At 39.5% G+C, this 121896-nt stretch overlaps 1 protein-coding gene across 2 annotated transcripts; it reads right to left on the reverse strand.

Moving 5' to 3' along the window:
• Positions 1 to 66518: 66518 nt before the first annotated feature.
• GXYLT1 (glucoside xylosyltransferase 1) lies at positions 66519 to 121589 on the reverse strand. Of its 2 annotated transcripts, XM_066258123.1 has the most exons (8): positions 121233 to 121589; positions 110209 to 110301; positions 101976 to 102147; positions 98806 to 98931; positions 94090 to 94341; positions 85634 to 85757; positions 84846 to 85018; positions 66519 to 73369 (listed from the first exon to the last, which is right to left on the reverse strand). In XM_066258123.1, the coding sequence occupies exons 1-8, from the start codon at positions 121451 to 121453 to the stop codon at positions 73208 to 73210; spliced, it is 1323 nt and encodes a 440-aa protein (XP_066114220.1). In that variant the 5' UTR covers positions 121454 to 121589; the 3' UTR covers positions 66519 to 73207. The 2 variants fall into 2 exon arrangements, with proteins under 2 accessions (XP_066114220.1, XP_066114221.1); XM_066258124.1 differs by lacking the exon at positions 110209 to 110301.
• Between the last annotated feature and the right edge of the window lie 307 nt (positions 121590 to 121896).

A 121896-nucleotide genomic window follows, 5' to 3' on the forward strand; every position in this document is an offset into this window, starting at 1 on the left:
GTTGCGCCAGCTTATTATCTCAAGAGATTTCCTCCCAGACTCTTCTCCTTAGCTGGTTCGTGGAGAGAGAGCCCTAGTGCCCATTGAAAGCAAGAAGGTCAGACCTTTTAGGAAATGAGAAGGCTCACAGCAAACACTGGGCTTGGGTAAATTCATTTTTCTTTTCTTTTAACTGATTGATTGAGGAAGGGAGAGAGAGAGAAAGAAACATTCCTTTGTTGTTTCACTTAGTCATGCACTTACTGGCTGCTTCTTCCCATGTGTGCCTGACCAGGGATCAAACTCCCAACCTTGGCATTCGGGACAATGCGCTAACTGACTGAACTACCTGGCCAGGGCTGCAACTTCTTTCTAGTAGCATCTTTAAAAACTATCAGCATCTTCATCATGTCTAGAATTGGGGACTGAGCCTAGGCTGTCTCAGAGCAACGACTTCCTTCTCTGTGAGGATCTGATTTCAGCCCAGAGGAGAGTCTGACTGCAAAAAGCGTGGTGAGTAGACAAGAATGAAGGAAAAAAGCATTGTCCTTTGTGTCCAATTTTCTCCAAGGGAGGCAAGCATTGTCCTTAGCAACAGTTACACTAGAGAGCTGTAGGCAGCAGAGTAGTAGTTTAAAGCAGATTATTCTTAAGGTTTATTCCTCAGAAGTCAAACATGATTTCAATTTGGGGTCATCCACCAAGCATGAAGGTTGTGGATAACAGTATTATTAATATTCCATAAATTCTTTATATAGTACTCGGTGGGAAATCATCATTTGTAATATTTATCTGGTGCTTGAATGAGAACATGTGATAATATGACAATTCAATTTTCTACTTTGACATTTCAAATATGACCAAGTCATTATAATCAATCAGTAATACATTTATCATCTACATGAAGCCAATTATGCACCAATAATCAGTGAAATTTCGAACTTGTAACCTAGACCCGGGTGCAGTGGCGACAGTGAAGGTGGAGACATTTAGTATAATTATGCTGTTATTGCTTCTAACAAAATGTTTTATACCTGAAAGGGCAGGCAGTGCTTTTAAAACCTCAATTTCAGTCTGGCACTTTATTACAAATTGCCTTTTGAATCATAAGCTTTTTAGAAGGGCAATAGGAGATGCAGTCATCATAATACAGCATAAGTATATGCCTTTGGAATTAGATAGACTGTGGTTCAAATCCTGGCTCTGCATTTATTAACTGAGTCACCTTGGGCAAGTAATTTAAGCTCTCTAAGCCTCAGTTTTCCCTTCTCTAAAGGGTATGGTAATAATTACCTTGCAAGGTTGTGTAAAGATTCACCATGATGTGGCCCTGGCCAGTTGGCTCAGCGGTAGAGCGTCGGCCTAGCGTGCGGAGGACCGGGTTCGATTCCCGGCCAGGGCACACAGGAGAAGCGCCCATTTGCTTCTCCACCCCTCTGCCGTGCCTTCCTCTCTGTCTCTCTCTTCCCTTCCCTTCCCCTCCCGCAGCCAAGGCTCCATTGGAGCAAAGATGGCCCGGGCGCTGGGGATGGCTCTGTGGCCTCTGCCTCAGGCACTAGAATGGCTCTGGTCGCAACATTGCGATGCCCAGGATGGGCAGAGCATCGCCCCCTGGTGGGCAGAGCATCGCCCCTGGTGGGCGTGCCGGGTGGATCCCAGTCGGGCGCATGCGGGAGTCTGTCTGACTGTCTCTCCCTGTTTCCAGCTTCAGAAAAATGCAAAAAAAAAAAAAAAAAAAAAAAAAAAGATTCACCATGATGTAGGGTGCAGAGGTTCCCTACAAACAACAGAAGCTGTCATTATAACTAAAAGAACATATACAAACCTTAAAGGTTTAGGTCATGTTTTTAAAAGCATAATTGTAAAACTTCCTCTCAACCAATGTTGAGAGGAGAGAAACATATTTTAGGAACAACTAAAGTGAAGCAACGATAAGTTGATGTTTCTCGCCCTCTCTCCCTCCCCTTTTCCCTTCTCTCTAAAAATCAGTAAATAAAATCTTAAAAAAAAAAAAAAAAAAAAAACATATACCACTCATTATAATCAAGTGTCTTTTAAAATATTCTGATTACCAGACCACAATTATATGCACTATTTTAATAATATCACATAATGATCACCCTTTCTTCTTTGTTTATGGCATTCTAAAAGCCCACGTTAGAATTATAAGCATATAAACTGAGGCTATTACGAATGCCCGCAGAAGGTACTTACTGATGCATCATTTAGTCTGAATCTTGTCTTTGGAGGCGAAAGATCCAAATGGCTGCTTCTTTCAAAAGTCACGCAGACACTGCATAAAAATTAATAAAAATAAGATAAAAAAAAAGTCACACAGATACCTAGTGTTCATTTGAGACCATTTGAATAGCGTATGCGTGTGCATTTTAACTCAGCTTTCCAGAGTGCCACACAGAAATTTTCTTCCCCAGGAGACAGTGAAGAGTACTGTCTAGGACCAGGGTGGTTTTGCAGATAACCAATATGCGTGGGATGTGTCACCATAGAAAACTTCCCATGAACCTTTTCTCTGGTCTCAAATAGTTTGCCTCAGACCTTATGGAACTACAGTTACTGCCAGGGATCTTTGAATCAGTATGATCACAATTATTCACTGTGTGAGGAATACAGAAAGCATATTATCACAAAAGTTCTGTGTTCCAGTTACTTACTACATAACAAACCACCCCAAAACATAGACGCTTAAAACAAAAATGATTCTGCATTATAATTTTCTGGGTTGACTGGTAGTTCCACTCCACGTGGTGTCCGCTGGGGTGCCAGGATGGCTGCTGTCATCGGGGGACTTAATTGAGCTGGAACATCCAAGATGGCTGACTTGGAGGCTCACTGCCTGATGTTGGCTGGGAGCTCAGTTGAGGTTGTCAACCAAAAGCCTTACACATGGAATCTCCACGTTGATGGGACTTCTTACGAGTGGGTTGGTGGCTAGGCTGCAAAAGGTAGCACTCAAAAAAGGAGAACTGCAAAGAGCTAATGGAAGCAGCGAAGCTTCGAACTGACCTTGCCTTGGGAGCCACTCGTGTCATTTCCACCTCCTCCTGTTAGTCAAGCAATTCACAAGGCTAGCCTGTGATTCACGAGCAAGGCAATTAGACTTCGCTTCGCAGTGGGAGTGCTGCTATTTTTCAAATGTTTTTCAATATATAATTGATAAAATACAAATCTATTGAAGGACATATTGAATTCTTAATAAATTTTTAGTCCTCAGGTATTTTTTAGTCAACTTATAAAAATGTGTAAGCAATCTAATAAGATGATCAAGAATTTAAGCTTTGTAACATTCCTAGCACTGTGAAACCACACTATATGATCAAAAGGTTGGTCATCAATGCATCCTTTGGATTGATTTATGACCAAAGAGGGGAACTGTGGACAAAAATGGGCAGGTTCTATGAAAAGCAACCTCACAGGGTGATCTGATCATAAATTCCTAACTGGGCAGATCAGGGTGGGCAGTCCCAGGCATATAACTTCTTTAGCAAAGGCTTTTATCTTTGTGTCAAGCAAGACCCATCCATTGTTTCTGTGGATCTTGGTTAATGCACCTTTGAAATAATCTATAAACACCTTCAAAAGAGCACATAATCTTTTTAACTATCCTGTAATGCAGTCCCTACTTTGTCTTTCTTCACCCCCATGTAAATTTCCTTACTTTCTTTTCTTAATCTCAAGTGCATAAAAGAAGCTGCAAAACTGTTACTCTCTGGAGAGCTTGTTTTCTGGCATATGTCATCACTTTGGCTCAAAATAACTCTTATTAAAACTTGGGGGAAAAAAGCTTTGTAGTCAGACAGGTCTGAATTTAAATCCCTTTACCTATTATTGATTGTATAAGCTTGAAAAAATCACTAAGCTTCAATTTCTCTACCACTCAATCGGCTATAGAAAAAAACTACACAGTAGCTCCTAGCACTGCATTTTAAAATGCATGGCAGGCCTGACCAGGTGGTGGCGCATCGGACTGGGATGCAGAGGACCCAGGTTTGAGACCCCTAGGTCGCCAGCTTGAGCGTGGGCTCATCTGGTTTGAGCAAAAGCTCACCAGCTTGGACCCAAGGTCGCTAGCTCCAGCAAGGGGTCACTCAGTCTGCTGAAGGCCCGCAGTCAAGGCACATATGAGAAAGCAATCAATGAACTACTAAGGTGTTGCAACACGCAATGAAAAACTAATGATTGATGCTTCTCATCTCTCTCCGTTCCAGTCTGTCTGTCCCTGTCTATCCCTCTCTCTGACTCACTCTCTATCTCTGTAAAAAAAAATTTTTTTAAATGCATGGCAGATGCTTAGCACTCAGAAAAAGTTGGCTTGTAGTTACTGTACTACCAGGAGGCGGTGTTGCAACTAGGTCTCTGTCCTTCTCTGGCTCTCAGCTGCACCCCGCCCCTCCTCTCACTTCATCTTATTGGTATTGGAATGGATGCATTGCTACAATACCTGACATGCTCTGGTTGGAAAGTGTCCATAACTAAAAACTCACTGGAAAGATGTATTTTAACATTTGTACCTGCAAAATGTGTGTGTGTGTGTGTGTGTGTGTGTACATGGCAAACAATCCATGTTGGTGGGAAAAAAAGAAAAACTACAACAGTAGCCCTGTTATAATCAAATATTCTTTTTTAGAATAAAATTCTTAAAGCCCACTAGCTGACAAGCCAGGAGCCAACCTCTACATGTTAATCACACATGGTGAATTAGTTCTGGCCCACTTGCCACATTTCTTGGAACTGAACTGACCAAGAGGCAGAAGTGGGCTCCCATGCCTAATGAGTTAAAGGTGGTCTCGGAGTGCACAGTGGACACATTGGGTCCCAAGCCAAGGAAAGCAAGCGCAGGAGGGGCTGCAAGCTGGGAACTGAAAGAACTGAACCCAGCCTGTAACGTTAGAGTAACTGGATAGATTGAATACATGAGAGACAGGAAGCCCACAGAAAGGATTCCACCAGCCTCCTTGGGGCTATTCCTCTCATTGCCTGTTCCAAGCAACTCTTCCCAACCAGGAGTGCAAAACTGCACTGTGTAGCTTCTGACCCAAGCTTGGTCCAATCAAGTTCAAGTTTAGTCCATGGTAAACAAAAGCTCAATGCAGATTTTAAAGTGGAAAGTTTGCTCAATTTACATATTTTATTGGAAGGAAGGAAGGGAGCTCTCTGGCCTGAACTACTGTTATGAAGATGTGAATTGGCCTAGCACTCGCATTCGTAAAGCATGAGGTTTCTTTCTCGTATTGTGAAGCCAACAAGAGCTATGCACATGAGGGGAGCCATACTGCTTTATACAGTGTTTTGGAAACTCTGATGGTAAAACTATTTGTGGACATTAAGTGGACAGCTTCTCTCTCCAGGTGGAATAGCTCTGGCATGGCATGAGTCAAACAAAACTCTCCTCGTCTCCCCAAATAAAACTTTTTACAAAAGGCTGCTGGAAGGGTCTGTCTACTTCTCCGCACTGTAGTAGATCTTGCTACATGTTAGGACCCCAGCGGTAAGGCCTTCCCAGTAGCAGTTTTTGACCAGTTCTTGGATGATACCTACAAATTCGCTCAGCTACCCACATTCGTCGTCCTCATGTTTGGTGCCTATGTCAACAATGTCGAACAATGGATTTATAGACAATGCATTAGCCACTGAAAACAGACTCACCCTAAGACTTTCACATCTTATTACCGTATCTGTTATACTGTTGAGAAAAAAAAAACAACTCTTAGATGCTAACCTTTCCATAATGTGTAAGCTAGAAGGGAGAGACATCATTTGACATTCCGGGGGGTGCCTTTCACATCCCGTGAGTGCCACTGAACAAGAAACAGCTTGCTAGGACTTCCCTGTCCCTTTGAGAATTTCTCTCATACTGGTAGTCACAGCAACCATCTAGTCACTTCTTTGATGTGAATTGTTTACATATTTTTGTTTAAACTCAAGAAATTGTAGTTGAATGACTGGGTGGTTCAGATAAAATCTCATTATGTTTTGTCCCCTATCCCCCACCCAGGAAGATGGTTTTCCAAAAATTCTCAGTGGCCAGACTATATTTTCATTAAAAACAAAGGCCTATCTTCTCTAATCCATCATAGAAGCCTTCCAGTAACTCATGGATGATACTCAAATGGTTGCCCCTGCCACCACCTTCAGGCAGCCATTTATTCCTTAAAAACATTATATCAGAGAAAACTCTGTTTATAACTCATAGAATTAAATTCTGCTGACTACACTCTCCTAACTACTTGCATTTAAATGTACACTTAATTGGATGGGAATTTAGCCAGGCATAGGTGACAGACCTGCGGCCACCAGGCCATGTGGAATTGACTGTCACTCATTAAAGTTATCCTTAAGATAAAGATTTAAATCTATTTCATTTCCTTGTTCAGGATCAGTAAAGTAAATAAGACTAAGTCACGGGAATTAAAGGAGACTTTCTAGCCAAGTACATTGACAGCTGAAATATAATCAGTTTCTAAGATTTATAATGTTATTGACTTTCCCTTTGCATCATAAATTTCACTGCTGACTCTCTGCCTGGGTTTTATTATAATATCATATCATATTAGGGAGATCAGCTTTGCTGGTGATGAATGAAAATCACTGATATGAAAAAAAAATTCCCATTATCAGCTCATCACCTAATTATATTAGTTAGCATCTTTGTACCCTATTATCAACTTTTGTATATGAAATAACATTTCCTAATGACAAGGATTTCACTAATGCTATGTGAGTGATCCTAATATCATTTATGAGTTCTCATCATGCATATCCTACTTGAAAGCAGAGTGTATTTGTTTTCTACACAGACTTCAGAAACTGCAAGTGGTGTCTAGCAATTCAAGTAAAAATGATACTTTATGGAAAAGATCTCCTCCTGCTTAGCATCGAAGGCCCTTCACAATTTGGTCTCAACCTTCTATTAACAGCCTGATAACTCAAAATATGAAGGTGATTACAGCAGATGGGGAGGGGGGCTGCTAACCTACAAAACACAAAGTAGAATATATCTAATTTCTTTAATTATCATTCATCCTATTCTCAAAGTCAAATCAAGGTAAAGTTCAGCCGAATGAACTGTTATCCGAAGCCACAAATGTTATATACCAAGGGTCTGCCAATGCCATGGAACAGGAGATTTTTTTTACCTCTTTCTTAGCAAACTCACAACTTTCTTAGATGGGTCAAACCCTGATAAAGGAAAAAAACAGTCAGCATTTCTATAATTCATTTTTTAGAATGTGATCGAGTCTTTGGAGTTTGTGGCTCTATCTGCAAGATGCTGACCCAGTCAATCACCTCAGCGATTCAGTATGACAACCAGTCAATGCAGTGAGAAAATCAATTTGATCGGCTCATTGAACTGAACCGGCGCCTGTGGACACACGCAAATCCAAGGCCCTGCGTGGCTTCCCATTGCTCCCTCGGCAGCTGTATCTCTCTCGCCACGGTGGAAAGGGTTCTCATCCAGCCAAAATCACCACAAAAGGGGAGCCCCTCTTCCATGTAGTGTTAAGTTCCCCTGGCATGTGGCACCAAGCTATGACACACTTGCGAGGCAGTCCCAAACACATCTCCCAGCCAACACCAGCCTGGCATGTGGCACCAAGCTATGACACACTTGCAAGGCAGTCCCAAACACATCTCCCAGCCAACACCAGCTCTGCTACTTGAGGAGCAGATTGGCTGCCCTGTTCATTCCTTTTAGGGGTCAGCATTTGATTTTGACCCTGCTATCAGAATGTGTTCCCAGTGTTTCATAAACTGACCATTGAACTGCTTCTCTCCATCCTTTCTTCCAGAGAGCTTATTTACTAGGTCCTCTGATAGAGCCGTGTGCCTCCAAGGCTGGTCATGAGATCCTAGAATTCCTGCACTGGCTAAAAACTTGACTCATGAACACTGCCTGCACATCACCAGCTGAAATGTAAGTCCTTAAGTCCTTGAAATTGAGAAGCCAGGTCTTTAGAACTCACGCAATGAATGGCAGATCATAGGGCTTATTGAATATTGAATAACTAGATTAATTGATAGATTGATTAACAGCAATGGCTCTCAAACTTTGACGTTTCTTGTAAAAAAAAGTCACCTGCTATCTTTTTAAAATATGGATTTTTGTACCTCACTCCCCCTAAAATTCTTATTTAATAGGACCTGGCTGGGCTGTGGGTATCTAAGTTTTAACAAGTACCCCAAGTGGTATGCTTTGATTCAAAGTATCAGTTGTCTCCCACAGATTTGACTCATCTCTTACTTTAAAAAACCGAAACAAAAGACTATATGAATATTTGCTATGAGAAAAATGGTGTAAATTGACCCATTTCTGCAGCAAGTGTCTACTTCTGTTGTTTTTTTTGATGCATCATTTATTTAAGCCTAGGAGAATGGTCAAGCATTTCAAACACATTTATAGCTCTTAGTTTCAGTGGAAATTAATTAGGAAGGCATCCCCGGTGAAACAAGTAAAAATATTTCCACACAGAATGCCTGAAAAATCAGAATAAATTTCTAAAATTTGCTTTAAGTTAAATAAACTTAATGGCTTACCTGGGGGGGGGGGGGAACCTCACAAATAAAAAATGAAAAAAAGAAATGTCTCTCCTCGCTTGGTTGTTTGTTTGTTTTTAGTTACCTTAGCCTCAGTGTACGTCCAGGCACCAAGCAGCAGAAAACCAAACCAAACAAAAAACCACACACACATACACACACACACACACACACACACACACACACACACACACACACAGGTCCTGAGCAGTTTCCACCTTTAAAGAGAGGTGAAAGGAGTCACAGAGAAGCCTAGTTACGCTGTCAGACTAAGGAGGAAAGTACAAGAAAGCCAGCTTCTTGGGAAGGTACACAGAAGCTGAACAATATAGAGAAGGTGAGGAGGTTAAAAATGTCACGGGCTCAGCGGTAGAGCGTCGGCCTGGCGTGCAGGGGACCCGGGTTCGATTCCCGGCCAGGGCACATAGGAGAAGCGCCTATTTGCTTCTCCACACCCCCCCCTCCTTCCTTTCTGTCTCTCTCTTCCCCTCCCGCAGCCAAGGCTCCATTGGAGCAAAGATGGCTCCTTGGCCTCTGCCCCAGGCGCTAGAGTGGCTCTGGTCGCGGCAGAGCAACGCCCGGGAGGGGGGGGGGGGCAGAGCATCGCCCCCTGGTGGGCAGAGCTGCGCCCCTGGTGGACGTGCCGGGTGGATCCCAGTCGGGCGCATGCGGGAGTCTGACTGTCTCTCCCCGTTTCCAGCTTCAGAAAAATACAAAAAAAAAAAAAATGTCACATCGCTGAAGGTTTCTCTGCTTCTTGCCAGGAGACATGCACCCTGGTCCGTGCTCCTGTTCTGAAAAGGATAAGTCTGTGTGAAAGTGCTTTTTACAGCAGAGTGAACTTAAGGGCTCACTGTCCATAGGGGCAGTAAGGTCCTTCAGGCTGGGGCCTGTGAGTGGCAGTGTCATGGTTAAGAGCTTGTTTTAGAGCTAGACTCCAAAGCCAGATCCAGGCCTACCACTTACCAATTGTGTGAGCTCAGCAACTTATCTCCAAAGCCTCAGCCTCCTCATCTGAACAGTAGACACACTAATAATTTCCCTGTTAGAATGGATGTACAAATTAAGTGGGATGAGCCATCAAAATGCTTAGCAAGCTTGCAATGTAAGCATCCGATAAATGTTAGCTCTTATAAATGATGATTTATTTGGGGTCCCCAGTACAAATTGTGATAAAAGGAATGGAAATGAAGACCTCTGATCCCCACCCTCTCACAGCCAGCCTCTCCCTCCAGCTCGGCTTCTGAAGAAGACAAAGTGAAGGCCAGTCCAGTGTTCACTGCTGGTTACTCTAAGTACTTGCCATAAGCCTTATGGGAAACGCTTAATATTGGGCCTCTGGACCAAAAGCTCCGGAGACTTCCATGGCCTCTTCATCTGGGTCTACCCTTTGATCTTAGCTCTTGAAGGTTCCCACTCCTCGGAAAGATGGACGGAAAAAGGATGTCAATGAGGAGAACACCAAGACAAAGACCTTCCCAAAACCATGTCCCTAGGGGGAGAGACCCCTGCCTTGGCTTGCCTGGGCAATCCTGGTGTGATTATAACAAGACACCCGCTCTCAGGCATGTCCAGGTGTGGTCATCCAATCCCAGGCGTGGGAGAGCCAGAGTTCCCCCCAGTCCCCTGCACCAGTTGGAAGCAGATGGCGCCTGTCAAATGACACCAGCCTCAGCGGCTAACAGGGAAGAGCAGCAATCAGGGAGGAAAAAATCTCCAAAGACAGAAAGTGCTGGCCCTGCCTCCATTCCAATAGCCCTGCTCTTGAGCCTTGCAGCCCAGATATAACCCTGCAAACCCCATTCGTGGACTTCTACTAAAGCCCCTTTTCCTCAGGTGGGGAGCCCAGTGGAGGGCTGTTCTTCCAGGATAATTTTAAACAGGCCTTTAAACCCTGCTCCTCACAAGACCCTCAACCAATACAAGAAATTCAAAATGTGAACTTTGACTTTAGGAAAAAGCCTTTTCATGGAATTAGAAGCTAGTATGTTTTTGATGGTCCTAACATTCTTGGGTTGTGGGCGGCCAGTTAGCTCAGTAGGTTAGAGCGTGGTGCTAATAACATTTTTGGGTAAGGGACAAAAGACGATCTAACAAAAGCTCTGTTAGAGGCCACAGGTTATTAAAGATATAAGTCCCAAAACAGTACAATCGGCCACATTAACTATGTACTTCCTGACAAGCAATTTACACTCACAGTGTGCTTCCAGCACATGGCCTCGCTTTTGCCTTTCAGCAGCATGGTGAGACCGGCATTGTCAGCCCAACGTTTACAGCTGAGAAAAAGGACACTCGGAAAAGTTAAGTGATTTGCAGAGATGACACAGCACAGAAGTGGCAGACCTGGAACCTGAATCCCAGGCTTTTGATTTCAAATCTCGCAATTCAGCCAGTCACATCCTGGTCGGGCTAAACTTGAAGACAGTTATACAGGGAAAAAAAAAAAAAGAGAAAAACAGGGAGAGAAGGAAAAGTCCAGGAGGAATCATTTAAGTAGTTTGGCAACATATTGGACCAGAGGTGGATTAAGGTCGGTTGAGGTCCCAGGCTCAGAAGAAAATACTGGCCCTGTATGGCCAGGAGTTGCAGCCATCAGAGCCGCCAGGCACGTGCAGGTTCACATTAGATTCAGGCAGACGGTAGAGAAACAGCGGAGCTGAAAACTGGTGGGCCATCCTTTATTCTAGCCTTGCAACCGGCTGGCGAGTAAACACAAATACATGGGAACCAAAGCCCACTCACATGTTCTCCAGTTTCACAACCAGGAGAATCTTTCTGGGTTTTCCTAGAATCAAAGGCCCCACCAGCCTCAGTCCCTCTGGTTCCCCATCTGCACACCTTCTCCCTTCTCCTCTTTGTACAAACTGGCTTCTCCTTCAGCACCCCGCCATCTTGGCTGCTTCTCTGCAAAAACGTGGTCTCCTTCCTTCCTTTCACCTTCTTTTAAAACTTTTTGGAGCGAAAACCCCTCCTCCAGCATTCATTAGCATAACAAAGCCCATTCCCAAGCAGAAAGGTAATTAGCATCCCCAGGACAATGCAATTCACATGGGCAGTGGCCATTCTTAACAATAAAAGTGAGCAGAATCAGACGAGATCGGGCGTGTTCAGGGTAGTATGGCCATAGACAAAAGTGAGCAGAATCAAATAACACAAATTTTACAAACTTATTTGCCCAATAAGCCCCTTAAAAAAAAGAGAGAGACAGGGAAAATAAAAATACATGTTAACCATATTTTTAAATAAATAAGAAATATTATCTATGAATGTTAAAATTGCACATATGAAACCAAACTTGGTGTCATTAGAAAAAAAGTGTAAAGTTGGGATTTTGTGAGGCCCTTCAGAAGTCAGAGCCTAGGGCGCGCTGTTAAATCTGCCTCTGTCTCAGCCCTATCCTTTTTATGCCAACACACCAGGGGGTAAAGTGGGACCACATGGTCCACTAAGTGGATTTAGTTCTTGGATGCTTTCATAATGAAAGCAACTCACTCACTGCATGTGAGTCTAAGATTTAAAGGCTTGTGTTTTTTATAAACCAAACCCTAAACCTGCATGAGCACAACTCGTTCATCTGCTGCGCAACCCAAGGAAACATATAGATATTGGAGGGGAAACCCTAGTGAGGGACAGAGTCAGGCCCCCCGCAAGGCACCATCCTCAAAGCTGTGGCTCCTCCATTGTCCAGCACGGCGTAGTGGAGAAAGTGCTCTCACAGAGCCCACCTCACCCAGTCCCGTCAACATCCTTGGGAAAGGGGGAGGCAGGAGAGATGAGGTTGTCCCCGTCCTGTAGCTGGGGCAGCGTAATATTTTGAAATAATACATTGTTTCCTTGTGATAGGAGAATCTATGCATGTAACTTACTTGATGTTCATCTAGTTGTAAATGTCTCCTATGCGCCCTATTCTGCTCCTACTCTGCCACACTCCGAATTTTGGATTTTGCAAGTTTTTAGCATTTGCAGATTTTTCTAGCTTTTCTTGCTTCCCAGCTCAGCTGTACAGGTAAAGGTTTCTCCTACATTTAATCCAGCCTGTCCATGCGTTCAGAACCCAAGGAGGGCTTCCCATGGCAACTCAGTTTGCCATTCTCAGAGTAATCTCTGTAAAAAGTTCCTTCGTTTATTCATTTGGCGTTTTTGAATCCTTGTGAAGTATCAGGCACCACTCAAGGCATACAGGATGAAAGAAGCATGAGAGAGACAAAATGTTGGTTCCCAAAAACCTTAAAAATCTAGGGAAGACAACAAACTCCAGCACAGTGAGGCTCGTGCTTGGCATAGGTGTGTATAAAAGGGAACCAGAGTGAAGAGTACTGAGCCACCAACTACGTGGGAAGGCTATGGACAGCTCTGATGTATGGCCGTGGGTGATGAATGTGACCAGCCAAAACTCCATCCATGAGCAGCACGTCAGTGACACAAATTAACCCTGACATTTCTGATCAGCGCCTGTTTTAAAATGCAGCAGAGCATAAGGTAAAGTGGGTGGTTTGACTACTTGAGAAGCCTGGGTCAGAGTTTCACGCCACCTCTGCGTGAAAATGAGCAAGTTGTTGTTCATTTCTGCACATTACTATCTCAGGATATTATTTAACCAGTTAAATAATCTCTACAGTCTTTTCTAGCTGAAGGTTACATAATTACTATACTGAACTGTCATCACTTTCCCACAAATAGCAATTTATTAAATTATTTAAGGAATGAAGCTAAATGTGTCTGTTTGCCAAGGTCAACAAATACAAACCTAGCTAAGGCAACAGATCCAGAAGAAGAAAACAGACAAATCAAAAGACTAAAGAGAGGAAAAATTTCTGGTGAGTCGGATGCAATTAGCACAATAATGCTGGAGCACAGCGAAATAAAACAGCAGTTGCTTAGTATGAATAGACAGAAAGTCCTTTTGACTGAATATCTGTGGTTCACCTGCTTAACTACAAACTTCTCAAAGTTATAAAGCGCATCTTTTCCTTGCGGCCCACTGCTAAGCACCAAGAGACCCTTAATAAACACAAGGTGTTTGTGAGGAAGAAGAGGGCACCCGTTTCTTGGTGTTTGTTGGGCACTGCTGAAACCATTTTTTCAGCTGCCACAACAATCCTGTCCTTTCTCCTGACAAGCAGCACCTTCCCTTAGTGTAATGAACAGGGTTAATCCAACACCCAGAGCCCCTAAATCAAAGATAAGAAAAGCTTTGTCGTCAAGAGCACAAACTGGTATGAAGTGAGGTAAATTATGATGCTAAATGGGTAGCTTCAGTGGCTCACCTAATCCTGAATCTGTTGTTTACAATCCTCTGCCCAAGTTGGGTTCCCATCCCAGCAGCTAAGTCAGACAAAAGGGGAAGCGCAGCGCCACCTGCTGTCCATCCTCTGGGAGCTGCGAAGGAATTGCTACTGGGTCTGGAGGGAATTCTTTCCAACCCGCCCATGACTACATTTTGTAAATCAATTTTCTCTGCTATAAAGGAATACATGAAATTTAGTTGTTGTAGTATGTTTTATTATTTACGATTGTTTTGTTTTGTCTGATAGTCTATATAAAGTCTCAGACAAAAATGAAATTTGAAGTTTAAAACCTAGTTTTGAATATTTTTATTTATGTGCTTCATAGAACCACAATACTATACATATGTTAAAAGCATCCAACCTTAATTACAATGCTTTCTTTTGCATTCCTTTTAATTATCATAAGATTAATGCCATATACACAGGGAACTATAGGAGATGGGAAATGTATCCTATAATGTTATAAAAGAAACAACAGTGCCTTTTGAGTTATTAAAATAAATATTTTTTAAAAATTGATTCAAATGTAGTCTTGTTTTTCTAAAAAAAAAAAAGACAAAAACAAAACAAAAAAATGCCAAACATTGCATTGAGTTTACTGATCTTTTTTTAACTGGACTCAGTATGTAATTCTATTTGAATAATGCCTATTTTCAGAGCTGACTGTGGTGCACTGGGATTCTTTCAACTATGAATGAAGAAGCCCTGTTTAGAACTAGGTATTGGCTTCTAGCCTGGATGATTTGGGGCTTGTGTGTTATGACCAGGGGGAAAGATGGTACCACAAATGTCTCGGAACCCTTACCTAACATACAGTCATCCCTAAGACTATATTGCTACCACAGCAGCAACCTGGACGGAGAAACCCAGAGACAGCTTCCTAGTCTAGCCCCTCCTCCCAACATCTGATTCCAGTTGATTTTATTCATTCAGCTTCTATTCCTATAACTTGAGGTAGGAGTGACAGCAAGAAGTAAACAATGCTTGTTTGTTTTACAAATATTCCCCAAAATACTGAGAGAGAACATGATGCTAGATAGTAATTATGAAACAAGTTATAGATTGAGCCATATGAAACTGCTAATACTTGACTATTTTACCGAAAATAAAGCAATTTGCCATGCTGCTTAGGAAATTCTTAGGAAACTCAAGAAAAGATACACTGACATGGATGTGACTAGGAAATAATATCTTTTGGAAATGCAATGTTTAACTTCAGAGTTTATGACTTATGGTCTGTTTATGTGACATTATGTTGGACAAACGCTGTTGCTTGCTATATAAGTTATAAAGTAGCATCATCACCTAGCAGGGTGCACACACTCAAACATGCTTCCAAAAGAGACTATCAATTTGGGTCTTACTACTGGGTTACTTATCCTTGTTTAGTAATTAAGTCTCTGTCAAACTTTTCTTGTTATAAATAAGAACTACATATAAAATCAATATCTTCATACATCAACTGATAGACATGTTCTGTTGCAAAAGTTTATTTTTAAGGCCATTGTTTTAAAGAAAGAAAGCACCTTCTCAAAGAAATAAAAAGAAGTTAAGCTCCCAGGTCAACTCATGAGAGTCTGCATAATTCACAACGGAACTATACTATGATGTTATTTTACAAACTTAGATTGCAAGCCCAGGAAGTGGAAAGACAAAAAGGATAATGAAAAGAATCAGAAAGTGGCATTGTGATGCTTAGTGCTTGTGACACCATTTCCAGTATCTGATATACTATGGTATTGTTTTAAGTACTGAAATATGTATCAGGTTCTGGATAATACTGTTGTTTTAGTACTTTAGAAAGAATGTAACATCTGAATAATTTAGTTATTTCAAAGACCAAAGACTCAGTGGTTCAATTTACGCCACAAAACAAATTTATTCTCATTTTTTTCAGTCTAGGCAAAACCACACCCGTAAAGGATGCAATAAGCAACCAAATGTGTGATTGCAAAGCTTTCACTGAAAGGATGAGGCTTATTCCAATTCAAAAACTTTCTGAACAAGTGAAATACAGAAACTGAGAAAGATCCCTCACTATCAGTCTCTACTTGATGAAACTGAGAAAAACAAAGACAAACCCAAAATGCTTGCTTCAAAACCAAGTATTGCAGCTTACCATAATAAAGAGTTTGTTACTCTGGAAAAAAAAGAGTACACAAATTTTCAAAAAGTACTCCTTAAAGAGCTGGGGTTATCTGAAGATGAAGGAGTCAAAAGTAAAAGTCTGGAGTTAGCTTATGGCTTGCTCCTGCCCTTCCTGACCTATATTAGAATCAGAAAGAGTATTGTCAGCAGCTGGAAACATTAGTACAAAAATATAATTGTAACTGAACGATGGTACCATTAACCACATTTTTCAGTACTTCTTTTAAAAACTGTAATTTATATCAGATATTTGACTTTTATTTTGTAACTAATTTTCTTCATTTTGTAAAAAGACCATTTTTGGCTGACCTGTGGTGGCACAGTGGATAAAGCGTCGATCTGGAAAGCTGAGATCACAAGTTCAAAACTCCAGGGTTGCCTGGTCAAGACACATACAAGAAGTAACCACTACATGTTAATGCTCCCTGTTCCTCCCGTTTCAGTCTCTCTCTCTCTCTCTCTCTCTCTCTCTCTCTCTCCTCTCTAAAATCAATAAATAAAATCTTTTAAAAAGTAAATTTTAAGGAAGACCATTTTGGTAATGAATTATTTTATATATTTCATCTCTTAATAATTTATACTTTCATAATGTATGTTTATTCATTTTCATAGATTTGTATTTCACTTGGGGTTTTCTAGGTTTATAACTTTTATTTTTGAAATATGTAAAGTGTTTAGTCCTTCTGAATTATTTTTCAGGAATTACAAAATTTTGTTTTAAATAAATTATAGATAATACATGTTTCAGTGTTTATTTCACTTAAAATCAAAATAAACACTGCGATGCCCTAAGTATCATTTTTTTCTGGTATATCATAATGTCCAGCAGTGCTCAAACAAAGATGGCATGTTGAGGAGGAAGGAAGAAAGAAGTAAGACTCAGAGATCTATATTTCATGTTTAAATAAAACCTACAGAGATCATAAATAGTGAATGGAACCCCCTCACCAATATGTAATTAAAAATTGAAACAATACTAAGCCATAAACTAAGTCAAACAGAGTCCTTATGTTTCCCATAATGAAAAATAAATATTTTTTGTTAAATATTTCATTTCTCCACCCCCTCACCGCCCAAAAAATATAACGTGTTGTTTCCCTAAGTGTAAGACATGCTCCGCTTACTGGAGCTCAGTCCTCTCCAGTCTGTCCTACACCTGAAACAGCTCCCACCCATCAGTGACTTCACCTCCCCAGGCCTCCTCATGTTTAAAAACAAACTCAACCAAGGAAATTTGGAGATCTAATTGGCTTTATTAATAGAGTCATGATTCAGGAAGCACTCCATCTGGCAATCAGAGGGTTTGTAAAAACAAGGTTTCTACAGGAAGAAGCGTGGGGCAGGGGAGCTATGAGCAAGAGAGGAAAGGATCCTTCTTAGGCCAGGGCATCTTTTGGGGGCAAGGAACCAACAAGGGTTTTACGTGCAGATTGCTTCTTCTTCCTTTGGGGCTGGGTTGGGAGGTGCGTTTGGAGGGTCCATGTGACAGATAGCTTACTGGTGCTAGACCAGAAAAATTCCACATTGACTGATTAAGATTACATGTCTAATGAAGGTTAAAACTGCAGTTAGGTCAGGTATTATTAAGTCTAGGTTTGGTATTATGGGCCTTAGCACAAGCAACACCATTTTGGGCCTGTGTTTTTCTCTTTAACATTCATCAGCACAGCCTCCCATCCAGCTCTCAAGAATTACTCCCTGTTTCCAGTCACTGAAGAGTCAGTCCTGGGGAATGATGATATTTTGATTCATAATAAGAAATGTAAATTTGAAAAATATATATATATAAATTGGATCTTCATTCCCATTTCTAGCAGAGCATCTAAAACCCTTGGAATTTTCTAAGTGAGGGGAGAGAGCAAAGTGTCTTATTATGTTAATTAAGTGACTTTTGGAAAATATTCAAGGACAGGGTCTGGTTGCCAGGAGAACCAGCCACATGATTAGCATCACTCAAGGAGGGACTGGGTAAATAAATTATGACACATATAACAATGAAATACTATACAGCTTCCAAAAAGACCCATGTATCTCTATTTGTATCAATATGAATAATCTCCAAGTTATTATAGCAAAAATCAAGCAAGGTGCAGAATACCCTTATAGTATGTTAGCATTTGTGTTATCTCACTTCTAGTTGAATTTTTAAGTTCATAGGCCTTGTATTCTGGCCACCTGGCATGGTTTAACTGGTTTTATGGCCATGCTAAGACCATAATACCTTTCCATTTTCTCTTTACCATTTCCTCTGTTTGCCTCCTTCCCCAAAAAATATTACATTTTCATCATGGCCTGTGGTTGACAAGATCAGTGTGAGTCTAGAATATAGCATGGTTAGGGTCTTAGATCACTTTCTGTTTGACATCTAGTAAGAGACTAGATGTTCAAACTGCAAGTTCTATCTTGAGTTTATTTGGTCTGTGGATTTTGTTATACTTTTTAAAAATTCTGTGGATATGAGAATAATGTAACATTTTTATGTGTTCATGACCTTTGAGCCTTTTGAAAACTGTGGCATATTTAAAAAATTCTTTTTTAGAAGTTCTACCTGAAACTAATATAATATTGAACATCAACTGTAATTGAAAAAATTTTTTTTAATTTAAAAGAAGTTCTAGGGTAGAGGTCTAGGGTCCAACTGAGCACACCCTGGTATCTAAGATGTACTGAAACTCCTCCCAAGTCTATGAGGAAAATTCTTTAGCTGGGACTGAAAAAACAATAGGAAATGGGAAAAGATATTGTGAAACAATTTCATCATGGTGATGCGAGAAAGGGAAACCCACTTTTTGTACTTTGTTGGAACAACAGAAGGAAGATTTAATAATCAGGTGTGCTTTAAATTTTGTTAAAGAAAATTACAATATTAATGAGAAGAGAAACTTAAACTTTTCTGTGAAATCAAAGGCATTGTTTCACAATCAAATTTTGGGCATATTGTATCCCTGGAATATATGTCCAGTGCACCAGAGACGAGGGAAATGAATGAATTCTGCAGAATTTATTGTGTATGTAGCCTTCAGGTTTCTTTAATTAATGCTCTTCCTTGACCCACTTCAGAATTTCTGGGAGCAACATAATAGAGGAATTTGCAAAAGGCCTTCTGGGGCTTCACTGCCTTTTTAATTAGTCCAAGAAGTGTCAAGATTTTTGAAATGACTCCAAAAAGACCCAAGCAGGATATGTTGTCACTCTGGATTTGGGCAGAAAACAGTCACTACAAGTGTTAAGAAATAGGAGTTTAGGAATTCAAGTCTGCAGCTAGAAAAGAAGGAACACAGTCACAAACAACCATGGCTTATACTCAAGCTGCCGAGGAAGAGCGGGACCTCACAGGGAAGCTTGAAATTCTGTTGCACCTGGCCATCACAACGGCCACAGGGGAGCTCTGGAGAAACCTTCAAAGCCATGTGTGTGGTCGCCATGACTTCCTGCAAATACTGGCTTTGGCTTCCACTTGCATCCTCCAAATCTCAATGCACAATTCTAACTCAAAATCATCTCTTGAATCACCTTTGACCTAGGTTCTCCTCCTCAGTCACTTTTAATGACTCTTCCTCATCTCTCCAAGGTCAGTTCCAGACCCCCTTTCTGATTTCATCGGTTCCTGGACTTTGAATAATTCTTCGGTGCTCATAATGTCCCTAATATGTATCTCCAGCTCAGACCCTGCCCCAAAACTTTTTATTCATGTGTTCCCGTGCCCTCTTGACTACTCTGCTCGAACATTTAATAGCACAAACCAAACTGTTGATTCCCCTAAGAAAAACTTTTCCTTCAGTCTCCCACATTGCAATAAGTAGCAACTCTGCTTTTTCAGTTGCTGAAATCAACAGTCAACTTGATCTCTTTCATCCCAAATCAAATTCACCGCCAAATGCTATCAGCCCTATGTTCAAAACATTATCAAGGACATGTATCTTACAACATCTCATTACCTCCAGCTCTGTAACCCTGTGCAAGCTTCCACCCAGATTTCTGAAATGGCCTCCTAATCCAACCCACCCCATGTCTATTTCCAATACCACACGCAGGGGATCCATCTGAAACATAGTTAGATCCCCACACTCTTCTGCTCAGAATTCTACAATGACACTCCTTTTCACTCAGAGTAAAGACGAATATTTCACATCACATTATCAGAAAGACCTGTACTAATCACCTTCTATAAAACAGCGATCCCATAAATCTCCTCTACTTACTTTATTTTTCTCCATAGTGCATATCACCACCTGCCCTAGTATGTAGCTCTTTAGTATTCCATATGGAATCCTGTTATGGACTGAATCGTGTCCCTCCAAAATTCACACGCTGAAGCCTTAGTCCCCAGTGTGGTGATATTTGGAGATGGGCCTTTGGAGGTAATTAGGGTTAGATGAGGGCGAGGTCTTCATAATTGAATTAATGCTCTTATAAAAGCAGACATCTGAGAGTTTTTTAAATAACTTTTAAAATCAATTTTATTTATTGATTGATCTTAGATGAATGGAGAGAGAAAAAACATCAATTTGTTGTTCCACTTACACATTCATTACTTGATTCTTATTTGTGCCCTGACCAGGGATCAAACCCACATCCTTGGTGTATCAGGATGATGCTCCAACCAACTGAGCTACCCCACCAGGGCAAGACACCAGAGAGTTTGCTTTCTCTCTATCTAGTTCTCTCCACCATGTGAGGTCCTGGCTTTAAAACCAAGGCAATGCTTTCCTCATTACCGGAGAAGAACCTCACAAGGAATTACCTAATTACCACAATTAGGTCTACAAGCCAGAAACCTTACCAGGAACCAAATCTGCCTGTACCTTGATCTCGAACTTCCCAGCCTCCAGAACTGTGAGAAAATTAATTTCTGCTGTTTAAACCACCCAGTCTATGATATTTTGTCATGGAAGCCTGAGTAGACCGGGACACTCCCACTGCCCCCAACTAGATTATAAGATTCACAAGGGACCAGATTTTGTTTTGTTCACTACCATATTCCCAGCACCTAGTTGCCAGTCAACATACAAAGTATTCAAACAATAAATAAACTACTGACTGCATGAGTTGCCCAGTCTCAGCTAGAATGTGGCAGGCTTTGGCTAGCTCAGATGCTTGCTGATAACTACAAAATGAAGTGGGAATACATTTTCTCTCTTAATTGTGTGAATCTAATTTGCAAAGGACAATATAAGCAACCCATCTTAAATATTGGAACACTCAGAAAATACAAATACAAATTCTGCCTCTCTGGTTTTCTCCTGTTTGAAGGGAGTAGTCATCTATTTGAGAAAACCTCATAGCATATCTATCCTGCCACAGACTTCATCCGGTGAACAGCACTTACGGAGTCCAAACGCACAGCATTAAATTCCAGTCCTCATTTCAACCACAGACATGTGTTTATTTCTTAAAAGCTATTGCAGGGCTAACTCCCAGTATAAGGGCCAACCAACACACTTGAGGTCTTGACTTTGAAACCAGGGCAGTCTTTTATTAATTCCCCTAAGAGGGAGTATATGTTGTTATAGAGACATAATTCATGATGTGAATTAGCTTTTGATAGTAATTCATCTGGTTCCACTAACATGAAAAGCTCAAAAACATTCAGATGCATTCCCTTTAGACTGCTGAAATGAGAGTCCTTCCCAAGCAGTAAATAGTAACTCTCTCTGAAAACTCAAGCCAAATGGAGCAATGAGAAGCAGTTTGTAAATTCTGAGTTTAGGCCCAGCAGAGCCAATTACTCTTACAGGGGCACCTTTGGTGTCTTTATTTGGATGCTTGAGATAGCCTGTTTACTGCAAGGTAAACGAATTGATGTGCTCTCTCCGTGTAATTGAGGAAAAACCTGTTGGATCACAGATTCATCAGTGATTACTTTAGGATTCCTCTGAGAAAGTGCTTACATAATTTCCTTTCTATGTGTTTTCCAGAAGGACAGATGTCCCTATCCAGTGTTCTCGAGACCACAAATGTACCCAATTGATTTTCTCAGTCTACAGTGTGTTGATTTGCAGTCCATAGTGTGCAGGTGAAAGGAAACAATAACTGTATATAGAAAATATTGATTGGCAACCATTGATTGAAGGCCCCATGGTGTCAAAAGATTAGTTACTTTTAAAAGAAGTACTAAAGGTGACTTTCAACTACTTTTTATTGACTAGCACCAACCAGATGAACCCTTTTATTCAAAGCCACAGACTCGTCTCCAGAAGACAATGAAGAGGCCCTTGCTGGAGATCTAAATAACACTGCCAACGTTATTTTCCAAACACATATAAACTCGTGCTGTCCTGGTACCAAATGTCATGGTATGATAATGTAACTATACTACCAACTAATAGATTTAATATTTACTATGTCCCAAAATTGTCCCAAGTGATTTATATTTTTATATATTTTTATTTTTATTTATTTAATCTTCACAGCACCCCCCTCTGAGGGTAATATCGTTATTATCCCTATTTTACAGGAGCGAAAACTGAAGCACAGAAAGATTAAGTATAGTCCAAAGTCACACAGTAACTGGGAGAGCCAGTAGTGGGAGAGCCAGGCTTTGAACTCAAACAGGCTGGCTGTAGAAATTATACTTTTAACCACTACACAGTGGTGCCACTCAAATATTGAGAAAAATGTGAAAAACTTCATTGGTTAAAATTGCAACTAAACATTACTCAAATACTTGCCACTATTCTGCATCTCTAGAAGGTGAAAAATGGAATATAATTTTTTAAACTGTAAATACTTTTTCTGCTTTAGCTTAAAAAATAACTTACAGAATAACAAAAACTAACTTATCCTCCCATAACTTAGTAACATACTCAAGGAAGATTTCCTATTATAATTTTAAATCCTTAGAATCTAAAAAAATCATTAGAAAAATGTAAGTGAACCACAATGAATTACCACTTCACACCCATTAGAATAGCTCGCATTAAAAAAAAAATCACCACACACAAAACAACAAGTATCGGTGAGGATGTGGAAAATGTGGAACCCTTGTGCATTGTTGGTAGGACTGTAAAATGGTGCAGTTGTTATGGAACATAGTATGAAGTTTCCTCAAAATATTAAACATAGAATTACCATATAGTCCAGCAATTCCAATTCTGGGTATAAACCCAAAGGAACTGAAGGCAGGGTCTCAAACAGATATTTATACACCCACATTTGTAGCAGCATTCTTCACAATGCCAAAAGATAATGGCAAAACTAAGTATCTATCAACAGATGAAAGAATAAACAGAGTATCACATACACATACAAGGGATACATTATTCAGCCTTAAAAATGAAGGGTATTCTGACACATGTACAACATGAATGAACCTTGAAGACATGGTGTAAAGCCAGTATCCAAGGGCAGGGCCACTATCACAGCAGCCTCCTGGCCCATGCAGGTTCGCATTGGATTCGGACAGTCGGTAAAGAAACAACGGAGCCACAAACTGGTGGGCCATAGTCTTTAATCCTAGCTTGCACTCGGTGGGCAAGTAAAAATACACACTGGGCTCCAAAACCCAATCACATTCAGTGCTCACAAAGCTACTGATTTATCCGAGTTTCCTAGAATCAAAGGTTTCTAGCTCACCAGCCTTATTCTCCTCAGTTCCCCATCTCCTTCCTTATCCCAGATACAAACTCTACACAAACTGGCATCTCACTCAGCACTCCACCATCTTGGCTACTTCTCCTGGCCTACTCCACGTGGCCTCCTTCTGCTGCTGGCTCTACTTTCTCTGCTCTCTCATGCTAATCTCAGGAACCAAGAGAGCAAACTCCGGTTTTGCCCCCACTTTATACTGTAGCTTCACAACCTCTAATCCAATATACAAAGTAGGGAAGTCTCTAATACAAAGTCACCTCTGAGGCATGATTGGATTGTACCACCCTACATCAAAAAAGGGTGGGAAAGGCTTAATCCCAAAACCAAGCCCCAGGCTACAATGATCCTGTCTGCCCCCAACACACATTAATATCACCTGGGCGACAGCCTCCATCTTTAACAAAGTGAGCATAATACATTTTATCTGCCCAACACATGGTGCTCAGTGAAATCTGCCAGCCACAAAAGAACAAATTCTGTGTAAGTCCTCCTACATGAGGTACCTAAAATTGCCAAACTCAAGACAGCAAGAGGAATGGTGGCTGTCAGGAGCTGGGGCAAGGAGGAAATGGGGAGTTATTTTTTAATGCAGTGATTTTCAACCTTTTTTGAGCCGCGGCACATTTTTTACATTTACAAAATCCTGGGGCACACCACCTACCAAAATGACACAAAATGACGCTCTAACACAGTACATATTATACATATAGTTAATAATATAGTTTCTAAATGTATTTATACTCACTTTAGTGTGAAACCTGGGCCTGTTTCGATGAACACAAAAGGGATATCCTGGCAGGAATGGTAGAAAGACACACACGAAGCTCTTCCTCAACAGTTCTCAGTGTCTCTCTGTTTTTAGTTTTTATCGCAGTCAAGCTTGAGAAGCTCAGCTCACATAGATATGTGGTTGAAAACGGGAGCGATGTCAAAATAGCTTTGTTGGCCAGAATGGGGAACTCCTTGGCAACAGATAACCAAAAACTGTCCAAAGGAAGATCAGCAAACTTTAGCTTTAAAGTCAGATAACATTGTGATGCATTGTATATCACCCTCTGCGGGGGTCTCTTTTAAAAAGAAAAAGGTCAAATATCTATATACACCATCAGGATAGACATAACCAGCTGAGGATGAGGCTTCATCTAGTGGTGGCAACATTTACCTCCAGTCCTGACCAGGATTAAAAATCGGGACCATGGGGAGGAGTAGCAGCTTCAATTACTACTCGCTACGGCCACACAATGACAAGTGCTCAGCAGCCCAAGCAGGGACCTTCCTGGGTGTGGATGAGAGGCGGACTACTATTGGTTCATCGCTAGTGGTCAGGATGAATCCTAGAAGGTGATTGGTCAGTAAGCGCTCCCTGTGCCTGCACTCTTCCTGTCGCTGATAGCTGGAGGGATTGTGAGGGGAATATTTATGTTCGGATGGAGGCGGCTGGTGGTGGGCTGGATAAATAGCCTCCGTGGGCCGTACCCAGCACGCGGGCCGTAGATTGGGGACCCATGTTTAATTTCCCCATAGCACACCTGACCATGTCTCACGGCACACTGGTTGAAAAACACTGTTTTAATGGATATAGTTTCCATTTGAGAAGGTGAAAATTTTCTGGAGCTGGATGGCAGTGATGGTTGTCCAATAATGTGAATGTACTTAATGCCACTGAACTGCACAGTTCAACAATAGTTAAATTTTGTGTTTTGTATATTTTACCACAGTAAAAAAAGACCACATACTTGTATATTTGTTTGTCTGTTCAGATTAGATTTATGATAGACAGATTTTCTCTTTTTTATAATAATCAAAGCTATGTACACTGGTTTGTACCTTCTTTTCTTATGATAAGATAGCTTAGAGATAACTCCATAGTAGCATATTACTTGAAAAAGCTATTGGATGGCTAGGGATACTGTAATTCATCTAAGTTACCTGTTAGCAGTGATCATTTTATTAAATAGTCTCTTGTTACAATAGACAGTACTGCAACAACAAAATCCTCTAAAATAGAAAGTGCACAATAGTTCTTGCAATAATCAGGGAAGATCAGGTGTTAAAAACAACCCTGAATCACTGTACTAAAGGAAGAAAAAAAGTCTTGAACTCTCTTAGAACAACAAGAGTTTGTTTCCTACTCATGTGACTGACATGTCCTGGAGGAGTCAGCAAGAGCTTCTGTTCCACACGGGCCCGCGCCTTCTGACGGGACGGCCCAGACCTCAGGCTCTCAGCTGTCCAGGACCTCGGTCCAGAAGTAGACTCACAGCTCTTAGCCAGAACTAGCATTTCCTCCCTCCCAACTGAAAAGAGGCTTAAAAGTGGAGGAGAAGTAAATGAACTATTTGACAGGTGTTATGACTATCTCTTCCACATTTCAATCACACAAACAGAAATAATTTCCTTACTACAGGTGATTTCAGAGTTTGCAAATTATTTATGGAAAGCCTGTTAACTCTCAAGTGATTGTATTTCATTCAACAAATATTTATATCATTCCTACTACATGCTGAGTGCAGGAACATGGTAGGTAGTCAATATATATTTGCTGAATAAACAAAGGAATGATCCCTAATTATACTAGTAATTAATGCCATTTCTCCCAGAGCAGTCCAACTACTAGAAATGGATAGAAAGAGCAAATAAGAAATGACTTCTTCTGTCCTCTCACCTAATCACTTGGCCAGAGCCCAAAGTACCCTAACTTCCTGCTTGAGGCCAAACCTTAACTGTGGGGAGAACCAGGTATCTTATTGAGCTCTAAAGTACAAGTAAGCTATACTCATTACCCAATTCAGAATTCTCATTGTTTCAAGGTCAATCTGTAAGCCTTGAATTTGCACTTAAGCATTTCAGTTTCCAGCTCACATTTGCATTTTGGGCAAACATTATGCATAGGTAAGAGAAGAGAATGTGATTCAACCTAATCCAATGACTAATTAGCAACACCTGCACCAAGGCACTCTTCGAATCTTGCTGTTAGAATACTGTCTGCATTACAGGATAAGTGATTATGCCTGTCAAATTATGACAGGTCTGGCTTCATTTTTCAGTTCATGTATAAATTAAATGCCATATTTTTAAAATATATCAAAACATTTTTAAATGACATTGCTATTTTTGATTTTCAGTTAACAGATTTCAATTGTCAGTGACAGAATTATAATTCAATTCCCAGAAAATTAGGAAGTTGTATTTACATGTATAAGCATATCCTTTTAATCATTAGTATCAGAGTACCTTCTCTGCTTGGTCTGATGTTCATCATTTCATCCCTCTGCTTAGCAGAACACCCAGCGTGGGTAGATATTTAATACATATTTGTTGAGATAATTCAACCTCTGGCCCTGGCTGGTTGGCTCAATTGATAGAGTGTCGGTCCAGCATATGGACATCTGGGTTCAATCTCTGGTCAGGGCACACATGAGAAGCGACCATTTGGTTCTCTCCCCCTTCTCTGCCTCTTCCCCTCTCTCTCAGCCAGTGAGGATAGCTCAGTTGGTCAGATGGCAGTCAGCCTCAGGCATTAAAAATAGCTTGATTGATTCAAGCATTATCCCCAGACAGGGGTTGCCAGGTGGATCCCTGTCTGGGCTCATGTGGGAGTCTGTTTCACTATCTTCCCTCCTCTCACTTAAAAAAAAAAAAGGAAGAAAGAAAAGAAAAGAAAAGAAAGGATAAAAGAAAAAAGAAATATTTCAATTTCTGCTTCAGTGTTGATGGCTCCAAAATCCCCAGTCCAAACCACTCTCTAGCCGCACGCTTCTGCTCACTAAATATCTTTCAGTATGTCACCATTCTATAGAGCAGGGGTCCCCAAACTATGGCCCGCGGGCCGCATGTTGCCCCCTGAGGCCATTTATCCAGCCCCCGCCGCACTTCCGGAAGGGGCACCTCTTTCATTGGTGGTCAGTGAGAGGAGCACATTGACCATCTCATTAGCCAAAAGCAGGCCCATAGCTCCCATTGAAATACTGGTCAGTTTGTTGACTTAAATTTACTTGTTCTTTTTTTTTTTTTTTATAGTGTTTTTTGTTGTTGTTGTTTTTTTTAAATTTTATTTATTCATATTAGAGAGGAGAGAGAAAGGGAGAGAGGGAGAGAGAGAGAGAGAGAGAGAGAGAGAGAGAGAGAGAGAGAAGGTGGGGAGGAGCTGGAAGCATCAACTCCCATATGTGCCTTGACCAGGCAAGCCCAGGGTTTCGAACCAGCGACCTCAGCATTTCCAGGTCGACGCTTTATCCACTGCACCACCACAGGTCAGGCACTTGTTCTTTATTTTAAATATTGTATTTGTTCCCATTTTGTTTTTTTACTTTAAAATAAGATATGTGCAGTGTGCATAGGGATTTGTTCATAGTTTTTTTTATAGTCCAGCCCTCCAATGGTCTGAGAGACAGTGAACTGGCTCCCTGTGTAAAAAGTTTGGGGACCCCTGCTATAGAGAGTACACGCTCTACTACAGTAAGCATTTACATTATTTTCTAAGTTTACAGTCATTCAAATCAAGGTCAAAAATTTACAGTATTCCTTGTACACACATGAGGAAAATCTTTCTTCTTCTAGTCCTGGAGGTAGTGTCATGGTGTGAAATGAGCTTTAGACCAGCAGTCCTAACCTGGGACCACAGAGGGTCCTTTGGAAATTTAAGAATCCCCTAAAGTTCACACAAAATTAGTGTCATGTGGATTTTCTATCTCCCTCTGGACAGAGTGAGGCAGCTACAGGACCATGAACATCTGCAGCTCTGACACCACGGCGATCCCGTTGCAGTAGAACGTTTGCAGTGCCAGTGATGGCTATTCCAGGTCCATGCAAGTGGTGTCCACGTGTGCTCAATGGTGGTTGTTATAAGACCGAGTGTGCAGTCAGGGCTGGCTACAGAATTTGCAGGGCCCTGGGAAAAATGAAAATGTGGATCCCCTTGCTCAGAAATTATTCAGAATTTCAAAATGGTGACAATAGGGCATTAAAATAAGCATGGCTCCTTCTGAGCACCAGGCTCTGTCCAACAATGGCACAGGAGCCAGGCCCTTGGAGTAGGCCCCGTTTGCAGGATCAACACAGTGATAAATGTAGCTGCTGTTAGTCTGTTTTTCATGGTAAGGGGTATCAGTGATTCCTGCAGCAGGCCCAAGTTCATGGGGGTGGTGTGGTGGCAACAGAGGTGTCAGCACTGAATTTCAGAAACAGCGGTGCACATTGCAGCTTCTACTGTTTGATTCCTCACCAGACACTTCTGTGGGGTGGGTTTGGGCATTCTCTCCTGGCCAACTGATGTCATTCCTGGTTCTACAGCTGTCCCTGTGATTCTATGAGCTATCAATATTTTAAGAACATAAAGCCTGCCTTCCTATTTCAAAACCAGATTTGCTTCTGTAGTTCATCACAAAGAAGCCCAGCTGATCTGTGGCTTCTGTGCATTTGCTGGGAAGGGAGCTAGGGACTTTATCAGGCTCTCACAGGGGTGCTCTGCCTTAGACACCAGCCTAACTGAATTTCATCCCAACTCTCTCCCCTCCATGCTTCATAACTTACTATCCTCTGATATGAAGCAGAATTATAGAATCTACTTTGCAGTATTGTTGTGAGGAATAAGCAATAATGCAAGGGAACTGCCTGTCATTCATGCACTTAAACTTAATTCCCTTTTCTAGAGACTCCCTTAAATTATAAACAAAACTTGTTTCACTTTAAGAAATGGGGTTGTGCCTGACCTGTGGTGGCGCAGTGGATAAGGCGTCAACCTGGAATGCTGAGGTCACTGGTTCAAAACCCTGGGCTTGCCTGGTCAAGGCACATATGGGAGTTGATGCTTCCTACTCCTCCCTTCTTCTTTCTTTCTCTCTCTCTCTCTCTCTCTCTCTCTCTCTCTTTTCTCTAAAATGAATAAATTTAAAAAGTTTTAAAAAAAGAGAAATGGGGATGTGAGTTAACAAACAAGGGTCAGTGCTGGCTCAGATGCATTTAAAATTTGTAAAAAAAAATCAAGTATTTTATGTTTTCTGAAGATATTTTGAAAATGCAAATGAAAGCTACAGAAAACTGAGATAAGATAGAGTATTCTATAAACAACACAGGAAAAGATAAATAAAATACTGGATATAAGAATTAAATACCATTATAGTTCAAGGTCAACATAAGTGTTTTGTTTCTGGGACTGACAGGTCAAGCAAGTGAAGGCCCTATACCCAATATTTCTGAGTTTCAGGCTGGCATTGGACAGGATCTTATGCTATTTCATGCTGCCCTTGTAGACATGATGAGATAAGAGATGTGTGCTAGAAGTGACTCAGTGCATCCACAACTGAGGAAAATACCACAGCCTGAAGAAAGTATTATGGATTGAGGAGCAGGGTTTCACAATGTCCTTGGGTCCTGCACACATGCTTCTTATTATTTCCGTGATGCCAATTGCCTCATTTAATTACTCATTCAAAAAATGTATAGTAAAAACCTACTATATCCTATGCATTGTGCTGGACACAAAAGATAGCATGGTGAAAAGATATATATATATTCCTGCATTCAAGGATCTTATCGATTAGCCAAAGAACTCAAGTCTAGAGACCATTAATATTGTGGTGTGATAAGTGCTAAGACTGACATAGATACAAGAGTCGTGTGGCAGCTCAGAGGTGGGCTATCTTACCGAATAGTAAGAGTCCTGGAAGAGTCTGTCAGACCTTGAAGAGTAAGAAAGAGTTAGCAGATAAAAAAGGAGAAGTGTTACAGACCAGCGATGATTCAAGATGAGATAAAGCCAGGGCTATTCCCAAAATTTCAGTCTTGGTTGCATGTATGAGTAGAGTGTATGAGGTGGGGGTAATGAGAGACAAGATGGGAGATGACATAAAAGCTTTTGAGAACATTATATTGTATAATAAGAAAGATTTTGGTAAGCCATAATGATAGGCTAAATACAAGAAATTTAATAGGGATAAATGCACGTTTCAAAATCTAACTACTGCAAGACAGTGTGGAGCGTGTGAAAAAAAAGGCATAGGGATTTTAGTTAAGCACAAGATCACTATAATTCAAATAAGTGAGAGGGTAACCCATAAATCAAACTTCTTCAAAATTTACATCCCATAAAGGAGAAGTCAGAATCTGACTTCATAGTGTGGCGTTTGCCATCAATTTCGTGTCATTGTATTTGCCTTCAAATGTCAAAAAAGCTTTTGCTAGGGAAGAATCTGACACATGTTCAAGCAGAGGCGTTCCTGTGATCATTTGGATGAGTGTCTCCAAAGACCTTCACCCAGCCTTGGCCGGTTAGCTGAGTGGTAAAGTGTTGGCCATGTGTGTGAAAGTCCCGGGTTTGATTCCCAGCCAGGGCACATGGGAGAAGCCCCCATCTGCTTCTCCACCCTTCCTCCTCTCCTTTCTCTCTGTCTCTCTCTTCCCTTCCAGCAGCCAAGGCTCCATTGGAGCAAAGTTGGCCCGGACACTGAGGATGGCTCCATGGCCTATGCCTCAGGCGCTAGAATGGCTCCAATTACAGCAGAGCGACGCCCCAGAGGGGCTGAACATCACCCCCTGGTGGGCATGCTGGGTGGATCCCAGTCAGGCGCATGCAGGAGTCTGTCTGTATTTTCACTTAGGAAAAATACAAAAAAAAAAAAAACCAAAGACCCTTCCCCAACTGGAGCCAGGTGTGGCAGTGGTAAGAAAATAAAAAATGAATGAGAAATTACCCTGCCTTCTAGGCACTCACAATGATATTATGCTCTATATTCAGAGGTACATGGAAATTAATAAGCATATTAAAATTATACTTTCACTCAAAATTGTTCTCTTTTTCAGAGGTTATTTCCCCTAAATATTAGCTTTCACAACTCCTGGTGTACTTTAAAAATATGTTCACTGACATATCTTGTATTCCATTGTGAAGTTAAAATGGCAGTGATTTACAGCCTAACATAAGCAAACCCACACTTTGACCATAAAAATTAAAAAGGCATTCTCTGCACACGCCACAATGGGAACCAGCCCGATTATCAAGGCTCCACGCTTTCTGTGAAATGGACTCTGATTTTGCCTCCAGCTGTACAATAGAACCCTCATTCTTAAAGGTACCATTACAAGTCTAAGAACAGTTTCCAGACTGCAGAAAACTACTCTTTGAGACAATGGGAGTCATTTTTTTCACTTCACTAAACTGAAAAAGGCATGCTAGGTCAAAGTCTTTATACCCAGAGAGCACATATATTCATTTATTTCAACTTCTATCTGAGAGTGAAGCACAGCAGTGGTGACCTACAATTTCTTAGACAGATTTATCCTGCAAAGATGCAAAGTGGCCTTTCTACTCAGCATATAATATCTATGCTTCTACCGTGAGAATTTCATCTTTGATGACTATTTTCTTCAGATTATGGGCATTCTTTTGCAACATTCACTTGACTTTGATCACCAATTTGACAGTTTAGCCTCCACTGCAGAAAACAGTCTTCAGTTTATAGTCTTAAATACAACAGAAATATAGTCTTGAACAGAAAACTGTCATATATTAGTCAAAGCAAGGCAATGTTTATCTACTTTAGAATCTTTAGAGACTTTTCAAAATAGTAAATAATCTGCCAACCTCCTCTTTTATATCAAGGAATTAGAAAAGTAGAGGAGGAAAGAAATAAAGCACTAAAATTTTTACTCTTTCTCTTAAATGAAGTGAGAATTTAAAATATACTTTGTAAAGCAAAATATATCAACTTTTCAGATAAGACAAAATTGGCACAAGGTACAATAGGGCTTGGAAGTTTTACTGTCATGCTGACTCTATGAAATTTCTTTAATTCTATACAATATAAATCATCTAGCAGTATTAAAATTAAATATAATTAGAAATTAATGATGTGAAGAATTTATTTCAGTTATCATTTAATCAAACCAGTTTCATAATTTAGCTATTCACCTTAGCTTCCAAGAACCAAATGGAAGAAATAGCTTGCCAAGTGGCAGGGGCGATGGACTTTGGTATCTGATTTTTACCACATGACTACTTCTACAACGTTGGACACATCACTTCACTTCCCTGGGCACAAGTCTTTATCTGAAAATTAGCAAAATATTACCTGCAGCATAGATTATGTTCATCTATACAACAAGTACTTCTCAAGTGCTCACAAGGAGTTATTCATACAGAGACTAGAAATTCAATTAAAAACAAAATAAGGTCCCTAATTTCATGTACTGAACATTTTAGTGGAATAGGAAAGTAAGAAAGCATACAAATAATTACATATCATGATGACCACATCCAATATTCTGACTCTGATCCCACTTCTGATCACCAACTAAGATTCAGCACCCAATTCCAATATGGAGGAGAGGGGATTCCCATACCACCAAGCAGTTCTTTAATACCGTCTGGTGTCTTATAGTTGAACTCAGTTCTAACACTACCCTGAGATAGCATCAGATTCCAAGGGTTAAAGGTTCAATCCTACAAGACTGCTCCCCTCTTTTCAGATGCCAGTCACAAATCCAGGTTGTCACCTGAGCTGTCAGCAGCTATGAATTGGAGGTTACAATGACCCCTTCCTTAGGTTCAATTAGTTTGCTAGAGTGGCTCACAGAACTCAGAAAAACATTTTACTTACTAGATTACTGGCTTATTATAAAAGGATATAACTCAGGGACAGCCAGCTGGAAGAGATGCATAGGGCAAGACATGGGAGAAGGGCATGGAGCTTCCTTTTCAAATCTCCACTGTTCATCAACCCAGAAGCTCTCTGAACCACATCCTTTTGAGTTTTTATGGAAGCTTTATGTCATAGGCATAATTGATTAAATCTTTGGCCATCGGCAAATGATTCAACCTCCAGCCTTTTCTCCCCTCCCCAAAGGTCAAGGCAATGGGAATGGAATTTCTAACTCAATCACCAGTTGGTTCTCCTGGTAACCAGCCCTCATCTTTAGATGGGGTCCAAACATCACCTCATTCATACAACAAAAGACACTTCTTTTTTTTTTTTCAGAGACAGAGAGAGTCAGAGAGAAGCATAGATACAAATAGACAGGAACAGAGAGAGATGAAAAGCATCAATCATCAGTTTTTTGTTGCGACACCTTAGTTGTTCATTGATTGCTTTCTCATATGTGCCTTGACCGTGGGCCTTCAGCAGACCGAGTAACCCCTTACTCGAGCCAGCAGCTTTGGGTCCAAGCTGGTGAGCTTTTTTTCTTTGCTCAAGCCAGATAAACCCGTGCTCAAGCTGGTGACCCCAGGGTCTCAAACCTGGGTCCTCCGCATCCCAGTCCGATGCTCTATCCACTGTGCCAACTCCTGGTCAGGCAACCAAAGACACTTTTAACACTCTCACCTCTTAGGAAATTCCAAGGGTTTTAGAAGCTCAATGGGGATGAAGACCAAATATATATTTCTTATTATAAATCACAATGTCATGCCACTATACAGCATACACATGGGGAAAACACAGAGAATAGGGATAGGGTTTTATTTATAAAGGGTGATTAGTGTTACAGTAAAGATGACAACAAAATAGGGTCACAGATATAAAGCCCTTGGCACATAAGAGGCATTCAATAAACAGTAAGTTTTATTATTACATTTGTTCAGGATAAGACAAGGAGAAATTTCTGAAATACAAGTAGGTAGGATTTGAAGTTTAAAGGAATAGTAGGCAGGATAATTTCAAATTTTCTTTTATAAGATACCAAGGAAAACTGAGTAAATATAACAACTAGCCTTTCTAATGCATAGCTGAGTTAATTAAAACAAAAAACAAAAAACATGGTAAGTGAAATTCCCAAGGGCCAAGACCAAAAAGCAAGTGGTAAACCATAGTAGTAGGTTGACACCAAAAGTACAGTTGGCCTCAAACTAATTTCTACTTTCCATTATCTAAAAGCGTGGGTTTTAATGGCTGCCTGGGGACAGACAACAAGGCCTTGAACTTACAAAAGGTAGAAATTTGAAATTGAAGTCCCACATAAATTGCTCACCTCAGTGAAAAACAAGACTAGAAAAAGTCTGCCTACCAGCAAAGAAGGAACACAAGAGATCTGTATGTCTTGGCACAGATTCAGGGTGCTTAAAAATAAAATTCTCCCCTGAAATTCATAGCAACAGTCCTACATTCAGGCATTTGGGATTAAAATTCAGTCTCTGGCTTTGGAAACTTCAAGAAATTAACATGTAAGTTTTAGGCAAACATACTTTCACAATCCAAAATTACAAAACATGCCAGAAAACAAACCACCATGACCAAAAGTCACCAGAAATAAGAAATTAGGCTCTCAATCTAAAATCTTCAACAAAATATTAGCAAACTGGATCCAGCAATATATTAAAAAGATCATACATGATGTTCATGTGGGATCAAATGGGTTGGTACAATATCTGCAAATCAACATATACCACATAAACAACATGAAGGATAAAAACACATATTTATATCAATAGAATATTTATTTTCATTTGATAAAATCCAACATCCATTTATGATAAAAAAAAAAAAAAAACTCTTAGCAAAGTGGAAATAGGAGAACATTCTTCAATGTAATAAAGACCATAGGAAAAAAGATGGCAGCGGAGTAGGCGGATGCACAGATGCCCAGCTCTTACCACCAAACTGGAATACAAATCAATTTAGGAAAAATCAGCATGAAAAACCAACACTGAACTGCAAGAATGGCTCTCAAAAACCAAGGAGCAAAGAGGAAATCACAGAAGTCCTGGTAGGGAGCCCCTGAACCTCCTCTGCTTGCCAGAACGGGGGTGGGGGCTGATAGCCCAGAAAGGATCTCAGAGGGAGGGGAGCAGAAACTACTGCTCACAGCCACTTGCCTGGCAACCAGGGAGCGAGGTGCGTTGAAAGGACCAGCTTATCTCCCAGGTGGAGAGGACAGGGAGAGGGACAGACTGTGAAGGGATAAGGAATGCAGGAGAGGAGCTAAAAGGGCTGACTCATTGTGCTGGAGACGGCCATAGCTGGGGGAGGGACTGAACCTTTCACAAAACAGAGCTGAAGTGCTTCCGGATCAGAGACCTCTGGACATCTCTCCAGCTCCAATCAGCGCAACAAGACACAGCTGAAAACAAGAAGTGGGGAGGAGGGGCAGTAACTCAGGTCTCCATGGAGATCTGAGCTACACCTCCCCCTACTGAAGCTGAGAAAACACCCTGCACCCAGAGAGTCTAGCTGGCTAAAGAGGCCTTCAGAGTCTCAGGTTACACCCACCGCATTCCTGAATACAGTTTCAAGGAAGCCCCCTGCGGAGATCAGTAAACAAGACTATCACCTGTTAAGAAAACAAACAAATCAAGACTTCAAAGCTGCCCAAATCCAAAAGTGGATTACAGATAACAGCTGATACCAACCCAAGAAGACCTAGAAATAACACAACTGAAAACTGGAGGCAGACAACACCAAGCCTAGACTCAACCAACTCTACAAATAAAACAAAACAAAAAAAAAGAGGATGAGAAGACAAAGGAGTGCAATCCAAATGAAACCACAAGAGAAACCTTCGAGAGATGAACTGAGTGATATGGAAATAATCAAACTTCCAGATGCGGAGTTCAAAATAATGATTGTAAGGATGCTTAGGGATCTTAGAACAACAATGGAGGGGCAGTTTGAAAACCTAAATAAAGAAATAGCAAGTATAAAAAAGAATAAAAAAAAATCAAAAAAAAAAAAAGAATCAGATGGAGATAACAAATACAATATCAGAAATAAAGACCACAATGGAAGGAATTAAAAACAGGATAGATAGAGCAGAGGATCGAATCAGCGAGTTAGAGGACAACTGAAATGAAGGCATGAAAGCAGAGAAGAAAAGAGAAAAAAGACTCAAAAAGTCAGAGGAAACTCTTAGAGAGCTCTGTGACAACATGAAGAGAAATAACATCCGCATCATAGGGGTTCCTGAAGAAGAAGAAAAAGAACAAGGGACAGAGACTTTGTTCAATCGTATCATAGCTGAAAACTTCCCTAAATTAATGCAAGAGAAACTCTCACAAATCCAAGAAGCACAGAGGACTCCATTAAAGAGAAACCCAAAGAAACCTACACCAAGACACATCATAATTAAAATACCAAAGCTAAGCGATAAAGAGAAAATATTAAAAGCTGCAAGAGAAAAAAAAGTTATCACCTACAAAGGAGCCCCCATAAGGATGACATCTGACTTCTCAACAGAAACACTTGAGGCCAGAAGGGAATGGCAAGAAATATTCAAAGTAATGCAGAACAAGAACCTACAACCAAGACTACTTTATCCAGCAAGGCTATCGTTTAAAATCGAAGGAGAAATAAAAAGCTTCCCAGACAAAAAATAACTCAAGGAATTCATTACAACCAAACCAATGCTGCAGGAAATATTAAGGGGCCTGGTGTAAACAGATCAAAGTGGGAAAAGAATACAGCAAAAAAAAAAAAAAAAAAAGGAATACACCTTTAAAGAAGAAAATGGCAATAAACAACTACATATCAATAATAACCTTAAATGTAAATGGATTAAATGATCCAATCAAAAGACATAGGGTAGCTGCGTGGATAAGAAAACAGGACCCATACATATGTTGTCTACAAGAGACACACCTTAGAACAAAAGACACACATAGATTGAAGGTAAAAGGATGGAAAAAAACATTTCATGCAAACGGAAATGAAAAAAAAGCTGGGGTAGCAATACTTATATCAGACAAATTGGACTTTAAAACAAAGGATACAGTAAGAGATAAAGAAGGCCACTACATAATGATAAAGGGAGTAATCCAACAGGAAGATATAACTATTATAAATATCTATGCACCTAATATAGGAGCACCCAAATATATAAAGCAGACTTTGATGGATTTAAAGGGCGAGATTAACAGTAATACTATAATAGTAGGGGATTTCAATACCCCACTAACATCATTAGATAGATCCTCAAGAAAGAAAATTAACAAAGAAACAGCAGACTTATTGGAAACACTAGATCAACTCGATTTAATAGATATCTTCAGAACCTTTCACCCTAAAGCAGCAGAATATACATTCTTTTCAAGTGCTCATGGTACATTCTCTAGGATAGACCACATGTTAGGGCACAAAAGTGCTCTTAACAAATTTAAGAAGACTGAAATCATATCAAGCACTTTCTCCGATCACAACAGCATGAAACTAGAAATGAATCACAACAGAAAAGCTCAAAAATTCTCAAACACATGGAAACTAAATAGCAGGTTGTTAAATAATGAATGGATTAAGAATGAGATCAAAGAAGAAATAAAAAAATTCCTAGAAACGAATGACAATGAGCATACAACAACTCAAAATTTATGGGACACAGCGAAAGCAGTGCTGAGAGGGAAGTTCATAGCACTACAGGCACACTTTCAGAAGCTAGAAAAAGCTCAAATAAACAACTTAACCCTGCATCTAAAAGAATTAGAAAAAGAACAGCAAGTAAAGCCCAAATGTAGTAGAAGGAAGGAAATAATAAAGATCAGAGCAGAAATAAATGACATAGAGGCTAAAGAAACAATACAGAAGATCAATGAAACTAGGAGCTGGTTCTTTGAAATGGTAAACAAGATTGATGAACCTTTAACTAGACTCACCAAGAAAAAGAGAGAGAGGACTCAAATAAATAAAATTAGAAATGAGAGAGGAGAAATAACAACTGACATAACAGAAATACAAAATATTATAAGAAAATACTATGAAGAACTGTATGCCAAAAAACTAGACAACCTAGATGAAATGGACAAATTCCTTGAATCATACAATCTTCCAAAAATCAATCTGGAAGAATCAGAAAACCTAAACAGACCGATTACAACAAAGGAGATCGAAACAGTTATCAAAAAACTCCCAACAAAGAAAAGTCCAAGGCCCGATGGCTTCACAACAGAATTCTACCAAATATTCAAAGAAGAACTAACTCCTATCCTTCTCAAACTATTTCAAAAAATTCAAGAGGAAGGAAGACTTCCAAGCTCCTTTTATGAGGCAAGCATAATTCTGATTCCAAAACCAGGTAAAGACAACACAAAGAAAGAAAATTATAGGCCAATATCTCTGATGAATATAGATGCTAAAATCTTCAACAAAATATTAGCAAACCGGATCCAACAATATATGGAAAAAGTCATACACCATGATCAAGTGGGATTTATTCTGGGGAGGCAAGGATGGTACAATATTTGTAAATCAATCAATGTGATTCATCACATAAACAAAAAGAAGGAGAAAAACCATATGATAATTTCAATAGATGCAGAAAAAGCATTTGATAAAATCCAGCACCCATTCATGATCAAAACTCTCAGCAAAGTGGGAATACAGGGAACATACCTCAACATGATAAAAGCCATCTATGAGAAACCCACAGCCAACATCATACTCAATGGGCAAAAATTAAAAGCAATATCCTTAAGATCAGGAACAAGGCAGGGGTGCCCCCTTTCACCACTCTTATTTAACATGGTCCTGGAAGTCCTAGCCACAGCTATCAGACAAGAAGAAGAAATAAAAGGAATTCAAGTGGGAAAAGAAGAAGTAAAACTATCATTATTTGCAGATGATATGATATTGTATATAGAAAACCCTAAAGTCTCAGTCAAAAAGCTACTGGACCTGATAAATGAATTCAGCAAAATGGCAGGATATAAAATCAATACTCAGAAATCAGAGGCATTTTTATACACCAACAATGAACAGTCAGAAAGAGAAATTAAGGAAACAATCCCCTTCACAATTACAACCAAAAAAATAAAGTACCTAGGAATAAACTTAACCAAGGAGACTAAAGACTTGTACTCAGAAAATTACAAAGCATTGATAAGAGAAATCAAGGAAGATACAAACAAGTGGAAGCATATACCGTGCTCATAGACATTATAACATCATTAAAATGTCTATATTACCCAAAGCAATCTATAAATTCAATGCAATACCAATTAAAATACCAATGACATACTTCAAAGATATAGAACACATATTCCAAAAATTTATATGGAACCAAAAGAGAACACGAATAGCCTCAGCAATCTTAAAAAAGAAGAATAAAGTGGGAGGTATCACACTTCCTGATATCAAGTTATACTACAAGGCCATTGTACTCAAAACAGCCTGGTACTGGCATAAGAACAGGCACATAGATCAATGGAACAGAACAGAGAACCCAGAAATAAACCCACAGTTCTATGGACAACTGATATTTGACAAAGGAGGCAAGGAAATACAATGGAGTAAAGACAGCCTCTTTAACAAATGGTGTTGGGAAAATTGGACAGCTAACTGCAAAAAAATGAAACTAGATCACCAGCTTACACCACTCACAAAAATAAACTCAAAATGGATAAAAGACTTAAATGTAGGCCATGAAACCATAAGCATCTTAGAAGAAAACATAGGCAGTAAGCTATCCGACATCTCTCGGAGCAATATATTTGCTGATTTATCTCCATGGGGAAGTGAAATAAAAGACAGGATAAACAAATGGGACTATATCAAACTAAAAAGCTTTTGCACAGCTAAAGACAACAAGAACAGAATAAAAAGACAAACTACACAATGGGAGAACATATTTGACAATACATCTGATAAGGGGTTAATAACCAAAATTTATAAAGAACTCATAAATCTCAACACCAGGAAGACAAACAATCCAATCCAAAAATGGGCAAAAGAGATGAATAGACACTTCTCCAAAGAGGACATACACATGGCCAACAGGCATATGAAAAAATGCTCAACATCACTAATCATTAGAGAAATGCAAATTAAAACCACAATGAGATATCACCTCACACCAGTCAGAATGGCGCTCATCAACAAAACAACACAGAATAAGTGCTGGCGAGGATGTGGAGAAAAGGGAACCCTCCTGCACTGCTGGTGGGAATGCAGACTGGTGCAGCCACTGTGGAAAACAGTATGGAGATTCCTCAAAAAACTGAAAATCTAACCGCCTTTTGACCCAGCTATCCCACTTTTAGGAATATACCCCAAGGACACCATAGAACGGCTCAAAAAGGAGAAATGCACCCCCATGTTTGTGGCAGCATTGTTCACAATAGCGAAGATCTGGAAACAACCCAAGTGTCTGTCAGAGGACGAGTGGATTAAAAAGCTTTGGTACATATATACTATGGAGTACTACTCAGCCATAAGAAATGATGACATCGGATCCTTTACAATAACATGGATGGACCTTGATAACATTATACGGAGTGAAGTAAGTAAATCAGAAAAAAAACTAAGAACTACATGAATCCATACATAGAAGGGACATAAAAATGAGACTCAGAGACATGAACAAGAGTGTGATGGCAACAGGGGTGGGGGGTGGGGGATGGGGGGAGGGGGGATGGGTTGAAGAAGGAGAGAGGGATTGGGGGAGGGGAGGGGCACAAAGAAAACCAGATAGAAGGTGACAGAAGACAAATTAACTTTGGGGGAGGGGTATACAGCACAATCAAATGTCAAAATAATCTAGAGATGTTTTCTCTCAACATATGTACCCTGATTTATCAATGTCACTGCATTAAATTTAATAAATAAATTTAAAAAAAAAAGACCATATATGACAAACCCACAGCCAACATCATACTCAATGGGCAAAAACTAAATGCATTTCCCTTAAGACTGAGAATAATTCCAGTCTACCTGAATCATTACCAGCTAGAAGCAGCAGTCATTGGGACTTGGACATGAGCTGCAAAGTATAGAATGGTGACAACAATTCCAGTGCCATGCGGACTTTTCCTGGATGTGGACTTTTCCTGGACTCCTGCTCCCTGTGACAGCTCCTAACAGACTGAACTGTGGTTGGGTTGCATTTTTCAGGGATTTGGCATGGTGATGGGGCCAACTTGGACTTGGTGAACATGTTAAGGACACTATTCTTTTATGGATTCTTGCTGTATGGGCCAAGAGTTTGCTTAAAGGCTTTTAATCACTGTAAAAAAAATAGAAGACTGGATAAAGAAGATGGGGCACATATACACCATGGTATACTATTCAGCTAGAAGAAATGATGACATCGGATCACTTACAGCAGAATGGTGGAATCTTGATAACATTATGCGGAATGAAATAAGTGAATCAGAAAAAAACAAGAACTGCAGGATTCTATACATTGGTGGGACATAAAAACAAGACTAAGAGACATGGATAGGAGTGTGGTGGTTATGGGGGGTGGGGGGAGGGGAGGAAGGGGAGGAGAGGGGGAGGGGTACAAAGAAAACTGGATAGAGGGTGACGGAGGATGATCTCTCCTTGGGTGATGGGTATGCAACAGAACTAAATGACAAGATAACCTGGAAATGTTTTCTTTGAATATATGTACCCTGATTTATTGATGTCACCCCATTAAAATAAAAATTTATTAAAAAAAAAAGACTGAGAATAAGACAGGGATATTCACTTTTACCACTCTTATTCAACATAGTACTGGAAGTCCCGGCCACAAATCAGAGAAGGAGAAGAAATAAAAGGCATCCAAATGGGAAAAGAGGAAGTGAAACTGTCATTATTTGTATATGACATAATACCATATATAAGAAAACTAAAGACTCCACTAAAACACTACTATTAAATAGAACTGAAAAATAAATTCAGTAAAGCAGCAATATACAAAATAAATATTCAGAAATCAGTTGCATTTCTATACACCAATAATGAACTATCAGAAAGAGAAACTAAGAAAACAATCTCATTTATAAATGCATCAGAAAAAATACCAAGGAATAAATTTAGCCAAACATATAAAAGACTCAGAAAACTGTAAGACATTGAATAAGATGCAATAAGTGGAAGCACATACTGTGTGCATATATAGGAAGAAGTAACATCATTAAAATGTAAGGACATTTTAATGTTCATTCATACCCAAAAGCAATTTATAGATTCAATGCAATTTTTATCAAGATACTAATGGCATATTTTACAAAACTACAACAAATATTCCAAAAATTTATATGAAGCACACACACACACACACACACACACAAACAAAAAACCTGAATAACCACAGCAATCTTGAGAAAGAAGCACAAAGTTGAAGAAATCATGCTACCTGATATCAAACTATACTACAAGGCCATAGTAATCAAAACAGCATGGTACTGGTATAAAAACAGACATATAACTCAATGGAACATAATAGAGAGCCCAGAAGTCAACCTACACCTTTATGGTCAATTAATATTTGACAAAAGACACAAAAATATACAATGTGCATTATAGCATTATTTACAATAGGCAAGATCTGAAAGCAGCCCAAGTGCCCATCAGTAGATGAATGGGTGAAAAGGCTATCATACGTTTACACAATACAGTGTGTCCATAAAGTCATGGTGCACTTTTAACCAGTCACAGGAAAGCAACAAAAGACGGTAGAAATGTGAAATCTGCACCAAAAAAAGGAAAACTCTCCCAGTTTCATACCTATTCAGTGCAGTTCGATGTGGGCTCATGCACAGATTCTTTAGGGCTCCTTAGGTAGCTATCCCGTATATCCTCTACAGACTCATCACTGACTGATGGCCTACCAGAACGGGGTTTCTCCACCAAACTGCCGGTTTCCTTCAACTGCTTATCCCACCCAGTAATGTTATTCCTATGTTGTGGCGCTTCGTTATAAACGCGCCGATATTCACGTTGCACTTTGGTCACGGATTCTAATTTAGCGAGTCACAGAACACACTGAACTTTCCTCTGTACCATCCACATCTCGACTGGCATGGCCGTGGGCTGCTCTGCTGTATACACGGTGTTGCGTCATCATCTGCGCATGCTCACATGCTGCCACATCATCCTACAGAAACTGGGAGGGCTTTCCTTTTATTTGGTGCAGATTTCACATTTCTATCGTCTTTTGTTGCTTTCTTGTGACCGGTCAAAAGTGCACCTTGACTTTACGGACACACTGTAGAATATTACCCAGCTGTAAAAAAGAAGGAAATCTTACCCTTTGCAACAGCATGGTTGGACCTGGAGAGCATTCTACTAAGTGAAATAAGCCAGTCAGAGAAAGACAAGTACCACATGATTTTACTCATACATGGAATTTAATGAACAAAATAAACAAAACAGAAACAGACTCATAGACAGAGAACAGACTGACAGCTGTCAGAGGGAGAGGGTGGTAGGGCTGGGTGAAAAAGGTAAAGGGATTAAACAAAAACAAAATTTATAGACATGGACAACAGTATGATTACCTGAAGGAAGGGAGGGAGGAGGTAGAAGAGGTCATAGGGAAGATAAATAGTGATGAAAGAAGACTGGACTTGGGGTGGTGAACACATGATACAATATACAGATGATATAGAATGGTACACCTGAGAATTATATAATTTTATTAACAAATGTCACCCCAATAAATTCAATAAAAAAGTAAAAATAAAAATCCTCTACTTGATCACAAAAATAAAAAAGAAAGAAATCTGTTTCTCAAAGACTTCAGCTATTGGAAATATCATTTGACACAAAATTAGAATTTTTAAAAGAAGCATATAGAGACCCATTAGTAAAAATCAAGAAGAGATTACACTGATAATAAGGTAGAACATGCACATAAGAATTAATTGGAAATAAAAATTAAACTAAAAAAATTGTGGGCCAAATGGGTGACTATGAAATTGTATAGAATCATATGGAGAATCTCTGAAATTTAGACATATGTCCCAAGCAGTAACAGCATGAAATTTATACATCACAAATTTTAGAAAGGTTTAGTACTGAAAACAAACTGTTGGAATATCTCTTCCTCAGTAAAATAAAGAATCCTGTGCTTTTAATATAGTAAGTATAATGGGATGCCTGAGAAGATTGACTTTCATTAGAAGCTTCTTACTTATAAATGAAACAGCTACTCATTTTACAGTTTTGAGCAAGGATAATTTTTACAAAGAGCCTCTCTTAGGAAATCAGCTTCACAAAATTGGTATGTTGTGATCTGGTGTATATGTAAGTCCAGAGTTGGTTGAGACTGTCCAAAAGAACCAGTTGTAAAAAATGTGGGTGTGTAACCATTTTGTTCTCCACTTAACATCTGCTTAGAAAATGGTCTTACATATCCGCTGCCAACGGGTCTGAACAGAGGAATGGGAACAAGGAAGAAGAAGCAGGAACAAGAGAGAAGGGTAAGAATGGCGTCGGCACATGTGATACCCCGTATGAATAGCATGACTTTCCTGCACATCTGGTGGAGCCACAGAGAGTACCTAACCCAGTCACCTAACCCAGTCAGCATCCCAGGGAGCCCTTTGCCAGGCAAGTGGTCCAGCAGCAAGAGGAGGTCAAGGGAAGAGGCTGGTCTGGAGCCAGAGATCCCACAAGAGGGAACTTTGCAGTGGGGAGCTCCATCAGAAAGCCAACAGTTGCCTCTGCTGGGAGGGCCTTATTGACCACCAGGGTTACCAGACAAGCAATAAGGAGAAGATTGCAATCACCCCGAGAAGAGGAGAGGTGTTTGTTCCTCCCCCTCATTCCTTTTCCCATGCTCTAGATAGAAAATAGAAACAGAGCAACAAGTCTGACCAGCTCTGCGGGACAGTTTTGAATCAGATATGAAACTAAAGTTTTTAACTGGACTAGACTTCTTTATTTGTTTTCTTTAGTGAGAAACAGGAGGCAGAGAGACTCCCACATGTGCCCCAACCAGGATCCACCCAGCAAGCCCCCTATGGGGCCATGCTCTACCTATCTGGAGCTATTGCTCTGTTCAACCGAGCTATTTTAGCCCCTGAAGCAAGGCCATGGAGCCATCCTCAACACACAGGCCCGACTTGCTCCAACTGAGCCATGGCTGCAGGAGGGGAAGACAGAGATAGAGGGGGGGGGGGGATAGAGAAGTAGATAGTCGCTTGTCCAGTGTGCCCTTACTGGGAATTGAATGCGGGACTAGACTGCTGCTATAATAACAGAAAGTGACCAGAAAGTTATGAGATTGCCCAACGTGTTGTTCGGAGGTTGAAAAGAGGGATTTGGCATAGAATTATTAAAAGTGGTTCATAACCAATTTATTCTGCATCTCAATTATGCAATTAATTATGTAAAAACAAGAGAGAACAATACAGTACTAGATTTTCACTCCCTCCAGTTGAATGGTAGACCTGCATTAGAGAAGTCAATTTTACTTCTTGATTGAAGTTTACAATCTATCTAGAGAGATAGGGTATTCAGGCATAAAACACTGATGAAAAATACTTCACATAACAACAAGTGACTAAGGGTTAACCGAGCTGCAAAAAACTATGAGTTAAGAGAAGGAAAAGTACTGTGAGCTACCCAGTGAGGTCCATGGACAACAGAGGACCTAAGCTGTGCCTGGAGACATGGATATAATTTGCACTGATAAAGAGATGTGGGGAGGATTTTTCAAGAGGAAGGTGTAGCATGAGCAAAGGTTAAAATCCAAGCATCATACCCTACCAACCTGCTATAGGATTCATGTGAGGGAGCAATGGGACGTAAGTTTGGAGAAAGGGTTCAAGGTCGGATTTCAGAAGCTATGACATATCAGTCAAAGGAATTTGCATTTGATTTAACAAGTAACAAGAAAACCATTAGTTTTGCACAAAGAGTTTTGAGATGATTGTCAAAGAAAGAAGACATAGCTTCTCACAAGGCTACCATATTGTAAAAAGCCACAGTGTATCTTTAAACACCAACATGGCAAACAATCAAGTACAAAATGGTTTACAGGGAAGGCTCAAGGCTTTACTAGGATAGAGATCAAACTCCATCAAGACGACTTTGTTATTTTGTTGATGTCAGTTACATGTTTTCTCTGATGGTCATCAATGAAGTCCTTAATTATATTGGAAGCTAGGCAAAGGGTCACTTCTTGCTTCTACATGATGAAAGCTGAATTTGGGTTCAATACATTTGACACTGGCATTCACTATGGGTTGTGGAAATGAGCAGAATGCTATGTAGGTCTGAGTTGCCTGTGCTTTCTATCTTTATCATAAAGAAACTGAGGCAGAAAGATCAACTGACATACTAATAACACATCACACAACATAGGTAGGCCACCGCATGCAATTGATCGCAAAGTTTTCTGCCTCACTTGTCCAGCCCTTCCGATTAGCCTGCTGAACCGTTTTACTTCTCTTTCAATAACTCCTGGTGAATTCATTCAAGTGTGGGTGTGTTTCAGAGTTCCTTTCAACAAGACAAATGGTGTCAGCCTCACAAGCAGCACCCATAATTCAATTATTCGTAATTAGGCAGTGCTGACCTAAGGCAGAATCATCCTGCCAGACCCTTGATACCTACCTCCCTGGACGTAACAGCACTATTGTCAGAACATCTGCCTCCTTTATTGCTAGTTCCAAAACATATAACTTATCTCTTATTTTATTATATTGAGGTCTTCTCCCTTGAACCTGGAATGTGCAATTGGTGTCCTGTTACTCTGGTTTTCATCTGGCCACAAAAGGAGCAACATGAGGTTACAAATATGCCTCAGTAGTATCACATTGACTCAGACATTGAGAAAGTCCTGTTATTTCTGCTACCCGGCTCCATATGCCTTCGTGCTGATGGAAAGAAGCTCTTTCTAAAATCTTGACTGTATTTGTTTAGTCTGTAGTAGACAGTGGGTTTTCTGTTATAGCACTGTTAAGCATTTTTTTTAAAAGTATGAAACTTCTATATAATATGATTTATAAAGCAGAGAATTACTTTCATGTATGTTACTCAAAGATGCAAAATTCAAACTGTGTCTGGTCTTCATTCATGTCACACAATGATTTCTTTAACAGAATGTTGAGTGGGATTTTTCTGTTACCCTGATATTATTAATTTAGTCACTCTTTGTACTGGTCTAACATGCATGGGGACATCCACCATACACTTAACTGCATAACTCTGATTACAATTGTTTCTGTGAGTGCATGCATAAACTGCATTAGTGCAGAGAGAGGTAGTGGTAGAGGTAGGAGGGAAACAGGATAAATTAGAGATGTTTTGGACTTGGGAGTAAAAAGAATATCAAAGTGCTCAGAATAAAATTATTTTTTGTTAGTTTTTTCCTTACATAAAATAAGTTTTATTAGTCTTCAAAATTAAAATAAACATGGGTATAGCAAAAGGATGATCTCAGTAAGATTGAGAATACTTTAAAGATGTTTTACTCATCAACTGAACTCTTAATAATTTTTTTTGTGTGTGTGATTGGAGGGGAGATAGTGAGGCAGACTCCTGCGTGCACCCTGACCAGGATCAACCCAGCAACCCTGTCTGAGGCTGATGCTTGAATCAATAGAGCTATTTTTAGTGCCTTAGGCTGATGCGTTTGGCCCAACCTCGGACCAACTGAGCCACCCTCAGCACCTGGGGCCACACTCGAACCAATCAAGCCACTGGCTACAGGAGGGGAAGAGAGAGAGAACAGGGAAAAGGCAAGAAAAGAAGCAGATGATCAGTTCTCATGCATGCCCTGACTGGGGATCAAACCCAGGACATCCATATGCCAGGTGGATACTCTATCCACTGAGCCACTGGCTAAGGTCAATAATTTAACTAAAAAACTAAACTGTAAATTAGTACAATGTAAATAAAAATACAAATAAAACTATCCCTTTAAAAGTAACTTTTGAGCCTGACCAGGCGGTGGCGCAGTGGATAGAGCGTCGGACTTGGATGCGGAAGGACCCAGGTTCGAGACCCCAGGATAGCCAGCTTGAGCGCGGGCTCATCTGGCTTGAGCAAAAAAGCTCACCAGCTTGGACCCAAGGTCACTGGCTCGAGCAGGGGGTCACTGGGTCTGCTGTAGCCCCCCAGTCAAGGCACATATGAAAAATCAATCAATGAACAACTATGGTGTCGCAACAAAAAACTAATGATTGGCCCTGGCCGGTTGGCTCAGCAGTAAAGCGTCGGCCTGGTGTGCGGGGGGGACCCGGGTTCGATTCCCGGTCAGGGCACATGGGAGAAGCGCCCATTTGCTTCTCCACCCCCTACCCCCTCCTTCCTCTCTGTCTCTCCCCCTCCTGCAGTCGAGGCTCCATTGGAGCAAAGATGGCCCGGGCGCTGGGGATGGCTCCTTGGCCTCTGCCCCAGGCGCTAGAGTGGCTCTGGTCGCGGTGGAGCGACGCCCCGGGGGGGGGGGGGCAGAGCATCGCCGCCTGGTGGGCAGAGCGTCACCCTGGTGGGCGTGCCGGGTGGATCCCGGTCGGGCGCATGCAGGAGTCTGTCTGACTGTCTCTCCCCGTTTCCAGCTTCAGAAAAATACAAAACAAAAACAAACAAAAAAAACCCTGATGATTGATGCTTCTCATCTCTCTCCGTTCCTGTTTGTCTGTCCCTGTCTATCCCTCTATCTGACTCTCTCTGTCCCTGTAAAAAAAAAAAAAAAAAGTAACTTTTGAAAGCAAAGCTTGTCCTTCTAATTTTTTTTAGTCTATTGATGAGAGAGAGAGAGAGAGAGAGAGAGAGAGAGAAATATCAGTCTGTTCCGGTATGTGCTCTGACCCGGGATTGAACCTGCAACTTCTGTATTTTGGGATGATGGTCTAACCAACCACTGAGCTACCTGGCCAGAGAGTTCTTTGAATTTCTGTCTTTTCCTCACTGGTGGCAATTCTCACCTAAGCTGGTTTTATGGCATTTTATTGAAAAGCATGATGTTGTCTAACAGGGTGTCTAACACTAAGGCAGAAGGAACCCTCTCCTCAGATTAGATTCTGAGGGAAGCTAAAAGCTGATCATAAAGCCTAAATTTAACATTTTGACCACTTTCGAGTGTACAAGTCAGTAGTGTCAGATACATTGTTCTGCAACAATCTCCAGAACTCTTTTCACCTTTCAAACCTGAAACTCATTACCCTTTAAACAACAATTCCCAGTTCATTCCCCCCTCCCATCCCCTGCCTCCAGCACCTGACATGACACCCTTCTAAGAATCCTGTTTTATTTCCATTCAATGCTTTTTGTTTGTTTTCTGCATTTTTCCGAAGCTGGAAACGGGGAGGCAGTCAGACAGACTCCCGCATGCACCCGACCAGGATCCAACCGGCATGCCCACTAGGGGGCGATGCTCTGCCTATCCGGGGCGTCGCTGTGTTGCATCCAGAGCCACTCTAGCGCCTGAGGCAAAGGCCACAGAGCCATTCCCAGCGCTCGGGCCATCTTGGTTCCAATGGAGCCTTAGCTGCGGGAGGGGAAGAGAGAGACAGAGAGGAAGGAGAGGGGGAGGGTGGAGAAGCAGATGGGCGCTTCTCCTGTGTGCCCTGGCCGGGAATCGAACCTGGGACTCCTGCACACCAGGCCGACGCTCTACCACTGAGCCAACCAGCCAGGGATCCATTCAATGCTTTTTGACCATTCCCACCAGTCTGCAGCCTCTGGGAGTTCAAGTCAACAGCTTTGGGGTCTCTGTGCCCCACCCGGCTGTTTCTTCCTCTTTGCTTTGTCACACTCATCTCCACACCCTTCCTCGCCATCACACTCCTCCTTTTCGTATTCCAAATCGTACTCCCTACTTCTCCTTAGCATTCATATTCGCTGGTGTAGCTCTCTTCCTTCTTCCCAAACTTCTTTCAGATTGATTGGCAGTCAGCATTGTAATCCAGGTTTAATTTTCCTGAAGGCTGTGCTAGCTGCAGTCGCAGGAGCAGCGGGAGTGTAGACAGCTGGAGCAAAGAGCGAGGCGCTGAGACCAGGCCAAGGTGGCTGTGCAGAGCATGCGCGCCAGAGCTAACTTACAAACAACACAATTTCTTTGGTCAATCCTGCTGCAAATAGTCTACAACCTTCCTTTTGCAACCATATCTCTGACTTCCACCCCCTTCATGCCCCATATACAAACAGCACTGCACAGAAAACATATTCCGAGAGACAGGACGTGGGGGAAAGTCTTCTGTGAGTATACAAATTTAGGAAATGCTGCATACATTTTTCTGTTCTTGAAAATGCCCCTTGTTATTTGCATACTAAAAGCTTTGACAAGCCTTACATTGAATAAATCAATGTAATTTTGTCTAAAATAGTATGTTCCGAATAACTTGACTATGAGGACCTCTTCACCTGGTGATTATAGGGCTTTGGATTTACAGAGCTCTAGATTCCAGCATCAACTGCTACTTTAGAAGCTATAGCAAATCACTCACCCTCTCTTGGTCTTAGTTTCCACATCAGTGCAATAGTTTAAATAACATTTACCCTTGCAAGGTTGTTGTGGAGATTAATTTAAATAATTATGAAAGTATCTGACATACAGTAGGTGCTTAGTAAACAGTAGTCAGTTGTGCTATAGTTATAGGCACTAAAGCAGCAAAAAGAAAGCATGCATCACTTGAGATACACATAACTCCCATTTTCTGTTTTCCTGGGCCACTAGAGCAATTAAGACTTGAGCGTCAATTCTAAGAGCATTTAAATCCCAGCCCCTAATCTCCAGTATTGTTACAGGAACTCTCATGCCCCACTACCACCTGTCAAATAAATTGAAATTCTACATTTTGTTTAAAATTAATCACTTCATTTTGTATAAATACAATCCACATGGAGAAACGGTCTTTAATTATGTTTCTAATACTAAGGTTGCACTATCATTTTATGCTGGGTGAGTTCCTTATAACTAAATCAATGATGTCTTTGAGAATTAATTACCACCAAGGTTTATGGCTCAAATCACATGTCTGCCTCTAACACACTTAAACTTTAGGCTGATCAATAGTCTCCTACAATAAATATTCCTATAAATGTAATTTCTTGCAGCATATTTCAGTCTCAGGGAAACAAGTCAACAATCCTTGAAACTATTAAAATAAAAATGTTATTATTACAAGAAATCTCTTTGCCTTTAGCAAAAACAAAAAAGGATAACAGGAAGGAAGAAAAGAAGGAAGAAAGGATGGGGGGTGTAAAGGGTACTGTAAGCTTAATTCTGTGATGACGTGGATACAAAAATAAAGATTTAACTTAACTATTATAGTGATAGCAAAAAAAAAGTCAAGATGGAAAACAACTAAGAGAAGCTGAGGAAATGTTCTAGATTGAAAGAGACTAAAAGTGACTTGGCAATTTCACACAATGTACGAGCATAGAGTAGATTTTGAACCAGAAAAAAAATAAAATTATAAAGGACATTGAGACAATTGAACAAATTTGAACAAGAGCCATGGTTAAAATAATAGAATGATACATTGCTAAATTTCTTGATTTTGATTATTGTGCCATGGTTATGTAAGAGAATATTCTTATGCCTAGGAAATACACAAGGAAGTATTTAGCATAAGGGAATTACAGTGTGTGCAACTTACTCTCAAATGGTTGAGGAAACACACACACACACACACAGAGGAGAGAATAAAGCAAATGAGGCAAAAGCAAATAATGAAGGGTATATAGGAGCTCCTAATACTATTTTTGCAACTTTTCTAGTTTGAAATTTATTAAAAGTTGCCTAAAATTCCTGATAACAGCTATAAACACATATAATAGCAATCTCAGAGTTTATCTTCACAAAAATCACCTGTGCCCAATGACGCCTTGTGCTGGGATTCTCCCACTTGCCCCTCCAGGGTGAACCTCCACCACTTTCCTGGCCCAGGTTTGACCTCTGGGAGGCTGACTTCTGAGGACTCTGTTGATGGGCTCTGCGCCCTCTGGTCTTCATGCCCAGTGGGAGATGCTCTCTGGGTTCTGGCCACCTCTAACTCCCGCCTCTGCCCCAGTAGGTTGAGAAGTGACAACAGTTCCCACTATTATGAGCCCTGGGTAGTTCACCATCTGGTATTGTTTTCCCTAAACCATGACTCTACATTTATAAATTGTTTCTTCCTTAACCTCTCCTTAGTTATCCAGTGTGAATATGCTATCTTTATCCTCTGTGACCCTGACATATTCCTGTTCTTTCAAAGGTTCTTATTAAAGTCAAAAGCCAACTTTAGGTAAATTTAGATAATTTCTAAATTAAAATTTTAAATATACAACATTTATAATTTTTATGCTGTATGTTCTTCAACTGTTGATATGGTCAGTGAATCGCTGCACCATTTCAAAGTGGCCTAACTCAATTTCTCCTTCCAAAAAGGGGCTCACAGTCCTGCTGGCCAGGCTATTGGCCTCCATTATTGCTTCTGTCCTCCCAGCCCTGTTGGGCATGCCCGCATCTTATCAGATGTTAGTGCTATACAATTTAGTTCAATATTCTAGACTCTACAGGTACAACGATGGCTGAAGCATGGGCCATGCTTTCTAACTGTGCACAATGCAAAACCAAAATATAGTTGAATGCTGTTAATTAAAATACATTGTGACACCCCCAGTCAAAACCTGAATTACTGGCTCTGGCCAGTGGTCCAGTGGATAGAGAGTCATCCAGGTACACAGAGGTTGCGGGTTCGATCCCCAGTCAGGGCACATATGAGAAGCAACAATGAGTGCACAACTAAATGGAACAAGAAGTTGATGCTTCTCTCTTTCTTTCCCTCTTCCTTTCTCTCTCTTACCTTCTCTCTCAAATCAATAGAAAAAGTAAACAACAACGACAACAACAAAACCTATATTACTAAGGCACCTTCCTCCAACCCTCTGTCACCTGGCCTTATGGTTAGATTAATCCTTCCTAAGTGTCCTCAAGCTCTATCTGAGCAGAACCCACCTCATGGAAGCCTAGGAGCACAGTCTTTGGTCTCTTCTCCTTTGACCTCCTTGTGTCCATGTGCCTCTGTATTCAATGACAAGGACATCTATAAGATCACCATGCCATTGAGCCCAGTTAGTGTGACCATCACACGGAGGAATGGTCTTCCCTCTGACTTTCATACTAGTACATCAGTGAAATTGTCAGTTTTAATGAAAATTTACTAAAGATCCTGGAATAATGCAAGATGACAATTTAACACCCACTATTCTGTTCTGGGCTGTCCTGGTGTCCTTCACCTCACTGCTTCAATCCATCCTCAGAAGCACACCAGCCTAAATCTTCAGTGCTAAACAATTGGGAAAGTTAACAAATAGATCAAATAAATCCTCTAAATGATGGGAATCTAAGCAGCCATTCCAATTATGCTAAAAATCTATATAAACCCTGATAATGTTCACAATGTTTCAAATGAAAAAAAGATTACAGAACACCTGGTAGTGTTCTGCATCTATGTAGACACACACTTATATGTCTATATACACAAACATATATGCACACACACACACACACGCTGTTGTCAAGTTTGTTAACCTGGGAACTGTGTTTCCCAGAAGCCCTTTCCTGTTTGGCTCTGGATCACTGTCCAGCCATACTGTCTGAGAATTTTCAGTCATATACACAGACAGACACAGGACTTACCTGGTAGGTCCCAACTTATCCTCACTCCTTTTTCCACATCCTACTCTTCTGCTGCTTACACAGCATTCCCCCTACCATGCCCCCATCCCCACCCCCCACCCTCGTGGCAGCAGCTTCTCAAAGACCTCACCACAAGCCCCTCCCTGCCTTGTCTTAGTTGTCTCTGCAAATTCTGACTTCTCCACCCACATGAGCTAGCCACCAGCACAAGCACATCGGAAGAGCGAGCTAACAACTCTTTTTAGCTCCTCCAACTCCCCCTTCCTGACTCTCACTTCCCCAGCCATCCCTCCCCGCAAGTGGGTAGTGAGGTTGAATTCCCTAGAACATTCAGGGCAGCTCTGCTTTCCTGATTCAACCCTGATACAATGTATGTCTGTGTGTAGGAACACGTCTGAAAAGACTTCCTTTTTGTTTTACTTGTTTGTGTCTCCTAATTTTTTAAAATAATGACCATGGGTTAACTAAGATTAAATGATTGAAGAAACAGTATCTATTTACATGACAACTGAATAAACAATCCATTCTTAACCATTTGTTAAACAGGAGTCCTAACAGGAATGAATGGGACTGGCCTGGTTGGCATCAGCATGAGCCTCTTCTCTTCACTATAAGCAGCTGAAAGTACTCAATTTATTCCCTGGGACAATTAAAGCAGCTCTAAAAATATTATGGTTTTGTTTTTTGTTTTTTTTTTGTATTTTTCCGAAACCAGAAATGGGGAGGCAGTCAGACAGACTCCCGCATGCGCCCGACCGGGATCCACCCGGCACACCCACCAGGTGGCAATGCTCTGCCCATCCGGGGCGTTGCTCTGTTGCGACCAGAGCTGGTCTAGCGCCTGAAGCAGAGGCCATAGAGCCATCCTCAGCACCTGGGCCAACTTTGCTCCAATGGAGCCTTGGCTGCAGGAGGGGAAGAGAGAGACAGAGAGGAAGGAAAGGGGGAGGGGTGGAGAAGCAGATGGGCCCTTCTCCTGTGTGCCCTGGCCGGGAAACGAACCCGGGACTCCTGCACGCCAGACCGACACTCTACCACTGAGCCAACTGGCCAGGGCCGTTATGGGGATTTTTTGATGAGACAAAATAATTATAAATTTTCAGACTTTTGACCATCTTGACATTTCATCATTGATTCTTTTCTCATCTTGAAAATATAGATATATAAATCTTAATTTGACAAAGACAGACATACAAGGCAAGTAAGAGTCAAAAGAATTTTAAAATTTTATATTCAGTGTTTTCTAAAACCATTCCAAATTAAGTTCAAACATCGTTGTAACTATATACAAATCTACTTGGGTCAGTGCTGGGGAAACAGCTGTGTTAGGCTTGCTCGCTTGCACTTTGCATGATTGGTGCGTGAGCATGTGGCAGCGCCACATGTGTATAGTGTATGTAAGGCTATAGGTGCTTTCACTCAGGGCAGATGGTGGATCACTTGCCCACCACTGTGAGGGGCCATGTTGCTGTTCATTTGCCTGCTGCCGTGAAAAACCAGTTTTCCCCTCCTGTTTGCCTGCCCACTGTTGTGAGAATCTATTAAGCGGAATGGCCCAATCCTTTCTGGTTCTGCAGTTCCTCTACTGTCTGCCCAAGTCCAGTGTGGACCTGCCTGTCCTTAGCCACCAGCATTACATCTGGCACAGTGGGCAGGACTCGGATCAGATCGCTATGGAGCCGCCAACACCCTTGAAGGGTGGGATAGAGGAGTAGCCATTCCCTGTGGCTACCCTGGTGATGCTGTGGGCTGGGAGTGTCGTATAGCCTTGCTAGAAGAAACTGAGAGCTCTGTGCGAGAGGCTGTGCGAGGTCTAAAGCTCCAGGATGAGCTGCAGACTGAGCACCAACAGCAGCAGGAACTGCAACAGTTACAGGAATTCCTAGGTCTGTTGGGGTATTGGTGAGCATTTGGCTCAATTACTGTACCCCCCTCTATAAACTTATTTGGAAGGGGGTTCACTGGGATTGTACTGAGCAGGTACAAGGTGCGTTTGCAGAAGCTAAGAGAGCTGTCAAGGTGGCACAGGCCTTGAATGTGTTTGATCCTTCCATGCCCTGTGAGCTTGATGTCCCTGTCACCTCTAAGGGGGTTGGATGGGGCTTGTGGCAATGGACAGAGCACGTATGGCAACCTACTGGGTTTTGGTCCCAATTGTGGGAAGGCGCTAAAGTCCGTTTCTCAATTAGTGGAGAAGCAGTTGGCAGCTGTGTATACTGGCCTCCTAGCCTAGCCACTGAGAGTATTACAACTGCAGTTATGGTCAAGACAACATAACCCATTGCAGGATGGGTGCGAGATTAGGCAACAAACCCACATAGTGGTACAGCCCAAACCTCCACCCTGGGCAAGTGGGGTGCATACTTGCAACAACACTGTGCTCTAAGCACCAATTCACTGAGGGCAGAACTGCAGAAAGACTTGGGTCCAGTCACCTGTGTGACCTTCGAGTCAGGTGCAGCTGAGGCTCAGGAGGCAGAACCTGAAGTCAGTCCCTACCAGGAAGGGTAGACGCCCCTGGTAGGATGCCTGGTATACCAATGGTTCTAGCAGGGGCCAACCTGCCAGGTGGATGGCCATAGCCTTCTATCTGGTCACTAAGATGATTTGGATGGACACAGGTACAGGCCAAAGTAGCCAATGGGAGGAATTAAGAGCTGTACGGCTACTTGCTCATAATGAACATTTATCTTTGGTGACTTGCACCAATAGCTGGGCTTTCTATCATGGACTGACCCTTTGGATAGGTACTTGGCATGTGAACCAGTGGATGGTATTACACCATCTACTATGAGGTCAGGCCATGTGGCAGGACTTATGGGAAACAGGACACCAGAAGCAGGTGACAGTATAGCATGTCATGGGGCTTGCCCCTCAAGCCCATTCTGGGAATGAAGAAGCAGAAACCTTGGCAAGGCAAGGGTGTGATAGTTGGAGACTGCACCTTCAGGTGACATGGCACAGTGGCTTCACCAGCATCTGCTCCATGTGGAACATAAAACTATGTGGGCTACAGTTAAGGTGTGGAACTTGCCTGTGTCCTATGCAGAGATACTTGCAGCCTGTGAGCAATATGCAGTGGGTTCCAAGGAGCACCCTCAGAAACCACTGGTGTCACCTGGACAGATCCAGAGGGGTCATGTTCCACTGACATGGTGGCAGACATCACTGGACCCTTACCAAAGTTGGACAGGTATCAGTATGCAGTCACCTGTGTAGATACTGCCACTAGTCTGCTTGCTGCTTACCCCGCTCATAACCCTGACCAGAGGGCAGTCACAGAGGCTCTGGACAACCTGAGTGCTGGGTATGGGTGGCCGCTGGTCCTTGAGAGTGACAACGGTACCCATTTCACTGCTTCCATGGTAAAGCAATGGGCTCGAGACCTGAGGGTGGACTGGAAGTACCATGTCCCCTACCACCCCCAGGCCACTGGTATCACTGAGCGGTATAACGGACTCTTAAAGCAGGGACTGCAACAAGAGGGGGGCATTGGCTCCCTTGCTGGATGGAAACACTGCTTGTGGACAGTAAGAGACCCTGAAGGGGGACCACAGCACCTGTGGAGGCCCTCCGGGACCCAGTAGCTGCTCTCATCCAGTTGCAGAAATGCACCAAGGGCATTTTCTTTAATGGATACAGTCCTGGACAGTACAGGCCCCCACCTATGATGGGTGGCCTTGTTGGCACTGTGGAACAGAAGGCTAGATTGGGCCTCCAGGTAACTCCTTGGGCAGAGTGCTCAGGAGGGCATTGTGAAGGGCATCTTCACAGTTATTATCATTTTTGGTATAGCTTGTCTTTGTAATTCAACTGTACTGTTTCTGTTTCTATAACGTACCCCACTCCCCACACAGGGACCAGCACAGAAGGTTACCTGTCTTGTAGATGGTGAGGTGAGCAACCTGAAAGGGGTGGAATGTTCGGAAAACAGCCGTGTTAGGCTTCTTCACTTGCACTTTGCGTTCGTGCATGAGCACATGGCAGAGCCACGTGTGCATAGCCCATGTAAGGCTACGGGTGCTTCACTCAGGGCAAATGGCAGATCGCTTGCCCAGCACTGCAAGGGGCCATTTTGCTGTTTGTTCGCCTGCTGCCTGAGAAGCAGTTTTTCCTGCTGGTTTGCTTATCCACCGTTGCGAAACTCTATTAAATGGAAATGGCCCAGCACTTTCCAGCTCCACAGTTCTACCATGTGCCTGAATCCCATGTGAACCTGCCTGGCCTCGGCCACTGGCAGTATAGTCAGCCTTGGGTGGAAAAGTGGATACCAGGAGTTTTGTGTATGCTTTTGCAAGATAGGTTGGATTCTTCTATAGACAAAGTGGGCACATGTTTGAAATAACCTATGTAAATATTATAAATTAATTTTACAGATGATATTTTGGTACAGAATGTTGGTAAATGATCAGCAGACAGTTCTTTAAAAATAAACATTTAATCAAATTTTCTGTACTGTGTAGCATATAATTAAAGAACTGTGGATATATATGGTGTTATCAAAAAGAAAAGTATGTGATAAATAGGTCTTGTGGGTACAAGGGTAGTAAGAGCACATTATAGCACCCTAATAAATTGCCCATCCCAAATAACTTGAAATGACATTAATACTAAAAAGAGAAAGTCCCTTTAGAAATGGTAATTCAATGATTCATTCAGTAGGCATTGGGCAGATAAAATGTATTATGTTCACTTTGTTAAAGATGGTGCTGCCCACGTGAGGCCGTCGCCCAGGTGGTATTAATGTGTGTTGGGGATCGTTGTAACCTGGGGTTTGGTTTTGGGATTAAGCCTTTCCCACCCTTTTTGATGTGGGGCGGTACAATCCAATCATTCCTCAGAGAAGTGACTTTGTATTAGAGACTTCCCTATTTTGTATATTGGATTAAAGGTTTTGAATCTACACTACAAAATGGGGGCAGAACAAGAGTTTGCTCTCTTGGTTCCTGGGATGATTAGCATGAGAGAGCAGAGGGAGCAGAGCAGAGAGCAGAAAGAGGCCATGTGGCCAGGAAAAGCAGCCAAGATGGCGAAGTGCTGAGTGAGACGCCACTTTGTACAGAGTTTGTATTTGGGATAAGGAAGGAGATGGAGAACTGAGGAGAATAAGGCTGGTGAGCTAGAAACCTTTGATTCTAGGAAACTTGGATAAGTCAGTGGCTTTGTGAGCACTGAATGTGATTGGGTTTTGGAACCCAGTGTGTATTTTTACTTGCCTGCTGGGTGCAAGCTAGAATTAAAGAAAATGGCCTATCAGTTTTTGGCTCCGTTGTTTCTTTACCGGCTGTCCGAATCCAATGCGAACCTGCATGGGCCAGGCTGCTGTGATGGTGGCCGTGGCTTCTGGCTTTACAGTAGGTTACTACATTTTCCCCAAGAAGACAATACAGTAATAGAAAAAGGAAGAATAACAACAAAAGCAAAAGGATGCATATTTGTTGCTTTGAGGTTAAGAACTTAAGAGCCCTGAGGCCTGCTTGGCCATTTGCTAAGTCACCCTGTAACAACCTCGATTCTTGTCTTCTTGAGAGAAAGAGTTCGGTCAAGAGAAAAAGTGCAGCAAGTAAAAGAAGACTTTACTGGCCATTCAGGAAGAAAGTCAGAGAAAAGAGGACCTTGGAGACAGGTTGAGGGGGTTAGCCCAGGACAAGCTGCCACTGCCCACGGCTTCCCTGGTGGCAAGTCTTGCGGGGTCCCTTAGAGCTTAGGAGAGAGAGGTGATGGAACGTGCCTTGAGGGGAGAAGAGAAGAAGGTGCAGGGGAAGGCACAAGCTGCTCCCGGAATGGAGAGTGCACAGGGGCCTCCGTCCTAAAGGCTTGTACAGAGTGGGGATCTTAGGGGAGGTCCCAGGGCAGAATCTCAATGGAATATTCATCAGCTCTCTAGGTGTGTCCTTAGGGTCATGGTCTCCACTGATAGGCTGGCATCAGAGCAGAGGGTAATTAGTCAGTGCAGCTGGTCCTGAGGTCAGCCTTGGCTTCCCTTTGTCTACTTTTGCTGCTTTTCTGGGCCTGGAGCTGAAAAACAAGTAAGGCCTAGATGTTATCTCTCAGGGTTAATGCGTAAGGGCTACTCTCCAGTCCCCTTTTCCTCTCATAAGGGGGTCCAAAACCACATGACTAGAGATATGTCAAGAGAGGAAAAGTCAGGGGAGGGTCAGAACCACATGACCAGTGATATGAAAGGTCAGGGGTTTAAATGCAGTGGCCAGCTAAGAGAGGAAAGGTCACGCTGGGGGAGAGACAGTTGTTCTTCCAGTTTTGCTGGTTGCTAGGCACCCAGAACTTTCCACCTTGGTGACCTTCAGTGCCTCGCCTGTAGTCCTTGCTCTGCTCATGTCTAGCTACCCACAACTTTGCCTTAGGCAAATAACATACAATGTGTTCCCTCCTATATAAAGTGGGGATATTACTCTCTATCTCTTAGAACTATCAAAAGATTTCATGCGATAATAAATACAAAGCAAAAAACATCATAGTTAGCCTGCTCAGGTGGTGGTGCAGCGAATAGAGGACCCAGGTTTCAAACCCCGAGGTCACCAGCTTGAGCACAGGCTCACCAGACTGAGCATGGGTTCACCGGCTTGTGTGGGATCATAGACATGACCCCATGATCACTAGCTTGAGCCCAAAAGTCACTGGCTTGAACCCAAGGTTGCTGGCTTGAGCCAGAGGTCATTGGCTTGGCTGAAGCCCCCCGTCAAGGCACATATAAGTAATCAACGAACAACTAAAATGCCACTACAAGTTGATACTTCTCATCTCTCTCCCTTCCTGTCTCTATCTTGTTAAAAAATAATTAAATAATTTTTAAAAGCATCATACTTAGGAAAAACTTAGCTCCTTGAATAAACTCATGTGTGGAACAGGGCTAGGAGTTACTAGCAGAGAGAGCTTAGAACAGAGTTTAGCTAAATGAGTCTTACACAAAAAGTCAGTAAAGGCCCTGGCCGGTTGGCTCAGTGGTAGAGCGTCGGCCTGCCGTGCAAAAGTCCTGGGTTCGATTCCTGGCCAGGGCATACAGGAGAAGCGCCCATCTGCTTCTCCACCCCTCCCCCTCTCCTTCCTCTCTGTCTCTCTCTTCCCCTCCCGCAGCCGAGGCTCCACTGGAGCAAAGATGGCCCGGGCGCTGGGGATGGCTCCTCAGCCTGTGCCCCAGGCGCTAAAGTGGCTCTGGTCGCAACAGAGCAACGCCCCGGAGGGGCAGAGCATCGCCCCCTGGTGGGCGTGCAGGGTGGATCCTGGTCGGGCGCATGCAGTAGTCTGTCTGACTGTCTCTCCCCATTTCCGGCTTCAGAAAAATACAGATAAAAAAAAAAAAGTCAGTAAAAATCTACACGAAGTGAGAAGCATAGACAGAAAAAAATTTAAACTCATTTTAAAAACAATAAATTGCTGAATTAAACATAATTGAACTAGCATATGTACCACTGTTTCCACTACAATGATGGTAAAACAGAAGCATGGACAAAGGACAAAGAAAATATGAGAATAAAAGCAACAACAAAAATTTGAAAGCAATTATCTAGAAGTTGACTCTTTTTTTTTTGGCTGAAATGTAGAACTCCAGAAACAAACTATCTTGAGTCGAAGAATCCTGGAGAAATATCAGGAATTGAGTACAAAGTGCAACTGGATGTAGGGGAACTTGCAGACTCCACTAATGTGAATTAGCTAAAGCTAATAGATCTCACCACCCATCTCACCTCCACTTTCAACCCCTTGCCTCCTACACAACGGCAGAATGCTGGAGTGGAACTGGCTACAGGGTTGGAATAAAAAGACTCTAAGACTCTGAATTTGGGCACATCAGGTTCAACTGGTAGTGAAAAATTCTGAACCAAAAACCGGGGGAAGGGGGAACTAAGTAAAAGGCAACAGTCCCCTTCCTCACTTAGATCCCACAATACTGCAGTCAGACTCTAACCGCATAAATGAGCGCACCTTTCTGAGAAGTCTGACCAGCCCTTCTGAGAAGGAAAGATCTATAGATCCTGAATCAGGTGTTCCTAATAAAACAGCACAAATTACCCTACAGTAAAGCCCACCAGGTGATAAATCCCAACCAGGCACAGAGCTTCCACTCAACTCTTAGCCCCTCACTATTAAGTATGATCAAGACAAAGAATACCAGACATTAGAAAGATTCAATCTAACATGAAAGACCAAAACAAAAAAAAACTTTGTGACTGAGATAATGTGAAATCATTAATGTCCTTGGAGAGATAAACGAGTGCATCTTTGAAACAAAAACAAGATGCTATTAGAAGGAACATTCAGAGAGAGAGAGCAAAAAACTCCTCTTGGAAACAAAAATATTAAAATAACTGAAAAACAATAGAAGTGTAGAAGATGAGTTAGACTTAAAAAAAGCAGAGAAAAAGGACAAGATTATTAGGGAACCAAACCAGGCTATACAATAAGTGTTCCAAAAAGAGATATAAAAGGAAGTATGCAAGACAATGTCCTTCAAGAAATGAAGTATCAAATGTCCAAATCAAAATATTTATTAAGTACCCAGCACACTGAAGGGGAAAAGGCTCATACCAAAGTGCATCATCATGAACTTTCAGAACTCTAACAATTACCTAGTAGAATGAAGCAAAAATGAACTCCAGGAATGAAAGAGATGTTTTGCAAAGAAACAGACAATAGACATATGACCAATACACCAATTTTACCCTATATATTTTAGAATTGTCTGAGTGTTTTGTTGTTGTTGTTTTTAGACATAGGGATGCCAGCTGCACTGTTTCCCTAGTCCGGGTATCAGGCCTTGAAAACCAGACCAAACACAGGAGTCCACAGCCCTGACCGTGAAGCACTCAGACCTGAACCCAAGTCCTTAAGAAAAGTAACAAGTCCAGAAACCTTATTCTTCTGGAAGACATTTAGGAGGAATCCAGAGTTTAAGAAAGAAGACAAACAGTCTGAACTATTCAGCCTCCAGGAGGAATGCAGAGATCAAGAAGGCAGATAGTTCGTCATCTATCTCAAAATCAGAGCATACTGATCTGCCTTAGGACACCCTATCACATCTTGTCCCTACATGACTAACTGCATAGATTTTTCCCTTGGCACCATTACTAACAGCCCCTGAATCATAAAAAAGCTCAGCAGAACAAGCGTTAAGGCAGACTTTGTAGCTGAAGTCCCCTGCCTCTTGGGTTTGCAGCAATTGATTAAAAACACATATTCAATTCACTCTTCGTCTCTGTGTATTGGCTTCACAGTGATAAAACAGCAAGTGCTCCATCTTGTTCAGGTATCAGTTTCAAGAAAGAAAATCAAGCCACATACAAGAGCTCAAGAACCAAGAGTTCCTTCAGACATCTCACAACAATGTGATGATGGTTCACTGCATATGTAAACAGTTGACTGGGCCATGGGATCTTCAGATTAAACGTGTCTGTCTCTGTGAGGGTGCTTCTGGATGAGATTAGCATTTGAATAGACTCAGCAATTGCACCCCCCCCCCATGTCAATGGGCATCATCCAAGCCATTGAGGTCCTGAAGGGAAAAGGTGGAGGAAAGAGAAATTTGCCCTTTTTCTTGCCTTGCTGCTTGAGCTGAAACATTTCATCTTTGCACATGGACTGGGATTTTTTGCCCCCAGCTTTTTTGAGGTATAATTGACAAATAAAAATTCTATATATTTAAGGTATACTCTCCAAACCAATATATCCCCATTTCTTCCAGCCTCTGGTAACCACCATTCTGCTCTGTGCTTCTCTAAGTTAAACTTTAGATTCCACGTATAAATGAGATCATTCAGTATTTGTCTTTGTTGGGCTTATTTCACTTATCATAATGTCCTCCAGATTTTCCTATGTTGTCATTAATGCCAGAATCTCCTTCTTCTTATAAGGCTCAATAATACTCCTTTATATATATGACACCTCTTTTATCCATTCATCCATCCACAGATCCTTAGGTTGTTTCCATGTCTTGGCTATTGTGAATAATGCAAAGAATATCAGAATCTCTAAGATATTGATTTCACTGCAGACTGGGATTTGTTTTACATCATCAGCTCCCCTGGTTCTCAGGCCTTAGGACTCACACTGAATACCAACCACCACCAGCTTTCCTGGGTCTCCAGCTTTCGGACAACCGATCATCGAACTACTCAGACTCCGTAACTGCGTAAGGCAATTCCTTACTATATATATACTGTTTCTCCAGAGAACCTTGACTAATACAAATATAGGAACTTAAAAGACAATGGACCAATGGTTTGTAAATCTAAAAGGCAAATTGCGCAACTTAAGAGTTCTATGTCCAGCCAAATTATTCAATAGGGCAAGTATAGAAAGAAACATTTTCAGATGTGCTTAATATCTATTCTTTTTCAGCAGCAGTAGATATGACAAATCGTATCTGGGCCCATGTGAAGAATATGTAAAAATATCCTAACCTTCATTACAGCTAGACAGTCCCTAGAACTGGGTTCTGAACCAAAGAAATGCAATTTGTGATATGCCCCAGAAGGTGTGTACTGAACGCAGAGTTGGCCCTTTTCCTTCCATTTCTTCCTCCGTGCTAGCTGGAAAGCAGACATGCTAAATGGAAACAGAATAACATTCTGGTACCATGGTAGAAGACATTTTCTGGAATTGACAAAGGAGCAGGCAAGAGAGAGATTGAGTCCCTGAGCATAGTGGAACCTCCAAATCTAATTTGACAACCCAAATTTATGTGAGAAATAAGCTTCTGTCTTCTTTAAGTCACCATTATTTTGGATTTCTATCACTTGTAGCCAATTCTCATCCCAGCTAACCTTACCTAACACATAAGTTTATGAAGGCTTTCTTTGCAGGTTATTCAAGTCTATAAATATGGATATAAACATGGTAATTGCATTATTTACAGTAACTAAATTTACCATATTTCCCCATGTATAAGACACACCTTATTTTGGGGGCCCGAAATTTGGGGAAAAAAATGTATTAAAGTTATTGAACTCAAGCTTTATTCACCATAAAATTCATACAACTCATCACTGTCAAAACTCCCACCCATCAGCTTGTCCTCATCTGTGTCTGATGGCAAATCACTGTCCTCAACAATGAGCACAAAAACAAGCACAAAAAAGCGGGAAATTCAAGTAAAAAAACTATAACCACTATAGACTTCTACGGAAAAAAGTGTGTCTTATACACGGGGAAATACGGTAAATACATGGTTATTTTTGCTCTTTATGGGCAAAATCATGAAGTTTATTAAAGATTGACACTATGATAGTGGCTTTAACATCAACATCTTCTATTTCTGGGAAATTTTGCTATGTAAACTTCTGTTTGATACGTAATTATTGTGTGCTCTGGTAGACTACTTATACAAAGTTTTTAAAAAATATTACTTTGTCCCATTTTAAACTCTGAATCTTGATTTTACTTTTTCAAATACATTTTATTTCTTTTATTTTTTCTTCTTCTATGCCTTCCCCCCATTCTTTTATTTTCCTTTTCCCTTATACACTTTGCATAGGTATTGGAGGATTAACCTCGTAGAGTTCTGAAGACTAATTCTTTCAAGGGATGCAAGGCCTGCCTGAGAAATTGCTTCACCCATTCTCGTGGTAAGCATTGGGAAATACGCTGGGGTTATTCTGCCTTCAATGAGTGGCATTTGACTTAACTGTGCTAAAGCTTGCCTCTATGTCAACAATTTTTTGTTACTTTCTAATTTATCAGACTTTTAATGGCATCCTTCTGATCCTCGGCCTGTTTCTTAGACCTAAATCTCTCTTTAAATCTTTATTCAATTGTTTTATCACTTCATGTTTGAGGTTTACCATAATGAATTCATGACCCTAATAAATTATTCCACATATGAGGCACTTGAAGGAAATCTGTTCCTTAGGACAGTGGTTGGCAAACTCATTAGTCAACAGAGCCAAATATCAACAGTACGACTGACATTTCTTTTGAGCCTGACTAGGCGATGGCGCAATTGAAAGAGCGTCAGACTGGGATGTCAAGGACCCAGGTTTGAGACCACGAGGTCACCAGCTTGAGCGCGGGCTCATCTGGTTTAAGCAAAGCTCACCAGCTTGAGCTCAAGGTCGCTGGCTCGAGCAAGCGGTCACTTGCTCTGCTGTAGCCCCGCGGTCAAGGCACATATGAGAAAGCAAATCAATGAACAACTAAGATGCTGCAACAAAGAATTGATGTTTCTCATCTCTCTCTCCCCTCCTGTCTGTCTGTCCGTCCCTATCTGTCCCTCTCTCTGACTCTGTCACAAAAACAAAACAAAACAAAACAAAAATTTCTTTTGAGAGCCAAATTTTTTAAACTTAAACTATATAGGTAGGTTCCTATCCACTGAGCCACCGCCTGGTCAGGCTCAAAAGAAATTTCAATCGTTGTACTGTTGATATTTGGCTCTGTTGACTAATGAGTTTGCTGACCGCTGTCCTAAGGAACAGATTTCCTTCAAGTGCCTCATATGTGGAATAATTTACTAGGGTCATGAGTTCATTATGGTACATTCCTTATCGAGGTAGCGCCCGCACATGGTATTTTGTGGAAGAGCCACACTCAAGGGGCCAAAAAGCTGCATGTGGCTTGCAAGCCATACTTTGCCAACCAGGGCCTTAGGGTATAGTTTCTACACTCCGTTATGAAGCATCCTAAACATTCCAAAATTATTTGATTGCTAGAATAATTCAGACAAATCATTTGAAGAAATTAAACATTTACTGAGATGTTTATTTAGTAACAGCAACACAGTTTCTCAAGAAAAGATGAGTTAAACTCCCCCCAAACAAAACTTTCCATTATTCTCAGGTTAACAGCTAAATCTATAACCTTATATTCCCCTTTAATAAATGCCAAGATACATAAAATACTTGAAGACATCCAAATTATCATAAAACCACAGTATTTTAAGGTAAAAGGCAGTTTAAGGGTAGTGACCTCTGAAATCACAGTATGCCAGGCTGCCTTCTGCAGCTTTACAACCATGCCACTCAAATTAATACATTTATGCAAACCACTTGCAAAAATTTGAAACATGTGCAACTTTTCCCAGTTTTTGATTTCAGGAACAGGTGCAAACCATCTCCTTCATAGATCTTCTGTTAGAGCACCCATCAAAAACCACTGGTCCAGCTCGCAAATAATGAATACAATGCATGTGTGTTCTGCTAATTTTTGAATAAATGACATATGCTACAGCTATACTACAAGCCCTGAATTATTTTTGCACAACATTCCAATATTCCCTGAAGAGATTTTATACAAAGGTTGAGAATAGCTATTTTCCATCATAGTCAAAGTCAATTTACTTTTTACGCAACATACACTATTGCATTCTGTTCAATTTTTACGAGGAGTGGCTAGGGTGTTATGTGTGTGAATACACTCACATGTTCAGATTGTGTATACACTAAACATAATCAAAGGCTCCACATCAGTTAAATTTGATATCAAAACATCTGACCACAGATCCTCCATATAGCATTCACAGTATTAGCAGTAAGAGAAAAACTTTTAAATCTTTTCAAAGGCTCTTTTGTTTGAAAACTGAGTTTATATATAATTCTATATAATTCTGTTAGCCATTTGGAATTATTGATAGATGAGGTGACAATACATACATTCTGTTTAAAAGTAAGTTTGACATTGATTGATAATTAATTTTAAACCGCCTAGTCCAATAGGCTAATTCCAAGTTCTTCTCATGATTCTGTACTAGCTAGATAATTGAATTAATATCATATTCATTCTTTATTTTTTTATTGATCTGAAAGGAGGAGGCAGGAAAAAGGGGTGGGGAAAGAAAAAGAGAGAAGCACCAACTCATTGTTCCACTTAGTTGTTCCATTTAGTTGTATACTGATTGCTTCTCATGTGCCCCGACAGGGAGTAGAACCTGTGACTCGATGCAGATGATGTTCTTTCCACTGAGCCATGCAGGTAGGGTCCATCATATTCATTTTCAGTTTAAAAAAAGAACATTCTCTTCTTTTTTTTAGGTAAGAGTAGAGGAGATAGACTCCTGCATGCACCCAGACCAGGATCCATCCAGACAAGCCCCATCTGGGGCTGATGCTCTGCTCACCTGGGGCCATGCTTGCAACCGAGCTATTTTTAGCACCTGAGGTGAGACTTGGAGAGAGCCATCCTCAGCACTGGGGCCTATGCGCTCAAGTCAATCAAGCCATGGCTGTGGGAGGAGAAGAGAGAATGAGAGAGCAAGAGAGGTGGAGGGAGGGGGAGAGGGGAAAAAGGGGAAGAAGCAGAAAAGCAGATGGTTGCTTCTCCTGTGTCCCTGACTGGGGATGAACCCAGGACTTCCACATGCTGGGTCAACACTCTACTGCTGAGCCAACCATCCAGGGCCATCTTGTATCACCTTTCAGACTTGTCTTAAGTTTATATAACATTATAACTTACTGGTAGTTTTTTTTTTGTTTTTTGTTTTTTTTTTCATTTTTCCGAAGCTGGAAAGGAGGAGGCAGTTAGACAGACTCCCGCATGCGCCCGACTGGGATCCACCCAGAATGCCCACCAGGGGGTGATGCTCTGCCCCTCCGGGGCGTCACTCTGTTGCATCCAGAGCCATTCTAGCGCCTGAGGCAGAGGCCACAGAGCCATCCTCAGCACCCGGGCCATCTTTGCTCCAATGGAGCCTTAGCTGCGGGAGGGGAAGAGAGAGACAGAGAGGAAGGAGAGGGGGAGGAGTGGAGAAGCAGATGGGTGCTTCTCCTGTGTGCCCTGGCCGGGAATCGAACCCGGGACTCCTGCACACCAGGTTGATGCTCTACTGCTGAGCCAACTGGCCAGGGCCTAACTTACTGGTAATTTTAAAAATAGTTTCATGTTTCATGAATTAAGAAACAGTAAACATCAGAACAATTTGGCCAGAATTTAAAAGGCAAAAAAGGGTTGCTTTGGCAGTGTATAAAAAGATAACTGTTACAGTACAAATCATTATTTAATCTACTTTTATTAAATATTAAAAGGCAATTGTTTTAAGACACTTGAAATTACATTTAATAAATGAATAACTGAGCCCACACCTGACACATTACTCCCCTACTTTTCTTTTCCATGTACTCTAAAAAACCAAAAGTTATTTAAAAAAACAGATCTGTGGTCTTTATAAAAACACTTCAAAGAGATTCTGACTACTACTAAAGCATTTATTACACTATAAACTTATGAAAAAGGAGACAGTGAATACTCTTTTTAAGGTGTTCTCCTTTAATGTATTTCTGCTGTCTCTTGTTCTCTTGAACCCATTCATAACAATTCAACTGAAAGTATGCCTACTTAGGAATCAACAGATGTGATTCATTGTTTAAGCTGCCATTCAAGGTAGGGCAGTGATTCCCAAACCTGGCTTCCTATCAGTATTATCTTGGAAAAACGATGCAATAAGTTTCTGGGCCTCTTCAGACCTAATGAAGCCCAGTCCTCCAACCTAACCACTCCTGTGAGTCTGTGTGGTTAGTCTTGCATAATCCAACATTTGCGTTGACTAAAAGGGCCGGTCATCGTGTTTCCATAGGCTCTACCTCATAAACTGGGATCCAGCCAAAAAAAAAAAAAATGTTGAATCACTGGCAGTAAATGGTGAGTAGAGCAGGGGTCCCCAAACTACGGCCCCCTGAGGCCATTTATCCAGCCCCAGCCACACTTCCAGAAGGGGCATCTCTTTCATTGGTGGTCCTGGAGTACTGTATGTGGCCGCGCCACAAAGCGCGGTGTCGCTCACGTACAGTACTACTTCCGGTGACGCGGGACACAAGCGTCATGGCTCCAGAAGCACGTCATATCACTTGTTACGGCTAGCAGTGACAAATATGGAACTGCACATTGACCATCTCATTAGCCAAAAGCAGGCCCATAGTTCCCATTGAAATACTGGTCAGTTTGTTGATTTAAATTTACTTGTTCTTTATTTTAAATATTGTATTTGTTCCTGTTTTGTTTTTTTACTTTAAAATAAGCTATGTGCAGTGTGCATAGAGATTTGTTCATAGTTGTATTTTTTTATAGTCCGGCCCTCCAACGGTCTGAGGGACAGTGAACTGGCCCCCCGTGTAAAAAGTTTAGGGACCCCTGGAGTAGAGTGACTGGGAAACAAGTCCAGTATCAACAAACCAAACAAAGGGAGCTCTGCTGCCTCCTTCTGTGAAAGCCAGCACCCTTTCTGAGCCCAGAGGGCCTCGGCACTGAACCAGAGGAAGGCAAGCAGACAGCAGCACAAGGGAGGAGGCTACAACTCGGCAAGTACCTGTTTCCACATCATTTCCCTCCACCTCACATCTCGATTTCCCCACTTTCATTCCATCTATTCTTACTCTGCCTTTTGCCATTATCACTCTTACTTCCTTCTCTTTCCTTACTTTTCTCACTTCCTCTCTTTTCCTTCTTTTTTGATCCTTCACTTATTCTTTTCTTCTTTGCTTTCTCTTCCTTAAAAACTCTTCCACACATAAGAGAATTAATACTGGAGATATAATACATGTCAAAACACTAAGCCTAAGGAGATAGAATGACCTGTACAGAAGACAACAGGGCAAAACAGAATTTCAGCACTAACGCTGATGAAGCATGACATAAGCCATGAAGAATGTTTTCAAATCCATTATTTTTTGAGTCTCATAACTTCGCAACTCATGACTTCCAGGTCTCCCGAGGTTAGACGGGCATACTGATTATCTACAAACCCAAGGCACACAGGTTAAATGACATGCCTGGGTCCATACCAGGAGGAGAATCCAGACCTAGTTCAGAGTCAGATTTTCCTTCCACTTACACCAGCAACGTCTGACTGGAGGCAAGATGAGAGCAACAGCAAGCAGTAATAATATTTCATGTTCTATCTAAAGTGTCCAAAGATAACTGGGTTACCTAATACATTATGAACTACTCTTCATAGTGAAAAAAAATGTATTTTCTTAAAATGTAAATCGCAATATATATTTCTAAAAGTTTTCCAAATTCTTTTAAAATGACTACTTCACACAAATGAAGGTTGACTATGCTTTAGTCATTCCACTTTGGTAATACTGAAGCCCAGAGATAGTTCTGAGGTCAAAGTTGTTCTAACACATAAGCTCAAAGAATATATGATATAACTCATATGAACTGCATAGATATACTGTTTTATGGAAAAAAATATATAATATTCTCTAAGTTGTTGTATAATTTAACCTCTAACGCTGAGAGCTGTGTTTCTTGAGAATTCTCAAGGAAAAAGTTATTTTATCTAAAAATAAATTTAGAAAACTCATTTTAATATTTTTATGGACTTTCTATGATATCCTAAATTTTAGGCAGAAATAATACCTCAGTGGAAAGTTTTTACCGTAGCCTCATTTATGGTAAAATGCCCAATTAGGCCAGATCTGAATAAACCAGATGAGGCATCTTCCAAGTGATCAACAATGTAGAGTATGTGGCAGTGTGAATAAGCCACAACGTGTGAGACCACAGTATACAGTTCAGTTGGATTAAACTATGAACACACTACATAGTCCCAACCAATCATATCAGAGCCCATGGGGCTGAGATTCTATTCACTGAGGAAATTAAATCTAAGGAACCTGCTTATAATATAAATTCATATCTTATCAATAACCTCAAATACTTCCTCTAATATTTCAGAATCACAATTACAACCACCAACTGTGCCAAGAACTTTGATATCCTAGTTTCAACCTTCCAGTTGGTATAATGATTTCCAGTGGTTCCCAAACTGACATCAAAACCATCCTACAGTGGTCATTAAAAATAGAATCATAACATGACCTTTTTTGCACCCTGATTCTAACATTGGGGACAATCAGGGGAATTTGTTTAAAGACTAGAGAGTCATTTAATATGGAGGGGGCATGATGCCACTATAGCTACCAAAGTGTTCATGCTGTTTGGGATTTTCTTTAAGATTCATGAACAAAGAATAAAGGGATAGATGACAGAATGATGGTAAGATATTGATAAGTGCTTGACTGGACAATCAGCACTACTGTACTCTATTTTTGTACACTTTTTAAATCTCTTCATTAAAAACAAAATGTTTGCAGACCCCACCATAGACACAGTGGACCAGAGTCTTCAAAGGTGAAGCCCAGGAATCTGTTCTTAACAAGCTCCCCCGAGAGTCTAACACAGCCAGGCAGGCAATGGCCTTACCTGGGGACTGTTTAAAACAACCTTCTATATACTCTCTAAACTTATATTAGATAGTGGTCAAGAACACTAAGAGAAGTAATATTTCTTATATTTTCAAGATTAAAAAAAATAACTGTCTTAAGTTTGTCTTAAGTGATGTTCAAACAGGAAGATATTCACGTTGATTACTTTTTCTGTAGTCAGAGGTAACAATTTTCCAAATCATCCATGAAAGCTGTTGAACTTAAAGTAAGGCCCTATAAATTTGCTTCTTCAAAAATACCTTGCAAAGCTATTTTGAGGTAGAAGGAAAAAAGCTTAAAGGACCACTTTTTTCTGTTCCATTTCAACTAAAATTACTGTTCACAGGAAATACATAGCTTATGCATTTTGGTCCATCATTTTCCACCATCACATGGTATTTAGGTTTTCACTTCATTATCAGCATTTTTCGTTTGTTTCCAGAATGCCCAGTAAAGCTGAAAATCTTCATTTAAAGTAATAAAAAAAAGTTCCCCAAATATCTGTTTAACAATCTTAGATCTGCATTTGGCAAGACAATTTAGCATATATAAATGAAAAGACTGCATTTCACAAGCACACACACAGGGACTAAATTTCCACAATTCTCACTGGTTTTTTCCTCTTTCTTATACAACTCAATTTTAAACATGCAGTTTACTTGTATTCTAAAAATAATTTTAAGCATGATTGTCACAAAAAGACTTAAAAACAGAGATGAAATCTATAAAGGCACACAGAGATTGTCAATGGTTACATCACATTTCTTTAGAAACAGAATCTTTTTCTGCTCCTGTAAACAATGTTTTTCTCACACTTTTAAAGTGAGGTTAGTGCTGACTTAAAATTATTGCTATACTCACAGTTTGAATGTTCCCACTGTGTTATGAGGTACATCTGACATCTTCTCCATCCACACACCTACTGCTCTTACTCACTTGAGAATAAGAGTCAACCAAAGTCTATAGGCTACAACCATTCAATATTTTATCAATACTGGAATGACAACAAATAACATAAAACATCAGAGATGAAAAATGTCTTTTTGTTGGGGTCCAAGACTTTAACTTATTCTTCATTAAATGAATATATTGCTCATTTAACGTCTTCAGGGAAAAAAAGTTATTCTGAAGATGAATAATTCTTTCCTGAACACTTCATCCAAGGTTATTCCTTCACATATATCCTTAAATATTTTGTTGGTTTGAGTCATTTGATTTAATGGGCTCCAAGAATCACCTTTCCTTCAGTGGTCTATCATAACGGTCTTGTATGCTTTTTGTTAGCTGTTTGATAAATATCTTGTAAATTTTACCGCAGTATGTATGCACTGTCTTTTGCAATTCCAGTTCTAAAGGCTGTAATAGGGAACGGATGTGGTCATCTTCAAAAGAACACTAGAGAAAGAAAATAAAAAGACAAATATATATAAATAACATTCAATCAGCTTAATATTGACAACCTCCATTTAAGGTCTCATAAAAAGCTTATGCTCAACAAGTATTTTTAATGAATTAAACAGATTATGATCTCACGTTTCAGCGGAGGGAGAAGGTAATGGTAAATCACTGGGGGTACCAGGGAAAGCTTTTCCCAGAGAGATAATGGAGGACAGGGAAATTATTCCAAGGCAGAAGTCTCAACAGGCTCAAGGGCAGAGAACACCCAGAGACACTGACTGCTCTGAGGTGATGGCTAAAAGCTCTGAGAGAAACTAATAAAAGTCCCAAATCACTCTGACAACAGCGGTGAGGCTGAACTGCAAAGAAATGAGACGGGCATGGAGTAGCAGGAGTGTGAAATGACAGCACAGTTCTACATTTCCCACAGAACCCTAACTGCATAGAAGGGCCCCAAAGGTGAGGACACTTGAGAACTGCTGAACACCATCCATTCTCCGTGGGCTTTCACACTGGCACGTGACAAACTCTAAGAAAAACAAAATACATCTGTTGCATGTTGTTTGGTCCGCTAGTTCCAAAATACACACACACACGCACACACATATATTTTTTAACCAGAGTCCGTTGTTACTGTAAAATAAAATATATATCCCAAGGAATATACTTTCGAAAACAATGTAGTAGTGGTTAAGTGGTTGAGTTGTGATCCTTGTATTTTCAACCAAATACTGTTTTTGACTTAGCATTTGTAAGTAGGAATATTTTCAATTAGAAAACTGGATAAGACTTGAACATAGAACATTTTGCAGCAAAGTTTGAAGTCAGTGAAAAATGCAAGATCCTAAAGGAAATTCAGAACCTGAAATCTGGGAGGGCTGCAAATGACCTAAGGTTATCCCTGAGGCTCACTGCCATGACCCTGAGGGAGAGGAAATGAAAGTCCCACTCAAATCGCAATTAGGAAGTCTGTAGGAAGCCAAAGCCAATCTGGTGAGTAAAAGCTAAATTTATGCTAATTTATCACAGGGATTTTTATCACTGTAGAGATGCCAGCAGATCTTAAACCTTATTATTGCTGGAGAAAGAAAACTGTAAGCATTAACTGCATGAAACCATCACTCATGGGGTAAGTTTTAAAACCCAATCACAAATACTTAAGATAAAGATCTAAAGTTGTTTTGAAGACAAAAAAGCAGAGGGGTGAAGCTTAACTAGGAAGAATGTAATGAAAATAACAATAGCCAACAGGTAGGTATCTGGGAGGAACTATGGAAAGCTGGACTGGTTTCTGGACTGGTTTCAAAAGGGCACTTCCTACATGCCAGGTATCATGCTAGCCCCACAGCAACTTTATTAAATAGGTGATAAAATTATTGCCATTAATTTCCCCAAGTCCAAAACTAATAAGTGGCAAAGCCAGGATTCCACTCCAGCTGCCCAGCTCCAAAAGCCCATGTGCTCTACCAACCACACAGCACCGCTCAACCCCAACCACACCGTGTGCTCTACCAGCGCAGGGCACCGCTCAACCCCAGCCACACCGTGCGCTCTACAAACCACACAGCACCACTCAACCCCAACCACACCGTGCGCTCTACCAACCACACAGCACCGCTCAACCCCAACCACACCGTGCGCTCTACCAACCACACAGCACCGCTCAACCCCAACCACACCGTGCGCTCTACCAGCGCAGGGCACCGCTCAACCCAAACTCACTGTGCCAAGTCAGTTCTCAAAATCCTGTTGAAAGACAAAGCTCAAGGAAAGGCAGGAAACTGGGAACAGTGCTATGCACGGGTAGGAATTTGTGGGGTTTAAAGCGGCAACCCCGTTTAAAGAGATGACCTTTATCGAGGGTTATCACCTCTATCAAGTGACATTTCAATGTGACATTTCAATGTAACATTTCAAAATGCACAAAGAACATACTGAGACAACTGTGGGTGAGGGACAGAGAAGAATGGGAGGACCACACTGCACGTCATTTTCTGATTATGCAATGACAGTAAATGAAAAGATTATAAAGGTGTTCAGAAATTAATTCCTGGGAAGATGAAGTACTTCAGATTCAGTTCACTCATTTTTATGGGATTTAGACCCCAGTGCTTATAGATAAAATTTTTTTTCTTCACTGGGAAAGTCTTTTGATGACTATGTTCCTGAGATGAAAAGAGTGCCCCATGAAGAGAGGTTTTTCAGTCTACCATTTAGCGAAAGTAACCTGACCTGTAAGGGAAAGGATAACATACCAGGACTACCTAGGTGTTTCCTGCCCCAGAGGCCACACATGCCCTCACCTGACTGCAAGCCCCTTTCTATACCCAGGCTGTGCCTGACTCTCTTCCCCTCCCCTCCTCCGCCTGGTGCTCACCCTTATAGTTCACTGAAATGGCAGACCCTCTGAGAAGCCTGTCCTGACATTGTTCATCACCCCCCCCCCTTGACATGGGCATGCACCCACTACACAAACTTTTAGGAGGGTCATGCTTTGTATATAAGACTGTCAATTGAAAGGCAGCAAATAAATAGTGAGGCTATGATGATCAATTAGATAACTCAAGGTGTTTTCAAAGAACAGAACATGGTTTAAAAATACAGCAGAATGGCAGTGTAATCCAACAACTGCTGGGTACACCTACTTCTAAGAAGGCAGTAAGGAGGTAAACACTCAAGATCCCCTTGCAAAGAGAGTTATGTAAATATAAACAGGGTGTGAAGTAAATCAAAGTTAATACTGAAATACCAAGAAAAATAATTCAGAATGAAATACATTAAGCAGAAAATACCTTCCAGAGCAATAAAATGTTTTGTTCCCATTTTGATTTTGCAATTTTTATAATCTTAATATTTTTATTCACCCAACAACTAATATTTAACAAATATGTATGGAGTGTAAAAACCGATCTGCTGGTTGACAAAGCCAAGCATTTACAATTTTAAAATGACTCACATCCTTTATGATTCATATTGTTCACTGTATTCAATGGTTATGACTAAGTGTCTGAAACTTGCATAAATATTTTGGTCTGAATGCAATTCTTTTAAAAATTACATTTCTCACTGAATTATAGATAAGGGAAGATAAAAACCCTAACCAAAAGCACCATAAAAGGCTGATTAACTTCATTAAGTTGAAAAATAGCGAGTTACAAGAGACCCAAAACAAAAAAATTGTTAATTCAGTATCTGAAATCATTTTAAAAGATTTATTTTTTTTTTAAATCAAGTGTAATTTATTACCTTAAAACCATTACTCAGCTTTATAAAGGTACATATTTATAAAAGATCAAATAAATTAACAAGATTTAATTCTTTAATAATGGATTTTCAATGCTCAAAAGGGAACAAAGCAATGGCATTTTTATAAAAATGCCATTTCTTTTCTATCCAGCAAAGTCTCAGAACCCCCAAAAGTACTTTTCTTCATTTTTATCACCTTTTGACAACCCAAGAGAAAGCTCCATTAAAATACTATATTGATTTCTGAAAGCTACATTAAATGAACATCAACACTAAATTTTATAATTCTTTAATAAGTATAGCTGTTTCATGCCACAGTGTTATTACAGTTAAGTATTTTTATTCTCATTCCTATTAATGAGGCTGTAGTAGACCAGAGCTTTTCAGTCACTATCTCTGAATAAGAGTAAGAATCCAGCAAAAAGGGGCATCAATTCTTCTCCGGACCCCCATACCTAAACCAAATTAGCACTCCTCTGTTATTTACTTAAGTTTTGTCTTCACATCCATATAAGAGTAAGCAGTCTAGCCTAACAGAGAGCAGGCCTACATGAGAGAGAAGTGGTCACATATACTTCTCCCCAGGTGTCAGTGAATTGGCTGCATGCACAGAAAGTTATACTGCTCATTAAGCAAAATCATAAATTCAGTCCTCATTTGGATTTACCCATCTTGGTCCCCAACATATTCAGAGATCTGGTTCTACACATCAGTCTAGAGGTATCTGAAGTATACTCACCTCCCCTTGTCAAGCCACCTTAATTACACAGAAGGGGACTGTAAGAAAAGAAAAAGGAGAACAGATATCTGGAGCAGGGAAGGGGGGGGAGGAAGTATAATTTCCCCCCCAAATCCAATAAAACAAATGCTTAAATAGGCAAACCTCATTTACAAAGGCAACAAGGAAGATAAAATACTTAAGCATAAACTCAAGATATGTTCAAAATCTGTATAAAGAAAACTATAAAACATTCCTGAAAAATACAAATGGAAAGACAGATCTTATTAAGTTGTCTCAAAACCATCAAAATGTCAGCAGCCCTATACAGATACAGCTGAAACACTCCCAATAATACCAACAAGATTTTTACATAAATGAATTGATATTGTGGGAAAATAAATATATAAGATCTAGGAAAACACTGAGAAGGGCAGCTATGAAGAGGCTGTTGTAGTCCTACCAGACAATAAAACACAGCATAAAGCCCTTATAAGTAAGTTAGTGTGGTATTAGTGCAAAATGAACAGACCAATGAAAGAAAACAGAAAATCAGAAATTACAAATGCAACTTTATATGATTAAGTCACTATCTCAAACTTTGGGTTAAAGTAGACTTTTAAATAAATGGTGTAGGGACAACAAGACTGCTATTTGGAAAAAGATCAAATTAGATCCATTCCTCACCCAATACAAAAGTGTAAATTACAAACTGAGCTAAGAATTAAATGTAATTAAGTAAAATACTACATAGGTGATTTTTTCTATAACCTGAGTGTAGTTAGGAAAAGGTTTCTGAATTATGACTTTTAAAAAGAAATGCTGGAGTGACATCAGAGAAATGGTGCCATGAGGGTGCTCCCGATATTTCCCCTTGAAATTTCAACAAATTCAACAACTAAAGACAGAGAAAAAATCTCAGAAGCACCTGAAATATACACACACCAAAGGTATGACTGGGTGAAGAGGTGGCTGAATATATAATCCATTCTGAAGGAAGTAAGACGGAGAACAGGGTATTCCAAGTAGACTGACTTATGAGCTCGGTTACAGAACGAGTTAAATTCGTATCTCAAAGTACCACTGTACATTAAATGTAAATGGATTGAACTCACCAATAGAAAGGCACAGAGTAGCAAAGTGGATCAAAAAAGAAAAACCAACTGTATGCTGCCTTCAAGAAACACATCTAAGTTACAAAGATAAAAACAAATTCAAAGTGAAAGGTTGGAAAACGATTCTCCAAGCAAATAACATCCAAAGAAAAGTAGGTGTAGCCATACTTATATCTAACAATGCTGACTACAAGGCAGCTAAGATAATCAGAGACAAAGATGGTAATTTCATTACAATAAAGGGGACACTAAATCAAGAAGACATAACACTTCTTAATATATATGAACCAAACCAAGGAGCACCAAAGTATATAACACATCTATCTGATCTAAAAATAAAAACCGACAAAAATACAATCATACCTCAAAACACTGCTGACGGCCCTAGATCATTCATCCAAACAGAAAATCAATAGAGAAATAAGGGCCTTAAATGAAACACTAGAAAAACTGGATATGATAGAACATCTACAGGACATTTCATCCCAAAACACCTGAGTATACATTTTTCTCCAATGTACATGGAACATTCTCAAGAACTAATCATATGTTGGGCCACAAAACTACCATCAACAAATTCAAGAAAGACTGAAATTATACCAAGCATATTCTCTGACCATAAAGCTTTGAAACTAGAATTCAACTGCAAAAAAGAAGTAAACAAACCCACAAAAATGTGGAAACTAAACAATATACTTCTAAAAAATGAGTGGGTCAAAGAAGAAATAAAAGCAGAGATCAAAGATACATATAGACAAATGAAAATGACAATACAACATATTAGTATCTCTGAAATGCAGCAAAAGCAGTAATAAGAGGGAAGTTCATATCACTACAGGCTTATATGAACAAACAAGAGAGAGCCCAAGTAAACAACTTAAAATCACATCTTAAGAAACTAGAAAAAGAAGAACAAAGGCAACCCAAAACCAGCAGAAAAAAGGAAATAATAAAAATCAGAGCAGAAATAAATGAAACAGAGAACAGAAAACCTATAGAAAAAAATTAATAAAACAAGGAACTGGTTCTTTGAAAAGATCAACAAAATTGACAAACCCGTGGCAAGATTCACTAAGGAAAAAAGAGAAAGGACTCATATAAACAAAATCCAAAATGAAAGAGGAGAAATCACCACAGATATCATGGATACAAAGAATTATTGTAGAATACTATGAAAAACTATATGCCACCAAATTTAACAATCTAGAAGAAATGGATAAATTCTCAGAATAATACAATCTTCCTAGACTGAATCATGATGAAGCAGAAAGCCTAAACAGACCCATAAGCAGGGAGGAAATAGAAACAACTATCAAATACCTCCCCAAAAATAGAAGTCCGGGGCCAGACGGCTATACTAGTGAATGCTATCAAACATTCAAAGAAGACTTGGTTCCTATTCTACTCAAAGTCTTCCAAAAAAGAAGCAGCAATACATCCAAACACATTTTATGAGGCCAATATAACCCTCACACCAAAACCTGGCAAGGACAACATGAAAAAAGAAAACTACGGACCAATATCTCTAATGAATACAGATGTTAAAATCCTAAACAAAATACTAGCAAATCAAATATAATAACACATTAAAAAATAATTCATCATGATCAAGTGGGATTCATCCCGGAATCACAAAGATGGTTCACCATACATAAAATAGTTAACATAATACACCATATCAACCAAACAAAGAACAAAAACCATATGATCCTATCAATAGATGCAGAAAAGGCATTCGATAAAATACAACATCATTTTATGTTTAAAACTACTCAACAAAATGGGTATAGAAGTAAAATATCTCAACATAATAAAGGTCATTTACGACAAATCATCAGCTAACATCATACTAAACAGCAAAAACTGAAGACTTTTCCTCTAAAATCAGGAACAAGACAAGGCTGGCCACTCTCTCTACTCTTATTCGACGTAGTGCTGAAAGTTCTAGCCAGAGCAGTCAGTCAAGAGAAAGAAATAAAAGGCCGATTCATACTGGGAAAGAAGTAAAGGTTTCACTTTTTGCACATATTATTCTGTACATCGAAAACCCCAAAGACTCCACAAAAAGACTATTAGAAACAATAAACCAATACAGTAAGGTTGCAGGATACAAAATTAATATACATTATTGCCTTCCTATATGTCAACAATGAAACATCAGAAAATGAACTAAAAAAAAATAATTCTTTTTACGGTTGCAACAAAAAAAAATACCTAGGAATAAACATAACAAAAAATGTAAAGGACCTATATAATGAAAACTACAAAGCATTAAGGGAAATGAAAGAACATACAATGGAAAAACATTCCTTGTTCTTGGTTAGGAAGAATAAATAATAGTCAAAATGACCATACTACCCAAAGCAACATACAAATTTAATGCAATTCCCATCAAAATTCCAATGTCATTTTTTAAAGAAATGGAACAAAAAATCATCAGGTTTATATGGAACTATAAAAAACTCCGAATAGCAAAGTAATCCTAAGGAAAAAGAACAAAGCTGGGGGCATTACAATACCTGAATTCAAATTATATTATAGAGCCACAATAATCGAAACAGCATGGTGTTGGCAGAAAAATAGACATTCAGACCAATGGAAAAGAATAGAGAGACCAGAAATAAAACCACATATATATGGTCAAATCATCTTTGATAAAGGAGCCAAAAACACACAATGGAGAAAAGAAAGCCTCTTCAATAAATGGTGCTGGGAAAACCGGAGAGCCACATGCAAAAAAATGAAACTCAACTACAGTTTGTCCCCTTGTACTAAAATTAATTCAAAATGGATCAAAGACCTAAATATAAGACCTGAAACAATAAATTACATAGAAGAAAACATAGGTACTAAACTTATGGACCTTGTCCATAACAAACATTTTATGAATTTAACTCCAAAGGCAAAGGAAGTAAAGGCAAAGATAAATGAATAGGACTACATCAGACTAAGAACCTTTTGCACAGCACAAGAAACTGGCAAGAAAACAAACAGCCAAATAAACGGAAGATGATATTTTCAAACAACAGCTCAGATAAGGGCCTAATATTCAAAATATACAAAGAACTCACAAAACTCAACAACAAACAAGCAAACAATCCAATAAAAAAATGGGAAGAGGACATGAACAGACACTTCTCCCAGGAAGAAACACAAATCAAGTGGCCAACAGATACATGAAAAGATGCTCATTTTCACTAGCTATTAGAGAAATGCAAATCAAAACTACAATGAGTTACCACCTCACCCCTGTTAGATTAGCTATTATCAACAAAACAGGTAATAACAAGTGTTGGAGAGGCTGTGGAGAAAAAGGAACCCTCATTCACTGTTGGTCGGAGTGTAAAGTAGTACAATTATTATGGAAGAAAGTATGGTGGTTCCTCAAAAAATTAAGAATAAAACTATCATATGACCCAGCAATTTCTAGACTGCGTATATACCCCCAAAACTCAAAAACACTGGTACATAAAGACACATGTAGCCCCATGTTCATTGCAGCATTGTTCACAGTGGCCAAGACATGGAAACAACCAAAAAGCCCTTCAATAGATGACTGGATAAAGAAGATGTGGTACATATATTATATACTATGGAATACTACTCAGATGTAAGAAATGATGACATAGGATCATTTACGACAACATGGAAGGACCTTGATAACATTATATGGAGTGAAATAAGTAAATCAGAAAAAAACTAAGAACTGTATAATTCCATACATAGGTGGGACACAAAATTGAGACTCACGGACATGGACAAGAGTGTAGAGGTTACCAGGGGGAGGGGAAGGGAGGAGAGGAAGGGGGTGGGGAGAGGGGTAGGGCATAAAGAAAATCAGATTGAAGGTGACAGAGAACAATTTGACTTTGGGTGATGGGTATACTAAATCACAGATAAAGGACTAATATCCCTAGTAAACAACGAACTTGCAGCCGGCCTGTGGTGGCACAGTGGATAAAGCATCAAACTGGAATACTGAGGTTGCCAGTTCAAAACCCAGGGCTTGCCCACTCAAGGCTCATATGAAAATCAACCAGTGAACAACTAACATGAAGCAACTATAAGCTGATAATTCTTACTCTATCCCTTTACCCCTTCTCTGTAATATAAACAAATGAAATCTTAAAAAAAAAAAAAAAAAGAACGTAAAACAATTGTCAGGGAGGAGATAAGACCAGATCAAAACACCTTCATAGTGAATGGCTGCACCACTTAATACATTCCATTGAAAGGGAAGGGGGGGTGGGGAACAGGCCTCCTGAAAAACTGTGGGCAGGAATGCAAATAAGCCCTTTGCAGGGAAAATAGGCAGTATCTTCAATCCAATAACCCCACTTCAAGAAATTTACCCTGAAGTTCCATCTCCCAATAATACAAGTACACATATGGCATGGTTATATGATACAATGCTGCATTATGATTATTCAAAATGTTGGAAAACTAACAAAATATTCAAACACAAGAGATGAGATGAATAAACTTTGGCACATATACAGAACAAAGTATCATTCAGCTATTTTAAAAAAAGGAATGAAAAAGATCTATATGAAATGCATGCATTCCCAAAATATTTTAAGTTAAAAAAGCAAAATGAAAAAATTATATAAACAGTAAGCTACCTTTTAAGAAAAGAGAAACTGTAAAGCATACATGTATATAAAAAAGACAAAGCAGAAAACAAAATTGGTAACTTATGGAGTGCAGCGGTTGGGATGATGGAGACGGGGAAGGAGTGATAGTTTTGAGTAAACCCTTACACAGTCTGACGTTTTGAATAATATTCCATACATCAAATTAAAGTTAAATCAACAAAGATAGAGGAGAAAAACTTAAAACTAAAAACATACTGAAACAAATGAACCCAATGGTATCTGAAATGAATAAAAACCTCACTCAAAGGGAAGATAAAAGAACTAATCCAAGTAACTTCAAAACACAATATGGAGTGCACAGTCTCATCGGGGGGCAATGGAGAAAATAAAAAACTGGAAACAATCCTGAACTCTTCTTAAGAGGTTGGTTTTTTGTGAAAAGAGGAGCAAAGATAATGGTATGAATAAAGCATTTTTCAAATTATTTCAGATGTGCCCGGCCAGGTGGTGGCACAGTGGATAGAGCATCAGATTGGGATGCAGAGGACCCAGGTTCGAAATCCCGAGGTTGCCAGCTTGAGCGCAGGCTCATCTGGTTTGAGCAAGGATCACCAACTTGAGCCCAAGGTCGCTGGCTTGAGCAAGGGGTCACTCGCTTCTGCTGTAGCCCCCAAATCAAGACACACATGAGAAAGCAATCAATGAACAACTAAAGTGTTGCAATGAAGAATTGATGCTTCTCATTTCTCTCCCTGTCTGTCTGTCCCTATTTGTCCCTCTCTCTCTCTCTCTCTGTCACAAAAACAAAACAAAAAAACAAATTATTTTAGATGTACTATAATATTAAGCAAATGCCTTATATTAGGAGCCAAGATTCTAACTGTAAAAGGAGGTAAAATACACTGCTCACAATAACCAGGGGATCAGGAACATGCAGATACTCCAGGACTTTAAGCCTTTTGAATAGTGAGTGCATTTTCACCAATGAAACAAAATTTGGTTTTGCATCTCATTTGCATAATCAACTTTCTTTGACTTGTTATTTGCTTTTCTGATGCTCTTATTTAATAATAAAAAAATCAAATGCTTCTTTTTCTATTGTTTCATATTCATTTTGAAATATCCCCTAATTTTTGTGAGCAGTATACAAACAGAGTTGCAAAGGCAAGGAAAGGCCTTGGGGTAATAATGGCAGTGAAGGCAATGTGTGGATGCATGATTGTGATTATGAGTGTGTATTTATATTTCCAAGCTCTGTTACTGAAAGGGTTAAAAAGTGAAAACGCCTTTGTAGGAATAAGCATGTCTAGTATCCGGAGCCCACCAAAAGGAACCAGAGTTCCTTTGACAAATAAATAGCTCATTTCAGGGCTACAGTAGGAAATGTATATCATGAAGAGACTGGAATAATTTGTTATGACAAATGAGGGACTCAAAATAATGACGGGAGTATGTCAAAGGGCACAAGAGGTAGCTGAAAGGATCTCCCAAATGGCCAAATTTTGAACAACATAAACAAAACAGAATATGCATAAATCATCAGAAAAAATACATACTGACTTCAAACTAATAATGTAGAGATAAATAAATGAGCAAAAAGGGAAGGGAGAGTGCCAAAGGTATATGTGGGAAAAATGGTTTAGAAAAAAAGATGTACATAGAAAGGGAACCAATGATAACGCAAACGGGGTATAATGTTGACAACATACCCATGTACAACAGTAAAGAATATGGAAATTCTTTGTATTATTCTTGCAGTTTTTCTATAGGCTTGCAATTATTTCCACATAAATGCTTACATTTCTCAGTGCTTCATAAATAGCTCTAAATGCTGGTTGCTTATCATCATGATAAACACCTCTGTTACCATGAAGAATAGAGATTCCTCCTTCTTCTGCTTCTTGGCAATTGCTTCCATATATACAATGATCTGGTCGATAATTCCATTGACACGGAAAAACAAAAAGGCTTTCTATGTGAAGAAAGACAAGACAATGAAGCAAATAACCCTAATTCCACAGAATTAACATTTTCAAAAACTTTAAAAATACAGCTCTGGCCCTTGCTGGTTGGCTCAGTAGATAGCTCATAGGTTCAGCGTATGGACATCCCAGGTTCAATCCCCGGTCAGAGCACACAAGAGAAGTGAATATCTGCTTGTCACCCCCTCCTTCTTCCCGCCTTCTTTCCCTCATCTACTCCCGTGGCCAGTGGCTCAACTGGTTTGAGCATTGACCCCTGGCCCTGAGGGTAGCTCAGTTGGCAGGCACTAAAAACAGGTCGGCTGATTGGAGCACTGACCCCAGGTTGCCAGGTGGATCCCAGCCAGGGCACATATGGGAGTCTGTCTCACTATCTCCCCTCCTCTCACTGAAAAAAAAAAAAAAAAATACAGCTTTCACAGAATAAAATTTAAAGTAGTAAAAAATACTTTTGGCATTTGTCTTTTCCTACTAAATCAATACTCAAGGAAAGTTTTATTCTGTCTTTAATGTAAGCCAAAATCAAATAAATGCTTTCTTCATTTTGACTAAACATTATCTACAATATTTTACAAATACAAAGAAATAAAGAAATAAATGATTACCTGGATTATGAAAAAATATGATATTCAAAAGATCTTGATCACCCCATGTGATATTCAGTTTGTACTTTTTGAGCAGTGGCATAAGTATATCTCCCCATTGTAGTCGAACAGCAGTCATATCATTCTGTTGGTAAACACATTAGAAAGATCCTCAGGCTCCCAGGTTCAAGATGGTAGCATAATGACAGTTCCCCATTTTCCCCTTAGCAATCATTCCAGAGCAACAAGAAGAAATACAAATTTCTCTTGTTATAAAATCAAGTGGCTCTAATGTAAACCTAAATGCGAGTAAGGCTGCCCAGCTGGAGTGGGTAAGATAACAAAAGAAGTTACCTGAAGCTGCATGTAGAAGTGATAATATTAATAAAGTTGGGAAATAAATGGAAAAAGGAAGTATGCAATAGTTTAGGCCCTATGGCTGCGATCTCATCTTAAAATACAGAGCATTTTAGTACCTATGTCATATGCCTAGACAGTGCCTATGTCTATGTCATAGAGTTCTTAAGGATTAAATATATAGTAACAACTATATACAAATAACAAATATATAATTGTCACTATATATTTAAAAAGAACTTGAGCCTGACCAGGCAGTGGCGCAGTGGATAGAGCATTGGACTGGGATACGAAAGACCCAGGTTCGAGACCCTGAGACCACCAGTTTGAGCGCAGGCTCATCTGGTTTGAGCAAAAGCTCACCAACGTGGACCCAAGGTCGCTGGCTCGAGCAAGGGTTTACTCGGTCTGCTGAAGGCCCACGGTCAAGGCACATATGAGAAAGCAATCAATGAACAACTAAGGTGTTGCAACGAAAAACTGATGACTGATACTTCTCATCTCTCTCTATTTCTGTCTATCCCTCTTTCTGACTCTGTCTCTGTTTAAAAAAAAAAAAAAAAGAACTTGAAACAGTACCTGACACAGGGTACATATCCACTTAGCTATCACTATTATTCGCATGATCACCATTATTCTTAGACTGATTGCTAATCTCTTACAATTGGCATTTTAAAGACAGCATTCAAAATTGGTATCAAAAATAGCAACTTCGCTGACAAGTTGACTCAATCGGTTAAGAGTGTTGTCCCAAAACAACAAGGTTGCAGGTTCAATCCCCAGTCAGGGCACATATAGGAAGCAGCCAGGAGATGCATGACTCAGTGGAACAACAAATGCTTCCCTTCCTCCTCCCACCTCTCTTTCTTCTCTGTCTCTCTAAAATTCAATGGAAATTGAACCCTGGCCAGATAGCTCTGGAGTGTTGTCCTGGAGCATGGAGGTTGCCAGTTTGATTCCCCGGTCAGGACACATACAGGAGCAACTTGATGTTCCTGTCCCTCTCTCCCTGCCTCACTCAGAAAAAATAAAAAGGGTACTGAATTTCATTAGTTGCCTTTTCAGCCTCATAGCTCATTAATTTAAAACACAAAGTAAGGAAACAGAATTGAAAGGGGGCTCTGGATTATATGAATCCGGATGAAGGGACAGAGTTGAGTAGTAAGCTTCTCATACCTCTATGACTCTCTTAAACTCTCCACACTTAAACCAGTATTCCTCAAAGTACAGCTTGCAGAATACCAATCAGTGAACTTTTTTTTATGCCTTTTATAAGACCAAGTACAGAAATTAAGAGTAAGATTTAGAAACTTTTATGGGTACTTAACAGAATAATCTTGTCTATTTAATCCAATATTTTTCTAGTAACTTATTTACATAATTTAAAAAAAATATTGGCTCATGACAGATGGTAAATTGACAAAACAGATCCTTCTCCAAAGTTTGAAAAACATCATTGTAAAAGCTATTCTAGGAACACAATAAACTCAGTAAGGTTATAAACAACCTATCTTTAAAGAAGAGAAAAAAAACTAGAATTCCTGAAATAATATATACATATTTAAACTAAATATGATCTTCCATACATTGTATTGCCTTTAAGTGAAGTTTGTCAGAATGCAGTCATCACAGTAATTATAAAATAATCAAAAGTCCCTCCCAAAAGAGTCTGGAAAATGACTGAAACTAATTTTAAGGAAAGAGTAAGAAATTATTTTATTGAAAGGATGTCTCTGAAATAAATTACTGAGCAGGTTAGCAAAATGTTCTTAGGATCTAAAAAGAAAAACATGAATTGCACAAGGACAAAGACCAGCAACACATTCAATATCAAGAGTGGTGGACCCACTGTACCATGCCATGTTCAAATCTCTAGTGGGTTCAATCTATGTAAATATAGACAGACAGATACAGATTTACACACACAAATACAAAAACAAATGCAGTGTGGGGCAAAAGGATGTTTACAGTTGTTCATATGGAAAATAATTCAATAAGACAAGAATAAATTGTTTTGTATACTCATACCTATAAACCTACTTTTGCCACACCCTGTATATATACATAAATATATCTATTCAAAGAATTAGCAATGAAATATATTACAAGGTCCAGTGTAGTCATGGGGGGAAAATTTAAAGGGGGGAAAAACACTTTATAACTACGTAAAAATAAAAATCCCACTAGAAAAATACTGGACAAGAAGCAACAACACTAATGTTATTTGCTGATGATATAACCTAGAATATCCAATACAGCAAATGAAAAAACAATGAGAAATGACTTTAATATCAAGGCATTATATACAAAAGGAGTTCAAATCAATAAAATCAGAAAAACACTCAACCAGAGAAAAGGTCCAAGGATATATGGACAAACAGCCATTTACAAATGAGGAAAAGGAAGTGGCTAAAAATTGTACAAAAAGATTTTTATCTACACTAGTGGCAGTCAGAAAAATACAAATGGAAATATATGACACATCTTCCAGCCATTTGACTTCATGTTCACACTAGTACACACAAACAACAAAACCAAGTCATCCATTCTCTACATACTCCACACACATTAACAATGGGATAGATGATGTATACTGACAAAAAGCAGTCAATTATATATTTACTAAGTAAAAAAAAGGTAAAGATATATAAAAGGACCCTATAAATAAGTGCTAATGTACATGTGTTATCAGTTTCAAATTACATTTTTAAAAGGGTCTGAAGAATATGATACATATCAAAATTTATGTCATTTGAGCAAAGAAATGAAAGCAGTGTTAAGGGGAAACTTGGTTGTCTTTTATTTGGGGGAGGGGATAATATTTTTTTTTTTTAATAAATTTTTATTAATGGTAATGGGATGACATTAATAAATCAGGGTACATATATTCAAAGAAAACATGTCTAGGTTATTTTGTCATCAAATTATGTTGCAAACCCCTCGCCCAAAGTCAGATTGTCCTCCGTCATCCTCTATCTAGTTCTCTGTGCCCCTCCCCCTCCCCCTAACTCTCTCCCTCCCTCCCTCCCATGTCCTCCCTCCCCCCCCACCCTTGGTAACCACCACACTCTTGTCCATGTCTCTTAGTCTCATTTTTATGTTCCACCAATGTATGGAATCATGTAGTTCTTGTTTTTTTCTGATTTGCTTATTTCACTCCTTATAATGTTATCAAGATCCCACCATTTTGCTGTAAATGATCTGATGTCATCATTTCTTATGGCTGAGTAGTATTCCATAGTGTATATGTGCCACATCTTCTTTATCCAGTCTTCTATTGAAGGGCTTTTTGGTTGTTTCCATGTCTTGGCCACTGTGAACAGTGCTGCAATGAACATGGGGCTACATGTGTCTTCACGTATCAATGTTTCTGAGGTTTTGGGGTATATACCCAGTAGAGGGATTGCTGGGTCATAAGGTAGTTCTATTTGCAGTTTTTTGAGGAACCACCATACTTTCCTCCATAATGGTTGTACTACTTTACAGTCCCACCAACAGTGAATGAGGGTTCCTTTTTCTCCACAGCCTCTCCAACATTTGCTATTACCCGTCTTGTTGATAATAGCTAATCTAACAGGAGTGAGGTGGTATCTCATTGTAGTTTTGATTTGCATTTCTCTAATAACTAATGAAGCTGAGCATCTTTTCATATATCTGTTGGCCATTTGTATCTCTTCCTGGGAGAAGTGTCTGTTCATGTGGGAGGGGATAATATTGACGAGTTTTTTTGAGCCAAACCGAGGACATATGCCAGGGAGCAAGATTTCAAATGCTCCTCGAACTTGTTTTATGACTCTGCATACAATGAATTATTTACGTTTTTATAAGCATGATTTAGTTTTGTAATTTAAAAAAACACAGGTTGGCAAAAGTAGGTTTATAGTTGTGAGCATGTGAAACACAGTTTATATTCTTGTATTATGATTTATCAATTATTATATTACTTTCCATATGAACTGCAAACCTACCCCCATATAAAGTTCTAATTTCCCAGTTTTAGCAAGCCTACTACCAAAATGCACATTATATTAAGATCAATTAGTTTCATTTTTAGAATTGTATATGATTTTGAAAATACATAGGTTCATTATCAGTCTACCTTATAAATATAAAATTGACAGGTGGCTATTCATACCATATTCCAACAATGCTAGAAACTGAAACTCATCAATTCCCAAAGGTTAGTCTATTAATCTCTGAAAAGTTCTATCCCTTTTGGTAAGATGTCCTTTGATATTCTGTTCTTATGAGATATAGCATATATAACCCAAAACAAGTACTCCGTCACATGCGTATTTCAAATATGAAAAACAACCGTGTCTACTCCATAGTAGTTCTCTTTTCCAATGTTTTCAGTAATTAACTAACAGCCTGGTTTCTAAAACTTTCTCTTTTTTTGACAGAGACAGAGAGAGGAACTGATATAAACAGACAGATAGGAAAAGAGAGAGATAAGAAGCATCAATTCTTCATTGCAGCTTCTTAGTTGTTCATTGATCGCTTTCTCATATGTGCCTTGACCTGGGGGTGGGGGGAGCTACGGCAGAGCAAGTGACCCCTTGATCAAGCCAGCAATTTTTGGGTTCAGGGCTTCAAGCCAATGACTTTTGGGCTCAAGCCAGCGACCATGGGGTCATGTCTATGATCCCACACTCAAGCTGGTGAGCCCGTGCTCAAACCAGATGAGCCTGCATTCAAGCCAGCAACCTCAAGAGTTTTGAACCTGGGTCCTCCACGTCCCAGTCCGATGCTCTATCCACTGCGCCACCGCCTGGTCAGGCTAGTTTCTAAAACTTTCATCTGTCTTTTGAGATTATCTATTAAGTTGCCACTTTATGCCAGACTCTATGCTAAATATTCTGAATACAAAATTAACGAAATATACTTCCTACACTCAGTAGGTAGAAAAAAAGACAAAAATTACTGTGTAAAGTAGTAATATGACAGGACATGAACAAGTTACTACAGCAAACACACAAGGAAAGGATTCTCAAGATGCCTTATTTGCCTGACCTGTGGTGGCACATTAGATAAGGTGTCAACCTGGAGCACTGGGCTCATCAGTTCAAAGCCCCTGGCTTGCCCAGAAATACAACAAGCAACTATGAGTTGATGCTTCCCGCTAACCCTCTTCTCTCTCTCTCTTCCCTCTCTAAAAATCAATAAAATAAAATCTCTTTAAAAAAGATAGCTTACTTATGTTCTTTGTTTTTTCTCTAATAAATAGAAAAATGCTAAGAACTATCCTAATAAGAATTCAATACTGCATGTACAATACACAAAGTATAAAGTAATAGCTTAACCCATTGTTACAGCACTATCAATCATTATGATAAAGAACAAAAAAAGTAGAATTTTACTATTTTTAATATATATAACTATAATACATCAGGTTAGAACTGAACAGCCATAAATGGTACAGTCAGGGAAACAGCAAAGCAATAAAAATTTAAAACATGGCCATTATCCTAAATGGGCAGTCTTACAGCTTTTCATGAGGTAAGACTATGGGGCAGCATTCACAGATCCATAAGAAACAATCTGGAAAGTTATTACAAGCAGTTCAGTTACATCACTAGACCTCTAAAATTTAAGATCTGTGCCAAATATTGTAAAATTAGGAAAAAATAAGGCAATGCTTGCTACAGATATAGCCTGAAAAGCAAACAGGAAAACAAGGAAAGCTTATGAAAGAGGAATTAAAAACTCAATAAAATTTGTAGAAGCATCTAAGCAACCATAAATGTAATATTTGAAAACAAAGCAAATTTGCACTGTTCCCACTGATGAAGAATAGGGCTGTCTGGAACATAGAGATAGTAGGTATGAAGCAAATAATTCCTACTGAATTAATGTACAATCATACCTCTCATTTTTTTTCTCCATTAAGTCATTAATGCACAGAAGAAAGCTAAAGTTTGAAAGTTTAGAAATCATTTCAACTTCCGTATCTACATCTCTGGCTGGTTTAAAACACACCACAGACAAAAAGAAAAGGGGAAGGGGAGAAACTGTTCAAGTATTTAAGAGTGGCATTTAAATAAGTAAAGAATTCAGTTAGAAATAATCATAGATTTGCACTACAGAGCTGTATTTTGAAATTTTTTAAAAATCAAACAATGGTGCAACACTAAGTTATCTCTAAGGTTCTTTGCAACACTAAAGTTCTTATAATTCTGTGAATTTCAAATGAAGGGTTACTGAGAAGTCATATTATTCCTCAGCAGATAATCTTACAGCACCATCTTCTGGTATAATATTACTGTGCATAGGAAAGGAAGAAAACTCATAGTTTCACATCTTAGTAAAATTTATGGTACATGAAATTTTAAAACTCAAGATAGATGGACAAATTGAGTAACTGAAAAAAGATGTTCACTGTTAAGCAAGAACACAAGCTACACCAATAATTTGCATTAAAGAATGTATTCAATTGTGGGAAATAAAAGTAAAATGAAATCAAGGATTTTAGAAAGGTTCAGAAAATGAAAAAGCTTTATTGAAAAAAGAAAACAGATTTATTAGATCTACAGAAGATAAGAGTAGATAAGAACAAAAAAGTAGAATTTTTACTATTTTTAATATATATAACTATAATACATCAGGTTAGAACTGAACAGATTTAAGTCAGACACGTAGAAAGGAGTAATAAATGACAAATTTAGAAACCACAAGAAAAATATCTGACAAAATATATGTATATATACATATATATACTCAAATCATATAGGACATAATACCTCTTTTTTTCTTTTTTTTACAGAGACAGAGAGAGAGTCAGATAGGGACAGACAGACAGGAATGGAGAGATGAGAAGCATCAATTATCAGTTTCTCATTGCACATTGTGACACCTTAGTGGGCTTAGTTGTTCACTGATTGCTTTCTCATATGTGCCTTGACTGTGGGCCTTCAGCAGACTGAGTAATCCTGGCTCGAGCCAGCGACCTTGGGTCCAAGCTGGTGAGCTTTTGCTAAAACCAGATGAGCCCACGCTCAAGCTGGCGACCTCGAGGTTTCGAACCTAGGTCCTCAGCATCCCAGTCCAATGCTCTATCCACTGTGCCACCACCTGGTCAGGCAGAACATAACACCTCTTAATGTTTACTTCAGTCCTAACTGGATGCAAAGGGATAAACAGTAAGTCTAGATGGATAGGTGTTTCAAAAGTCACTGTTTTTTAGCTAACATTTAAGTCAGGGGTCTCAAACTCACGGCCCGCCAAACAATTTTGTGCGGCCCGCAGACTAATCCACGAAGTTCAAAATATTTTGAATAAAATTAAGTAAGCCTAGGGGCCTACTTGTATTTTTCATTTCTCTAGCATCCTAGCTAGATATTAGCTTAGTTAACAGCAGTTGTGATGCGAACTACAGTTTCTGGTCGTTTTGTGACACTGAGTAAACTGCATGTATGATTGTGCTTGTTGTACTGACTTTTTTTTGTTTTCAACTGCAGTGAGAAAAGTGTTGTGTAACAGTTGCCTTTTGTAGACCTAGTGCGGCCCACCGAACGGCTGTGATCTTGCTCTGCGGCCCACATGCTGAGTTGAGTTTGAGACCCCTGATTTAAGTGCTTACTATGTGGTATGCTCTATACGTACATCTACTATGTGTTAGCCACTATTTTAGCTAATTTCATCCTCAAAAAAGCCTATGACATAGGTACAGTTATCTTATCATCCTCATTTCACAAATGAGAAAACTAAACCCCATAGATGTTCAGAACTTACACAAGGTCCTACAGTTTGAACCAAGCCAGCAAGCTCCAGTCTTAAATTCTGAACCACAAGTCTGTGTTTTCCCAAGATGTAGCATAGTCTAGATTCAAGTATTCTATGGCGGCACAACTACGAAATGACAACTTCTGCCTGAATAACAATCTAAGAAGCTGGTGCTCGCTATAGCACATTATCTTACTTCACTGTAATGCCATCTGGTTTGAGCACTATAAAGCTCTCATCAACAGAATAGTAAGAATACACATTTCTTCAATTATTTTAGATAAATGGAAAAATTCTGAATAGTTCAATCTAGTTTTTAATAAAGCAAAATTAAATCATACACCAAACAATTTGAAGGGAAAATAAATGTTAACCAACTACTTGCATTAGTGACTTACCTTAAAATACTTCCTTCTCATTCTAGTCATGTTCATCAACATAACACCCGAGTTTACTCCAGTTTTTCCATAGTATGGGTGTCTGGCAAAGCGATTATACCATCCTATTCGAGGCTCTTCATGTTCTGGTGCCATTGCAGCAATTTGTGTGGAATTAAATTTCTCTAGTAAAGACCAAATGTCATCAACAGGCCGCAAAAAAAGGATATCAGTGTCGACATACAATAGTGAGTCAACTTCTTTCAGGATTAGCTATAAGGAGAGATATTTGAATCATTAACTATAATTCTATCAATTTAACGTAAAATATAAATAAAGCATTAATTATAAATAAGAGATTAGCAAATTAACATTTTAAAGTAATTTTCCCTCAATTTGTCATTTTTTACAACAGTATATATAGAGATACTATGCTAATTTTTAAATTAACTTTCAGAGGAGAAAAGCTATAAAAACAAACCAGAACAAAAACTCTAGCAATAAGAAAAAAATAAAAGCAGTATCTTCAGAGATTAGGGAGAAAATCTGAATTTAAGAAAAAATTAACGTAGATGAATTTCTATCTCAAATCGTAATTTCTTGAGATACAGAAATAAACCAATACAAATGAAGATCTTCTGAACTTTTTCCCTTGGCCTGTAACACCAATAGTGGGCACCTTTACATCACTTTGGTCTCAACTGGTAAACTAGCAGAGCCAAAATTGAATCCCAGACCGCGTAGCTCAAGTCCATGCCCTTACTTCTGTGCTTACTGTACCCTAACAAACCAAACAAAATGTGCACGCACTTAGCAAAAAGTAAAGGCAAGACTTATCGTAGAAGACAGATCAGCTACGCTGTTTAGTTTTTGTCTTAACCATAAACTTTATAATATGACTCTTGCAATTTTAAATTTATTGCCTATCCCAGTACATTAAGTAGGACTCAATAATTAGGTTAACCTAAACCTTTTTAGTTAAGAAGAGGCTGTGGGTGGTGGCTCAGTGGAGAAAGCATTGCCCTGGCACACCAAGGTCACGGGTTTGACAGCCAGTCAGGGCACATATGAGAAACAAGCAATGAGTGTACAACTAAATGGAATGAGTTGATGCTTCTCTCCCTCTCTCTAATGAATGGGGAAAAAAAAAATTTTAAATAAAAAATATAGTAAGAACTTGATCTTCATTCTCCTTTTCCTATAGCTAAAATTAAGCAATTACCTTAATGAGCAGCTAGGAGTCTGAAGTCACCCAATTCCCCTCACCAGTGGGTTTACTATTAGGCTGAAAAAAAATCTGATGGTTGATTACAGTGCCTGAATAGACATGGTTCACTGTTCAAAGCCCCCAATTAAAAGAGTATGTGTGTATGTGTCTGTATGTCTGCCGTTCTGTTTTGGTGGGAAGAGAATGAGAGTGATTGTTTTTAGATCAACATTCTGCTTCTGCACGATGATACAATGTGCATCTACAGATTACTATATTGTTGCAGGCTAAAGAGACAATGCATAAAGCTCCAACTTCACTGCTGAAGCCACTGATAGCTGGAGCTCAGACATAAGGTTAAATAATAACTAACTACACGAGTATTTTTCTATGGTTCCTTTTGGGGATAGAAGTTGGCAGCACTTACATTAGTTCTTTTCATCCATCCATTTTAAAGGAACAGAAACTCAGTTAAAAAAAAAGTTTTATCACTTAGAAAAAGTAAGCATCAATTTACTTAAATCTGATTTAAATGATGCAGAAGTAACAGAGAAATAGGACAATTTGACAAGCTTCACGTATTTTTAGTATTTCAAATTCCATTTAGGATTTTAACCAATCGATGATATAATTAAATAATCTGGCAACTTTTATATCACAACATAAAAAATTAAACTTGTAAAGGTCCTTGCCTGACCAGGCAGTGGCACAGTGGATAGAGCATTGACCTGGGATGCTAAGGACCCAGGTTTGAAACACCGAGGTTGCCGGCTTGAGCATGAGCTTGAGCCCAAAGGTCGCTGGCTTGAGCAAGGGATCTCTGGCTCAGCTGGAGTGCCCCAGTCAAGGCACAAATGAGAAGGCAATCAATGAACAACTAAAGTGTCATAACAAGTTGATGCTTCTCATCTCTCTCTCTCTTCCTGTCTATCTGTCCCTCTTTCTCACTCTCATGTGCCAAAAAAAACCCCCCACAAAACTTGTAAAGGTTCATCAATTGATAAATGGATAAAGAAATGGTGCATATATACAATTGAATATGATCCAGCAATAAAAAAAGAATAAAATCTTGCCATCTGCAAGAACATGGATAAACCTAGAGGGTATTATACTGAGTGAAATAAGTCAGACAGAGAAATACAAATGCCAGATGATTTCATGTATATATGAAATCTAAAAAAGTAAAACAAATAAGCAGAACAGAAACAGACTCATAGGCACAGATAACATTTTGATAGCTGCCAGATGGGAGAAGGGTTGGAAAATGGGTAAAAAAGGTGAAGAGATTTAGAAGTACAAATTGGTAGTTACAGAACAGTCACAGGGATGTAGAGTACACATATGGAATGGTCAGTAATGCCGTAACAACTATATATGGTGCTGGATAGGGTACTAGATTTATCAGGGTGATCATTTTATAAGTTACATAAATGACTAATCAGGGAGTTGTACACCTGAAACTAGTATGTTGACTGTAATTTAAAACTTAAGACCCTGGCTGGTTGGTTCAGTGGATAGAGCATCAGCCCAGTATGTGGACATCTTGGGTTCGATTCCCAGTTAGGGCACACATGAGAAGCGACCATCTGCTTCTCTACCCCACCCCTTTCCCTTCTCTCTCTTTTCCCCTCTCACAGCCAGTGGTTCAGTTGGTCCAAGCGTCAGCCTCAGGAACTGAGGACAGCTCAGTTAATCTGAGCATTGCTCTAGATCGGGAAGGGGGTGAGGGGGGACTGCCAGGTGAATCCCAGTCAGAGTGCACACAGGAGTCTATCTCTCCTCCTCTCACTTAAAGAAAATTTTTAAAAAAATTTTAATTAACTTGTCAATAATACAGAATGGAATATAAATGGTGGTAACCTCATGCTTCTTTCAACACTTTTTTAAAATTAACATTTGTGTTTAATGTCATATTGTTTGTTTAGTATCTGTCTCTCACATCAGACAATAAACCTACCTTTCCATTCATTCCTATATACCTAGCACTCTATTTCAGATACTTGGCCAAAAAAAAGGCACTCAAATTATTAGTTAAATGAACGTAACATAAAAAAAAATTTAACATATAAAACCTACATAATCTAAAAATTCTCAGGCCTTTTTTCCTATCTTAATCCCTTAATTGTGCACTTCTTACAATGAAAGTGGAAAGTGAGAAAGATCTTAGGATCCAAGTTTTTTATGTACAGCAACAAAGACACTGGCCAAGCAGACTTGGTTAACAAAATTATAACAACTTTAAATCTTACACCATGGATTCAGTAAACTATATTCTTTCTTCTTTTAATGTGAGGCAGAGAAATAAAAAGGTAAAATATAGTCAGGAGTAGTAGAGGGTAAACAGAAACCAATGTCTGAAAGCAGGGGAGAACTGGTTTAAGAATATGGGTAAAATGTGCGCAGCGGGGCCAAATTTCAATGGTCCGAGGACTGAGAATAGAGTCGACACTAACATTTAGGAGACTATTACTGGCATTCCGGAAGAGAATTTTCAGTAGAATATTGGAAATAGAAATGGTATCAGAGGAAGCATCAATGACTGTATGATGAGGCAGAAGCAGCATAGAACCAGCTGCTCTTGAGGATCAACGGCCCTTGAAGGAGTGGGAGAGTGACAAGGTATCAACCAGAACCAAGAATCTTCTTACAGACGAAGAGGAAAGACAATGAGGACAGCAGGATTGATCTACAAGAGATAAAACATCACTAATACAGCAATTAATGGGAGGGGATGAACTCCAAAACAGTGAACTATATTCTTAATATGCTAAGAATTGCCTTAATCCACCTAATAATAACCAGTAACTGAAATTTCTTCCCATAATATACTTTCCAGAAACTTGAGAGCTTCTTAAATTCAGTATTTCTATGGCCAAAACTATTTTAAATATTACAATGGTCCTAATTTAACTACTGTGAACTTTAAAACTGTGGGTGAAACCAATTCAAATGAAAGCGATAACCTTGCTTCTAAACATTTTTAAATTAAAAAATAATAAAAAGCAGGGTTTGTTGCCAGAGAAGACCACCAAAGCCACTGAATAAATGATTCCCAGTTCCTTTGAGTTCACATGCCTTAGTATTTTTGTGCTAACGTATCAGTTAGAAAAGGTAAACTGACTTGGTATAAAACAAACATGGTTCCTTAATGATGCAATCTACTTCATTTCCCAAATTATAAATGAAGTCTGCAACCTGAATGTGATACTACCACTGCATTTCTGCTGGCAGCAGACTTAGCTCCATTAAAATCTAACAACCTCTATTTCTTCTAAAGGCTAAATCAGTTTATAGCACTGAATAAATTAAAATGTAAGACATAGTATTTCAATAGAAATTACTTACATTTTTCATTTTAATCGAGGTTTTTATTGTAGCTTTTGTTCTATGAGAAGGTATTTTTTCCCCTTATATTCAAAGGGAAAATCATACATATGTGTGTTTACTTAATGACTGAAAGGTAACTCATTAACTCGTGTGTGAAAGCAAGAAAACAACAAAAAGGAACAAACACTGGAGGAAAAACTTACTGGCAAGAACAATCTCTGGGAAGCACATGGTTTAAAGAGCTTTTTCCACTCCACTGCATTCTCACTTGGAAAAGTTATTGGGTATAATGAGTAATTAAATGTTTGTAGAAATGACCAGCTGTTGAGCTAAAAAATATTAAAAAAATAAGAACTCAGTTTAGACTTGTTTCACTTTCAATTTTCTCTATAAAAATATACACCAAGATTTTTTTAAAAAGCTAAAAATTAAGATATTATACATTTCATGTTGAACACAGTTAAGACAAAGTCAGTCTTATTTCTCACCATTTTGTTTTCATTAAAAACTTAAAATTAGAATAATATGCTAGAAAGACTCTACCACAAAGAACTGAGGCACAATAAGGGGTATACAGCATAATCAAATGTCAAAATAATCTGGAGATGTTTTCTCTCAACATATGTACCCTGATTTATCAATGTCACTGCATTAAATTTAATTTAAAAAATAAAAATTAAAAAAAGAAAATTTGAAAAAAAAAATCAATCACAAAATCAGAAAGGTAGAAGAGCTTTGCAAGTTATCTCCCTCAATTTTTATATATAAATTTTCTCAATCCCTAAACAAATTAAACTCAGAAAAACTAAGCACTAATTTTATTACCATAATATTGTATGTATGTATGATAGAAAATGTTTACATTCAAAGTCAGACCAATGTGAAACTGATTAGAAAATGTCTATTTATGTGCTTTTAATATGCATAAATATTCCTGATAAAATATTCTGATAAATACATAGCCAATGCCTTCTAAAAATTCAATACAAAAAGCAAAACAGACCTGAAAATATATAAAAAACATGTTTACTCTTCAGTATTCTGAATGCATTTTAAGACACTGAACTGTTTCAAATTCAGTTTAAGTATTACTTATCATGATGCTTCAACAAAATTGTTAAAATTTCCTAAAGAGTGTTCACAATTTATTGGGGCAGGGAGCAGGGGACTAAGTAGTTTCTGTAACAGGCTGAAGATGTTCTTTTTGATGCCTGTGTTCAAGTAATTTTGTTAAAGCAACGCCTTCCAACCTAGTTTAAAGGAATATCTTTACTTCCAACACTACTCTGATGTCTCTTTTAGTTTAAAATACTAGCACTTTACCTGAACAACCTAGGTCAATCCTCTCAATACCAACTTCAAAATGAAATTTTAGTTAGTTTCTTTAACATTCTAATATTTAGTCTTCTTTGCTGCAGTAAAAACATGTTCCACAAACTACTATTTGATACCTTTCATCAAAAGCAAAACCAAACATTCTCTGAGCTGACTATGATAATTAAAGAAAAAGTTTAAATTACAGTATGTAGTATACAAGCAGCCAGATCTGAACACTACAATGAGACTGCAAATGTGAAGCAATGAATTTGTTTTACTTTATTACATTTTCAAAGGTTTCCACATTTGGTAGCAATCTGTTGCTATTCTCTGAACTGTTAAAATAAGATTAATTCCTCAGCTAACACATATATATATAATTTTTTTTTTAGCAAGAAAAAGACAGAGAGAGAGAGAGAGAGAGCACTCAGTTAATATTTTAGAAAACAATCCAGATAAAGAGATCAATATCACAAAAGCTCTTATTAAAAATATAGATACTAGCCCAGGCGGATTGGCTCAGTGGCAGCATATCGTCTTAGCTTGCAAATGTTCTGGGTTCAATTCTCGGTCAGGGCACACAGAAGCAACCATCTGCTTTTCTACCCCTCCTCCTCCCACTTCTCTCTCTCTCTCTCTCTCTCTCTCTCTTCCCCTCCTGCAGCCAAGGCTTGATTGGTTCAAACAAATGGCCCTGGAACCGAGGATGACTCTGTGGCCTCTACCTCAGGTGCTAAAAATAGCTTCAGTTGCAAGCATGGCCCCAGATGGGGTTGCCTGGTAGATCCTGGTAAGGACACATGTGGGAGTCTATCTATCTCCTCTCCTCTTATTTAGAAAAGAAAATATATATATATTGAGAGAGAGAGATACTAGAAATTTTTAAACAGTAAGTAAAGCTTTATACCTCTTGCAACTAAAGACTTTGGCAGAAAACTAAAAGACTTGAGATTACAAGTAGTATTTTTCACTCAATATGTAAAACTAACTTAAAAAAATACATTTCTTTTTACACAGTTAGACCAAGCATAAAAATCCAAATCAGTCTGAAAGTTTAGTGTAGTGTAGCTGGGGGAAGGGGAAGATAATCACTATCATCATCTTTACCACCACCTTAGAACACCAGGTAGTAAGATTTCAGGGGAATTTTCTCTTTCTTATTTGTTCTCCCTCCTATATCTATGTTTTCTTCTTTCACAGTAATAGTTTTTTTATTAAGGAGGTTATACAGCTGCCCCAAATAAAGAATATATTTTCAATACTCACAGACAGCTATATATGGTCACATTACAAGTTCAGGCCAAAGAGATACTTGCAGGAAAGCGATGTGCAACTTCTGGAAAGTGTCTTTACAGGGAAGGAGGGGAGTACCCTCTTTACTACTTCATCCCTCATGTTGGCTAGATTATAAATTGACCGGTGGAGCTTCAGCAGCCATCTTGGACCATTCAGTAGAAGCCTTGGGTAAAGGCTCAGCCATGAGAGAAGCCAGAGTCCAAGAAGGAGGGGAGCTACCATATACTGCAGACCACCTGCTCTTATGCAAGAGAGAAATAAATTTCTCTTATTTAAGCCACTGTTATTTTAGGTTTTCTGCCATTATAGCCAAATTGATTATAACTCATATAAAAATCAAAATAAAGAAATTTCTTTTCAGAGCAAGAAGCCACTTCCCTCCATATTATCAATCAAGAGTTTCCTCTCCTCAAAACAGAATTAAAACCTTTATGCACACTCTGAGGCACTTTCAAGCCAAGGATAAGAACAAAATTAAATCACAGGACTTCTCAGGCAAAAATCCTAGAACTACAGTCAGTAAATTAAAACCTCCATGATTGGCAAAGGACTTTAAGTAGCCTACTCCTTTTCAAAAACAAACCCTCCTCTTACACCCGAGATTTGGACTCCTGGATGGAATTGGAAGCAGGAGAACAACTCCCCATTCTAGAAGGAAAGAGTTACAGAATAATATTTGTGTTCAGTGAAGGAATAAAACATTCTACTATAGTACACCATTAAACATTCAACTGTACAGACTTAATTCTCAAATACTCACTATGCCTTTAAAACTATTATGTAGTTGATCTTCAGCAAAAATATGGAACTGAAGAGGTTTGATGCTGAAAATGATCGCTGACTTCAACATGGTTATAGTTTCTTCCAGTCTTTCACCACAGGCAACTACAGCTAGATGCATTCTCTCTACCAGCTGTATTTTCAGACCATACCTAGAAAAAAAAGCCACATTTTCAGTTTAGGGTAAGGTTAACATGTTAACAGTTAACACAGTATTTTGACCATATTCAAAAACTGAAGTTCAAAGTTTCTATTTAAAAAGCAAAGAAACATCAAATTACAAAACAGTACAATGCTGAATCAATCATATAGTTCTATACCCTCATTCAGCCTTTCGTGGCCAACATTCCTCACAGGAACCACAAAACATAAAAAAAAACCCTACTTACTGAATACTTTCTCCAGTCTCCCGAGAGCAGTACATAATTAAGACCATTCTAGATGCACTGAAGAGAAGTTTCTTCTTTCTTCACACTGGATGCCTTAGGCCCTTAGGGCATTAGCGCTAATGCTCTCAAAGAACCCCACATTGAGAAAGGGAACATCACCAATATGAAGGTCTCCCATCCAACTTTTTAAGCTTTTTTATTTAAAAAAATCTCAAACACACATAAAAGTAGAGAAAATAAAACAAAAGAACCCCATGTACCCATCTGCACTGCAACAATCATCCATTCAAAATTATTCTTATTTCATCTAAAACCCCTGCCTACATCCCCTTTCACTAACCAACAAATCATTTTAAGCAAACACAGACATAAATTCATCCATAAATATTTAAATATTATAACCATTCACCCATGCTGATTACAAAAAGTTTCCTTCAAAATACTTCTCTTACTGATATATATTCAGGCCCATTTACCAAGTAATCAGTGAGTAGTAAATATTTCTGAGGTGTTCTCAACCATACTAGTCAGATACAAGCACTCCACCTTGGAAGGAAAGATTCCTTACACCCAAGTCGTTGGCCTAGGCTCTACTAGACCCTGCTCCTACCACAGGGCAGCAGTAAATAGCACCAGGTCTATTTTAAACTTCTAGCACCTTAAAATTGAACTAATAATAATTTACCAGTACCTAAAGAACAGAATTAATCATGTGTGACTATAATATTAAAAATAACATTATAATATAAAGAACCCATCTGTAATTATGATATAAAACCATCTTTTTTGAACTCACAGCTAAAGAAATTTAAGTATATCACTTCTCTGCCTTTTGGCTAAGTGTAAAGTAATGTAGGAATGGAAGACAACATATAACAAAACTAGTAACACATTGAAGGATTATAAAGTACAAATATTCCAAAATAAAAATACACAAATTTGACTTTAACTCAACTTTTGCTTACAGAGATCCTTCCTGTAAAATGCATAAGAATTAGAAATTATATTGTTTAACAGTACCAGTTATATGTATACATAACTGAGATTTGCAGTAGCAGGGATGAGTAATCATTTCTCTTAATTTTACAAACTAAAATTACTATAGTTACATTCCTTAGCACAGGACTTTGGAATCTTGGAATATTCACATATCCATGTGCTTGAGTGGTCCCAGAACTCTTGCTCATGGGTAGTCCCTCAACCAACTAAGATATCAAAAAACAGAAAATCATACTAAATAACATTAAATACAAACAACTGACTATATAAAACAAATCTGAATATCGAATTCATGTATGTTAATGTTTTAACATTGGGAATTTTTCATGGTAGCAGAGAAAATTAAGTCTGAATCCTGCTTTTACTGTGATCCATACCTTCCCACTAACAAACTTGTATTGCTAAGGGCCTGGTGATATTTAAGACAGCCATTGCAATTTCTGCTTTTTTGGTATGACTAGGTTCTTTGGTCATGAAAACGGGTTCATTTCTCTTACCCTGGGATATCTCACATATGCAATTACTGGTAACTAATGTCAGCCTTCATTAGGCAGAGAAGCAGAAAAGCTCTTTCAGCCAAATTTCTTATCTCCCAGAAAACACAGGCCCCTGTACTAGGAGGCTGAAACTTAAACTCCTCAATGTCCTGATAACTTGCCTTTGTTCAAGCTAATGAGCCAATTATTTTAGAGAAGTTCTTTAAGAATATGCTTTTTCTTTTAATTTACTTAAGAGGAGATAGGAGAGAGAGAGAGAAAGAGAGAGAGAGAGAAGGGGCAGGAGCAGGAAGCATCAACTCCCATAATGCATTGACCAGGCAAGCCCAGGGTTTTGAACCAGCAACCTCAGCGTTTCAGGTCAACGCTTTATCCACTGTGCCACCACAGATCAGGTACTTTTTCTTTTTAAAGGAAAAGAAAAAACCCTCCCCAGATAATTCATAAAGTTAAATATTATTTAAATGGAGTTACATGGAGAAGTTACATATAAAATGGTCTTCTTATGATCGTCATTAAATTAAGACATATTAGGTAATACTTTGCTTTCAAAATTTTGATTGCTGTACCAGGAATGAATTTTATAAATGGTTTGGGATAGGGGTCAAGCACATAATTTTCCACATGGCTGTGCAAGCACCATCTGTACAGTTACCAGTCCACCCTTGCCCCAGCACCTGCTGGGCCACTTCCTTCACACACTGGTGTGAGCGTAAGCTTAGGTCTTTTTAAAGCTCTGTTCTTTTCCATTGACAGCAAGAAAAAGAGGCAGTACCTCCTCCTGTGTCTGTTCCCCTCTTTTCTAGTGAGTTCCTCAGTTAAAAATATTAAGACCATAGAAGAGGGAAGACTAGATGTCTACGCTTTCTGTACCTACGACAGGAAGGCACAGTCTCAGTTCATCACAAAGCACAGTGAGCGACACAATGGAAGACAAGGCAGTGACTACAGGACAATTTCATAGAGCTCTCAATTATCTCATCTTCCCAGCAAACGCCTTCAGTCCCTACTTCTCACGATGGTAGAAAGGCCCTCATTAAAGCACCAAGAATTGAGAATCCATAATGGGCTCGAATTGCTTAATTGGCCATAACTAGAACCTGCCCCAAAGCTAAAAGCCAAGAGATTTAAAAAGTAAACTGTAATAGCCATGTGTTATTTAGCACAGAAGTCTTTACATACAGAGTCAAGAAGTATAATAAACCTTTTTAAGAAAAATAAGTCAAATGTCATTCCACGAAAAATAATCCCTCTAAAATCAGTGCTACGGACTTCTCCTCCCAAACATTTTAGCAAGGCTTACCTTAGTCACACTGCCAATACTTCTATCCATTTCTAGGGGAGTGACATCAACTACATTGCACTGACTTTCTGTTGCGTGTCCCTTTTTAGCAAAGCATTACATACAGTACAGACTCAACACCTAAACTGACAAGGCAAAACATACTTTAAAATGTCTCTTCCCACCAATCTGTCCCTACACCCCAATGACAGGAAATAACTGCAACTAGAAGCAAGCTTCTACTCTATTGAAAGGGAAAATAAAACTTTCTAAGGGAAACAGCCACTCAAGTAATTTTAGTCACAATTATCAATCATCGGGCTCTGTAAAAGTTTGCCAGATTTTAATCACAGTATAAATAAGAGAAAAGGCTCTGTAGATTTAAAGAAATTTTATTCAAAAGGACATTTTTAAGTCAAACCTATTTTCCACAGATATGTTATTAGAAGAAACTATTCAGAGGATTCAAAGATAGTACCTGTAGGTTTCATGACTACATTGGCATGACCTGAGTCTAAGCAGGAATTAAGACAGTAATGCACGTTAACACATTAGATTTAAAAAATGAATCCATGAGGCCCTGGCCTATTGGCTCAGTGGTAGAGCATTGGCCTGGCGTGCAGGAGTCCCGGGTTCAATTCCCGACCAGGGCACACAGGAGAAGCGCCCATCTGCTTCCCCACCCCTCCCCCTCTCCTTCCTCTCTGTCTCTCTTCCCCTCCCACAGCCGAGGCTCCATTGGAGCAAAGATGGCCCGGGCGCTGAGGATGGTTCTGTGGCCTCTGCCTCAGGCGCTAGAATGGCCCTGGTTGCAACAGAGCAACGCCCCAGATGGGCAGAGCATCGCCCCCTGGTGGGCATGCCGGGTAGATCCCGGTCAGGCGCATGCAGGAGTCTGTCTGACTGCCTCCCCATTTCCAACTTCAGAAAAATACCAAAAAAAAAAAAAAAAGAAATAAAATATAATATATAAACTCTTCAGGACATTATACAAGTATAAAAAAGAAAATTTTAAATTCTACATTATATGTAAACATTAACTGCTAAAATATAATTTTAAATAACCTGTAAAAACATATTTCTTAAAGCAAATATTAGATATTAAATTCACCTATAACCATAGACTCCATGAACTGAAAATCAACTCCCACCATAGTGAAAAGAGTAAATATTTTCAAAGCTCGTCATAGAAAGTTAGTATATTAAAACAGTATTTATAATACTAAAATTAAGAGATTCCATAAGATAAAATGAAAACTGAAAAAATTAGGAAAATATTTGTAATCCACAGCAAAAGCAGGATATATCATTCTAAGAGTTCATAAAATAAGCATTAAAAACTCAGTAAGTAAAGTATCAATATAGATTAAAAAACTAAATAAATATGGAAATGTTCAACAAATAACCAACAAAATATGGATCAGTAGTAAGCCACCATTTTACCCTCACATATTATAAAATTATAACTCCCACAATGCTTAGGTTATGGTGGCACTGGCACATTCACATAACGCTGGTGAAGGCTTAAGTCCACTAATATTTAGAACACAATTTAATGATATAATTCACTCTTTTTTGTGACTATATGAACTCCTTTCATATGCTAGACATTGGGAATAGGCAGGAAAGCCATAATCCTGATTGCACACAATTACATTCTCTTGTGAAAGACAGAATTTTAAAAGATTTCATAAAAAATCATGGTTAACTGCTTAAATAGAAAAAAAATTGAGATTGCTCAAGAGTTTAATAAGAAAAAAAACCCTACACTAGTCTGAAAGTGGTGGAGAAAACCATTAGTTATTTACTGGTTCCCAAGCACCTTGCTAGGCATGAGGCTTGAATGAAGACCACATGGTATCTACCTGTAACGTCAACAGTCTAGAAGTAGGTCCAGAACCACAACAGATGCAGCAGGTACCATACAGAGAAGAAGGTACAATACAGTGCAGGAGCGGTGAGCAGGTAGGGGAAGTCACACTAGCTGGGTAAGAAGGGATGAGCATGGTAGTTAAGGCAATAGGAAGAGAGAGGCTGAGAGGAGCCACTGTGAAAGGAGACGGGAAGAAAAGTCACTGTGGACTGGCACGCGGAAAGTAAAACAAGACATAAAGTGCAGATGAGGGGAAGCATGAGGAACTAGACTGTGAATTCAGGTTTGAACAAGAGTGCCTGAGGCATTTAAATTAGCAAAGTAGAAATGACCAACAAGCAGCTGGAAATACAGTTCTGGAGCTCAGAAAAGAAATCTGAACTGGACATACCAGTTAAACAGGTTATTGTCAGTGAGGAGAGAAAAAAGCAGAGCCCTAAAGAACTTCAATGTTTAGAAGTCAGGAATAGAGAAAGGAGTCCGGGAGCAGCAAGATCAAAGAGCTCAGGACACAGGTCTCCAGAGCCAGAGACTAGTGGAGTTGAAATAAAGAAAGAGACAGTAACCAATGTTAAATGGACAAGAAAAGGTAAGATTGGGCCCAGAACAATAGAGAGGCCAGAGTGACTTCAATGAGAGCGGGTTTTTAGTCAGATGACAGGCACTGCTCACAGTGGGTTGAGCTCAAGGGTGGCTGGGTGGGTGGATGGGTTGGTTGGTTGAAAGAAAGTCAAACCAGTAAATACTCTTACAAGAAGTTTGCTGGTGAAGACAAAGAGAGCAAACAAGAATGCTTGACAGAAAAAAGGGTTGAAAACAAGCCCTTGTAGGGATTTTGCACTTAGTTCTGTCTCAAGCACAGAAGAAACAGAAGAGGTGTGAGTATTCTGACAGGCAGCTGGGAAGCAGGTGGTCGGTCAAGCTGATGACTCAGCGTTGGAGGCAGAAACAATTACTAAAAGGACATGCTTGCTCATGAACGGCAAAAGCACTGTGGATTGGTATTATGGAAATTTTTCTTTTTTATGTTATTTTATGTTCATTGTATAAGAAATTAATTGGGAGAAAATAATCCTCCAGATTAGCTTTGATGAAAAATAAATTATATAAAAAATTCAAACTGAGAAATCTGAGACAGGCCTGGAAGAAAATGGTGCCAGCTGCTAAATGCCTACTGGTGCCAAGCATCATATGAGATCTAAGGGGACAGTAAAAGGAATTTCAAACAAGCTTCACTCCTTTGAAGTAAGGAGGTGGGGCAGACAAAACAAGCTCTTAAGAGTCAGGCAAAAACGAGGCATTACTTAGAATAAATACTGAAATGGAGAGTGAGAACGATATGGAAACTGTATGGCATTTTGTCTTGACTGCATGATTGAAAAGAATGAGTAAATGTGAGGGATCCTAAGTTCTAAGTAAGAAACAGAATGGTTACAGATATACACTATGGCTTCAATATTACAAGTACAGAGTGTAACGAAGTATAACTTTTAAAACCTCAAATTTAGGAGAGTAACACAAACACAGAATTAACATTATGTTTCATCCACATGCCATTCCTTCCAGGTTACTATATACTTGTGAGCATCAGGAAAATAATGAGCTGGAGAAGCCAAAGTCAAAAGAATAATAAGCAGAGGCTCAGGATTCCAACTAGGTCAACTTCCCTGGACTAGTCTTGCAGTCAAGGTGGGGGGAAGATTATTACTCACGCCATAATTTACAGAAAGGCCTGGGTTGTATAAATCAGAGTATACGAAAGTTTTCAAACTTACCCAGCTTCTAGAGTGAGCAGGTTTATGTCACAAGCCTGGAGATAGCAAAGCGGTGTCTGTCAATGCTCTCTTCATTAGCAAACTTTCATAAGATGAAAAATATAGAACCCCAATTCTCCAAAATTATGAACAAGCTGAAGGGTAAGACTACCTTTTAAAAGTATAAGATTTTTAAAAGTTTGAAAAATCTGATTTGATTGATCCATATTAGAATTTCAATCACTCCATCTTCCACAGCAACAAGATATAATTAAAATATCTAATTTCAACAATTCCCTCCCCGTACAGTTCATTAAATATATATTAGAAATACAAGAATTTAAAAATACATATTACATATAGTCCTTCCCACCTAGACTACTTTACCTGCTGTCCTTGAGCCTGTTCATCATTTGGCTGCTGCCTCCAGGAAGCCTTCCCTGATGCCTTAAAGATGATCCCACATGACAACTCACCTGTTTCTCCCATCATCATAGCTACAATACATCACCCTCTATTGTTTACTAATGTGAAGCTCCTCTAGTCAGAATGTAAGCTACAGAAGAATGGAGCCACATTAACCAGACTCAGTCTGGTTCTTAGCTCCTAGCACTGTATCTGGAAAACTGAGTTAGTATAATGAAAATTTAAATGAATCACAAGACACAGGAGAAGCAGGTGACTCCTAGAGAAACTATACTTTTGGGAAGGGCCTTTCAGGCTACTACCTCACTCTCCCCTGCCACTGTCTTAGGGAGATAAGCTGATATTCCTTCCTATCAATACTTGTTTCTTTCACGGAAGAGGGAGAGAGAGACCTGAGAGATCAGCCAATCCATCGCCTTCCCTATCCAGAGAAGTGAACAAAGTCAAACTATTCAGTAACTTAAAAGGTCAATAAACAATGGCATTTCATTTGCTCCTTCATTAAACTCTTATCTTCACCCTCCCATTCCCCATTATTCAATCTCTCTTCTATCAATCAATACAATCCTTGCCCAGTTGTCCCCATCCACCTACAAAATGTTTTTTTTTCAGTATACCAGCTTTAAATTAAATAAATGTCATAATATCTAATGTCTGTAAATGTCAATGGAAGTATACCTTAAACCACCTGTTTATCACTTTATCACCTGTCACCTGAAATTAGACCATAAAATCTCCTAAGAACAATGGTTTATTTATTATAATAACATCTAAAAAAGAGCATTTTATATATGGTACATACTAAAAATTAGTGGTAACTACAAAGGGAGAATAAGAAATAGAAAACTCAATCAGAAAAGAAATCATTTACTTGTATGATAATATTATATTACAGGAAAAGAAACAATTTTATATCTTATTTATTATAAAAATAATGTATCTACAGTCTAATCTTACCTATACTGATCTACCAATTAAATATTAAGTGCCTACCTAAAAGCCGCTTCCCAAAAGCAGTTCATTCCACAAACATCAGAGGGCAGCATCCAATAGGGATTCCAGTAACACAGAGAGAAATCTTTACACCTAACAGAGTGAGACAGAAATAGAGTCCTATGTGAGTATTTCAGTTTAAAACTAACAGGGAATTTACTCAGTAACATAACAGCTTTTACTATCTTATTTTACAGCAACAAAACTGAAAATCCATTTTGCAAATTCAATATTGCTATGGTAACTTGAGGATTTTTGAAAATTGATTTCTCCAATACTTAGGGTATCATTATTTTAAATAGGACTTTAAAACCTTAAGGTAGACTATATTACTGACTGGAAACCAGTTTCCTAGCCAGGAACTCTCCTAATATATTAAAATCCTCTCCTCAGATGATACAGAAAATACTGGAATATTTCTAAAACTTTCCTTCATGGACTATACATATTCCCTTAGAATAAAATCCAATTAGCCAAACAAAATATTTGCTTATCCTGAAGCAGTACTAAAAGCAGTGCTAATGAAAAGAGGAACTTTAAGGGTTTTCAAATTAATCCTCAATCACAGCTACCTGTATGGTCTTTCAAATTGAAAAAATAAGAAATCACGCTGATATTCATGGCTAAGTTTCATTTTCTACATTATCTCAGTTTCATATTATGCAAGCTAATATCGGGGATCAAATGTTTTCTTTCTCCTTCAACTGCAGGTTGGAGCAAAAACAAAACAATGCCTCATGTTACAAAAAGTATGTATTTGATTGTTCTTCTTTTTCCAAATAGTCTAGTTTGAAATTCACTACAGCGGAGGATTGGGTATTAAATTAAGCAAGAGCGAACTCAGGGTGAGGACTAAACTAAGTCACTTCGTATTGCATCTCCATATAGTTTTTCTTTTCTCACTATGGATTCAATAATAAGTTACCATTCTTACAAGGAAAAGTCTATGAAATTACAGATTCTCAAAGATCATACCTCTCACAAATGCGAATGCCCCACGCCACACCTATTAAATCAATCTCTGAGAACAGGGTCAGGCACTGGTGGATTTTAAAAGGGTGCCTACGTAATTCTGTATATTACTGCATAATAAACTATAAACTCAAAATTTTAAAATCAATGGGAAAAAGTTACATTGCAATGGCTTTCCTTTAAAGAAACACCATTTTACAGAAAGACACATGCACTCCAACATTCATCAAAGCACTATTCACAGTGGCCAAGACATGGGAACAACTAAAGTGTCCCTCGATAGAGGACTGGATAAAGATGTGTTATGGCCCTGGCTGGCTGGCTCAGTGGTAGGTAGAGTATCAGCCCGGCATGTGGAAGTCCCGGTTGGATTCCAAGTCAAGGCACACAGGAGAAGCGACCACCTCTCCCCTGCCCCCTCATATACCTCTCTCTCTCTCTCTCTCTCTCTCTCTCTCTCTCTCTCTCTCTTCTCTTCCTGCAGCCAAGGCTCAAATGGTTCAAGCAAGTTGGCCCCAGGCGCTGAGGATGGTTCCCTGGCCTTGCCTCAGGAGCTTGGCTCAGCTGTGAGGTGCAGCAGCCCCTGAGAGGCAGAGCATCGCCTGGTTGGGGGCTTTACCAGGTGGATCCCTGTCTGTCTCTCTGCCCCACCTCTCAATTAAAAAAAAAAAAAGAAGAAGATGTGGTATGTATATACAATGGAATACTATTCAGCCATAAAAATGATGACCTATTACCATTTACAACTACATGGACAGACCATGAGAACATTATACTGAGTGAAATTAGTAAATCAGAAAAAGCTAAGAACTGTATGATTTCACACATAAGTGGGATATAAAACTGAGACTCATGGATACAGATAAAGTGAAGTGGTTACCAGGGGGATAGGGTGAGGGAGAAGGGTGTAAAGATGGACAAATATACGGTGACAGAAAATGATTTGACTTTGGGTGATGGGTATACAACATAATCAACAATTCAAATGCTATAGAAATGTTTACCTGAAACCTATGTACTCTTACTAATCAATGACACACTGTTAAATTTAATTTTCTAAGTAAAATTTTAAATTAAATAAATAAATAAGTAAAGGGACACCATTTTCAAACACAATATAACATGTTACATGTCGTAATTTAAATGGTTGATAAATCAGAAAAAGAAAAGAAACTGGCAGACCAGTAAAACATACAACCTGATCAGGAAGTTTACGTTTGTTCCTCCCACACATATTTATGTATTCTTTAAGTCTTGCACTTCATACTAGATACAGGCTCAGTGGTTGTGGTAATGACAGTTCTTTTCAGATTCAAGTGCTTTCACATCCATGTAAGCCTCACAACAAAACTTTTCAAAGAGGTATCTCCATCTTTCAGATACAGACATTATCACCACTTTCTTTCAGCAAATCTACAATTTATTTACACTCAATCTTAAAGTGTACCTTTGTTCCAGGGAGGAAATGACCAATCAGGTTATTCCATCTCCCCATGTCAGAACTTAAAATGGGAGAAAATAGAAATGGAAAATAAAAGTCTCAAAGAAAACTACTCCTAATTAAATTTTCCTATAAAAAGTATTGCTTTAAATTATCACCATTTTCTGCTTCAACTTGCACTCCTCAACCCTGAGCCCCAGGTCACCATGAATCTATTTTCTATCTCTGCAGATCTGCCTATTAAGAGCAAGCACTTCACAAAAAAGCAATCTTATAACATGTGGCCTTTTGAGTCTGATTTCTTTCACTTAGCATAATGTTTTCAAGGTTCATCCACTGTAGCATTTATCAGTATAGTTCATTTCTTTTTATGGCCTTAATATTTCATTTTATGGAGAGATATATACCTTTTGCTTAGCCCTTCATCAGGTGATAGACATTTTGGTTGTTTTCCAATTTTCAGCTATTGTATATAATTCTGTTATGACCACTCACTACTCACGCACACTTGATCTGTGAACATGTTTGCAATTCTCTTGAGTGTATACCTACAACTGGAATTGTTAGATGATGTAATCACTGTAAGTCATTAATGCAGAACAAACTGCAGGGAAAAAGTCAAGTTTTAGTAAATTTCTTGACTGTAACTTAATGTCAGAAAACACAGTTTATAGAATAATGTTTATCTTTAATGGAACTATAAAATATAAGCACTAGTGAGTACACATACTTATTTACTACTTTTTAAATCATAAAACACTGAGATGCTGCTAGCAAAAGGTGGAATTTAGTTTATCTCCCAAATTTATATTCTCTTATAAAAATTAACTTTTAAAATAAGATAGAGTAGAAACTCATTATATATAGTAACTGTTACGATAAGCAATAAATTAGGAAAAGCAATTAATCTGGAAACAGCACTCATAGTTCTAGGATGAAAAAAAACATAAAATAAAGCTTAAAAATACTGGAAAAGTAGTGCTCCAATTTTTAGTTATTAATTGCTTTTGCTTTTATTCCTTAAAACTTAGAAATGGACTATTAGAGATACAACATGCAAAAAGGTAGTAACTCTATTAAATACTTTTAATGGGGCAAAATTATAAGCTAAGTGGGTATGTCATTTTTTTGTGTGTGACAGAGAGAGGGGAACAGATAGGGACAGATAGGCAGGAAAGAAAAGAGATGAGAAGCATCAATTTTTCATTGCAGTTCCTTAGTTGTTCATTGATTGCTTTCTCACATGTGCCTTGACTGGGGTGTCCCAGTAGAGCCTGAGCTCTACATCAATCAGGTTTCCCGGATTCAACTTCCCCATGCAGTGGGACACTCCTGCTTAACAGCTATGAGGATGCTACTTATCAGTGCCAAGACACACAAGTTAGTTGCAAGAATCACACAGGCAGTTTATTACTCAGAATCCTTTGGGCGTGCCTGGGTTCAGCTTAAGGGGGTCCCGTTGGCATGCTCTTCTCAGCTGTCCTTGGTGAGAGCGGTGTGGAGACAGTCCACATCAACATTGGAATCTGGGAAACTACTGCGGGGGGGGGGGGGGGGGGGGGCTTCGCTTTAGTACCTTTTCTGGCATAGGCCTTCTAACAGATGTCAATTCTCAGGATTACCACTTCAAATCACCTTTTTGGGAGCTCCTCGAAGGGAGCCCTTTTAATTTAATCTACTGAATGTCACATCAAGCCACTTTTAAGGTGTTCCTAGGGAAGCTTCTTGTTATGTTAACCTACAGAGTTATGACATCAAGCGACTTCTTATCTATATATAACTTCACATACACACTGAGCCCTGCACGAAAGGCAAAGTCTGCCTATCATATCTGTACACACTATATTAACTCCTATCAAGACAGTATAACTTTATTTACTTTCCTTAATTGCTTTTAATATTATATCCTAATTATTTCAATATGTCTTCCATATTTTTCTATATTTCTATATATTTAATTACTGCAACGGGGTGGGGGGCCTACAGCAGAGCTCAAGCCAGTGACCTTTGGGCTCAAGCCAGCGACCATGGGGTCATGTCCATGATCCCAGAGTCAAGCCAGCAACACCACGCTCAAGCTGATGAGCCCACGCTCAAGCTGGCAACCTTGGGATTTCGAACCTGAGTCCTCTGCATCCCAGTCCAATACCCTATCCACTGTGCTACTGTTTGGTCAGGCAGTGAGTATGTCTTTAGTAAACAGTGATACCCAAAATCAGACAAGTCCATAAATGCAGTTTTTCACAGTGGATAAAACTGAAATAAAACTTTACTGTGGCTGATCTTCAAATTTCATATAGCTTAAAGTTTCTAGTTCTAGATGGCTTGTCTATAATAAGCAGACTTGATTGAGGTAGCATAAAGGCTCTTTGTGGTGATAAAGTCATTCTGTACCCCGATTGTGGGGTGGTTACATTAATTTAAATCTGTGAGGAAATTACATAAAACTATACATACAAATGAGTGCATGAATACATGGTGATATCTGAAAACTGATCTATAGGTTATACAATGTCAAATTCTGGGGTTATGATATTGCACTATATTAATACATAGCTATTCCAGATACAATGTTATTGCACTGTGCTCAACTAAGGTTTTACCACTGAGGGAAACTGAGTAAACACGAGGAAGGTATCTCAGCAATTTCCTGTGAACTTCTAGTTATTTCAAATGTTTAAAAATATATAGCCAAAATAAAATTCCAAATTTCAGTACTTAAAAAGTTTTAAAAATTGAGACATTTCATGCTGTAAAGTGAGCATTTAGTACAATGCTTACCACAATATGTTCTCAAATTTCAAGTTTTCTTTAAAAACTTTGCATTTTTTTAGACCTGATAACAGAAGGTCTTTCATACTTTTAAATTAAACTGAAAAAAAAAAAGGTATTTTTCTTGTCAAAATGTCCGTGAGGCTTTAGTGAAAACTGCACACAACTTACAGAGTGAGGGATAAGTCCAGGCATATCCAGCATAACAATGTGGAAGCCTGAAGTGCCATAAGCCGGCAAGGCAACGGCAAGGCAGACACCTGCACTGGGACTGCGCCAGACAGACGCTCACAGCCCCGGTGAAGGAGACCATGCTGGTGACGCTGACACATCACCATTATCTGAAGAGGAGAGCCTGGGCCACTCATTTCAACTAAAAATTGTCTCCAGACAACTTCAATCAATTTCTAGCTTCTTTTTTCTTAAATCTCTAACTTCATGAATACTAAGGAAGTAAGAAAAGAACTGCTTACATAAATGGCACTGAATATTAATATTATCTAACCATTTCAAAAATAAGTTAGCATCATACTATATACCCCCCACCTCACAAAATGAACCCAAAAAAAACTGGATTAAAGATTTAAATGTAAAAATATTGGGGGGAAACCCTCTGGTTAGAAAGCTCTTCTCTGAATGACAAAAGTAACAACGATAAAGGAAACTGACTATCTGAAAGCATAATAATTTGCAACTTCAGTTTGTATACACATTGAAAAATATTTAAGTCAAAGTTGGGTAGAAGTACTTTCAGCAGGTATGATTGATAATAATCTTAATGTTTTTAAATACGATTTCTAAATCAAAAGCACAAATTTTCTCATTAGCCTAATCACTTCCCCTTCCAAAAGCGCAAAACAATATTATTTTAATTAATTAGCCAGGTGTGTGCTGAGCGCTTTATACCTATGTGAAGTATGATCTTCAATGAACTAAAATAACAAGGTGCAGAAAATTGGTTTTATATAAAATGTCTCTACATTAACAAAGTGGAGAATTATAGTCAGTAATATTGTAATAACTATGTATGGTGCCAGGTGAGTAACACAGACTTAATCAGGGCATCACTTCATAAATTATATAAATGGCTAATCACTATGCTTTACAACTGGAATTAATATAATATTAAATGTCAACTGTAATTGAAAAAAATTTTTAAGCAGAGATTAAGGTAACTTTAGTAATTCAACCTTCTTCACTGCTTACTTCCCCAACCCCTCTCTTCTTCAAAAATAACTGTAAGGAAGAGGGGGAAAACGTCACCACTAAAAACAGCAGTGTAAAAATACTGGTTAAGCTATTCAGTTGTAAGAGTGGTTCTCAATCTTTGGTTTTGTAAGAATAACCTGGACCCCACTTCCGGGCACTGGGGTTTAGCAGGTCTGGACAGGTGTCTGAGCACAGAATTTTTCCCAAAAGTCACAAACTGGGGGGATAACAACTCCTCAAAATTTAAATAATCAAAATCATCCCATCTTGGCTATAGTTTTATCATGCCAGGCATCATACTTAGTAATCTACATAATCTATTTCATTTCAATTCTCACAAACAATGCAATATCACAGGTACTTGTACCTCTAACTCAGGGGTAGTCAACCTTTTTATACCTACCATGTACCTCTATTAGTAGTAAAATTTTCTAACCGCCCACCGGTTCCACAGTAATGGTGATTTATATAGTAGGGAAGTAACTTTACTTTATAAAATTTATAAAGCAGAGTTATAGCAAGTTAAAGCATATGATAATAATTATTTACCAAGTACTTTATGTCAGATTTTCGCTAAGTTTGGCAGAATAAATTTTTATAAAACACCTTACTATAGTTAAATCTATCTTTTTATTTATACTTTGGTTGCTCCGCTACCACTCATCATGAAAGCTGGAACGCCCACTAGTGGGCGGTAGGGAACAGGTTGACTACCACTGCTCTGATTAAGAAATGTGTTCAAGGTTAACACAACCAATAAGTGGCAAAGCTGAAATCTGTGTCTCCAAACCCCTTCCTCTTCCCACTCTAAACTCTCAGTGTATGCTACCAATGTTCAAACGACCCGCAGAAATAACACGATGGTCTAACTAACCAGATCTGAACAGGAGCATGAGGTGACAACCTCCCTGTGTGAAAATCAGTTACACACAGGGTATGGACAGTCCACAAATGGTATAACTGAAATGCTTACTGATTGATTCCCCATGACCAATACACTGTATAGCCAGAACAGGATGAGATCTTGATAATCACTGTCAAGACTCATCAGTGAAATGTGAGAAATTAATCACCCTGAGTAGGTAAAGTCACAAAATGGTATACACCTTCTTCACAGAAGTACTATGGCCTAGTAATAACGACTGCTTTAGGTTACAGAGTTTGCCCACATTGAATAGCTTAAGAGTCTCTCTATGAAAAACCCAGCAGTCCCCTCCTTTGAGACACCACCCCTGTCCAACCCCAATCATGTCCAGCACACCACAGGGATGTGCAAGTGGCACAGAGCCAATCAGAGGTCGCCATTCCAGTCAACACAAACTGGTTCACGATGGACATGTGATGAAAGCAAGTCCAATGAGTGCTTTTCCCTAGAATTTTCTATTTGAGATTAGAGAACAAACACTGAGGGAGCAGAAAGACTCCATGAACCAGATCTGTCTACAGTGGAAAAGAAAGAGAGTCCCCAATCCTTGATTGAGGTCACGGGAGACACCTGGGCATTTTCACTTCAATTTGGTTCATCCCAACAACCCATATTAGCCTATACATGTTTTAGTTAAGTGAGTTTTACTGGATTTTTATCACTAACATCTAAGAATTCGGACTATTACAAATTAAATAAGGTTATTATGTACATATCACAGGTGAGAAAAATGAAGCAGAGAGGTAGTCAAGGGTTGACAGCAAACAGCCAGAATGAGAACACAGGCTTCTCTAAGACCTGCATTATCTACATACCAAAATAATGAATTAAAACAGAATGCCCTAGTAATAGCTTTCCCTAAAAACGTGTTCCTGGCCCTGGCCGGTTGGCTCAGCGGTAGAGCATCGGCCTAGCGTGCAGAGGACCGGGGTTCAATTCCCGGCCAGGGCACACAGGAGAAGCGCCCATTTGCTTCTCCACCCCTCTGCCGCGCTTTCCTCTCTGTCTCTCTCTTCCCCTCCCGCAGCCAAGGCTCCATTGGAGCAAAGATGGCCCAGGCACTGGGGATGGCTCTGTGGCCTCTGCCTCAGGCGCTAGAGTGGCTCTGGTCGCAATATGGCGACGCCCAGGATGGGCAGAGCATCGCCCCCTGGTGGGCAGAGCGTGGCCCCTGGTGGGCGTGCCGGGTGGATCCCGGTCGGGCGCATGCGGGAGTCTGACTGTCTCTCCCTGTTTCCAGCTTCAGAAAAATGGAAAAAAAAAACAAAAAAAAAAACTTGTTCCTATCCTTTTAGGGTTTTTACTCTGGGAACTTGGAAGGACCTTACCAAGTATTTTGCCGTCACGGAATTCCATGTAACCAATATTTTCTATATAAGCTGACCAATGGAACCTACCGGGTATAACCCTAGATCCCATGTATTAAATGAAAGAGAGAAATAATAATCTTACTCTTTCAGGTAAGATGGCTTCAAAAAAGGTAAGAATACAATGATAATTGAGTCCTACAGAAAAAAGGAAGATTGTTTGCCTCACAGTCCCATTCTCCACTGATGAAAACACTACACACTAGATTCATATCACTGTAGCTGTATAGAAAAAGCACTTGGCAAGCAATCAAAGGATATAAGTTTTTAACCCTGGAACAATCCAATAACCAATGCCCTATGAACCTTGGTCAAATGATTTAAACACAGGAAGAAAGGTAAAGGATACCTACTCCATATCCCACAGTAGCCAAAGAAGTTGCCTGAACTCTTATGAGAAATCAAAAAAGATGCTATAAATGATATCTAAAATAAAAAGAGTCCTGATGTCTTAGGAATTCTCCTGACCTTAAATTGTAGGGTAAAAACACAACAATACAGCTTCCCCATGGTCCTCTGTCTCAACTTCCTATACATGCACATGTGGTGAAATGTATTTCACATTTTACTTTCATTTTCTTTTAGTGACACCTCTAGTTTTAATTAACTTAGATATATACCCCATTTAAAATGAGAGGTTATGCCTGACCTGGGGGGGGGGGGGGCAGTGGATAAAGCATCCACCTGGAATCTGGTTCAAAACCCTGGGCTTGCCGGCTCAAGGCACATATGAGAGTTGATGCTTCCTGCTCCTCCCCCCTTCTCTCTCTTGTTTCTGTCTCTCTCTCCCCTAAAATAATTAAAATATTTTTTTAAATCTCATTAAAAAATAAATAAAATAAACTGAGAAGTTATGCTGTTCAGAGGACCTGTCGTGTACTATGACACATTCAACTTAAGATTTTGGTAATGGCTCCATAAAATAGTTGTTAAAATGAAGGTGCTTATTTTCTAAATGTCAAATTAAAACATTTTTGTCAAAATTAGCTGATCAAGCAAATACAACATAAAAATCTGTCACAAAATAAGATCTATGTGAAACAAAGCAATAAAAATGGATGTTACTCTGTCATATTGAAATGCTGATACCATAGTAGAATTTTATTTAATGTTTTCATTAAAACGTTGCTTCTTTGTAATTGTAACCAATACAAAAGTATTTTCTTTTCCACAATTTTCAATGCTTCACAATAAGCTAATAGACCATAAACTGTCGTTTCTCATGAATATTTTTCATGAGCTCATCCTGGTCTTCAAGTCACTGCCTCTCCTAACACAGATGAACAAAAGTTGACAAACCTGACTCTGGGTAGTTCTTCCATGAAAAGCACTGATGAACTCGCCTGAGTCAAAGGGTAAAAACATGACAATTTCGAGACTCCTCTACCCAAACGTCCCCCTTTCATTTTCAGAATAACAACTCTCAAAAGAATGTTCAACAGCCCACAGCTGACTGCACTCCTCTCCCACCAATCCCACACTTCCGATATCAAAGCAGCCTTTGCCTCTTACTAAGGGAGCACTCGGGTCGTTCCCAGAGAGGTGCCAACAAAGAGAAGAGTCTATTTTCAAGGAAGTGGAAACGCTCAGATTTTGTTAAGCATTCACAATGAGCTGCATTCTTTTCTCCATTTAAATCGCATGTTGATTTCAACTCTGGCAGTGATTTGTGAAAATCCACTTAAATCACTGTGTTGCTTTTTAAATACTAATTTTTAAAGCAAAAGACCTCCATCCCATCTCACAAAAGATGGTATGTTGAGTATCGCTCATCTTTCTTAACTTGCTATAAGTTCCAGAATAGATTGTTTCCTAAAGAAAAATCACAATCCCCCTAAATGTTCTGTCCAAATTTAACTAACCAACTAATAACGACAAATGTACGCGTAAACTCACAAAAATTAGATGCCCCATTCAGGAGGAGATTAAAAAAAAAAATTGAACCAGGGCGCCAGCCTGATGTTTAAATATCTCATCTTGAACTCCATGGAAACGCGAGGGAATTCCCACTCGTCAGACAGCAAGAAAGCCTTTGTGGGGCACTCTTATTTTCAAAGAATCCTTTTTTAAAAACCAACTGCCAATTAAAAGTTGAAAATTATTTTCTACTTTAAAGGGCACATAAGGAATGGGTCAGAAAGCAAACACAAAAGCGCGGGGTGCTCTCTGGCTGGAGCAGCGCCGGGCTCACCCCCGGGGCTGTGGGGAAGGAGGTAAAAGGGAGAAGGGGGTCCGAGACGGCGGCAAAGAAGCGGGAGGTGCGACGCCAGGCCGAGCCCCGAGCCCCCGCATCCCCCACCGCCGTCTCGGCTCCGGCCACACAGGAAACGGCCCATACCTGTCCGACCCGCCGGGATGCGCTGCAGTGGCCGCGCCGCCCGCCCGTCTGGCGGCGCCGCGTCCGCCGCCCGCGATCCAGGAAGCCACTCCGGCCTGCGGCTTCCCGCCACCGCCACCCTCTCCTTCGTCCAGGGACACGGCGAGCTGGCTGAAGGCGTACAGGAGCGAGCAGAAGCCGCAGGCCAGGCACAGCACCACGATGCGCAGGTAGCGCCGCATCGCGCCCGCTGCAACTCCGCCACCGCGCCCGCCGCGCCCGCCCAGGCGAACTGGAGGGGGAAGGAGCGGCACCACGCAGCCGCGGGCGCAACAAGTTCCTCCTCCGCCGCGGCCTTGCTCCGGTCCGCTCAGCACACTCGCCCACGCCGCCTCCGCCTCCGCCTCCGCCGCCGCCGCGCGCCCCTCCCCGGAGGGCGGGCCGCGTCCGCACGCGCCGGCGCACTGAGCGCGAGAGGGCTGGGCGCGCCGCGGATCAACCTCGGGAGTGCGGACACGGGACCCGTGTGGTCTCGCGGAGGCGCGGACTAGGAACTGCGTGCTCTGAACTGCACACGAGACGTGTGGCGAACTGAACAGGATTGGGGACAGCTGGCCCGAATTCAAATGACGGTCCTTCTGCTTGGTAGTTTGAGACGTTGAGCAACCTAAATTCTCTGAGCATG

The sequence above is a fragment of the Saccopteryx bilineata genome, chromosome 2 (genome assembly GCF_036850765.1).
Source record: "Saccopteryx bilineata isolate mSacBil1 chromosome 2, mSacBil1_pri_phased_curated, whole genome shotgun sequence".
Lineage (NCBI taxonomy): Eukaryota > Metazoa > Chordata > Mammalia > Chiroptera > Emballonuridae > Saccopteryx > Saccopteryx bilineata.

Coding starts and splice junctions, on each gene's coding strand:
- GXYLT1 (XM_066258123.1), bottom strand. CDS start 121,453: ATGCGGCGCTACCTGCGCATCGTGGTGCTGTGCCTGGCCTGCGGCTTC. Junction 102,148..110,208: donor TTTTGGGAAGCGGCTTTTAG/GTAGGCACTTAA, acceptor TTTTTTTTCTAG/GTATGGTCTGAAAATACAGC. Junction 98,932..101,975: donor ATAATAGTTTTAAAGGCATA/GTGAGTATTTGA, acceptor AATATTTTTTAG/CTCAACAGCTGGTCATTTCT.